At 32.4% G+C, this 110,008-nt stretch overlaps 8 protein-coding genes and 1 long non-coding RNA gene across 11 annotated transcripts; 3 read left to right on the top strand and 6 right to left on the bottom strand.

The window, feature by feature from the left end:
- Positions 1 to 6,277: 6,277 nt before the first annotated feature.
- On the bottom strand, positions 6,278 to 11,666 carry LOC144856473 (ADP-ribosylation factor-like protein 8A). The gene is made up of 6 exons (XM_078714488.1): positions 11,391 to 11,666; positions 10,463 to 10,543; positions 9,074 to 9,147; positions 8,486 to 8,579; positions 7,481 to 7,619; positions 6,278 to 6,625 (listed from the first exon to the last, which is right to left on the bottom strand). Exons 1-6 carry the CDS (start codon positions 11,655 to 11,657, stop codon positions 6,576 to 6,578), a joined length of 705 nt encoding a protein of 234 aa, XP_078570614.1. The 5' UTR covers positions 11,658 to 11,666; the 3' UTR covers positions 6,278 to 6,575.
- A 246-nt stretch (positions 11,667 to 11,912) lies between these two features.
- Positions 11,913 to 19,314, top strand: LOC144856456 (dipeptidyl peptidase 1-like). The gene is made up of 5 exons (XM_078714472.1): positions 11,913 to 12,129; positions 15,092 to 15,368; positions 15,661 to 15,819; positions 16,399 to 16,649; positions 17,896 to 19,314. The coding sequence occupies exons 1-5, from the start codon at positions 11,964 to 11,966 to the stop codon at positions 18,390 to 18,392; spliced, it is 1,350 nt and encodes a 449-aa protein (XP_078570598.1). The 5' UTR covers positions 11,913 to 11,963; the 3' UTR covers positions 18,393 to 19,314.
- A 3,883-nt stretch (positions 19,315 to 23,197) lies between these two features.
- On the bottom strand, positions 23,198 to 36,887 carry LOC144855952 (uncharacterized). The gene is made up of 5 exons (XM_078713917.1): positions 36,765 to 36,887; positions 32,045 to 32,179; positions 24,783 to 24,984; positions 23,937 to 24,094; positions 23,198 to 23,732 (listed from the first exon to the last, which is right to left on the bottom strand). The coding sequence occupies exons 2-5, from the start codon at positions 32,099 to 32,101 to the stop codon at positions 23,469 to 23,471; spliced, it is 681 nt and encodes a 226-aa protein (XP_078570043.1). The 5' UTR covers positions 32,102 to 32,179; positions 36,765 to 36,887; the 3' UTR covers positions 23,198 to 23,468.
- Positions 36,888 to 37,024: 137 nt separating this feature from the next.
- On the top strand, positions 37,025 to 46,470 carry LOC144855318 (uncharacterized). Of its 3 annotated transcripts, none has more exons than XM_078713138.1 (4): positions 37,025 to 37,075; positions 37,632 to 37,810; positions 44,483 to 44,630; positions 44,956 to 46,470. In XM_078713138.1, exon 4 carries the CDS (start codon positions 45,177 to 45,179, stop codon positions 46,089 to 46,091), a length of 915 nt encoding a protein of 304 aa, XP_078569264.1. In that variant the 5' UTR covers positions 37,025 to 37,075; positions 37,632 to 37,810; positions 44,483 to 44,630; positions 44,956 to 45,176; the 3' UTR covers positions 46,092 to 46,470. The 3 variants fall into 3 exon arrangements, with proteins under 3 accessions (XP_078569264.1, XP_078569263.1, XP_078569265.1); XM_078713137.1 differs by having other exon boundaries at positions 44,483 to 44,634; positions 45,152 to 46,470; XM_078713139.1 differs by lacking the exon at positions 44,483 to 44,630 and having other exon boundaries at positions 45,152 to 46,470.
- Positions 46,471 to 49,236: 2,766 nt separating this feature from the next.
- LOC144855690 (uncharacterized) lies at positions 49,237 to 51,745 on the top strand. The gene has a single exon (XM_078713607.1). It carries the CDS (start codon positions 49,673 to 49,675, stop codon positions 50,981 to 50,983), a length of 1,311 nt encoding a protein of 436 aa, XP_078569733.1. The 5' UTR covers positions 49,237 to 49,672; the 3' UTR covers positions 50,984 to 51,745.
- A 4,331-nt stretch (positions 51,746 to 56,076) lies between these two features.
- On the bottom strand, positions 56,077 to 61,025 carry LOC144855765 (adhesion G-protein coupled receptor G6-like). The gene is made up of 5 exons (XM_078713688.1): positions 60,581 to 61,025; positions 60,077 to 60,201; positions 59,492 to 59,751; positions 58,964 to 59,033; positions 56,077 to 58,219 (listed from the first exon to the last, which is right to left on the bottom strand). The coding sequence occupies exons 1-5, from the start codon at positions 60,689 to 60,691 to the stop codon at positions 57,781 to 57,783; spliced, it is 1,005 nt and encodes a 334-aa protein (XP_078569814.1). The 5' UTR covers positions 60,692 to 61,025; the 3' UTR covers positions 56,077 to 57,780.
- Positions 61,026 to 61,253: 228 nt separating this feature from the next.
- On the bottom strand, positions 61,254 to 68,569 carry LOC144856090 (uncharacterized). Its single transcript, XM_078714062.1, has 6 exons — positions 68,329 to 68,569; positions 64,694 to 64,819; positions 64,065 to 64,172; positions 63,127 to 63,248; positions 62,266 to 62,412; positions 61,254 to 61,845 (listed from the first exon to the last, which is right to left on the bottom strand). The coding sequence occupies exons 1-6, from the start codon at positions 68,567 to 68,569 to the stop codon at positions 61,297 to 61,299; spliced, it is 1,293 nt and encodes a 430-aa protein (XP_078570188.1). The 3' UTR covers positions 61,254 to 61,296.
- A 3,116-nt stretch (positions 68,570 to 71,685) lies between these two features.
- On the bottom strand, positions 71,686 to 73,028 carry LOC144855742 (uncharacterized). The gene is made up of 2 exons (XR_013614860.1): positions 72,956 to 73,028; positions 71,686 to 71,940 (listed from the first exon to the last, which is right to left on the bottom strand). It is a non-coding gene; the product is annotated as an uncharacterized LOC144855742 (long non-coding RNA).
- A 14,114-nt stretch (positions 73,029 to 87,142) lies between these two features.
- LOC144856432 (methionine--tRNA ligase, cytoplasmic-like) lies at positions 87,143 to 99,702 on the bottom strand. Its single transcript, XM_078714439.1, has 16 exons — positions 99,440 to 99,702; positions 97,378 to 97,468; positions 96,915 to 96,996; positions 96,053 to 96,172; positions 95,564 to 95,770; positions 94,980 to 95,062; positions 94,104 to 94,220; positions 93,809 to 94,012; positions 93,388 to 93,589; positions 92,416 to 92,757; positions 91,926 to 92,043; positions 91,190 to 91,403; positions 90,865 to 90,996; positions 90,060 to 90,167; positions 89,664 to 89,847; positions 87,143 to 88,496 (listed from the first exon to the last, which is right to left on the bottom strand). The coding sequence occupies exons 1-16, from the start codon at positions 99,546 to 99,548 to the stop codon at positions 88,422 to 88,424; spliced, it is 2,388 nt and encodes a 795-aa protein (XP_078570565.1). The 5' UTR covers positions 99,549 to 99,702; the 3' UTR covers positions 87,143 to 88,421.
- Positions 99,703 to 110,008: the final 10,306 nt, after the last annotated feature.

Genomic DNA, 110,008 nt, shown 5'->3' with positions numbered 1-110,008 from the left:
TAATCAAATACGTAGGCATAATTATGATTCAACAAAAGGTAGAAAACAAGGTAATTTGAAAGAAGTTGGGGAAAAGGAAATGGAATAAAATAAAACTGGATAGATACTACACGGTAAAATGATGTAAGATGTACTAAAAAACTAAACAACAAACTAGGTTTAAGATATATACAAAATGATGTACATAATGGATAGATATAAATAGTTTCTAAAATGTAAGCATATTCATTATTTTGTTATAGGATTATGAAATATTATTTCATTAAGCTCTATAATTGTGGGAGGCGTGGTCTCAGGTCGGAAAATGATCCAACCAGGTTAGAGGACCACCTTGAAAGGCGTGTTTCTAATTTGGAGCAAGTTTCTGGAACCCTCTGCCAATAGACTTAAGGGAACTAAAATCGATAGATCTATTTAAGAAAGGCCTTAAAACTTACTTGTTTCCTTTGCATTAGAATGTGAAGCGCCTTGATCAATTTGGAAAGGCGCTATACAAATTATATTATATTATTTTTATCTAGTATCGGCTAATTTTCAATTAAAAAATTGAATTGTGACGTCTATTAATGTACTATTATTTCATGACGACTTTCTCAGGAAACAATAATTATAATGCAATGCACAGCATTAACTTAAAATAGTACTGCATTAATTACAATGAAATCAAATAGTTTTAACAGCGATACTAACGATGTTCATTCTCATTTTGATCAAAGAGGATAACTAATGTAAAATAAACATTTACATTATATTTAAGATTATAAATACGCCAAGAATTATTAGCTTCACTGTTGCAGTTTGTGTGGCAAATTAGAGTATAGTTTGGAACAGTTCTAATCAGTAGAAATCCAAAGATATACTTATGTATGTAGTGTTTTTCTATGTAAATGAATGTGTAATAAAGAATTTACCATTTGTCGGTAATGAATGTTGTAATAATAATTATTTTCTTTTATATAATTTCCAATAATGAATAATAGATTCATAAATGTTAGAATTCGAAAAAGAACTGGAGTGCATGATAACCAGCAAATCCGAATAATAAATCTCACCTAATTAGAATTTTAAATGATGTCCTGCTGATTTAAGAATAAAAACGTTTTGTTTCTCAGATTCCAATTCTAGGTTTTCACACGCATCATCTCTTATGTATCCGCATCTCACGTATATCTTTACCTTTCCATTCAAACTAACTGCTGATTTTTTGAAATTTTCAGCGTTCATATTTTAACATTTATGTTGCGCGGAACCCGAGTTTTTTTTAAAAACCCAAGGACATTCAATTATTCTATTTCGTCTATCTTCTGCTATCTGTTACATCATTAATGAGTTGTTTAAACTTTCCCCAAGTTTGTTTTGAATTTTTTCCTTTTTATTTTAGTCCACCAGTAAAGTCAGCGTTTCAATTTTTGTCTGGAAAAATTAATTTTTGTCTGAAAGGAAACTCAACCATTATACGTATGAAACGCTATATGTGCCAAAATATTCATCTTTATCTTACTATAAGTGAAAACAGTCTAGAACCTAGGCTGTGAGTTGTTGTATGTGACAATGTGTTGTTAAAGTAAAGAATAACACAAAATTGTTCTTCTTATTCGTGTTATATTTCAAATAACTGCAATAAACATAAAAAAACAAGTACCAGTACGAAAAGTATCACACTTTTTAAAGTGTGTCTATATCGTAATTTCTGTATTCGTAACTTCTGCACATTTCTAATTATCATCACTGAGGATACAAAGTCTACAGACAACAGGGATCAGTTGAATTTCTAGGTTTAGTAACTAAAAAGGTTAGATGTAAAACTACCTTACATTTCATATATTATATTTGCAGACGTCCTAACTTGGAAAAATCAAATATTGGGAGGTTTTACGTAAACATGTTTAAACTATAGAGGGCGCTATCACATTTAAAACAAATACATACAACTATAGAGGGCGCTGTTAAAGTTATTGGTATATATAACACGTGCAAAAGGCGGAAAATACGATGCAACTCATTGCACTTATTAAACAATACATTTATTATAAACATCTTGCGGACTGCTTATTTAGCATATTGTTTTGCTTTATCTGAGTAGTAATAGGAATTAGAAATATTGGGAGAACTCCCGCCATTATCGGAAGATTTGCGAGGTCTGTCTAATCAATTTAAATCGGTTTAGACACATTGAATAATAAGCACCTCCACCGTACTATACAAATAGGATATGTGGCGTTCACCCTCAAAAATAATAGGCCTTACTATTAATTTTGTTTCTATTAAATAGGATATTTTAATTGTTAACTTCAAAACTACAAATGGCCTATTCAAAGTATGCTTTTATTTTTCCTTTTTCTAATATATTTTTTCACAGATATATTTTACATTTAGACTAGTGCGGTGATCGGACAAGTAAACCCTGATTATAAACTCATATACACAACTTTAATAATTAGGAATTTTCATAATACATTCAATTATCTAACATTAATTCGATGAGAATTAAGTTTTGTTTTAAAAATTCAAAGTTCACTACCACTAAAGCTCTGTCTACACTAACAAACTAATTTGACAAAAAAGTATGATGTGCCCAAATGATGGTAGTGATATGTCAAAATATGGTAGTCATATGACATCACATTTTGTCACATAAAGTTTGATAGTGTACAGACCTATAACACTTCTGAATTATTCAAGCAAAACATACAATAAAAAAATAGATATTGCCACAGAGGAATAATTTTAAACTAATTTACTAACTAATTCCGGTAAATGTTACCCGACATGGGAGCTTAAAATATGAGTATTATTAATTTTCTATGATATACTTAGATAATTTCAAGTCGACAATGAAGAATATGATGAATGGAATATTTTACACACAGAATATAACTTTAATCTACAAACAAGAAACATTGTTAGAAGGGATTTAGTAACGATCTATGACGTCATAGAGATGTACTGTACGTCTGACATTTTTGTCAAGTTGTCTGATCAAAGTATTTGGTCGATTCTCTCAGACATTTGCATTTGAACCGTTTTAGGGTGAAATGTCTTTAATTTACAGAGCTGAACTATGCCTTGGACACCTTTTCTCCATGTTTGGACAAATGACACACTGCATAATAAAAAGTCTTATCCTAAATCAAAACCTCTCTATTCTCTACTATAATATTAGGCAAACCCTTAATTAGGCAAACCCTAAATAGGAACACCCTTAAATAGGCACACCCTTAAATAGGCAAACCCTTAATAGGCAAACTGTTTGGTCCCAAATTGTAGGCACTATACATTAATTAATGTAACCGTAAGTTAGGCTATATACACAATCGGTATCAGATAATAGTTGACGTGATAAGCCACCAAAATCAGCAGTGTATACCAACAAAAATAACCAATTCTTAATTAACAACAATTGTGTAAATCGTTAAAAAAAAAGTAGACTGAAAATAAATATTCATCTTGTATATTTGTGCAACACTGGGTGCAAAATGCGACAGAGTGTCAAGGTTAGGATAAAGATACTGCAGTAACTATAACAAATACTGCAGCAATTACAAAATTAGAAACTACAACAGTTGGATATTCCCTACATGTACTTTACTTGGTTAAACATGTTATGGTGTAACAGAGAACTGATAAAATAAATTAACAAAGTACCTATACTGCAGTACCTATACAAAATACTGCAGCAATTACAAAATTAGAAACTACAGCAGTTGGATATGTACTTTACTTACGTAAACAGGTTATGGTGTAAAGAACTGAAATTAACAAAGTACCTATACTGCAGTACCTATACAAAATACTGAAGCAATTACAAAACAATGAGTAGGCATTTGACCGGCTTTCCCATGCTGTTATATGAATTTGGTGGGTTCATTTTCTAGGCAATAAGCCATATAAAATATATTCATTTCATGGGCAGTTAAAGATGTATTGTCCCCCAAAAACATGAAAAATGAAGATTAATTAAATCAGATTTTGAATAGGTTATTTTGTAGTTTTAATAAAGTGAATCTTCCGTAGAAAAAAAAAGGAAAACATTATGTTTTAACTTATAAAATAACATGATAAATGGTTAAATTCAACCAAAAATCTATTGGCTGGCAGCCAATTTGACCATTTTTTGCTTTAAATTCCAGTTTTTTCAGGTAAATAATTTTTTTTTCGATCCAATTTTTGGTCGAGGTCAATAACTATTATGTGACATTAAAATGGCATATTCAACAAAAAAAATTTAAACAACTTTTTCAGGGGGGACAATACATCTTTAATTAAGACCCAAGATCAAGACTTGTCAACCTCATATAACCTAGTTTCAGGATTTAACAACAATGTATATTTGACTTGCACATTCTTTCTTTGCACAATTCTAAAATGCAAACAAATAGTTAAGTTGATAAGTTAAGTAAGTAAGAGTAACCTTTTAACTTTGCAATTATGTTTGTTGCAAGTAGTAATGGAGCTTTAGTACACATTGTGCTTTAGTAGTGAAAATCACACATGGTGAAACCACACAATTACATATCATAGTGAAATAACATGGCTTGGTGAAATCAAACAATGAATCCACATATGGAAATCATGGTGAATATGGTAAAATCACATAATTGAATCATGTGCAATCAAATGGTGAAATCACATAAGGAAATCATGTCGTAAACTCACAAAAATGTAATGTGTAATAGTGAAATCATGTGGTGAAATAACAAAGTTAAATCACATAACGATATGGTGAAATCACATGGTAAAATCACATGATGATATGGTGAAATCATGTGGTAAAATCACATGATGAATGAAATCATGTGGTGAAATCACATAGTGATTTGGTGAAATCATGTAGTGAAATCACATGGTTAAATAACAAAATGATCTGGTGAAATCACATGGTGAAATAATTCAGAAAACAAACATGAGTATACAATATTGATATAATTTACAATTCATATATGAAAATATGTACTGGACATAATAAAATCATTGAGGAATTTTAGTTTATAAAAAAATCATACATTGATCGAATGTATTACCCAGTATTTAAATAATAATAATAATGATTTACTGTAAACATTTTAACACTAAGTACAGTCTTTATATGCTTATTTTGTTACTCTTTAAGAAACACACACACACTGCGTTATCATTTGGCTTGTTTGAATGTTCCACCAAACTACATGAGAATAATTTCCTAAAATTCTATACATTAAATGATGTATACTTAGAATGTAAATAAAGAAGATTGTTTTTCCTAGCAGTTGGCTCCGCTCAAGAAAACTTCCGTTATATCCTTATAAGCTGATAGCAACATCGTGGACTAGTGCATAAGCTCTGTCTACACTATCAAACTTTATGTGACAAAATGTGATGTGCCCATATATGGACATGATGATGTCATATCACTACCATATTTGGGTATATCGCTACCATATTTGGAACATCACACTTTTTTTTCTATTAGTTTGATAGTGTGGACAGAGCTTTAGGATGTTAGTATCAAAATCAACTATTACATAAAGAAAGTTCTACTATAGTTGTGCAATGGAACATTTCTCCAATGGTCTGTGCAAATAGCGACCTTTCATGTTTTCACAGCTGTTGAGTTTAAAAGTCATTCTGCACATGCTAAGATACATACAGTATAACCATGCACAGAATGAAAGTAAAGCTTGGTTCCTACTAGAACGCAACACAAGGACAACACAAGTGAGTTGACCAATCACACGCGACTGTTCGAATAATCCATCGCATGAGATTGGTCAAATCACATTGCATTGCGTCCTTGCGTTACGTTGTAATGAGAACCAAGCTTAAGACTCAATAGCCGAGTGATGAAAACAAAAGGTTGCCAATACTGCAACTAAACCACACATATTGGATTAATATACAATTTGTTTTTGGTCAACTTTCTGCCACTATTGATTTAAGCTTGATTCCAACTGGGACGCAACACAAGGATTAAGCGTGTTGCAAGTAATTTGACCAATCACGGCATGATGGATCGTCAGAACGGTTGCTTGCGATTGGTCAACTTCCTTGCGTTGAGCCTACATCGCTGCACTGTGTTCAAGTGAGAAACGCGCTTTAAAATCGAATCATAAGGGCTAGCTCACATTTATAGGTTTTAACAACCACATAATATAGTATACTATTGACAGTATAGGATGTGATATGGTGTATTTTATGCTAATTTCATATAGGCAACTAGTATAATGTACATAAAAATACAATTGATATAATATAAATCAATTTATTTTTAAGTGATGCAAAATGAGCAGAACAATTCACCTTTCACGTATTCAATAAACATTTATTTGCTACCTAATATTTTAACAGTAATAATTAAATATTTTCTATATAAATTTTAATTACTCAATAGATAAGGATATAAAATAATAAAAGAACCATGCGAGATCTGTTTCGTTTAAATCCTTCTTTCGTTTGATTGGTAGCACTAATCGTTTAAAGACTTGCAATAATATATACAATGTTCTTCTGTACAGTTTCAGTATATCAAGACGGTGATTTCGTTTCCTTTTAACATTTTGTGTTATGGAACTTCATGGAATGACTATAACCTTTGACCCTTAATTCCCTCCTGTTTTTGAGTGGTTGATTAACCATTGCAATGTAATATCTAAAATCAAAAAGTTTTAGGATTAGTACATTAAAGAATTAGGAGTGTCTGAAATAAAGCACATTTAGGGCCCTTTAAAAGCTCTATAATACTGTATCAAACAAGTGACAAAAAAGTGCAATGTGCCCAAATATGGTAGATGTGACCTCAGCATGTCCATATATGGGCATGTCACATTTTTTTTGTCACAAAGTTTGTGTAAAGTGCAGACAGAGCTTTAGGGGTTTTAGGCTAATTCTGAATCTAACATTAACAAGATTTAGGGTCAATTCTCATTAAGGATAGGAATGTCCACTTAAAAGGGTGAGGTGTTACCTGAAGGAACACCTAATTCTGTAAGAAACGTTTGGTAGTTTTTGGTTTTTTCATTATTCATTCATCAAAAAAAAAGAAAATGTTATATAAGAATTTTTTTTTTAAATAATTTTTAAATGAGACAAAGTGAAAGTGTTATCAAAGAGAGGAAGCAAGACAAGAAAAGGAGTGTCCACCGTAAGTTGGACTTTACACTCAATTACATGTGTAACTTAAATTAATCTTGAGAATAACTAGACGAACTGTTCGGGCTAAAAACCAATTTACACATGTAAACTGAAAACATTTACCCAGCAAGGTCATAGTTCATGCATCTTTTTACACTACTTGTTTGTGGTTAATCAGCTTGCAGTTTTAGGTGTAATTTAAAAATCCACCTCATGAGTTTTTGAAACAGCTGGATTATCTCAAAATTTACACCACACGCGACCACTACATGTGTAAATTTTCCGAAACAGGCTCTTAGTCCGGAAACAATGAAACAGATAGCAATGGTTTGTCAGGAGGGGGTATAATATAATTTATTTAAAATAAACTTACCAATATTTTCTTTGTTTTTACATGATATTGAGTAGCAACAGATTTCCCTGTCTTGGATTGCAGATAAATTCATTCTTTCAATCAGTTCTTTTTCATCCAAAGCCTCTGCTAAATCTTTCTTATTTCCGAGCACAAGAACCTAAGAAATTAACACATACATCAAATTCAACTATTTCATTCGTTGCAAAGCATTTGACAATTTCTGCATGTTATCATATGGTCATCAAATTTTAAACATTGGATGTCGTTCATTGCTTCCTTCCATAATAAACTAAATTCAGCACTGTATACTTTAAGTCATGGCATACACCATGGAAATAATACCTCCATGACCAAATTTCTGAGTATGTATTTTAATGTACTGCACATTTGTGCACACTGGTGACAAGTTCAAATAGTTCTATTACTACAACACTAATGTAGAATAAATAGAATTCTCTATGGCTGTTTACTTTGATATTTCAAAGTTACTTGCTGTAAAAAATGTGTTATCATCCTGACAGAATATATATAATATATAAATCCTCTAGGTATATAGGATATGTGGGAATTTACAGAAGAGGCTATACAGGTTGTTTAATCCATAGTCAGTTTGTAACTATGCTTAACATGTTTTGTAACCCATAGCCAATTTGTAACTATGCTTAACAGGTTGTGTAACCCATAGTCAGCTTGTAACTATGCTTAACTGGTTGTGTAACCCATAGTCAGCTTGTAACTATGGTTAACAGGTTTTGTAACCCATAGTCAGCTTGTAACTATGGTTAACAAGTTGTGTAACCCATAGTCAGCTTGTAACTATGCTTAACAGGTTTTGTAACCCATAGTCAGCTTGTAACTATGCTAAACAGGTTGTGTAACCCATAGTCAGCTTGTAACTATGCTTAACAGGTGGTGTAACCCATAGTCAGCTTGTAACTATGCTTAACTAGTTGTGTAACCCATAGTCAGCATATAACTATGCTTAACTGGTTGTATAACCCATAGCATGATTGCTATACTCACAGGTATTCCTTGTAGCTGTGGTTTATCTAACAGATTGTGTAACTCGTTCCTTGCAGCTTCAAGCTTTTCATGATCAGCAGCATCTACCATATACCTACAAGTTCAATCACAATTTATTAACACATGGTTCTGAATATCTACTGACATACAGTACATAGATGCAATTCTGCTGGGCAGTGGAGGGGAGCAACAAGAACACAACCTTGAGTTTCAAGGAAAAGTTAAATTTTGATAAATGCAAAAAAGTGCGAGCAATGGAAAAAATTACTGATGACCTTGGTTAAATTTACCATTTTTCAATCTAGTGCAAACAGGGCTTAACACACTTCTTAATTGCTTTAATGAGTGCGATTTACAACAATTGGTTAATTTCTACCAACCAAGATACAAACAGCACACCTGAATGTGTTTAGGAATGCAATTTGTAGCAAACCTTTTAAAGAAAACGCCTGAGCAACAGTATTAAGTTAAGCTTATCTTAGAGCCTTCCTTCCACACAGCTTAACACAACACAAGAAACCTTGGGTTGGGTGCATGAAATTGATAACAAAAGACTGTCCTATTGCTTGCAGTACAACAGACACTTACACAATACAATTAACACCTCTACAGTAACGTTCCCACATACTTCTGAACCGTGGCTGTCCTCCTATGTCCCATAACTGAGAGTAAAAACAAAAAAATGTTTTAATAATACTGTATGATAGTTCATTGATTGAAACGTAAGGTAAAATATAAGTTATATTGGCTTACAATCATAATATTATACCAATAGAAGCCAGAAGACAATGTTTTCACTAAAAATATGTTTATTTGTAATAAGTATAAAGTTAGGAAACAAGATTGGAAATGTCATAGAAACAGAAATAGGGTATTCAAAATGCCGACTTTTTTTTGTCTTTGTTTCATTACTTCATTTCTCTAGCCGTTGGTCACGGTTCACTGCATAAGCCGGCCAAACGTAATAGCTGCTCCTGAACTTAACTGTACCTTGAGTTGTAACCACATTTATGTCCGGCCCGGGGACAGCCTAACTTTGGGAAATGGTTATTCTGTATCGTTTGAAGCCTCAGACCAAACCGTATGTGTAAATGCTAAGATGCTTTCTACTAGTACTGTACTAATAACCTACTGTACATAATACGTCAATAACATCTAAAATACAAATTTGTTCTCATGCATTTTTCATTTCATCCATATGGTAGATTAACAAGGGCATTGATTATACATAATTACTGTAACTAGGTTTCTCAGTATGAAAAAATACTGCTCTAATATTAATAACAGAACAGCCAGATAGAAGATGAAATACTGTACGACGGATCCGTAAAGTAGTAGGTCGTAGGTACAGTACTGTACATTATGCCAAATATGGGTTGCATTATAAAATAATGCATGTGTTGTAATGTATATATAAAGTATCTGATGCTCAGTATATTGCTGGAAAGGTTTTTTTTTCCCAAGGCCATAAAATCCATCCAATCTGAAAGTATCAACTTGATTGCTACATGCTTTAACCATGAATAAATATCACAAATTATTGCATAACAAGTTATTGTGGTAATGTAATGAAAAGCAAGGAAGCCATAGGTCAAAGTTCAACATAAAGACAATGCATATGTAGCACATGATTATTCTGTAGTATGCCCTACAGTATCCAAAGTAAATATATACCTGGCACATGCTAATAACCGAGTCATAAAGTTTATCAACTAATTTACCTAATTTAATATGTTTATAATGTATACTTTTTTTTCTCTTATTATATTTGTTGGTAATATACTATCATTTTTGTTATATATATATATATATATATTTTTTTTTTTTTTTGTGTTTTTTTTTTTTTTTTTTTTGTAGTTTTAGGGATGATTTATTGTTGGCAAATTTTTTATTTTTGTTGTCTCTTGGTAATGTACTTTACTTACTGTAATTTCTTTCCTTTTTACTCTTTGAAATAATAATTAAGTTATACCTTACCTTTATGGTAACATGACCTTTTGTGACTTTGCGCATGTTGAATCCCACAGTTGGTATCATATCTTCACAAAAATTACCAGACTACAAAATAAAAATTTAATAAAAGATTTTTTTAATTGTAAAGTGAAATTTAGTAATAAAATACATTATTAAAAGGCGAAGTTCATAAAAATAATTTTTAGTCTAACTTTCAAGGAAAAACATTTGATGATGATTTCAGGACAACCCAATTAATCCTAAAAAAAAAAATTAGTTTCCATTGGTTGTTGATGCGTTGTGATGAATGAAAAGTTTAACAATATTTTAACTGATTTTTTTAGTTGTTTCTGGAAAGAAAATATATATAGCCTAAGTTAAATTTACCACTAGGCCCTAGAGCATGTTAATATCATATGCATGACATCATTTTTAAAACCTTACCAGGCGAAATTGTTGTCCAAATTAAGAATTAGGGGATAAATTATTAGGGAGTGGGATAGTACACTGTTATTCAAGCAGTCATCATCATATACCGTGGTATTACAGACCAGAAAGGAGGGATTCAGTGAGTGCTGTACAGTGAATGAAATAAATCATTCACTAATCTTTCATTGCAATTAATAATATGAATACCCTAGGCCTATACATTATCATTAAAAAATAAAATGTGGTGATATATGTATGACAATAAAAAACATCATTGCTGGAAAAAAAGTAGCCTACGTAAATTGTTGTATCACTGTACTGAATGAGAAAGTATTGCTACAAAATGGACAGGCCCTGTGTGTGCAGGAACTATACGCTATTGTGGAAGCAGGAAAACCCGATTCGGCGGTTGGTATTGCCTTTTGTTTTTGACCCTGAAACTGTATGGAATAATGATGGTGGCATAGGCCTAGCCTATCTAGGCCTAGGCCTAGGCTAGGCTAGGCATACGTGCATGTCTTACCGCAATTACGTTCACGAAAGTCGTTTTTCCTGAATACTGAAGACCAACAAGCGTCAATTCCATCTCTTCTTTCCAAAATAGACTTTTTAACCAGTCCAAAATTCCTCTAAAAAACGACAGCATTTTGAAAGATGTTCGTTTATTGCACCCTAAAGAAAAGTAATCGACGGGCAACGATAGAGCACTCAGCAGCAGCCTTGTGTGTGTAAAAGCAGGATAGAGAAACAACAAAAAATGCACTTCCTGTTTCAACGCGACATTCGTCATGTGATGATGAGGCCTTCTCTCGTAGCCAAATACAAGAATTATTTTAATGATATAAAACGGATTTTAAATTATCTAGTGATTACACTGTTTGTTGATCATTAAATTATAAAGACGAGAATTTTAAAATTTTATTTTGTATGATCTGCCATTTTAAAGTTTTTTAATGGATATTTTCATTTTCATCAGATGTAATATTACTGATTTCTCCGTCATATGTGTCACATGTTTTGCATTAAAAACCACTTGTCTTTTATAGACTGGAGAGGTAGCACTAGCGGGGAAGTTTTGGTAGTGTTTGATGAGAACATGTATTCCTTATTAAACTCACTTTTGTTGGTAATTTGTATTTATTGCTTTACAGCAGTAAATGCAGATACACCAGCAGATTGCAAATTTGATGATTTAGTAGGAGTTTGGATGTTTTCTGTCGGCGAAGGTGGACATGATAATACTTTGAATTGTTCAGATCCAGGTCCAGTCGGAAAGCCGCGTTGGTAACGCATCACTGATTTCATTCATTGTGAGGGCGCGCTTCGTGGAAAATGTTGGAATTTTTGCTATTTTAGTACACTTAGAAAATGGTATAATTTTGATATTAAATGAAATCAATAAACGTATTTCAATAGTTGAACTACAAGCCTAAATAATGATAAAAACTGTGATCTAAATTCCACAGATTTTTTGTTTCAAGAAATATCATTATTTTATGTATAAACTTTTTTACTTTAATTTTTTTTTAAATGATGGTAAAAAATCATTAAATTTCATATTTTCTAGATAAGGTTTCAAAGCGAATTTAAAATCCTTTCAAGATAAACTATTAAGCTATCTATTAAAATAAAAATCTAATTTTAAGCTTTCTTGGGATGCAACTCCCACTAATCAAACCAAACCTACTACATTTCTGTTCTGTTTCGATCGAAAAATCGCCATTTTGAAACTTTGTTTACGTTTTACGAAGCTGGTACGAATCGTCCCGGACCGAATCGTGTCTGTGTTCAATACGGTTTTCATGCAGGCGTATTACGTCATAGGCCTAAGATTTCAATTTGCTCCCCGATTATTGTTCTATTGGTTTCTGAGCTAGGAAAGGCTACCTACTATAATTACTTACTTGATTTCTAGCCTAGCTAGGCCTAAAAATAGTATTTTCTAGGCCTAGCTAGGCTGAGTAATTCTGATATAATACTAATATTAGATAGGTAGGCCTACCCTAGTGAGTGTATAGTCTAGGCTGGTGGTAGGTCTATCCCAGCTCTGCTCATATACCAAGCAAGAAGAAGCCTGAAGAAGCCTGAAGGAGAAACTAGGCCCAGAACAAATAAAAAACTGTTAAAAAAACAATAAATGGAAAAACAAAAAAAAATAACCCATTTTCAATTTATATATGGGGAATGTTTTATAAAATCGGGCATGTTTGTTTCAGAGACTCAAACGTGTATTTTTATATGGTCATGTTTTTAAAAATAAAAAAGATAATTATGGGCCCAGCTGAAACCAAGATATAAAAATATAAGTCCATCATTTACTTGAGTATTGTTACAGTGATGGGTTGGTACTCAGTATTTCAGTATCTGGCAGTAAATGTCACACTTGTATATAAATATTACTTTATTAGATAAAACTTGCATTTCACACAAGCAACCAATTTTTTTTTTACGTATACAGAATGTGAAAAAGCAGTTTTTAATACAAATATCTTTCAAACAATACTGATATAAATAGTAAATACTACTACTGTATATAAAAACTTGCTTTTATTTAAATAGCACCTTGTTCATCAAACATAACAAACTAGCTAGGCCTATATCATATTAACTTACGTGAGTCTTACGGTTGTACTGATTTTATGATTGTTTTATATGTTTATATTGTATGTATCTGTGTGACTCTGGTTAATAAAGTAAATCAATCAATCAATTGCAACTTAATTTATATCTTATCATTGACTGATCTGAAACGCTTCTAAAACTTGAATGCGTATGAATGTATATGTTATATTATTATTAGCGAATAAAATGAAAAACTATCAGCTGCAGCAATGATATTGAAATCGAGAAAACCATTACAGCTTCCACCGTCCAACCTCATATTGAAGAACGAGACAGAAAATCGTCGAGTCTTGATACCAACAAAAAACCTAAAATGAAAATGAATAGCTGAAATGTAATGAATGAAACTATTTAAATAATTGTCACTATGATATGAACAAAACATTGCATCGTTATACAGTATAATTATTCAACAACCTGAAAACATTTTCAGATATAGGCCTACCATGAAAAAGCAGCAAATACAAAATTTCCTTATGTCTGTTTATTGTAATAATTATTAATATTATAAATAAATTGTACCCCTCAGTTGTCAATAATTTTACTATAATTAAATATTTAACTATAGAATAGGTAGGCCTATACCTGTATCAGGCTGCGATTTTCTTAATTATCTTTTTAAAACTTCCCAATGCATCTTCAATATAGAGTAGGATTGTAACGATACTTTAATAATACTAAATTGTAACTAAAGTATTTAAATTATTAACAGAACATGTTACTAGGCCTAGGCCGATATAATACGACAACGATCCACCAGGTCGTGCATATACTCACCTACAACAACCACAATCAACACACCATGCACCACACACGACGGAACTAGTGCCGCGAGACGTAACAATATATGACATGAGGACCTTTTTTAAAATGTTCGCTATAGGAAGCTTAAATAGGGTTTCAAGCCAATTTTAACGTAAAACAGACTATTGATACTTACTCTATCCATATACGTCGGTTTTTTGGTAATTCACTGTATGGGATGCAAATCCCACTAATGGAAAATTTGTAAACAAACACCTGTTAGAAAACTTCAGTTTTGACGGACGCACACGAACTTTGGAAAGAAATTGTCGCTGACAACAAATCCAACAAATTATTCAGAAAATTAGGTGACCTGCGACATCTTAAACATATAAGGAACTGATCTTACCATATATGGTTAATTTTTCGCCTACTAATGTTTATTAAACAGCTATTAAATGACGTATACTTTATGCTAATGTTTTCGCGCGAAACGTTGATGCTTCTGTGCCGAGAGAGGGCTTCTAAAATTTATGACGTCATGCGAAGTCGAAAATTCAGGGATAACGGTCATATTTCCCAACGCGGCTCTCCGACTGGGTCGGTAAACATCAACTGTGTCACGTATGTGTGCTCTGTCTGTGTTGATATAAAAATAGGAATGAAGGGGGTTGGGGGGATGGCTGGTGTTGTTATTATTATCTTATACATTCTATAAAGACTTCAGAATGACTTTATATTAAATTGCACTGTATACAAAGATGACCATTTTTTACAATTATTATTATTATAATAAATGCTATTCTAAAGTATTTCTATTTACCAGGTAAGGTGAAATTATTTGTTTTTATCTTTTAGGAAAATCGGTAAAAGAGGTGTCCATAGAGCTGCTCTTTCCTGATGTCGCAATTGACCTCGACTATGGTCACCAAGGCCACTGGACCATGATCTACAACCAAGGCTTTGAAGTGACCATCAACAACAAGAAATACTTTGCTTTTTCAAAATATGAGAAAGTTTCTGGCAAAATACAGAGCGTATGTAATGAGACGTTGCCAGGGTGGGTTCACAATGTTGATGGCAAGGACTGGGCGTGTTATACTGGCATGAAAGCAGCACCGCCCTCAGTTGTTAGGTATGCTCCTGTCAGCATTTTTATTAGATTATCTTTGATGGTAACACTGCCCTTAGTTAAGTATGTTTGAAATCTACAAAGGCAACACCGCCCTCAGTTGTTAGGTATGCTCCTGTCAGCATTTTTATTAGATTATCTTTGATGGTAACACTGCCCTTAGTTAAGTATGTTCCAAATCTACAAAGGCAACACCGCCCTCACTTAGGAATATTATATTCCATATTTGCCCAATTGAGATTATCGTCACTAAATTGCTAACTATTAAAACAATGATTTTTTTAAAAAATTCTAGTCAGAAAACCAGACTTTATAGAAACAATCCTGAGTTTGTAGAGAAGATAAATTCAGTGCAGTCTTCGTGGAAGGCGGCGGCATACCCAGAACATGAGACATATACTCTTCAAGAAATGGTGAGACGTGCTGGAGGAACATCTTCAAAGTCTTCAAGGAAGTTAGTCACATTCTTTACTTTTACCTAGTTATTATATTTATATATACTGTATGACAATGTAGACATTTATGCACAGAGAGGTATCTTTTATACAGTAGAATTAGAATATTTTATAATACACCTAAGGAGTTGTTATTATATTAAATTGGATAACTGCAACTTTGTTTTATCTGTTTACGGTCGCATTCTATACTCCACAGCCAAGATTGGAGCACTTCCTTTTTGAATGAGTTCTGCCAATAGCCTCTCCTTAAAAGCTTGTGTGTTTAAAACAAATGTATGTTTTATATTCATGAAATGAGGCAAATAATTTAATGCGGTGAAAGATTAAATGTTCTAACTGTATTTTCACCTCATTAAATTATTTACCCTATTCCACTCATAAACATTAATTATTTGTATACTATTGACTGTAGCAGTTTAAATGTAAAATCTTGCCATTCTGTACATGCAGAAATAACACTCTGTGTGTTTGTTTTATTTACATGCGTAAAATATGTTTACATATAATTGGTAATGTTAACACAAAATAACCTATCAATGCATGACAAGTTTCATGAACCCCTTGTGTATTTTCAGACGGTTGGCATCGGCAAAAGTAAAACCTGAAGTAGCAAAAATTGCTAGCCAGTTACCGATGGAGTTCGACTGGAGAAACATGGCTGGACAGAACTTTGTAACGCCTGTTCGCGATCAGGGTGGCTGTGGTAGCTGTTTCGCTTTTGCATCTATGGCTATGTTAGAAGCACGGTTGAAAATTGCAACCAACAACACCATAAATAAGGTGTTTTCACCTCAGGATGTGGTTGATTGCAGTGAATATGCCCAAGGTAAGATGATGTTATTTTTATTTATTTTCATAATATTCTCACAGGCACAAGACAAAAATAGAAATATATATTTAGATATACATTTACATTAAAAGAAATTCTGAACCACCTGTAGATAAACTGAAAACGTTTTAATTTTGAAACAATAAAAATGAGAAAATGATATTCAAACTCAGAAGCTTCTGCTTGATATGCAGATTTCCTAACAACCAGAGGCTCATTCAAAGGTATAATTGTTCAAATGGAACATTGGCAAGAACAAAAATGTAATATAAAATTGACGGGAGGAGATCAACAAGTGAAAATGTACCTCTAAAAGCGGCCAATACCCAAATTTGATAGAACAGAACAGCATAAATTGTATCGGCAGACTGTTACAGGCTTCTAAACTCTCCTTGATAATTACACAGGAGTTTCCTGACATTTCGAGTCGCTCTCCCGTCTCTCACTGAAGATGCAATCTCACCCATCATTTTTTTTAATGGAAAAAGCATACCAATAAATGTGTACAGTTATCTGTCGTTCCTACCCCCCACCCCCCCCCCCCCCCCCAAACACATTTTCTACTTACCCTGCTTGGAAAGTACTTGAACATATATCCATTGTTTACTGCAGATGCTGATTGCATAAGTTTATTTTTGAGAGCACCCTCTATAGTTTGAGGTAGTTCAATTTTTTAATGGCCCTCTCTTGTTTGGCAATGCTTTTATAAATTGTCCAAATAGTTCACTTTTCCAACTTGTGACCTCTTGATGTCTGTAAAACAATATTTTATTTGGTATGCCACTTGGAAAGAATCAGGACATTGTCATTGTTTGGAGTTTAGTTCATTGTCAGTCACTACTAAATTTATTTAGTGTTAGCAAATTTACAACTGAACCTCAGGCCCACCTGATGTCTAGTTCTAGACTATTTTGCTAAGCACAGTGCTTGTTTTGTTTGTTTGTTGGCCATGATAGCGTCCTCATTTTTTAAGTTATTGTCCTGAATGTTGGGTGGTAATTCTTACAGAACATGTAATTTTCCCGGAAAATTAATATAATGGTGATGTCACAAAAACGTATCTTCAAGCTGAAATATTAAATAGCATACCCTCTGTATTCTTTTAACATAAGCCGAAAGTAGTGAGCCCTCTCTCTCTGAATATAGTTTACCCTGATATATTTTGCCAAATACATCACTCAGTTTCTGAGTGATGTCATTTTGATATTATGAAGGAACAACCTATCCTTTGTCTTTATTGTAGGATGTGATGGAGGTTTTCCATATTTAATAGCAGGGAAATACGCACAGGATTTTGGGGTTGTTGAGGAGTCCTGCACACCTTACCTTGGCAAGGATAGTTCTTGCACTAAAAACAGCTGCAAGCGTTACTACGCTTCTGATTATTCGTACGTCGGAGGCTTCTACGGGGCTTGCAACGAGGCACTGATGCGTATCGCTCTTGTGAAGAATGGACCGCTGGCTGTGGGTTTTGACGTTCTAAATGATTTCTTTCAATACAAAAGCGGGATATATCAGCACACAGGTTTACAAGACAAGTTCAACCCATTTGAAGAAACTAACCATGCGGTATTGGTTGTTGGTTATGGCACGGATGCAGCTACTGGTTTGAAGTACTGGACAGTGAAGAACAGCTGGGGAGATGGATGGGGTGAGGATGGATACTTTAAGATCATACGAGGTGTTGATGAGGTTGGCATTGAAAGCATGGCATTGGATAGCTTCCCAATAATTCCATAATTTCTACCAAATCTTATACTATAGTAATTCTATATTAAATTCGTTTAGTCATTTATTATTCCATAGTCTTACAATTTATGTTAAAAACATGCTTAATTTGTTAAGTCCATTCAATTTTTTCCAACAGCCTTTTCTATCTCCTGTTGTCTTCACTTTAGACTACAGTACTTTTCTATAATTTTATTTGTTCTTTCATAAACATTCCATTATTTTTGTAATAACCAATGATGCACTATTAGTATATTAGTGAATTAGTACCGCAGAATTCTAATGACTACTATTATGATATGGCACAAATGTCAGTGAGTGCAATGGTACATACATTTTCATGAGGTTAAAATATAACATTTTATCTTACTGAAAAAAAATATTTGCTTCATTGCACAAATTCCTATGAGCAAATCCCTTATTTTTTTTTAACATCTAAAGGTTGTGATAACAAAAATGAAAATAAATAATAAAATAATTAAAAACAATTGTTTCATTAGTTCAATGGAGTACATTTAAAATCGTGTTATCCACAAACCTCCAATAAAAAAAAAGAGATCTACTTGGGTGATTAGATTAGTGAAAGATGCCATCTAAAAATTTGGTAGCAATTCTACTATATAGGCATATAGTATATATAATTATAATTATGTAATTATCTCCCTTGCTTAGTACAGTATTATGACTAACACAATGGGAATTAAATCTACATATTGTATAGTATTATGTTAATACTAATATATGATTACTAACACCTGTTTATAAATACAATAGTATCTATAGGATTGTATTAAATACAGAATCTAATAATTTGATGATTTATTTTCGTAATCTTTTTTTTATTTCAAATATATACATTTTTTTCAGTACTTAGATAATAATGTGTGATTGCAATAAATAATTTGTTTATATAATATTATGCAGAAATAAAATATTTATACTGTATTGGAAAACTAGACTAATAAGATAGTGTTGTGTGTTATTTGTTGTAATATTGGAGTATAGTTGACCCTACGATTATGTTAAAACATAACGAGGGAGAAACCCACCAATGGCAACATATTTTTAATAGGCCATTTTATAATAATCGCATAATAATACTTACTGTATAATACAATCGGTTCGATCATGGAGGTATTTTTATACCTCCATGGTTCGATGCCATTTATTATTATAGTACAAATCGCGACTTAATTTAAAAATTAACTAGCTTCCTTTCTATTAATTATTCCCCCAAAACATGAGGTGCTTTTCCCCTCTTGTATTTAGTGTCCCTTTAAAATGATTTACCTCCATGGTTCCTCATGCTGATAACTGTGACGTCATCAGTTCTCTCTTCAATTCCATCTTGTTAAATCTACTGTAGGAATTTATTTATTTTTTTGCAATGCATTAAAATAATCTTAAAGTTCTTAGAAAGATACCGATGTCCGTTTCGGCCATGCATTGCTTACTTTTTCTTACGTTTCTCGAAATGGACATTTTGTGGTGGTCTCTTCTTCCTGTTCCAACATTTTGGAAAATAAAGATGGTCAGTCTCGTCGGTTCCAAGGGTACTGTGACTGGCTATGACACTAAAAACTCTTATTTAAAATGAAAAAAATAATATATGACACAGAACAAAAAAAAAAATCTTTAAATCCTTAAAATAGGCCTACACCATATCCAAAGCTGTAATTTTAGTGTCGAGGTGGGCGCGGTCGAGTACGGTAGGCCTACAAAGGTCACCGCCTTTACGCATTCAACAAAATGTGCAGCAAACGGCGTCTCACTCAATAATACTGCTAAGATAATAAATCGGTTAGTAGGAAACGTTTTAGATAATGGTTGATAGACTATCTCTAGTGTCTACAAGATTTTTCAAGGAATTCTTATCAATCAGAAGTTCCCGTTTGATTATAAACTGTCATCACTTATTGACACGAATCCAAGATATTCTTAGAAATTGAATAATGCTGTAATTGCGCGCGACCTTACAATGAAGATATTAATAATTGAGGGGTTAATATCGTCTGCTTATCGTCCATGGATGTGTATAATGCTTAATAATAATCATTTTCTGAGAAGCAGCTGTCATGTACATAAAACGTATATAAATAATGCATAGATTTTTATACGCCTTCAGGAGAGTACACTGATTGCATCACTAACTGCCTTTGATGTATTTTTCTCACGGTATCAATCGTTTATTTAGGGGAAATTACATGGCTTGTGCATGCGCCTCGTAGTAAAGCATTACAACAGGAGACTTGTTAAAGCATGGACCTATAAATTAGTCCGTGGGTAAAGCAACACTAGCGAATTGACCAATCACAAGCGACAGTGCGAATGATCCATCGCTTTTGATTGGTGAATTCGCTTGCGACGTTGATTGGGGCTTCATCAAACTATTTTATTTATTCAAACTCTCGTATATTGCATTCATAATGTATACGATTATTCCTTATTATAAATGCATCTTTATCATAAATTATAGTAGTGCATGACGTCATCCTACATAAGGATTACGTTTTGTGACTATTATTATGTGATTATCCAACAAGTTTTAGTACGACACGAAACCTGAAAATACCGTATCCTATAATATTCGCATTGTTTTACAAGCAGAAAACAACGGAAGCCTATTCGTGCCACTAAATTATTTTTGAATTACTAGTCAAGTCAAGTCAAGTCTCTTTCTCTCTCTCTCTCCCCCTCACACCAGGTGCCATATCTACGGACGTAGGCGATCATGGTCTGCCACAATTTTCTTCTTCTTGCTTTCTTTAAAAGGTCCACTCCTTGATTCGTTATTCCATTAACTTGCAACCAATCGATGAGGCTTGTCATCCACATTACATGTTTTCTAACCCTGCTCCTCTTCCCTTCAATCTTTCCGGTTATTGACAGGTTCATCAAGTAGTGGCATGAATAAGCTTTCGTAGAAACACATTAAAGAAACCTCAGTGTAGTAGTAAGCCGTATCATTTTTGGTCAAAATTTATTTTTCAAATCCATATAAAATTCAATAAAGTTCGGAAAGACTTATAGAAACAATGCATAATATAAAAAGTATCCATAACTTACTTTATGATCAGCTCTAAAATAATAACACGAATAGGAAAATTAAATACATAAAATATTAATAGAGTTGATACAATTATCTAAATAATATTATACACTTTGCTGAATAGCCCAAAAACTACTAAATTAATAATTAATTAATTACAAGAATTAATGATTTTTAAATAATGTATATTCTTTGAAAACTGCATTTCTTAGCTCTCAATGAAGATTATCGGAAGTTTGATCCCAAGTCATCTTGTAGGCCTACAACTTTTGAGTTCATATCCATCATAAAAACATTGTTTGTTAGGCCTATAACTTTTGAGTTCAAATTCAGCCATCTTGTAGGCCTATAACTTTTGAGTTCATACCCATCACAAAAACATTGTTTGTTAGGCCTATAACTTTTGAGTTCAAATTCAACCCTAAGCCATCTTTTAGGCCTATTACCTTTGAGTTCATATTCATCACAAAAACATATTTGTTAGGCCTATAACTTTTGAGTTCAAATTCAATCCCAAGCTCCTTGTAGGCCTATAACTGTTCATATCCACCACAAACCAGCTTGTATGGCCTGTAACTTTTGTGGTCAGGTCCATTTCAAACTGATCTTGTATACATAACGTATTGTTTGTATGTCTCCAAAAAGTAACTAAACATGCGTGATTCATACTGCAATGGTCATGTAGAACAATCAGGTTAATAATACACTTTTTAAAAGTGTTCGTTACAATCATGATTTTCCTAGAAAATATATTAATTACTAATACACAAACATTTACTGTCTATTAGGGACATATCAAAGATATCATACTGCAGTTACTGCGGTAACTAGTATACATCTTTTCTATTCAACCTTTGGTAACCAAACATACTGTTGATTGTAATGCCTCCTAAACTTATAAATTAAAAATAACTAATCACACGTTTGTGTTTTACTTGTTTTTGATCCCTTACGACCGGCAGTGAATTTTCAACATACAAATATTCTGCCTGTATTAGGGTATTAGTGTAAACAAACTTAATGTAATCAATAATATATTAAAGCATTAATAATGTACCCGTCTCAAACGTATAGCAAAAGGTAGCACAAAGCAAAGCTATCTAGTCAAAAATAATGGTGTGCACACTCTGAAACATGTGCACACGCGCAGAATGACACTCAATAATTGCAAAGTCGAAAGTTATTTGAACGCAGGTAGTGATTTGACGACTACCGGTACGCACGTGGGCAGAAATCATGAATAATTCATTACCTTAATTATTTTCTATTACACCGGTACGCAGCCGTGGATTCAAAAAGTCGTTTTGCGCACGCTCAGACACATATGAGCATGCGCAGAATAATAGATTCAATATATTATGAATAAGTTATTATAAGTACAGAAAGACAACAATAAGCAATATTTGTAGGAAACATTACTTCCACTGAGGCACTTTCGATAATGTGTTAAACGCCATCTTCACCATCTCTCGAAAGTTTAAAAATAATCACTAAGTAAGTTAGGCCTAGCCAAATGTAGAATAATAAAGTTCACCGAAATTAAAAAGCACGCTCAATTGAATGAATAACCATAATATCCATAGGCCTAAAATGAAAATAAATAATAAAACTTGATAAATAGTATTTATAAAGATGCAGCAATGGCTGTTTAATCGCAAAACAACTTATTTGACCTGATATGTGTAACCTTTCAAAAGTTACATTATTATTATTACTACACATCCAGTGTGTTGTGTTATCGAAAAATAACTCAAATATTGTATAATTGTAAATTAAGGTGATGTGCATTTAAAAGCACGCATTTTCTCTGTCAAATATATCCACAATCAAATATTCATTGCACAACACGGCCCAAAATGCATTCTGTCTGCGAAAGTCATATGAAAAGTTGAAAATATGGTATAATGTTCACCTTGAACAATCAAACTCTTTGACGGGACGGATAGGAAGACGGGAGGTCGAATCGACCATTCGTAAGTGTAGGCCTCCTTTATGACGTATGCTCCGTATTCCGACAGCTATGTGGTAGGCCTAACCAGTTAAACGTTTATGTACATTGGGAACTCTCTCCTTCGCTTACTGTTCAAGCATATACGCCAGATGAACATAATAAACCAAGGCATAAAAAGAGCTAGGCCCATTCCGCCAGATGTTACAAGACTGAGAGAAATCCATATATCGTCCGTAATGTTGCCTCCTGTTCCGCGAATGTGGGAAACTAAGAGATATACACCGACGCCTGCCACCCCACCAAGAAGTAGAAGAATTATTAAAGCTGATATAAGTGTGTTCTCTTCTGATGTCTGAAAAATAAAAATGTTGCAATGAATAACAGTTACATTATTCTTTAAATTTTCGCATAACATCCTTTTCACTTAGCCTAACATCCCTTTTCCTGTACCATACTAATTGCATCATTTGGGAACCCAAATGATCAACAAGTGCAGGATGGATCACCCTCATTAAATATGGTAAAAAAGACTACATAAAATCAAATTATGACTTACCGTCAACCGTGGAAACTTCATATATTTTTTATCATACTGCTTATTGCATATTTCGCATATATTCGAGCCTTTTGTTCGTGCCCATTTCTGAAGACAATTAATATGGATATATTTGGAAGAACCAGCGCAACCACACGGAGATATCAGTTTGTCTTTTCCTAAACAATGAAAATAACATATAGTTAATAAATGGTAGGCCTATAGTCGAGAACTTACGGTATAAATTCGACCATTCACTTTATGATTATCAAGATCTTTTGTTTTTAAATTGTGACCCGGTGAATAATATCCTGGATCTATAAAGTGCCTAATGCGAAACCTATAAGCGCTGTAAATATTATTTCCCCGGTCATTTTTTGGACCAAACACGTATGGAAACATACTCTCATGCAGCTAATCAGTTGTGTAATCATAGTTGTGTCTTGACCGAGCCGGGTACTCATTTCTACACCTGGGCGGAGGGAGAGGCAAAATATGTTTGACATGATAAAAGCATTGGATTCGAACCAACGGTCTCACGATCTGTAGAACCGCCACACATATCGAAACCAGCTCTGTCTATTCCTAAGGGACCATGTCAACATTATTTTTCTGAATTTACTACAACTTTGTTTAAGCTTAAAATATATAAATAAATACGGTAAATATGCCTACAAGGCCAAAGACTTCGTATTGAGATAAAATCCTTATAAAAGAAATAAACGAAAGAATAAAAAAGCAAGCGAAATGTTTGCGAAATGTCGTAGACCTAGTAAATGCTGTTATTTTGTACTCATTTAGCTATCGTACTTCATTAGAACAAGAAAATTGGGATCAAAATGAATTTATTTCAAGAATCAAACTTACCTTTGCTCCCCATATTTTCCTGACATATACGACATAAAGGTATATCACTATTATTCTCTGTTATCATTTCCTCCAAATCAGATGCAGTCGTAAGATTCGAACCCGTATTTTGTTGAACATTCTCAATGTCGCTAATTGCTATTTCACCGTTTGTCTTTTCTGCAACTTTGTTGATTTGTGTTTTTGAATTATGGAAGCCAACCTGTGAAGATAAACATGATACAATTCAAACACAATTGTATATTACGGTATTCCGTCATCAAATATTTAAGAGGCCTTCGAGAAAATTATATACAACTTCTCCAGGGAAAGAATCAGTTGTTTTTCTAACGAAATGGGCTAGGCTTCTTTTAAGCGAAAGGGCATCAGTCAGAATTTCAATAATACAGATTATATATAACCAGTAAACTTAAAACGATTATATTTTCATAAGTGAAACGTGCCATTGTCGTATAATCATATTTTGTTAGAACATCGGTTACGTATGTTTTATTTGTATAATATTTTAGAAAGGATATCGTATTGTTATAACTGTACGGTACCATTATTTTTGCAATATTTTGATTTTTTTTATCAGGGAGATGAAAGAAGTCTAAATTAACGCTCATATCTGAAGTTTGTTCACTAATAATAATAATAATAATAAGATTTATACAGCGCACATATCCACTAAAGTGCTCAAGACGCTTGTGAAAACCATGAAACATATTAACCTTAAACCTAAATACTATTGATAAATTTGACAAAAACCGAATAAAAAACAAAACCAAATCGAACCCACATCACTGCTTCCGTTTACCAGCAATTTAAGGTGCATAGACAGGCCAGTACATAACTCACAGGTGTTCTCAATGATGTGGGTATCTAGCTAACAAATTAAATCTTACAAATTGCCAAAAGCAGCCGACAGCAAATGTGTCTTAAGCGCACTCTTGAAAACATCAGTAGACTTGCTTGAACGAATGTGTAAAGGTAACCGATTCCACAGACGAAGACAATCCAAATCGAAAATTAAATTTTTGATGATGATCAATCAATCAATCAATCAATAAGCAGGAAAACCCCCCCCCCCCCCCCCTACATTTCGAATAGATAGGACATCGGATTAAGTTCAGCATTGCATTATCATTTTTGTTATGGAGAAGTTAAGTTCAGTATTTCATTATCAAGCCCTGACCACCCCTCTCTATATTTCAAAATCCCAGATCTGTCACTGTAAACTTATCTCTAATGTGCTACCTTACCTAGCAACAATTCGGAATGTATAAATGACGTATATTAAGTCATGCTTGAATGCATGGTCAGTGTGATGCAACGCATGCATTCTCTTTTCCTAGAAAAATGAATTCGGTTTGCAAAATACATTATATATATAGACATTTTCTGCCAATGATTGCCTATAGTGGGAAGCCTAATGCAATTCGTGAGATTGTAATTCTCAATTTGAGTTCTTGGCTGATTTGGAATCTTTAGTCTAGGTCTAGGTCTAGAATTCATTGAAATTGGGGGCCAATTTTTCCCGCAATTTTGGATTTCAAAATGGCGCCTATTTAATTTTATGATCATTATCTGCCAGCATATGTTTTCATTCATTTAGTAAAACTAAACTTTTAATAAAACAAAATGTATTAAAAGGTAAAGTATGTTATAAAACAATATTAATAAAAATTAATTTACAATATTCATTTTACTATATTCACGAGTAATTATACTAGGCATGCATTTATTTACTAAATTTGAAATCAAACTACTCACAAAACACTGAGATATGATATCCAATATAATTAATCTTTACTGCGCACTGCACAAAATTGCAAAAACAGGATAAGGTGTTACAATTATGAATCGTTACATTCATCAAAAAAACAGGAAAACGACAAAACTGGTTATATTACAAAAACCGACAATTCCTTCGAGACGTTGAAATGTTTCAGAGAAAAACTAAGAATCAACATTTAGGCCTCTTTTTACAACCAGTGGACGGTTAATCAGCGGCGCATACATTAAATGTGTTCCCATGCGATTAATAAACTGTGCAGGTCTGACGATCTCGGCCTACAGATACGTATGAATAACTAACGAGACACTGACGCAAACATGAGAAAGAACAACTATAACAAACAATCTCGAGGACTTATAGAATTACGTCCATAGCGGATTACCTCTCATCGGTTTATGAGATCGAAAACAGACTTTTTCCTATCGCTGTACTTTTCCAAGAAAAAACTCCCCGCAAGCTTCATCAAAGGCCGAAACGGTCGATACCATACATTATGGGTAAGATTAAATCTTTCTGAAACACTACCAAAACACTTTCATTATGTTAACACCCCTATCAAATAATGCAAAATTCCTTTATTTTGTTGTACTTTTTTTACTCCATACTCATCAAATCATTATCAAAATAGCCACAGGAATCGTTTATGAATCGGGGAACTTACTAGGATTTATTCATTTAGTAAATGTTTTTTTACGTACTCGTGGCCGGGTCAAGGCCAGGTTATGGTTTTAGCGCGTAACCGGCCGTGGTTACATATTCTTCACAAAACTATAAATGACTACTTACTGTTGGATCCATTTATCTTCAGAACTCGCGATATTTTTATTCGCAAGTTTCAAAATTGTACCGAGTATTCTTGAGTAGGCCTATTGTCAGACTTAAGCAAATATGACCATCAAAACAATAAAGACTGCGAAACAAAGAACGATACCGATCGACGATTAATGGTTACAGATACATTTTTCTTACATAAAACAAGAGAAATTAGAAAAGTTTCATTCCAGAACTATGTGATAAACATTTACTGTATTTTTTATAAAGGTGTCGCGAATCAGAAAAGAAACAAACACCAAAACTAGGTTTTTCCTTTATACATTTTATGGGTTTTCGACGAAACGATTCCCCCACCTCCTAAAAAATAAAGGGTGGGTTGGGGGATTCACCATGACCCCTCCTGGATCTGCCCCAGTGTAACTATCCGTGCATCGACACTCATCTGTATGTATTACCAGGGGTCTCCGTTAAGGACCAGTAAAATTACATTTTTACTGGTCCTCCACTCCTTTTACTGGTCACAGAATATGGGCCTACAGTATATAATATGAAGGCCTTCAATAACAACCAAAATACTGTTTGTACCTGAACATTAACTTAAAAAACTAAATTGAGGAACAGAAAATCGACCTTACGAACGCTGATTATATTATTCGCTGAGCACTTTTATTTTTCAGTTGTTTATAAAGACCTAGGAAACGCCACAGGTGGCGTTACTAGGTTTAAAAGTTGAAACGACTTGTCACTTGTGTTTGAATGCATTAATAAACTATCATCACGATAAAATTAATGCTGTGAGCAAAACGGGAAATGAAATCTAAATTTTAAATTTCCATTTCTCAGTAAACCTGCCTATAGTGGAAATGAATGTAAATTAATTGATGCAATATCTGTTTAAAATGATTCAGTAAGATCTAAAGACTCTATGATATCGTTCGGTTAAGATATAACGGTGTAATTAAATTAGTAGAATCAATTTGCGCATGTCGATTCAATTTTAAATATAATGGGTATGAGCATTGGGCAACGTTAGGCCTCTGTACTTCTGTTTTCTTTAATTTAAAAGGTCAAAGTTAATGTGAAGATCACTTGATTACATATAAGATAATGGTGACAGGGAGATGGCATAATTGTTACTATTATAAGCTTAAGCTCTGTTTACACTATCAAACTAGTTTATGTGATGTGCTTAAACATGGTAGTGATATGCCCAAATTATGGTAGTGATATGTAATCATCAGGTCCATATTTGGGCACATCACATGTTTTTGTCACATAAAGTTTGAAAGTGTAGACAGAGCTTAAGAGGGATTTCAATTAGTATACAAATATCATTTAGTTCTATCCTCACTGACGAAGTCTCTCTGTGAGGTAGACGAAACTTTCGAATACAATTAAGATTATACATCAAAATCAATTGGTGTGTAACTATTTAAAAATACTTTGGGCTGCATGCAAATTAATTCAATTATCCTATTCTTAATTTTTTTCCTAAGCTCTGTCTATACTATCAAACTTTATGCGACAACAAAATGTGATGTGCCCTTATATGGATACGATGATGTCATATTAGTACGTCCATATTTATACACATCGTACTTTTTTTTGCCGAATTAGTTTGATAGTGTATAGACAGAGCTTTACACTATCAAATTTTATGAGGCAAAAAATGTGATGTGCTCAGGAATGTTTAGATCGCATGTTAGCCACATGTGAGAACTCATGCATCGGAATGGTTTGTAAGATGTAACATGTGACACTGTATTTATGACATTTATTAGGATACTATACAGATTACCCACACTGGAGCTTGACGTTGATAGTGAAATTGTATCATCGCAGTAGGAAATAAGCGTCATGTGAGGAAACCTCAGTGAATTCTTGGAAAAGTACGGTACGGTTCGGTCTCTTTCCATTCAAGTAAATCTAACACGTGATCATCCGTATTCAGCACGGAATTTTAATGACCACTAATGTCCAACAGACATTCTGAATAAATTAATATAAAATCATAACGACCTGCTCTCCAAAGTACCTCTGTCTTTACAACTTTATGTGACAAAAAATGTGATGTGCGATAATGTCATTTTACTACCATATTTGGACAAGGCCATACATAGCTGCAGTCGCGTGCACAAGTTAGTGTTTACCGACCAACCGACCGACCAACCAACCGACCGACCAACCGACCGACCGACATAGTGAGCTGTAGAGTCTAAAAATTAGTTTGATAGTGTATACTATTATGTTCTTTGGTTGGAAATAGCATATCAGGCCCGTTCCTTAAAGATTTTAGGTGGCTTATCTGATGAATAACAATTGGGTTTCCATAATAAATATTACCGGTACCCACTGTTTTAACTAATTTTCTTAACGGATATTCTCGGCACATTGTTCCATTGTCAACGAATGAACTTGTTTGTATTGTTTTAAAGTCCATTCTTAATTTGTAACCATATCTAATTTTAACATTATTCTTTTTGTCTGCCCTATGTTTTATCTGGTACGGTAATAACTATATATCAGTATATTATCAATATAATCAGACTTTAAATAGGCCATTGTGCAGTTGTAATCAAGTTATTCACTTCTTTAAAAAAAAAACAACCAACAACATTATTTAACTTATAAAAAGACAAGAACCGGTTAAATTACAAATATGCTTTTGATTTTCGAAATAATTTGAGCAAATTGATTTTTTAGCTAAAACCGCATAAATCTCTGAGTATTTGGTTTTTCTTTGTATTATGGTTCCATCAAGTTTTCTTACTATACGATAAAATTAACAGACCACAATACTAGATTCACTAAGGGTACAAAATGACTCATGAAACAATGCGGTTGTCACGACTACCTAACCAGGTTTCTCTCTCCCCTTCCATTTTCCATTTAAAATGGACAGCCTTTAAATTAATTAATATTTACAGTATATTTATATATTATTTATCTGAATGACACTTTCAGTGCTAAAGCATCGATTTCTAAAATGTTAAAAACTTAAAACAGTAATTTACATTAGTATACAAACAACTACCTACAAACATACACACAGTATATTAGATGGAAGAAATATTCAAGGTAAAAGATAACTGTATGGTAATCAAAAATATTTTGGATTGCATTTATAAAAGTTGAAAGTTTCATAATCGGTTTACAACGTTCTTTTACTCAATGATGTAGTTCACTCATTTCTTTCATGTAGTACTGTACATCCATAAACTGTATAGGCCTAACATAACTAAACAAGGCCATACATTGCTGCAGTCGCGTGCTCAAGTTAGTGTTTACCGACCGACAACCGACCGACATAGTGAGCTTTATAAATATATATTTGTTTATTTTAATTGCGATGGGTAGTACTCTCGTTTCGGGGTTCTTTCGTATTTTAAGACCAGTTTATAGTGATAGATAATAATTTTTTTCTAAAGATAACAAAATAAATTTTAGGACTTAGGCATAGGAAAACCATCATAATTCGATAAAAATAATATTTCACAAGAAAATGACGTCATGTAGCGACAGTATCTGTGTCTTGTAGGATGAGATGTTTTCTTTTGTATATCGATTTATCTTCATCCGTTATCGTTTATAGGCTATAAACGAACCTTTAAAGTTGAGAGAAAATGGAAATATGGGCATGATCAAGGAAGGCCAGCGTGCCAATTATAGGCCTACGTACGTTTTGGATTTGTTGTATCTGCTATGCAGTTGATCTGATTGCTTTATTCAACAAACGTTAAAACCTATTAAACTCCTTCTATACTTCTATGGGTAATTAACCTAATTGAAATAAATGTGGCTTATAGCGTGGTGTGAAATACGAGAAACAGGGATGCTCGAAATTCCCTATAATTGTTATCATGTTTGACGTCTTGACATGTTTTCTATTTTTTCAAACTTCAAATAAGTTAAGATGTCGCAAGCGTTGCCAGGAGGTTTACAGGTTTAAACAAATAATAACTTTATTCACAATCTCAGATCAAATTAAAATAGTATACATGGACAAATTACAGTGTACCGTGATTATGAGTAAGAAAAAAAAGGCCTAGCCTTGACGAAATAATATGCCTGCCGACTTATCATGAGCTAGGTCTATCTACACAGCAATTTCGCTGCTGGTCTCTAGAAAAGGAGGGAAGGCGTTCTTTCAACCCTTACGAATCCTATGTGCTTCGGGCAAGATGCTTTGTTAGTTCCCCCTAGTGAGTGATTTTCAAACGTTTTAAAATGTCATAATACAGTTATCCATCTAACAGCAAATGACTTCGCCAATTAGCGGATTCACGTTTGAGCACTCGAACTTAGTTACACCTTTAATATAACAATTAATTAAACCGGCCAAATATTTAATCCAGTTTAATTAATATTTAAAATAATTGATGTAGGCCTCCATGGGACGGAAATCAAGTCAACTCTACAAGGAACAGTTACGCTAGTTACGGTACGCTTTAAGGGTCTTTCACACCTGTTCCGGCACGCTGGCAAATCCAATCGAACGTCAATGTTTCGTTTTTACGAAAGCGAAACATTAACGTTCGAGTCACCGGACCGGAACCGTGCCCGAACAGGTGTGAAAAACGCTTTACCGGGGTTTTACGTGTATCCTTCCCTTTCGCACTGTCGATATGTTTTACGCAACTACAATACTTTGAGTTGCGGTAAGTTGCTCGGACCGCTTATGTTGCTTTCACTTCTAAGCCTCACTTACCATTCTAAAAAGACTGAGTACAGGGCTGAAGAATGAACGATCACGTAGAAACGACATGTTCACGACTGGCTTCCTTGCGTTTTCGCGTTCTCCCGTTTTGGTACTTTCTAAAGCTGTTATGTACTGTCCGGTAATCTATAACAATGAGAAAATTAAATAAAAGAACGACAAAATTAAACAACGAAATAAAGATTATTTACATAAGTGAAAAAATGTCAATACGAAATCCTGGAACCAAGACTAGTTATTGTTTAAGCTAGGAAATGTTGTGACAAAATATTTTTAAAAATTATATATATAAAAAAATGTCTTTTGACCTACACAAAGCCTTTACGAAATCGTAAATTACTCAATTCCCGTCTGTTTATTGTTTCCCAGGTAATACATCAAGTATCATTTATTGTCATTTGTTTTAAGAATAAAACATAGAAATTCTGTTTGCTCTGTTGGCAGAATACAATATCCAACGGACACAACACGTACCCAAAACAAACCCAAAAAAACATTGGAACTAAAAAGCCTATATTAGTTCATTTCTACTGGTTTACTGAATAGTTAATTATATTTATACAATATTAATTTGAAACCAGATAAAATATTTTGAGAATCTACATTGTTTTCGGTCAAAATTTGTTTGCATTCATCATCATCATTGTTTGGCGTTATTACGTGTTCGGTGTTATTTTTATACTTGTTTGGTGCGTTATTCCATACCTGTTCGACGTTATTCTTATACGTGTTTTACGTTATTCATACGTGTTTGGTGTTCCTACGTACGTATTTGGTGTTATTCCTATATATACGTATTTTGCGTAATTCTCATACGTGTTTTACGTTATTCATACGTGTTTAGTGTTCCTACGTACGTATTTGGTGTTATTCCTATATATACGTATTTTGCGTAATTCTCATACGTGTTTTACGTTATTCATACGTGTTTAGTGTTCCTACGTACGTATTTGGTGTTATTCCTATATATACGTATTTTGCGTTATTCTCATATGTGTTTTACGTTATTCATACGTGTTTGGTGTTCCTACGTACGTATTTGGTGTTATTCCTATATATACGTATTTTGCGTTATTCTTATACGTTTTTGACGTTATTCATCATTTTTATACGTGCCAGTTTTGAAGTCATTTCGATAAACGTCACGTTTCAGAAACAGGTCACCCGTGACAAGATGGGTAAGTATTATATTATTTTTTCCGAAGAAATCTTATGTAGGATAATTTTACAGTAGGCGGAGGTATGCACTCTCGGAGTGGCTTTCTAGTTGAACATTCAATTGATAGCTGATTGATTGGTTTGACTGATCGATTTATTTACTTATTTTTTTGTAATGCATTTTGTTTTTTACACGTCTCATAAAAAAATTGTCGGTTTCCGTCATAAACGTAAATGAATTGATCTCTGTCAATTTCATTTTCTTTGTTCAAAACTAGAAAATAAATTAGCAGCCGTTGATTAACAATAGTGTTTACATCCGTTTTCCACGATTTGGGATAACATATCTCTAGGCCCTAATTGCTCCATGGTCAGAAGACCAAACCCACGTCCGCTCTGCAGTTCCAGAAACACAAAGCCGGGAAATCACGTTTGAAGTGACACAAACTAGTTTATTAAAATAGGCCTAATTAACTTATTCCTGCAAACTTTTAATGCAATGTCTTCATGACGACTCCAGAACATTTATTATTTAATAAAAATTGTATTTTATTTAATGTATTATTAGCATATGCTTATAAAATATTTGAAATTGAAGTTCCAACTCTCGGGTCTTGAGATGCTATTGTTTTGATAAATGGTCCTCGCAGTGTCGTTATACGAATATCATGCCACATGACTTCTGCAAATTGTCCCCCAAAAACAAAATGAAGATTATTTAAATCAGATTTTAAATATGTTATTTTGTAGTTTTAATAAAGTTAATCATTTTCGTAGTAAAAAATGTTTTCACTTATAGAATGACAAAATAAATGGTTAAATTCAACCAAAAACGCATTGGATGGCAGTCAATTTTTTTGCTTTAAATTACAGTTTTTTCACAGGTAAATTATTTTTTTTCCGATCCAATTTTTGGTCAAAGTGAATACGGTAACTATTGTGTGAAATTAAAATGGCATATTTTAAAAAATGTTTAAGAATTATTTTTTCAGGGGGACAATAATATATCTTTAATATATGATTGGTATACACATTATAGTATGATTCTATACCTGAAATAAGATTATTGTAGATCATGTTTAGGCCTACCTGGGAGTGTTCATTTCAGAGTTAACACCTCGTAATATTGCTCGGAGTCGGCTACAATATTACACTTGTTGCTACCGGGTGTGTTATTCTTTAAACGTTATAACACCTCATGTTGCCCAAGAGTTCGTTATATTTTTTTTTACAAAGGCGTACCTCAATCTTTGATAAGAAATTTGAAATCTTATTTTATTTAAATTTCCGTTTTATATCAATTTTATTACCAGTATATTTATTTGTTTATCCGCATGAAGCGGAACGCCTTTGATCGCCGTAATTGTCTTGGTTTGATTGACGAATATAGAGTATGACCAATGTTGTGTGCATTTTTAACAAAACTATAATCGGTACATTTATGTGGGTAGGCCTGAGTGTTTGTAAGGCGAAGGTCACCCGTTTGTTCTACTTTGTTAAAACTATTTGAATAGCAAATTTCCTGATAATTATTATGTAAAATATTATTAATCGAAAGTAAAAGAACTTTTACGGTATAAAACCACGGTGTCTCTGTTTCAGCTTGAATTGTATTTAGTTTAACAATAGACTGTTTAATTAGACTTGTGGTATAAAGAAATACTTTCGGTCCACTTGTCCTTTGTACAGAACTATGGGAAAGTTAAAAATACAGTATCAATCTCTATTATTTTGATTTAAAAAAAATATATATTTAGGGATCTAATGAGACAAAAGTAATTTTACTTCTAATTTGATTCCTAAAAAATGAATCAGTATAATTTAGGCCTTAGACATAATAATCGTTTATTGTACGAATTTAGTATTTTTTTCATTTCTGTTTCTGTTTTAAAGACTTTTTAAAAATAAAATTAAGGGGACACCCAAAAACTATCCCATTGGAGAGACATGTCCGCTTTCAATAGGGGTTGGTTGTGTTAACACACTCCCCTCTTTGTACATGTTCGTGCCCCGACTGTGTCTTCAATCCAATTCGAGGTGTCCCGTGGGAGCTCGATTGTATCTCACATCGTGTAGGCCTATAATAAACCTTTTTCATGTGTAACTATCTCTTCGATCTTCGTCGTCGATCTTAAATTTATTTTTGTAAAATGTTCACACCAGTTAGGCCTACTCTAATAAGCGGTTCCAAGATTGTTAAAGTGTGAGGTTGGCAGTAAGGATCACATTCCAAAAGTATTTCTTGCACGACGCCCCATAACAGCATGTTCAACAGTTTTCGTCTCACACCCCAAGAGGTGTACCACCACCCCTGCCCCCCCCCCCCCCCACACACACACAAGAGCCTTTCCTTTGCTAAATTATTCGTTTTTAAAGCGATTGTGTTGATATTGTATTGAACAGTCTCATTTGTTCCAGCTTCTGACTTGCTTTGTGTTTATCGGATATATTGTTTTTTTTAACTTTGTTTCTGGCCACTTACCGTGCTCACCAGATGGTGTTGAAAATATTGCTGGTCACATTGTTTCATTAATTCAATTATTTAGTTTGTTCACATTTCTACACAATAGGCCTAGAAAATACTTTAGCAGACCTCCTGACTGATGGTCTTATTACGTTGATATTATTATTATTATTAATCAGAGTAAAGAATTGTTACCGTACGTTATTGTGTGGGAATTCTAAATTTAATGTGACATCATTTTAATATAGGAGGCCTACGTTCACATTTATTGATGTTCAAAAATTAACATTTATTTATTTCTTGATAAAAAAAAATGTACGATATAGCCTCATTAAAGACGTATTATTATTTGGTTTATATTCACATTTCTAAACAATATGCTACAAATCTACTTTATCAGGCCTAATGCCGATGGTCCTATTACGTTGTTAATAACAGTAATATAGTTAATATCAATTATCATGCAGTAAAAAATAATACTCAATATGTTACGTTATTCCGTCATTATTCAAATTTATTATTATAAGGAAATTTTTTTATAAAACTTCACGTCATGTTAATCGTTTAAACATACGTAACATTTAGAGATGTTTCAAATATTAAGATATTGACATGATTTCGTAAGTGGTAATAAAGAAAAAAAGTACGATAGGCTTCATCAAAACCAAAATGAAACTATTTTGTATAAAGCGAAAGAAACTCGCATGACATTTTGGTTAAAATCAATGGATATAGGCCTAGGCCTACACATTTTTAAAACTCCATAGTTAAGTCAACTATACGTAATACATCTTAGATATTTACTAATACTCGACATAATGATGATCAGGGACATCCATCCTCAGCTGCAGCGCTGATGTATTGTAGACACTAACATTAGGGTTACATACTTAATGCATGATACAATTCTTTCAAAATAAAAATATCGGCTTAAATGTTTCATATACAATAAATAACCAACTGTAATTAAAATAATTATAAAAAGAAAATAATTATTGCCATGTTTTATCGATTATTCATTATTAGTAGGCCTACTGTAGGCCTATAAAAGTATAGCTTCCAGTGTGGAAATAAAATCAAATTTCTTACCCGATATTGTTGTTTGGTGGTACGTGATGTCAGGAAAGACTGAAATACCGTCTGTGCTTCCCAATCAGAAAATGATTTTAAATATCCCTTTCTTTCGATTAGACTGTTCTTTGTGTTCTTTGTTGCCAACTTCTTGAACCTCAGAACAACGGGTATGTTTTGTTTACGGTGTTCCTAATCATTAGAGCGCCCTCTACTCAATATACAGCCACCACCACATGGCACAAGGTCGTGTCACACCACATGTTGTACACAGTATTTTAGGAAATTCCTGCCTGTCACTGTGGCATTCTTCAACCAAGCAATGAAAGGTTTGCATCAAAGCAGTACCTACCTACATTACAGGCCAAAACTTGTTATTAACGCTACTAGACTGGTGATTTAGCCGCGACAACTTCGCTTGTACTAGAATAGGCCTGCCTATGCCATTCTATGCCTAGTAGTAGACATAGATAGGAATAGAGGCTAGGGCTAGGCTAGTTTATAGACCTGTCCTCACTTACCTGACCGGCTGTGCAGCAGTGTGGTTTTGGAGTCCTAGGCCTAGTAATATTCTGAGGTATCTCGGCGGCCTAGGCAGTATAGTTTATAAATCAAACCATGGAGGAATCAAACCATACAAGTTTTATCTAAATAATTATTATACATAATTTAAACAAATGTATACTAGGCTACTACTACTACTGATCTATGAAAATATTTAGGCCTATAATAATTTTTAAATATATTATTAGTAAATTTCATATTATGAATGAAAAAGCATAAATAAACAGTGCCTGAAAAGGAGTATTATTTGGGCCTGTATATTACAATGGGAGACGGTGACTGGAATGTCTATTCACTAACAGATTGAATTCAATTTTTCAGGTATTCACATAGAAATCTTATCGTAAACCGTGTTCCTTCACGATGATTTTTTGAAGATACCTCGTCAGATTATGGAGAGTATGAGAAGGCTGTTATGGTCACCAGGATCTTGACCTACTGTAAGTCAAGAGTAGAGTAGTGCTGCTGGATTTTCAACTCAATGCCTCTACTTTTGTAAGGTGCGTGAAGACTACTTGTTATTTTAGTAGTATTTTTAGTATTTACAGTATGTGACTCACTTTTTATGCGTGGTATTGGACCAAAACCTCATGTACATAAAACATGAGAAAACTTTAATATAACACAGTCGAGTAAACTGGTGATAATCACTGCGTTGTGCGCTGAACTGTGAACCATGTTTGCTTCAGTCCACGGCTCGAATCCCATCGTCGCTCTCTTGTGTGTTCCAACTGGCGGGTTGAAATACATGTAAATAGCGTACTGTATTTCGAACGAGACTTTAATGTTGCACACAGCTTATGTGCACATATTGCACTCTTCGAGAAGTATAGGGATCGTCTTCCAGTGTACTGCCCAATTCACTGGAAACGAGTGTAGTGGATTATTATTGGTGTGCAACACCAAAAATAATTTTAAACAATTTACTTTTCACAAAGTAATACAATTCCTTGACTTAAATGTATGTTTTATGGTAAATTATGATAAAAAGAGAGAAACCATTTACTACCTAGGTCGCTCTGAATGACGTTTCGTGAACGGTCTTTAGCCTGGCTAGGCTTAGTTTGTAGGCCTAGCTTGTAAACAGCAGTAACGTACAAACATCGTACACTAGCTATAGGCCTAGCTTAACGTTGTCTAGTTGCTGCATTAATTGTCTTTCTGTTTTTACCAGAATCCGTTAATACAAATTTGGAGAAACCTGGTACTTTGCTTGGTTTGACCTCACGATTGATTTTAAAGTGGATGAATTACAGAAAAAAAAAAAATATAAATCCCTGTGCAATGCATGTTGAGATTTGTAGTGGGACACTTAATGATTAGAATCGACCTATTTTTCACATTTTTAACCTTTTAAAGACAAAACAAGTTATCCAAATAGGACCATATAGTATTTATTTTTACATTAAATGTAGTTTGTGACCTTAAATTAGATCTAAAAAATGTAGGGAATGGGACAAAAACAATTTGTAGATCATCAAGGAGCTGTGTTTAGAGAAGAAGGAATTTTTAAGCACACAATAAGCTATTATTCAAATTTCTGATTTGTGTTTTGAAAAAACAATATCGATCCTCCCTCAGAAAATTGTTGAATTATGCTCTAGTATTAGAAAGCATTTTCAGGAATCCGAGAAAAATGTTGACCGACAATTCACTGCAAGAAAATTTGTTTTTTATTAGGATGTTTTAATTTTAAAATTGCGATTTGTTTTTTTTTCTTCATATTTTCTATAACTTAATATTTATGTATGTGTTATGCCACTAACTGTTGCTGTCACAATCCTTTGACTGTCACAATAAAATAAATAATTATAATAAATAGCCAATCAAACCCTTATACAGTAGAGCCTTCATTCGTAAAATCCAGGTTGACCTTAAATTGACCCCCAAATACGTAGATTGTAGCTAAAAAGACTGTCGTGTTTACCTACTTCTTTCACGCAGAGGTCACTAGCTTTTAGCCTAGACTAATGTAGGCCTAGCTAGATGTGAGGCCTAACTAGAAAAGTATATGCAAGCTGTGCAATGTTTAAATAAATAAGTAATAATAAATAAAATTAAAAGTAATAAATAAACAAGAACAAGGCCATATACATTGCTGCAGTGGCATGCTCAAGTTAGTGTTTACCGACCAACCGACATAGTGAGCTGTATCAATGTTTTTGTATTTTCTATCAATAAAAGCAGTCGCTGCTATATGAGTAATGCACGGGTGTGGCTTGTCTCACAGACTTGACTTTGTGGTGTGTTGTTAAATTGCGCCCTCAATGTAAGAAAATAACACTATTTACTATGCATGACGTCAACGGTCATTTTATGCGTACATAAAATCCAGGGAACGTAAAATCGGGGTACGTAAAACACAGGTTCTACTGTACATTATAACAGTTGCTACATGTATGACAACATTAATTTATCAACTAGAATTTAATTCGTCACTTTGACGAATTATAGGTGATCATTTTTATCATTTTACTGAAATTAATTTTTTTTTAAACATGCACGTACGTTAACATACGATCGGAAAATGTTGATGTATGCCATCCTATTATATGCTTATAGTGCTGAGTTGTGCCTATATGCCATATACAATATGTACAGTATATACTGTATATCTATATACAGTGTAGCATAGGTGAAATTACGGGACACATGTTCTAATTTTTTGGCATGATGACGTTATCAAACTAAACTTTAAGATGACAATTTCGAAAGATAATTAATTGAGCAAAAAAATATAAGATTTGGAAAAAAATTTGGCACGTAGAAGCGCTGTGCGCGCTCTTTGAATTGTGTATAACTTTGACGAAAAATATGAAAAAACTACTTTTTCACTTCAACTGGCCATATGTTAACGTCACAACATCCGATAGGCTTAATTTTTATATGAATTAATATCTAAATTTCATCAGCTTTCATAATAAATTATAATCATCAAAGTAACCTTCAATTCTGAAGAGCTGTAAGATATTCAAATTTACTGCGAAGGTGAAATTACACGGCCTACGTTATTCAAGTTTTTACGCGTGATGACGTCATTAAAATGAAGATAGTGTCAACTCATGATAAAGATAATTAATTAAGCAAGCACATACTGAAAGTTGTGCGAAATTCGAGCACACATAACCAAGATGCGCTCTGTTGAATGTGATAATCTACACAAAAAGATAACAAATCCTAATTTTTAAATTCAAGTGGCCATTTGATGACGTCAAAACATTTTGTACGTAAAATGTGTACATGAATTCATATCTACAACTCAATGGCTTCCAGAATAAGTTAAAAAAATCGGGGGTCATCTTGCATTCTGAAGAATTATTTTCATTTTAAAAAAGACCTATTTTTCACCATTTTCAGAACTTTTGTAAAATAAATGTGCGCATTTTGTCATTTTTAACGTGCTCGTATAGCGTTATTTTAAGTCGGAACTGACTCAAATTTGGTGAATGTACTAAGGATGGTGAGTAGAATGAGATTTGTAAAAAAAATTCATATTTTTTACGCTTTTTAAGTATCGCGCGCGCAAAAACGCATTTTTGCGCAGTAATTTTTTGAAACACGCAAATGGCCTAATTCATGCTCTAAATTGATCAAAACTTAATTTTGAGCGTTTTAAATTTTTAACGCGCGGTATCACGCGCATGAACCTACGTGCGCGTGCGTTTTTATTTGCTAATATTTTTACCCTTGATCTGAAGTTTACGTGTAGTGAATTTCATTAATATGTGATAATGAATTATGGAGATATGATTGATAATGTGATTTCGCAAAATGGCGTATAAATGTCGTCACGGATGAGTGATCACGCTGGAAAGCTTATTAGGATTAAGTTGTATTATTTGAAAGATATTCTGAAATTTTTGTAATCATTGACATTAAACTTTTTGAGATAATTGTTACACAAAATAGTGTACAGAAACAATAAAAAGAAAAAAAATAATAAAAAAAAAAATAATAATAAAGATTTTATACAATAACAATAGGTGATCATTTTATTCTAAATGATCACCTAATAATTAATGTGCCTGTTTGAAATTTGTATTAGGGTAGCTTAAAGATGTATTGTCCCCCTGAAAAAATAATTCTTAAAAAAATTTTTGTTGAATATTCCATTTTAATGTAACATAATAGTATCCACTTTTACCACAAATTGGATAAAAAAAAAATGTATTGACCTGAAAAAAATGTAATTTAAAGCAAAAAATGGTCAAATTGGCTGCCAGCCAATGGATCTTTGGTTGAATTTGACCATTTATTGTGTCATTTTATAAGTGAAAACATTTTTTTTTTGTTTTTTTCTATGGAAGTGATTAACTTTATTAAAACTAAAAAATAACATACTCAAAGTCTGATTTAATTAATCTTCATTTTTCATGTTTTTGGGGGACAATACAAGTAATTTACTGATGTGTGTCCAATTTCGGCATCCAAAGCTATCAAGATGAACCTTTGTTTAAATTAACAGAATGAATTTGACTAGACAGGCATACTGCAAGTACATACAATTGGTTAGTAGAAAATCACATTGATGGGTGGAACTATATTGGAGGTGACTGTATAATCTGTTTAATAGACCAATCAGAATACATTTAGCTTTTGTCTGTCTTTTTTTTTATAAGAAGTGGAATATCCTGTATGAGATGTTTTTTGTTTGAATGAATTGCTCTTCTGAAGTTGACACACACTTTGTATTATTCTAGTGTTTTAATCGAAAAATTCAGCTTGTTTTATGACATTTTGTTTTGTCAAAATAGTTTTGCGCAGAAAAAAACAAACCTCGCATTTTCGCACAATTTTCAATTACAGTATCAGGCTATTCCACAGCTGCCGTATATGGCAGTAGCGGAATCCAAGTTACAAGAAATCGCGTTTGTAGTGATAAATTGTCGATAATTTTTTTTGTTTAATAATGGCTTTGGTGCCTTCAAAGTTGGCCTTGCTAGCCCTAATTTAATGAAAAACTGGATGCTAACTGGCCTTGCCCCTAAAATCACCAAATTCAAGGCCTACAACACAATAACTTTCATTTCATAACTTTATTATATTGCATACTTTTGTAAAAATCTTCGCCTGTAATATGTTATTTTAAAATAATGACACAGATATTGTGCTTTTTTAAAATTATTTTTTAACATTAAGTGTAAAAATAAAGGGAATGTGAATGATTTTTTTTCTTTTTAAATCACCTTACCTTTTTGCCGTAATACCAGAAGGAAGCAATTGTATTACTTTATTAGAAAAACTGATCTCTACTTCTCAAAACTTCCTTAGTGTAATGTATGAATGTAACAAGAAAACATTGTGGTTTTTATGATGATAGGAAAACCAACAATAGATCGACTGTAGGCTTACAAGTGCTCTATTAAAGTTGATTTAAAAGAAAAAAGCAAGAAAACATTGTGGTTTTTATGATAGGAAAACCGACAATAGTTACTGTATGTATGTTTAAGTTAACTTTTTACTCTATCAAAGTTCATGGGCGAATCCAAGGGGGTGGTCCACAGGTCCCCGCCCCCCTTAAATTTTAAAGGTGCCCTTTTTTTAGATTCAATGTTAGTATACACAGACTAAGTAGGCTACATCAACGGCAAAAATTTCCCCTGATGTGCTAACCTTTTACAGTAAACATTTTGTCCATCAGAATGTCCGTTAAGGAATTAGACATTTTTCAAGTAAACTTGTGCTCCAAAAATATCAATTTCTCGCTATGTTATTTCTGTTTCATTGTTTGTCATCATTCAAAGATATCTTCCATTTCGTGAAACTGGCAGTTCATCATTTTTTTAAGGAGCGCCTGCGTGATTGTGCTCCTACGCGCTCCTTATTGACCTCTAATTAAGGAGAGAATTAATCGTTCTCTTAAAATTGCCAAAATGGGAATTCCGTGCCTGCTTTCAAGCGCGAATTTACTTCCATTACCTTACAGTGTATCCAATGCGGTGTCATAGAAACACCTCTAGAGCAAGCAGAACAAGTACCAACAACATGGTTTCTTTTATTAAACAAAGCAATTTAGATAAAAATTATAATTAAAAAAACAATATTTAATTGTAGCCCTAAATACATGTTTAATATTTGGAGAGAGATTCTTCACTTCTGTCTTTATTTTATAGATGACTTTTTTGTGATTTATTATCAATAAGACTATTGCTTGTTACTTTGTGAAATACAGGTAAATACATTTTTAGGCCCTAAGCCTGTAATAGTAGGCTAGCCCAGAAAGGTCAAGTAGACCTAGTTGGCCAATGACTCCCAGCCAAGTTAGGACCTGATTTCTTTAAAAAAAAGTTGTATGACTGTAGTATGTCTCCAAACACAAGAAGAGCAATTTGGTGCTAATTTCCCACGTGTCGATCAGTTAGTGCGCATAGAATAAGATATTGTGCTTTCTTTAACAATCAGTTGTACAAATAATGTTGCATGTTGTTTTTTTTTCCTTTTAAAATTACCTCACCTTTTCGCATTAAAACCAAAAGGAAGCAATTGGATTATAATTTATTAGAAAAATTGATCTTTACTTCTCCAGACTTCCTTAATGTAATGCATGTTAAACAAGAACACATTGTTTTTTTTTTGTGGTGATAGAAAAACCAACAATAGCTTTACTGCTCTTTTCTCTATGAGCCTGGTTTTGCATCCTCAAATACCATATTTTATCCACAAATTAGGTGGGGAAAAATTATGCAAGTTTGGTGTAAGGTTTTATATGCATCTCATGCATGTTAATGTTCAAATCTTGCTGAGGATAAATCTTTTTTTTTTTTTGGTTCTACATTCTCTTTTTGTGGAATTTTATACTGAATTTTGAGTACCGCTGTTTCTGCTAGAAGTACTATCTTGGGTGGTCATGTTAAAATTCATCTTTTTTAACCAGCCCGCCTTTCGATCCCCTAAAATGGGGACAAGTTATTCCTTCCTTACCGGAATTAGTTTTAGAATTTGTTGTCTTTGGCGATGTTGTAGCCTCTACTTTCACAGTCTCTTTTTGTTTTTATATTGACTTGTTTCAACGACAAGTCCGCATACCCCATACTTTCCTTTAATTTTTGCTAAATTTCCTTTCTAAATCTGGCTGTCCTGTTTGTTCCTTTTTAATTTTTCCGAAATGTCTGTTTCCCCAACAGATTATTTGCAAATGCTGTGATGTTGTTCCTTACTTTCATTCACTATAGGCTATCCATGTGTAAATGCTTACAGAAAATCAAAATATACGGTATCAAAACATGTTGCTATGCCGGGATGAACTCAGTCATTTTCGGAGTCGTCCTCAAAACTTTTTCATAAATGCACTTTTTAAGAATAACAGATTGAATTTTAAAAGTAGGTGGGTCTATGTTTTATTTATGTTCATTTGATATTAAGAAAAACATTTTGTAAATTCTCACACTAGGCAGGCTATTGTAAAGTACTGTAGTTAGAAAATCACTTTGGTGGGTGGAACTATTTACTGGAGGTGTAATCTGTTTATAGACCAATCAGAATGTACGATTACATTGGCTTAAAGTCTGATTGGTTTATAAAAGGTGATGTTGGTAGGAACATCCTACAGTATGTGAGATGATTTTTGTTTGAATAGCTGTTTTTAAGTGGACTACTGTTTTAAACTTTGTATTTTTAACAATTTCATGAAAGGCTTTCCCTTCAGAAAGAAGTTATATTTTGAAGTTGAGCATTACAGCACCAATTGAGGATAAACATTGACATTGTAGGCCTACATTCTCTTGGCTATTGTGTACTGAGAAATCAGAAGGTGATTTGAAGATCACTTACTATCCGTATCACACCTGTTGTAACCAAAGTTTGTCTAGTGGTGCTAATATTCTGTTTACTATTCATCTTAGTACCCTAGGAAGATACTCAACAAGTATGGAAACATCTAGATATCTACACCGTTTTCCGATGATTTTAATTCTTGTTGGCTTGGTTGGTGTTAATTCTCAGTTTTTAACAGATCCACAATCTGCTGAAGTGACACAGGGTGCAGACCATGGGTTGGAATGTGTTGTCAACAGAACCTATCTTGCTGGTTATTATTTTGTTGCATGGACTAAAGATTCTGAGGTTTTCTCGGCACGTAACCAAATTGATAAGGTTGCTTTAGAAAATATAAATGGTGAAGACCCCGAAGATCGATACACAATTACCAAAATTGACCAAGGTAACATAGGAACGTATAAATTGATTATTGATTCAGTAAAAGGTGTAGATTCTGGAAATTATCAATGTGTAATTTGTCAACATTCGGCAACTACATATGAGTGTACAGCCATTACAGATTTTAAATCTAGTGTAGCAACATTGAATGTCTTGTATACCCCATCAGTCCCTAAATATCCAGAATGTACTGGTTTGGACAGTTCTGCAACCGTGTCTGTTGGAACTCAAGTTGAGGTGACATGTGTGTCGGAAATTGGTGATCCAAAGGTTCAATTACAATGGAATAAGGATGGGGTACCGTTATCAAGTACAATAACTGAACGAGAAGATAATAACAGACTTGATCTTATATACACTTTTACAGCAGAACTCTCCCATACTGGTATGGTTTTAAGCTGCTCTTCTACAAGCTCTCATTTTACATCATACTCGGAATCGTGTAGCTTTAATGCGCTGAATGTTGTTGACATGCCAGTGGTGGCTGCTACTTCAGGAGCTGCAGAGGATGAAGAAGGATCGAAAACAACACCTGTATCAGAATATAGTAGTGATTCTTGTGCAGCGGCTATTAATAAATCTATAAAATGTTTGCAAATTTTTGGTAAATTTTTAGATGGTAATTAATTTTGTTTTTGTAGTCTGTTTTGGATTGACCAATAGCAGACTGTGTTTGGATCCTGTTTGGTATTTCTTCACATTTTGTATCTGTTTTGTACACTAGCACTTTAGTTAAGTAAGCTACACTCTAAACTTATATATTATAAAATGTGAAGATATTTTTAAAATTTAATAGAGAATAGTGTGTTGTATCATCCTCAGACTTAAAATTGTATTGTCTTGAAAAAAAACAAGAAAAATTAAGATTAATAAAATCAGTCTTTGAATATGTCATTTTGTAATTTTAATCAAGTTAATCACTTTTGTAAAAAAAATAAAAACAATTATGTTTTCACTTTATAAATATACAAAATAACAGTTAAATTCACCATCATCATCATGACTATTTTTGCCTAAATTACAGTTTTTTTCAGATAAATCATTTTTTTTTTCTGATCAAATTTTTGGTCAAAGTAATAACTATTATGTGACATTAAATGGAATATTAAAAAATATATAAATAATATATCTTAAGCAAAGAAACCATATATATATATATATAATCTACACTGTACTTTTATATTACTTTTTTATATTGCATAATTTTGTAAAAAATGTAACATGTAATTTGGTAAAAATGACATAACTAAACAAATATATTGTGTTTTTTTTCTTTAACTTCAATTGTAAAAATCAAGAAATATGTGATTTTTTTTTGTTTTCCTTTTAAAAGTTACCTCACCTTTTCTCCTCAATACCAGAAGGAAGCAATTTTACTTGATTAGAAAAACTGATCTTTACTTCTTAAACGTTCCTTATAATGTACGCATGTAACAAGAAAACCATGTGGTTTTTATGATGATAGGAAAACCAACAATAGATCGACTGTAGGCTTACAAGTTCTTTGCTCTATTAAAGTTGAAAACAAGGATGAAAACATTGTGGTTTTTATGATAGGAAAATTACCAACAATAGTTACTGTATTTATGTTTAAGTTCTTTTTTCTCTATCAAAGATTTACATCTTTTGACACTCCCTTTTGTTGTACTGTATGTCACTGATGAATATAAGAATGTCAATAAATATTATTATAGTTCAATTATGGTCTATCTGAGTTGCAATTGCAGTCTATACGGCTTTTTCTCTAAACGGAAGACATCCTTACGATCGATGATGAACAATGTTGTGCAAGGAAGAAAATAGAACAGAAATAACATTTTCAGGGGATTTCAGGACACCATGTTAAAACATCTACTGTAAAATGTCCTTAAAAGATTGACTTATTTTCTGAATTATTAAAAAAGAATGAGAACATTTTTTAGATCACCTAAAATTCAATGGAAAGAAGACAAAGTGTTTAAGCATAGACACACTCTCCATGTGTGACAGCACCGTTTTATCACAGTGCATTAATAATCGTGCTCCACAAATCAGCATATTATTTTTCCTTTTGTACGATTCCTTCATTGAGTATTAGGAACTTTACGAAACACGACCGGTAGTCTCTCCCTCCCCTGTCTCTTGGCACGGTGCCCTTCTGAAGCACTTGGCTCTGGTGATACAGCATAAGCCTTCCTAGCTAGGGCCTCGCATTCAAACGCCACTTTTAACACAGCAATATTAACCCAATAAAAATGTTATTTCATTAAACAATTAAATTTGAAGTTCAAATATTATTTAGAGTTTTGAAAATTCCATGTTAAGTGTAATTTGAACTGTATTTATGTACATTATTTTTAGTCGTTCTTCGTAAACGGGAAAATGGCAACTTCATCGTTCTCAAAAAGTCAAGAGGATGGAATTTCATGCTAAGCTCCGCCCACTTTGTTAAAGCTCATGCATAAATTATATAGTAGTTATTCTACCGTGATGTCATGTTGTTTGCCTTGAAAGGGGGTTCCCCGATTCGTTTGCAATAAGAGTCCGAGATAATAGAAAACAACATTTTTTTGTGCAAAATTGATTCCCCACTCACTAATTTCCCACGTGTCAGAGTAAGATATTGTGCTTTCTTTAACAATCAATTGTACAAATAAAGGCATGTCGTTTTTTTCCGTTTTTAACATTACCTCACCTTTTCGCATGAAAACCAAAAGGAAGCAATTGTATATTAATTTATTAGAAAAACTGATTTCTACTTCTCAAAACTTCCTTAATGTAATGCATGTTAAACAAGAACACATTGTTGTTTTTGTGGTGAGGAAAATTAACAATAGCTTTACTGTATTTATGCTCTTTCTCTATGGCCCTGTTTTTGCATATCCTCAAATACCGTATTTTATCCACAAATTAGGTGGGGAAAAATTATGCAAGTTTGGTGTAATGTTTTATATGCATCTCATGCATGTTAATGTTCAAATCTTGCCGAGGATAAATCTTTTTTTTTTTTTTGGTTCTACATTCTCTCTTTGTGGAATTTTATACTGAATTTTGAGTACCCTGTTTCTGCTAGAAGTACTATCTTGGGTGGTCATGTTAAAATTCATCTTTTTTAACCAGCCCGCCTTTCGATCCCCTAAAATGGGAACAAGTTATTCCTTCCTTGCCCGAAAGAATTTGTTGTCTTTGGCAATGTTGTAGCCTCTACTTTCACAGTCTCTTTTTGTTTTTTTATTGACGTACTTTCCTTTAATTTTTGCTAAATTTCCTTTCTAAATCTGGCTGTCCTGTTTGTTCCTTTTTAATTTTTCTGAAATGTCTGTTTCCCCAACAGATTAATTGCAGTTGCTGTGATGGTTGTTCCTTACTTTCATTCACTATAGGATATCCATTTGTAAATAGCTTACACTACAGAAAATCAAAATATATGGTATGTTTTATTGGCAGCAGAAAAGGATACAAAAAACACGGTATAAATTTATAAATACCGTATTTTATCCACAAATTAGGTGGTGAAAAATTATGCAAGTTTGGTGTAATGTTTAATATGCATCTTATGCATGTCAATGTTCAAATCTTGCCGAGGATAAATCTTTTTTTTTGTGGTTCTACAATCTCTCTTTGTGGAATTTTGATTGCTATGCCGGGAATGAACCCAGTCATTTTCAAAAGTAGGTAGTCTATGTTTTATTTATGTTTATTTGATTTTAAGAAAAACGTTTTTTTGATTCTCACACTAGGAAGGCTATTGTAAAGTACTGTAGTTAGAAAATCACTTTGGTGGGTGGAACTACTGTATTTACTGAAGGTGTAATCTGTTTATAGACCAATCAGAATGTAGGATTACATTGGCTTAAAGTCTGATTGGTTATAAAAGGTGATATTGGTAGGAACATCATACAGTATGTGAGATGATTTTTGTTTGAATAGCTGTTTTTAAGTGGACTACTGTATTAAACTTTGTATTTTTAGTGTATTCGAACAATTTCATGAAAGGCTTTCCCTTCAGAAAGAAGTTATATTTTGAAGTTGAGCATTCCAGCACCAATTGAGGATAAAAATTGACATTGTAGGCCTCCTTCTCTTGGCTATTGTGTACTGAGAAGTCAGAAGGGGATTTGAGGATCACTTACTATCCGTATCTCACCTGTTGTAACCAAAGTTTGTCTAGTGGTGCTAATATTCTGTTTACTATTCATCTTAGTACCCTAGGAAGATACTCAACAAGTATGGAAACATCTAGATATCTACACCGTTTTCCGATGATTTTAATTCTTGTTGGCTTGGTTGGTGTTAATTCTCAGTTTTTAATAGATCCACAATCTGCTGAAGTGACACAGGGTGCAGACCATACTTTAGAATGCGTTGTCAACAGAACCTATCTTGCTGGGTTTTTTTTTCTGGCATGGACTAAAGATTCTGAGATTTTCTCGGCGCGTCGCCATATTGATAAGGTTGCTTTAGAAAATATAAATGGTGAAGACCCAGAAGATCGATACAGAATTACCAAAATGGACCAAGGTAACACAGGAACGTATAAATTGATTATTGATCTAGTAAAAGGTGTAGATTCTGGAAATTATCAATGTGTAATTTGTCAACATCCGGAAACTACATATGAGTGTACAGCTATTACAGATTTTAAATCTACTGTAGCAACATTGAATGTCTTGTATACCCCATCAGTCCCTGAATATCCAGAATGTACTGGTTTGGACAGTTCTGCAACCGTGTCTGTTGGAACTCAAGTTGCGGTGATGTGTGTGTCGGAAATTGGTGATCCAAAAGTTCATTTACAATGGAATAAGGATGGCGTACCGTTATCAAGTACAGTAACTGAAAGAGAAGATAATAACAGACTTTATCTTATATACACTTTTACAGCAGAATTCTCCCATGCTGGTATGGTTTTAAGCTGCTCTTCTACAAGCTCTCATTTTACATCATACTCTGAATCTTGTAGCTTTAATGCGCTTACTGTTGTTGACATGCCAGTAGTGGCAGTTACTTCTGGAGCTGCAGAGTATGAAGAAGGATCACCAGCAAACTTTACCTGTACAGCCTTCAGTTCTACTTCTACAGCAATAACTTTTGAATGGTTTGTGGGTAATATACCAAGCAGCAGGTATACACAGAATGATATGGGAATGGAATCTGTTTTGACATTAACTTCAGTTATAGCTAGTGATCATCAGACTGCAATCAAATGCGTTGTAAGAAATGAGCAGGGACAAACTGCACAGGACCAAGTATTGTTGAAAGTAATCAGTGGGCCTACAGATATGATTCCAACAAGCAGAATTAATCCACCTGTCACTAAAGTACTAACAACTGATGAAAAACAACCACAATTAACCATAACACGTGTACCAGATGATGGTAACGAGTCTTGTTCAGTCGCTATTGTTGGAACTGTTGGTGTATATAGTATAGTTCTTTTGATAGTATTTCCTTTCCTATATTTCTGTAGGAAAAGGAAACAAGAAAGAGATGTTTTATCAGTAGAGCTTAACAAAAATGACCTAAGACCTCTAATGTGATCTGGTTTTTCAGTCGTATTTACCATGATGGTATCCACCAATGGGATGGACAGATGGACATTAGTCTTTTAGGTGTCCGAATTGAAAGGTAGATACTGTATGTCAAAAAAATTATGAATTTTATCAGTTTTCTTAAAGATGTATTGTCCCCCAAAAACATGAAAAATGAAGATTAATTAAATCAGACTTTGAATACCTTATTTTGTAGTTAATATAAAGTTAATCACTTCCGTAGAAAAAAAACACCCAAAAAATAATGTTTTCACTTGTAAAATGACAAAATAAATAATTAAATTCAACCAAACATTCATTGGCTGGCAGCCAATTTGACCATTTTTTGCTTTAAATTACATTTTTTTCAGGTAAATACATTTTTTTTTGGTCCAATTTTTGGTCAAAGTGGATAACTATTACGTTACATTAAAATTCATATTCAACAACATTTTTTTTAAGACTTATTTTTTCAGGGGGACAATACACCTTTAAAAGTGCACACCTTTTTAAAAAATATTTGTTTTCCTTTTTAAATTAAAAAGGATTTGAAGTTATATATAAGAAGTTTGTTCATTATTAACTTTGAAGAAAATGATTCAATTAGTGACTTGTTATCAATATCATTATCATCAGTATAATAACTGTAAAATTCCAATCTGACCGTTTTGTATTGTAGAGTATCTTATGCTTATATTTGTTTTTATAAATTCATTCCACAAAAACATAAATAATGAACATAATAAATACGTTTTAAGAGATAGGCTACATTAAAAGAACATACCATTTCTATTTTATATTTGTTAGAAGAATCATGGAACTGTAACTATTAATTGTACTTTTCATTTCATACTTGGCATAATTTTGTTTCATTAAAAAAAAAATTTACAAAATAAGATTTTGTGCTTTTTTCTTTAGCCTACCTAATATATAAAATAAACGCAAACGTTGTTTTTAGTCGCGTGGAAGCGACTCTATAGTTCACTGTGTCGGTCGGTTGGTCTGTCTGTCTGTCGGTCCGGTATCACTATGTATTGTAGCACGCGACTTAATGGCTGTTGGCCTTGTTAAAAATCACATCACCTTTCCGCCTTAATACCACCAGAAGGAAGCAATTCAATGTTACTTTATGATAAACAGATCTTCACTGTTCTTTTCAAAACTTCCTTAATGTGCATATAACAAGAACACATTGTAGTTTTTTATAACCCTCAGGTAAAAAAAACCAACATAGCTACTTTTTTACTGTACCTGGTCTTAAATTGCAGTCTTACAAAGTTACATCGTGGTGTAGCAATTGTTCTACGAAAAAATTATTCGTATATATATATATATTCGTTAATGTTTTCATATTATCATACAAAATATAAGTACCCTATTACATCTTCAGGGCCCCACAAAGGCTCTCTCCTATAACATTGGATAGAGGGTGCTATTAAAAAAAACAGACTTTATAAGTTTAGGTAGGATTATAAGTACGATAAATTATAAAATAATTTATCCATGCTGTAATTTGCGAGTTTTTTTAGCTGTTGAAATTATGTAAACAAATTTACTGTTTTATATAGATGCAAGAAAGGTGAGCATAGACCAGACAATATAACTAAAAAAATAAAAACTTGAGGTCTGAAAACTAAACATGACTAAGAAAAGCGGTACAGAGGCGGATGGTTGCTGACAGAGTTTGTAACCACAAAGACAGAACAGTTGGCCTAGACAAGAAAATGATGAGCAGAGCTTGTAGGACTGAACTAAGGAGATTTACAGTAGAGCTGAACTATGTAACAAGGCCAACAGCCATAAGTCGCGTGCATAGGTAAAACTTGTCTGTACATCAAAACAGTTCAAAAAGTACAGAAAAGCGATAAAACGCATAGTGATACCGGACCGACAGACAGACCGACCGACCGACATAGTGAACTGTTGAGTCTGGTATGACCAAAGACTGTCCTCGTCAGAGGCTGCAAAAGAAGCTTGTTGTTTTCGTCACCAAATTAATAAATACTTATAGTTTTTAATATGGAGTTCTTCTACTACGAAGGCAAAATTTACTGTAAACAATCCATTTCATATTTCCTGCCTGCGACGAGCTCTTTATACAACTAAAAGTTATGTTTAAAATTAGACGGATGGTCATCTTCCTTGTCCATTATCTCCCTTGTCCATTATCTCCCTTGTCCATTATCTCATTTCAGAATACCTGCTCCTTGGCGGAGATATTTTTCATTGATTAGGCAGCTGTGTCGTCACAGCAGCCTGGGGTTGTTTTGATAAAACATGACCTGCCACAGTTGTTTTCCTATAAATCGTTGCAGATGTCCATATTAACCACTTTTGATTTTTTCTTTACATTTCCTATGTAATAGTACAATCATGTCTCATACATATTCTATACTATACTTACTTACTTAAGCCTTGTTACACCTAGCAGTGCATAAGCCATCAACTACATGTCTCCATCTCACATGGTTCTGGGCAATTCCTTCCACCTATGTCCACTTATAGCCAGCATCCTTCACCTCCTTATTCAGTTCTCTCCTCCATGTGTTCCTTGGGCGTCCTCTATTTCGTTTTCCTTGGGTATTCCATGTTAGGGCATGCCTAGTCATGTTGTGTTTTGGTTTCCTTAGTGTGTGACCAATCCATTTCCATTTCCTTCTGCCAATCTCAATTTCCATTGGCTCTTGTCCAGTCCTAACCCAGAGATCCTCATTTCTTATTTTTTCTGGCCACCATATTCTGAGAATCCTTCTCAGACATTTATTGATGAACACTTGGATTTTCCTTATTATTTGATTAGTAGTTCTCCATGTTTCTGATCCATATACTGATTTGACATTTGAGTTGAATATTTTGATCTTTGTTGCTGTGCTGATGTATCTTGCCTTCCATACTTTTGTTAAGACAGCAATATATTAGGACAGCAAGACTGTGGTACTGCGGTTGACATGTGCTTCTGTTGACGCCTGATACGGATACCCTGACAAAGCTCCTGAAGCTTAACATATTACTAGGCCTAGGCCCCCACTTAAGTCATGTTCTGAATCAAAGAGACAAAATATAAATGGGAATGACTGTTAATGCGAGTTTGGTAGAGAACTTAACAGTGTGGTGTGTTGACCGCGAATGGCTGACAAACCACCTACCCACCCAGTCCCACTACACCTGCACAGTCCTATTTGCATAAAACGCAAGGCAAACGATGATATATAAATTCTCTTCTAAACATGTATCGAAGAAGAGAATAGCCAAATTCCCCAATTGTCAACTTTTTCATTTTTTTGGCATGAGAAGAATCAGATATTGTCGTCCGCGCATGTTAACTTAAATTTAAAAAGTCATTTTCCGCCACAAACGTCTGTATTGTACAGAGACCTTTTCGAAAAATGGCCAAATGTCGACCCTTAGGCCTATATTTTTTAGATAACAGATTAATATTACTATAATAATTGGCATTTTTTTGACAAAATGACATACGCAGAATCAAACAATGTGTTTTGCGCATGTTACCTCAATACACGTTGGTCCCGTGTACTTAACAGTGCACGTTAAAGAACTTGGTACACTATTCGAAAGAGTAGGGGATCGTCTCCCGGTGTGCTGATATGGTAGGCGCTGCACTGCTGGCTGCCGTGGGTCCGTGGAGGGCCTAATCCGAATTTCCTCAGTTTCCAGTTAAGCTTGAGGACAAATATATATAAAATAAATAAATAAATAATAATAATAATAAATACATCATTTTACAAAGTCGTTTTTTTGGCCATTTTGCGAAAAATCCCTGTTCTATAACTTGGGAATTTTCGAAAAAATGGCAAAATTTCAACCCTTTTCTTTTTTTTTGGATATAAATACCACAGTACATGGACATGGACTGATACTATATAATAATTGGCATGCGCAGAATCAAGCAATTTTCCGAAAAAATTCCGATCCTTAAATGTTGTTATATAACTAGCCTGATTACTAAAACGCATTATGTGAGTCTGGGCATGTCAATTATGATATAGTGATACTATAATTGACAATAGGCCTACCCAGACTCACATAATGTGTTTTGCGTATGGTACCTCAAGGTATTTTAAAAAGTTGATATTTTATTTGTTGACAAAATGGCATGCGCAGAACACATTATTTGATTTTTATACTAATAAATGAAATTTCGACCCTTATATTTTTTTATGCAACTGATCATATCATAATTGACATGCGCAGAATGAAATAATGTGTTCTGCGCATATTACCTCGACATAAAACTCGATATTCTAGCCCTTTTTTTAAATGGAATACCTGTATTATAGTACAGGAAAATTTTCGAAAAAATGGGCAAACTTCGACCCTCAATGAACTTTTAAAATGAACGGCACCAACGAATTTACTGGCTCTTTGTTTTTTATTTCTTTCCAATTAATTAAGGTCACTGCCGATGACGGCTATTTAATTGCTGTACCTGTATAATTATGCACAATATACTGTACATAGCATGTATTGCATAAATATGCTATAAAGGAAGATAATAATCTGTAACTTAAAATTCGCCGCCATATATCGCTGGACAAAAATAATAACAATAAAGGACGCCCTCAATAATTATTTTGTCAGAGACTTTTTATTGGCCGAATATGCCCGACTCCTTTTTCACAGAAAGCCGGTATATACCGGTTATATTTCCGTTACGATAGTCCGATGAGAATGAGTATATGCCGGTAACGATACCGGCACGACGCCAGCATCATACCGGATATTGCAGGCACATCTGTGAGAAAGAGGCTAATGAGTGGCCGAGCGGTTTAGGCAGGGGCGCCGCCGCAAACCACAGATATACAATCGGCACAGGTTCGAGTCACTCCACGACCATTGTTCTGGTGGTAGAACTATCGGAGTCTTATCGGATAAGGACTTAAAACTAAAGGTCCGGTGTACACATCTGGCTCGTGTGCACTTTAAAGAACCCAGTACATCTTTCAGAAGAGTAGGGCAACACACCATCAACTATACACAACACCACTTGTGATTATGGCGTTCCATATTCCATATAAACGGCGGAAAACACACGAATTATTGAAGCTGATAAAAAAATATTAATCAGACAATGAGTTTCTATGTTACTTTTATTTCATAGCACTGATAATATTACAGATATTGGTTTTAGTACAGTATACATAGTACGGTAATGTACTGTATTCATACCAAAAAGCCTACCTTAAATTCATAAGAAAAAATACATAACAAATATTTAAGTTATGAAAAATGAGAAAACTTATATACTGTACTATTATTGTATTTTAAAAGTTAAAAGTTATCAATATTTAATAACACACCTATATTCCACCAATTTAATTTGTTGATATTCGTGCCATTTTTTGTTTATATCTATTGCACGGTAGAGTTAGTTAATGGTTGCACAGGAATATTACAAGCTAAATGTAATGACGTGTCATCATTTAAACTAACATCCGGAAAAAACTGTATTTATAACTTGATCGTTATTGTTATACCTAATAATTATTTGATCTTAAATATTATATTTATTTAAAATAGTTTATACTTTTTATAATATATTTAAGTATGTTAGTGAAGCTGTTCTGGCAATTCACATTATTAAATTGTATTCAATGTTTGTAAAGAAAAAAAAAGGGAAAAATCAAACATCAACTGACATTGATATTAAAGCTACACTATGCATATTATATACATTTTAAAATGTTCCAACTACCGTATTATAATATAATTTAGGATTTGTTTATGACGGAAAAAATTTAAAATTATAATTTCAAATAATCTTTATATATTTCACGTAAATCCAAAGCAATAACAACGAAGTATATTTTTATATTCAATAGATTAATTCAAAACAAAATTACTCAGTTAATGAATGACTAGTATTTAAAAATCTACCACTTTTACACTCTTGAGATGCGAAGAGTATACGGTTGTTTATCCCGGGTGTGCATCCCGGGTCAGGACGCAGAATGGGGAATCGTAGGCCAGTAAAGTAAAGACAAGTAGGCCTAAGTGATTCAATTCAATTCAATTCAAAGTAACATTTATTTTCTTCAAATAAACAGCGTCAAATCAACTCGAGAGGTTTGCATTATACAACTTTGCCTGTATTTTTCCTCGTTTCAACATTTCTTCAAAACAACATTGTAATTGTATTTTTTTATCTGTTTTAGTATAAGCAAGCATAATTGTAAATTTTATATGCAAATGACAATAAATGGATCCACTGATGAATGATTTAAAACGATATGCACTATGTAATATGTTTAAACATAAAAACGAACAAATAATAATAATACTAATATTTTAATTAAGACAATTTAGTTTGGTCAATGTATTTCCTTGATTGCCATTGCTGGGTTGCTTAATATAATAAAATACTGTAACTAGTATGATTAGTGTGGTAAATTATATTTCAAATAACGTTTCTTAGGCCGAATGATTATTGGTGATATTATATGGTACTGTAACAAGGCCATATACATGGATGCAGTCTCGTGATCAAGTTAGTGTTTACCGACCAACCGACCGACTGAGTGACCGACCGACATAGTGAGCTGTAGAGTCGCGTTGCACGCGACTAAAAACCGAGGCAACCCGCTTGGCATTTCATATGTGAAATTTTTTTTTCGCTTTTAATTAATTCATATAACATTGTAATTTTCTTTTGAAATTTAGGCATAAGTAGTAAATACAATTTTAACTAGACTAAGTATTATTTAATCTTACATTTTACGCTGCTGTTTTTTTATACTTATTAATCGATGTAAACAACATTTAACCATTAAAAAGTGGGTGTTTCGAATTCAAAGAGAAGTAGTTGCAATCGCATTTCCCGGAGTTTTGTTTGAAGTGTCAGTAGCGGTAATAGTTTCTAGACAGCAGAAGCATTTCACCCAGGCAAGCCTGACTTCCTTGTGACGAACACACAGTATTACGAAAATAAGGATACCTTGCAAAGAATTGCAGACGCAGAACAGAGATTGGAACACATGTCGAACCGTCTCGGAAGAAGTAAAGGAGCAAAATCCAAAGATCCAGGTTAAAGTAAAAAGCATCGTTATCATGATAGATTGTCGTACTCGTGAGATCAGCTCGTTCATTGTATCTTGTCTTTCCGTTGGTCTTGGTCGACATGTAAGCCCGCGGATGATGCTCACGTACACGGCGAAATTGAGAACGAGTACAATTGCTGAGATAGATAACAACCCAAAGTATAGCGAATATCCATGTTTCATGAAACAACTAAAAAGAAAAAAAATAGATTAAATTTCTAGTAATACGCATGCGCAACCTGCATTAAAGTCAAAGTGTACAGTATATCTTTCATAAAGCTCTGTCTACTCTATCAAACTAGTTTGACAAAAAAGCGTGTGATATGTGCCCAAATATGGTAGTGATATGCCCAAATATGGTAGTGATATGCCTAAATATGGTGATATCATCCATCATCATGTCCATAGGAACATCACATTTTTTTGTCACAAAGTTTTTATAGTGTAGAGAGAGCTTCTTATCTCATTACAGTGATGTTAAATGTGTAAAATAAATTAATTAATTTGTCTAAAAAATAAAAAATCGAATATTTTCGAAAATGTCATCTTTCTTGTTGGTTCTTAAATGTTGTGTGAACTCTAATTTATTTATTTAAAAAATTACAATTGTTTATAATAATATGATAGATTTGGTTATTTTTGGTTAATGTCCTAAATTTGATATTACATAATTCCATATTTTAAAATAATTATGTTCTTTTCTAAAAAAATATTTTTGAAACTTATTTTCTTTTTCCGTTGTTGCCTCCAATTACTGTTTTCATAATATTATTTTTAAAAACTTGATTTATTTTAATTTTTAAGTTGGTTTTACGATTTCAATCTTGTTAAATGATGGACAGTTTTTTTTTCTACAAAAATCTGTATGTAGGCGTACTGTCATTTCATAGCAACATATATAATAGTACCGTAATATAACAGAAAACAAACTTACTACTCCTCGTTGAAATACGTTTCTTCGTAACTCAAAACGGAAATGATTCGAACGGGTAATATAGGTATAACTATTAGGAAAAACAATTATTGTTAAATGATGGAATTTAGCATATTGTGTGGATGCTTATTGAGACACCAATGTTTAGGACTACATTCTTTATAGTCATATGATTATGGTGAATTTCTTTACTATTCACCACATTGTAGATTAATAAAATATTCATACAAAAAGTAATTAAAAACATAATACATAACGTTCGTATTTTAATTTGTATTTATTTGTGTGCGTCTTGTAAGATATTATTTTATTCATTTTGCAACATGTAGGCCTACTGCAAGTGTTCAAATTGATTACGCCATAAATTTGCATGACGTCATTTTGAGGAAAAGAATCTAGTTTTAACGTTGATATAAACCAGATGACCGGATAGCTCAGTCGGCAAAGCGTCGTGTTGATGACACGAATGCAGACGATCGTTTACCCGATTCTATTTGTAAATGTAACCGTAGAAACATCAGAACTTACCCCAGCCAACCAATAGCGACAACATAAAAAAACGCCCTGCATGGTAATGTTTGAAAAGGAATTCCAGATACATGTTTACGGCTTCGACAAGCATCCAGAAAAGTGTTGTGAGAACAAAGTAATGCAGAAGAATGGCTACCACGATGCAGCAATTTGGACACGATGTTAACTCAATGCCGACCACAAATGTAGTGTATAGAAAGATCAGTGAAAGACACAGGTTTAATAGTATACGTTGAGGCCACTTTCCACGTAATTCTCTAAAATATATAAATTTAAAAAAAATAAAAATACGTTAATCTTGTGGGTACATTTGTCGATATTCTGGGAAACAAGTCAAATATGTCAAAACTAATAAATTAAACACTAAATAATAATAGGCCATTTCCTATTGAAAAAAATCGGTTTTAAATTTAAAGGAACAAAAACATGCCATCATTTTAGGCCTAACATACAAATAATTCATCGAGGTGCATATAGTAAAAGTTATCACTAATGCAGTTATCACAATGGACACTGTCGTATGTTGAGTTTCAGTACGTATTAGCCTATGCATTCAGTTTTATTTTTCTTTTCGAATTTTACCTGACGTAAATGATTGTAATAATCGTGATCACTAAGCAAACGAGAGAGATGACACATCCAGTGACACTGATGTATGTAAGAACATCCTGAAATATTGTGGTCTGTTCTTCTTCTTCTGAATAATCCTACAGAATAACAACAGATAATTACTTTTATTTAAAGTTTTTAAACACATTCTGTAAATATTTATTACATGTACATTTCTATAGCAGACCAGTCCAGCTTGTTACAACAAAGTTGGATTAAGTAGGCAATAATAATACGCATAATAATATCAAACGTTAACCCTCTACTTTTGTTCTCAAAACAACAAAACATGTAAAGGAATGTGCAGACCAGAAAGGGATTTCTAATTATATGAATGCTGTATTTAAGGGTTGGTTGGTCGGTTGCTGAAAGGGAAAAGTTGTGTACTGTACTACTGTACTGCAACAAAAATAATTAAAGGACCAAAAAGAATATTATTCCAGTTCATCCTAACTTTTTGAAAGTATGCAGACTAACCATAATGACAGCAAAGTTTGTTAAGTGGTTACAGAAGCAGACGAACCGATCGTCTGATGTTGTTTTGTAGTAACAGCCTTCGTTGGACCAATCACCATGTCCGTTTTCCATTGTAAAATCCCAGAACACACATTCAGGTTTACCGAGTACATCCTGTAATAATTCAATTATATTTATAGTAAATTAAATAAAGTAAGAAAAAAATGCAAAATATTTACTTGTACTAATAATACCCCTTTCAGACAAAAGCAAAACTCCGGAGTTCAAAACATCGGAGTTGAACAGCTAGCTGAATGTTCTCCGGAGGTCGAACTGCGGAAACACACCCAGGTCAGTATAGTACCAACATCAAACTCCAGAATTTTTGGTCAAAGGGTCATCCTTACACGATCAATAATTATTTTAGTTTTATTCCAATACTTGTACAAACTATATAGCGAGTCTACAAAATAATAAATAGATAAACAAAACATTATATGACTTCTGAGAATTTTGAAAATAATTATTAATCGTTTGGCCTACTAGCGTCCATGCACTCGATTCTCGGTAGGCCTAATGTATCTAGATTTGCCTAATATCAACGTCACATGTGTTTTACATGTATTTCTTAGTATCATATACTGTAACCTAACCTTCTTCGTTAATACAAGTTTCGAATGTTTTTTGTGGGATATCTGTTTGAGCTGCGTTTTCTTGTCAGTCACCACTCCTCCCTGTTAACTTACCACAACCGGTTTATATCCTGCTCTGATTGGCTCATTTAGACCATCTGCTGTGACGTTTTCAACGGTACCTGAAATTACACGACTTCCTATTGAAGTATTGTTATTGGACATCAAACGTTTAGATTTGAATAACTTAGATGTTCGATAGACAATGACGCTCACTTGGATCTTGTTCGAACCAGTTTGATCTTGATTTAATTTTAAAAAACCAGGAGGCAAAAATATCGATGAATCTATGTTCTCAGTTATAAAAGTGTCCACTTCGTTTATTGTGTGTATGTACTCGTCTTGAATATCAGTTCCAGAGTTAGTTACATTTATAAAATACCCAATACCCTTGTTTAATACATCAGGAAGATACTGTTTTGTATGCACAGCTAGATTCTTTTCAACCCCTTTATGATCTGACAGTGATGCTAGCTGAGCTTCAAGTGACCGTTTTATTCTAGAAGTGTCGGCTATGCTTTGATTTTTTTTAAAAAAGAGTTCATCGGCAGCATTTTGCATGTTACTCACAACTTTCACTGTTTCGTCGGTTACCTAAAAATAGATAAAATGTTTGTAAAAACAATTATTTAAATAGCTCTAGTATATGCTGCATTTTCTATATATTTTACTTCTAGATCTAAATAATGTGTCGGTTATTAAGCGAGCGAGTTTTGAGCGAGTTTAAACTACAGTTTATAATTTTAAAAGGTAAAGCTGGAAGATACACGTATTAAGCGGTGGTGTATAATTTGATATTTTAATTTATAACTCAATACTACGATTAGGAAAATACAAAAAGGACATTATACAAATGAGTACAGCTTGTCAGTTTCACTCTCTCCTCCTCTCCTCGAGAGTCTAATGGATTAATGTCTTAGTCTTACAGCGAAAAAAATAAAATAAAACAAAATACATTTTCTGTCAATCTTGTTCACAGATGCAGTAAGAAAAAAAACAGATAAACAAACTCACTCTTTCTTTCCCCGCGCCTACGTCAGTTAACTTTTCTAGAATCGAGGCAATGACATCAATAGTAACGTTTGTGTCCCAATTGTTTTCAATAGTATTGGCTGATAACTGCTCAGCAACTGCTTCAACGTTTTCTTTGGTCACCCTTATCTATAAAATACAACCAAAAATCACTAGCTCCATTTCGAAAACTCCCCTACCCTAGCATCATATGGAACGCAAACCGATTCATTTATTAAAAAGAATTTAAGATTGAAAAAAAAATACTTATGCAGCTAGGCCTATTTATCAATTGTTTGCTTTTTTTGTTATTTAATTTATTTAAATAAATATAATTTATTAAAAATAATTATGAAATGTGAAAGTAGGATTTTATTAAGATTACATTATCGTCATTTTTATAAATATCTGTTTTATTTGTTAGTACATCAACATGAATCTAAAGGGAAGCTGTAGTTTAAGTTACCTAAGGTAATGTACTTGACTCAAGACTAAATTTCTCTATACAAAATTGTTGATACTATAATTATGTAATCACTGCCTTCTAACCATAATTGATTGGTTTTTTTTTATTACAAAATGTATAGATATCGTTTTCAAGTGTGTGTGAGGTAAAGGATCTCAGCAGAAATAAGCTAATATACGCGCTTGTTGGGCTATCCTGGCAAATCTTTTATACTAGGCCTAAATGTATTTATTTGTAATGCCAGTAATTATTGTTTTTATTTATTTTATTTTATCTTCTTGCAACAGCGACCAAAGTCGCCCATAACAGGAATGTATCAATTTGTATGTGTTATTCATAATGATTTTCAAAATAAATTCAAATTAATCCCAGCATGTAACATTTTAGGCGTCTCTTACCTCAGCCAACTCAGCAATGGTATAGTTTACGCATAGATTTAATTTTATTTCTCCCCAGATGCCTCCTCCTCCATTTAGATTACGTTTACACATGCGCTCTGCCAATGAACCTAATAACAAATCTACAGGGTAATAGTTACTATTTATATTATAATAATTACTAATCATACCAGTAACCATTTATTCCTTTTATTCATCATGATTATGTGAACTTCGTGAATTTTTAATGTATTGTACGTACGATCTATGGTATTTGTTTATACATTATATACAATATTACAGTGGCCGTATTGGTTACTGTCAAGCGGGATACAAAAGAATATTATTGCAAATATTTAAAAGTTGAAATTTCGGAGGTAAACATTTGTTTTCTTTTATTGTGTTGTGAATGATAGTAGGCATTTATCTATACATTTATTTTTAATTATTGCACAATTAAAGAAAAACATATTTTAAGTTATTTTAGGCCTATTTATAAGTTATATTCTAATAATATTGTAAACATATTGTGCGAGGAGGATATTTGAATTTGTAGTTTTTAGTTCAGCGATGTTCTTTAATTCTGAAATACTCGTCTGTATTGACAGTTACGGGTCACCGTAATTATTAAATACATCGCATGACAAACGTTAGTGTATTTGTTTTTGATAAACTATTACAGCTACATGTAGATAACTACCAAGACTTGATAGTTTTGTCCATAAGTATTAAGGGTAGATGGCGAAAAAGGTATTTCACTTTGTAAAATTGCATTAGGCTAAATTTTTACGAAACAAAACATTTTATTTTAAATTATATTGTATAAATCTAGAACACGAACTAGTAATCGTTTAGCTCATTGTATTACCTGTATTAAGAAATGAACATTTCATTCGACAAACTTAGATTGCGTTTAATATAAAATGTAAAGATAAGGTAATAAAGGTATTTATACTTACTGTCACCCATGCCACACAATTCTATCGAATTTGCAAACATTTCCGCCGGAGTATATCCAAATGTATAGTTTACATTTTTCACTATTACAACATGATGAGGGCAACCTTCTATAAGGAAATATTACAGCTTCGAATTAATAATCAATAACAATAGGAATTTCACGCCTATTAATAAGCGGCTACATCATTCTTAGAATATTCATGTTATCTGGGGTCTCTTTCATACAAACCTTCCTGGTTTTCTTAGACCACCCTTTTTCTTCATTTTATTTAAAAATTTTGCATATAATTATTTTCACTAATGATTTGATTTTACCGGTAAACGAGCTTTGCTCTTATGGTCATCCAAACCAGCATTTGTTATTTATCTTTAATGAACTTGAAATTGTAAATGGTAATTGATGACTAAACATTGAATGTGGAAATCCAGGTTCAACCATGGTCAATCTAACAACAGGACACTGAGCTCGCTTTGCCAAGATAGTTACTCGTAAAAGTACTTTGATCTAACAAATACAGGCAGTACCGTACTATGTACATTTCTCGCGCGGTGTGTATGTTAAGGGGCGCTGGATTTCCTTTGTCCAATGTAGTCAAACGAGCCACACGCTATAGCTTTGGTTTCTTACCAGTACAACCTCGACCTTTACCAACTTTACGAAAGAACTCTGTATCACATTCACACGAGTGGGTAGAAATTGGATCATAACACACCCCATTTGTTGAACATTGATTAGAAGAGTTTTTTTTTAAATCTGTAAGAATTAGGTCATTATAATTATTCAATATGATGAAAACTAATAACTCCGCAATAAATTACGGCACAGAATCTGCAATAAATAAAAAATAAATAGTAGAGTTAATATACAAAAGATCCCAAAACGACAGTACGATTAAAAGCTATGTATGTAAAGCGGTGCTAATATTGTTTCTATAATATAAAGTATGCTTAATTCTGGAATATATGAAGACACAAGGTAAAACACATGTAGCTGTCCCTGATGTGAACGCGACAGGTAGATTTGATAAAAAAGTTATTCCATCTCTCTTAAAATGACAAAATAAACTATGAATTATATTAATTATACTGTAGAAGCCTAATGATGTGGGCCCAGGTGGCAAGCCTATTGTCTACCTACTTATATTATTGTGACTGTTTAAAAAAAAGAGATGCTTCCTACAGTATGTATCTATATTATAAGTGAGAGAGTTTGTACGTCCGTCTGTCTGTCTGTCTGTTTGTTTGTTTGTTCGTTATACAAATTTCTGTTACTGCACATAATAATCTATATTATAAGTGAGAGAGTTTGTACGTCCGTCTGTCTGTCTGTTTGTTCGTTATACACATTTTTGTTACTGCACATAATCTTACATAATTATGAGGTATCAAAATGACCGCAATTGTGCCGGGAATGTTCTAAGCTATATTTGAACATCATTCGCCATCTAGGATCCAAGTTAGGGGCCAAAATGGCCCACTTTTCCCCACTTTCGATGTTTGTTCGTTATACAAATTTCTGTTTCTGCATGTAACCATACATATGGGGTATCAAAATGATCGCAATTGTACCGGGAAGGTTTTAAACCACATTTGTGGGATGGGGGGTGGGGAAGGGGGTTGTTTGTGATGTCATTTGAATATCATTTTTGCTTGAATTGTAAAATTATACTACAAAAGTTTTACAGTATTTGAATTATCCTCAAGAAGGCGTTTGGGGAAATATAGATTTAGATATACATATTTTAATCATTAACCAATATGACACCTATTCATTTACACATTTACCAAAGTACTTTACCCATATCCAGCTATGTATCGGTCTCTTGGATTGTCTCATTACAGACATCCATTCCTGTGTGAACATATACACGTGCTTTACTGTTACTGTGTTCAACTACATCAGCATGCCTCCAAGGAAAACGCCCATTGTGGGAGAGGGGATTGGGAGTTGGGGTTCAGGGGATAGCGGATAGTGGATATAGGGTGTGGGAGTTGGGGTTCAGGGGATTTTGCTTAGGCTAGGAGTAGTAGACTATCAAATTGACCAGAATTGTGGTTGGAAAATGTTAAAGTATTTAATTATCCCTAGGAAGCGGCTGGGAGTTTGGGGTGGGGATGTAAGCCTATCACCATGACCGAAACTGTATTAGGAATGTTTTAAACTACATTTGAAAACTGCCACTGAGGGATTATGGGTTGAGAGTGATGGCTAACATAATTTGTACTGGAACCGTCTTAAAAACATCACCCAGTATCTGGGGTGTTTTGGGAGGAGAACCGAAAATACTGGCGTAATGAAGTAGCCTAGGCCTATACGATTGAATTGTACTACAAAAAGTTACTAGGCCTACATTTCAACTGTCATGGGGAGGAGGTAAGATGTGTTGATTGTGGCTGCGATGGTGAGAGAGATATTTTAATTATCAGCCAATATGACACCTATTCATTTACACAGTTTACAACGTACTTAAGCCATAGGCCTATCATAGCTATGTATGCCCTCTCAATTTGAAGCTATAGTTTAATTGAATCTGTCCTGCACTGGAAAGAGTGTGGGGTGCAGGTTGGTGAGTATAGGGAGATACTGGCGTCGGGTGTTATGTACTGAGAAGGCTTTAAACTCATTTTGAAACCCACCCTGGGGCGGGTTGTAATTGCTAGTAATACTATAATACATTGTGTCTACACTACGACACGACGTTATTATTATTATTTACCTCCGCCAAGGAGGTATATGTAATCGATCGCGTGTGTTTGTTTACCTCCGCCAAGGAGGTATATGTAATCGATCACGTGTGTTCCGCCAATGAGGTATATGTAATCGACCGCGTGTGTTTGTTTACCTCCGCCAAGGAGGTATATGTAATCGATCGCGTGTGTTTGTTTGTTTATTTGTCTGTTTTTTTGTTAGCAGGATTACTCAAAAAGTAATTAAAAGATCTTTACCAAAATGAATATACAGATAGATATGTGGTCAAGGGGACCATTTGGGACCATGGTCCCAATTCTGGACCACTTTTTAGTATACTTTTCAGACCTGCTAGTGTTAAAAGATAGGACAGATTTTTTCAAAAGCCGGCGAGCAGTCTTAAAGTAACAAGTAAACTGAAATTGTATTTTCTCGAGAACTACTTGTCCATTTTTGTACAAGAGGCAAGAGTTATAATTTGTGATTTGTAATTTTAAAACATAATTTGATTTAATGTCCACCTTTTTTTATGCGAGTAGTTTATAAAACCTATTTCTTTTCAAATTAACTCGTTTGATTTTCGCGTTGCTGTTCTATTGTTAAGTCAACTGAAGCTATTGTTAATTGAAAGGCTTGTTACATATCCATTACACCAAAACTCGCATACACACGCTTGTAGTGGAATTAGCCTAATTCACAAACAGCATTAGGACAGACACAAATATATATATATATATTTTTTTTTTTCCGGAGAATTCTTATGTAGGAGAATTTTACAGTAGGCGGAGGTATGCACTCTCGGAGTGGCTTTCAAGTTTAAGTTGATATTTGATTATTGTGGTTCCGAACTAAACAGTTGTTATGTTGGACTGTCAACTACTTTCAGTTAATAAACTATGCTTTTGGTCTATTGGTGTGTATACTGTTTTAGTGATATGACCCACAATTGACACCCCCTGTGTACCGTTAAAGTAAATAAATAAGAATATAACCATACACCTAACAATCTAAATTTAAAATAGAATTAAAACAATATTCATAAGTGCAACGTCTATCCTCGACGGAAAGTACAATATACAGGGTTAAGATTACGTAATTTCACATCATTTCGAGACATATAGAGTCATATAATAGTATAGTAAAGAATTAACTTTGAAAGAATCTTTCATCTGTGTACCGGTGAAGTTCCTGTTACAAGGTTAAGGAGTCTCATTTTCATCGACTCATTTGACCAATAAACGAGACGCCTATGAACTTTCCGTCTCTATACATTTGAAGCATGTACAGATTCAAAGATGTATGTATGAATAATTTTATACCTCCTTAACCCGGTTTTCGGAACCGATTTCGGAGGAAAAATCGCGTCCTGGTTCGTCTTAAAAATCGTTTTTGTCTAAAAATGGTTTACTAGTCAATGTGCAACCAACCGTAATAAATTCGAATAAAGGTAACTGTTATGGAATGTTATTTAGTGTTTCATTAGCACCCACATCCATCCATCCATTTGAGAGAAAAATCTACAATTATAGTTTGATTATGAGTAACTTTATTTAAATACAATATAGAATATCTACCTTTTAAAATGTATAAATCTTCTGGACTATTTAGTCGACTATCGCTACTTTCCGTTGATGATACTCCAGTTGTTCTATCAACTCGATATATACCGCCGGCAGCCCAAACTGTCCAGTACAGATAGTTTCCATAAATATCAATTCTATACAGGTAACCCACCTCAGTTACAATCGTTCTTCTGTTAGTTCCGTCCAGGTTAGCTTCCTCAATTACTCTAGCTCCAGTGTCACCCCAATACATCTTTCCATCTTATATTGAAAACAATGAGAGAACTATTAACTAAATTTAAATAGTGGTAATAATGGTACAGTTGAATACCGACATCATGTATTGCACGATGACCTCTATTCATTTCTATTTGAAGAAAAATATGTAAAATTGTAATTAACTATTGTAAACAATACTGAACTGCTGCATAAAGGCTACATACCGCCCAGAACCTAATATTATACTAACTTAAAAGTGTAACCGTACATTTATATAATACACAATTATTAAAACCTCGTTGTTATTTATTATAACATTTAATGAAATGACAATAATTATAAAGGGGAAAAATTCATTTAATAGTTTATATTTACATACAAATATTATCTACAGTACGGTGCAATGATCTTTGTATTAATAAATAATGGTATAAACTGTCAATATCTGATACAGCAGTCTTGTAAAATTCTCCACTTTGAGCTAAGAACTGGCTGTAAATATTTAAATTGCTATTTTTATTTACTCTCTACTCGTTTTTAATTAAGTTTAATTTATTTAGTTATTGTAATTTATTTTTGTAATTATTTTTGTGAATTTTAGAACTTTTAGGATGATGATTTCATATCAGTAACATATTTGTGCATATTACTACCATAATGTGGGCACAACTAGTTTAATAATGTAGCATTGTAGAGAATTGTTCAAAATAAAATTTGAGTTTGAGGGCGGGCTCCTTAAGCTTGCTTACCTCCCATAGCATTATACGCGAGCAGTTTTAAAACAGTAATAAAAAGGCAATTTTTGACTGATCTAATATTTCTGTTAAAATTGGATTAGTTTGTAATAGTAATATGTAAACGTATAACGTTATGAAACAATAAATGGATAATTTTAACATTTAGCATCTACCAAACAATGCATTAATCGCTATATTATAACTATATAAAATAGACATAGGCTAAATACCAAGATACATGAAACGTAAAATAAAGTTTTATTCACAGCGGCAGCAAAACAGTTATTTATTTTCTGATCTAAAAACTACAATACAACTTTCACAAGTTGTATTGTAGTTTTCAGGTCTGACTATGTACATAAACAGTGACTGCCGACCTACATAACTATAATACACGCATATTGGTCTGATTTTTTAGGAAATTCGGGATGCGTCCTCAATTAACAAAATTGAACTTAGTAGCTCACAGTATTATTTACTAGTACTAGTTTGTACAATTGATATACATCACGGCTCATAAACTTACCTGGAACTGCTAAAACAAGTCCACGTGGGTATGCAAGTACTGTTACTAAGGCAGTTCTTTTTCTCGAATCATTTAACTTCACTCGCTCTATTTTGTCGGTCAAATAATCCGTCCAGTACAGGTATCTAAGTAGGTACAATGTATGTTAAAGTAATATCGGCAGTAATATCAGTCCAGTACAGGTATCGAAGTAGGTACAATGTCTGTTAAAGTACTGAGTGGTTCACAGTCCTTTGAAATGTAGATCAACTAATAAGAGCAGGGCTAGCATTGATATCTTATGAAATGACTAAAACTTGAGTTAAGTCATTCATTTCATAATCTCTATTACTTTCCTCATTGCATATTTTAAATGGTACAAGTGGTTTTATTGCATTTTAATATTTTTCTCAATCAAAAGATAGATGTGAAGTTAATGGAAATTGACACAAGACATACTGTACTGTAAACAAATATAGATAGTGACATACCCGTTAGTTGTGTCTAACTCAATTGCATGTGGATATATTAATCCTGTGTCAATCAGAATTGTTCTGTTCGTTCCATCCAGATTTATTACTTCAATTCGGTCTTTTCTATTATCTGTCCAATAAAGCTTCTTTCCAGTTCCATCAACGACAAAACCAAGCGAACCTTAAATAATGATGAGCAATTAAACAACCATAACGTTGTAATCACATACTGTGGAATCTTACTTACATAAATGTTATAATAATTATAACATACTTTGAAATAAACGTTTCCCTTCCCCCCCCCCCCCTCCCTCAAATAAACGCCCGGGCGATTTTCCCATCGAATAAACGCGCCATAAAACCGCACTTGAATAAATACGGCATTACAGACAGTAGACAAAAACGCCTTGTGGATATGCAATGTTTTATTTATGTGTAGAATCTTTGTTGATTTAGATATTATTGAAAAATAAATCTCAAGTAAATAAAATGTTAGCTGAAAGGGATTGGCAAATAAATTGCAGATCTTTAGAGACGTTTATGTCTAGTTTTCTCAATGTTAATGTTCAACCTCTCAAATCGCACACACGGGTTATGTATAATATAATTATTTTTAATAGACTATCATGTGCAGATTGATACAGTTTTGGCCTAAGTTCTGTACAAGATATGTCGGTTTTAGAGTATTATTCGGATCGTCGCATCCCGTTTAATCACAATACATGTAGGCCTATAAGTAATTCGCGATGCACAGTTATGTGTTTAGTGTGTTAGTTCACCAGTCGGCGTTTCGATTTTTGTCTGTAAAATTTGACCTCAAGTATTATACGTATGAAACGCCATATGTGCAAAAATATTAACTTTTTGCTAATATAAATTCTAAACACAGTTTTGTAGAACCTGGACTACGATTTATGGTTCGAATTATATAAACTGCTGTAGGCCCTATAATGGTATAATCGCTGATGTAAATATGGACTATTGGGCTACCCTCGCTTTATTGTAATTGCTTCAGAAATCATTACTCGATCCTATTGTTTAGGTAAACTGTTTATAAAAATCAGACGGATTTAATTATTGTTTGTGCTTATTCTCTAAAACTATGCACAAAGTGTTACAACTTAGACTATACACATTCCGAACGATACGACATGACTAAGTATGCACCAAAAATGGATACTGATTATTACAAAATAGAACAATGTTTAGGATGTTGTTTAACTGATTTTGTACGTACGTACTTATATATCTGTTACCTTGATTACTATTTAGGCCGAAGGCATTATGAATGAATAAAATGTAAGTAGTTTAAAAAGGAAACAATTATGAAAAGTAGGCCTACAGTATTCGGACAAAAGATAACAAAATGTCAACAATTAAATGACAACTCCATTATTATTCCTAATAAAAAAACAGAAGAATTAAAATTGAGAATAATATTTGTTTTACTTACCAACTGATGACAAAAGAACTTCATGTTGGTTCGTGACAAATGAATAACGTTCAATAGTCCTCTTGCTCAAGTCAGACCAGTATAATGTTGATGTGCTAACATCATAATCAACAGCGGAGGGGTAGGTTAATGTAACATTCTGCATTGCTGCAGTAAATCTTAACTCGCTGTCACTGGAACTTATGTGTGACATGTATATTCCAGGAGGATTGAAATTAGCAACAAACATAACATCACCTGTAAACAAACACTTTTAATTAAATGAAATATCTAAGGAAAAATAATGACACAAGTATACATTAGCATTCTAATCATTTTTAAAATATTAATTAGTGAGAAAAAATGTTTACAGGTTTATTTAAAAAAAAAAGGCAAAATCCTTTTTATTTTAAATACTTTCTAATACACGATAAATAAAACAAATCATTCAACTCAACACTTATATCAACAGTTTCAAATAAGACAACCAGAAACGAATCTGTGTAAGATTGCTTAGTCCCGGTCATATTACTGTATTTTTTCGAATAAACGCCCGACATTAAACACAAGACAAGGGTCGATTATTTCTTTTAAACATGCATATACACACAATACTGTATTGTAACACGTTTGTATTAGTAATAGAATGTATTGACTTCCATGATGTAGGCTACCATTTACCAAAATTGTTGATACAGTTTTTAAGAGATTTTGTCACTTCTTGATATTAATTGTGTTGTATTTATTTTTTATTTATCGAGGAGAAATTTATTTGATTACCGTATTTATTCGAATAAACGCTACATGGCTCAATAATGTTTTTTGTTTTTTTTTCGTGTGTAATATATGGTAACCTAATCAAATAAATACCCCCACCACTGGGTATGAACAATTACAACACAATTAGCCTAATATAAAGAAATGATATAATCAAATAAAAATGTTTGGTAAATTGTAGACCATGTCAATCAATTAATTCTACTACAAATAATAATACTATGTGCATGTGGCGGGGAGTGCATTCGAGGAAATAAATAAACTCCCGGTGGGCGTTTATCCGAGTGGGGGTATTTATTCAAGGTCGATTCAACAACGATGTTATATGTGGGAAGGGCGGGGGACGTTTTCCGTGGGGCATTTATTCAAAGCGGGGCGTTTATTCAAATAAATACGTTATACATGTTACTGTACCATCCCCCAACAAATAAATAAAGAGGAGACACGGATTACATATCGCACATGTAACGAATAATCGAATAAGAAACTGTCTTACCTGTGCAATGTACAATGCATACAAATAGAAATACCAGTTGTTTTGCGTTTTCCATTATGTAGGCCTATCACTATATTCACGAAGGAAGTAAATCTTACATGCCCTGTCCAACAATGAACTACAGTACGACTATTATCTGCTATTTATACGCGGAAATTAACCATAATACATATAACATTTACTGCGCATGTGTGGGGTTTCTGCCAAATTATTATACAAGAGTCTACCAATTCCAGGATTTGAAAAAAATAATTCATTTATAATATGCGCGCATCATGCTATATAATACAGCATGATACATAATTCAAACATAATGCATCGCGTTATATATAACAGCATGTAATTTACATATTTTATTTAACATCAATGGTGTATATTTTATTTACACAAATAATGTTATATTATAACACAGTGTGTCATTTACATGCATTTTGTAATATATAACATACAGGTCTGCCTAGCGTATTTCATTTACAGGAATCATGTTATATTATTACATACTGTAGTATGATGTATATTTCATTTACATGTATCTTGTTAAGTATCCCTATTTTAAGTCTAAAAAGGGCCAATCTGGGAAAAAATTAGAAACAAGTGTTTCTCAACTGATTTGAGTTATATAGGTTCTATATATCCACCAAAAAAAAGTTCCAGCTCATCTGGCCTGGGGAAAGCCGCCATTTTGGATTTTTAAAATGGCCGCCATAAAATACATATTTTTGCTCATATATCAGCTTCCACATCATGTATGGATATGATTTTGGTGGCAAAGTATATGTTTTGAGGGTCAATGAATCCAAATACAGCATTTTGAAGTTTACTGAATATCCGCCATCTTGTTTTTCAAAATGGCCGCCATAAAATACAGATTTGTACTCATCTCAACTTCTACATCGTGTATGAACGTGATTTTAGTGACAAAGTGTAGTTGTGAGTGTCAAGAAATCGAAAAACAGCATTTTCGTAATTCACTCAATGGCCGCCATTTTGTTTTTCAAAATGGCCACCATAAAAATACAGATTTTTGCTCTTATCTCAGCTTCCACATAATGTATGGAAGTGATTTTGGTGGCAATGTATATATTTTGAGGGTCAAGGATTTCAATTACAGCATTTTTTTGAAGTTCACTTAATGGCCACCATTTTGTTTTTTCAAAATGGCCGCCATAAAATACAGGTTTTGCTAATTTCGTAGCTCATATACATAATGAAGACATGATTTTGATAACTAAGTCTATGTTTTGATTGTTACAGAATAAAACTTGGTTACTTCATTGTTTTAATCACTACAAATTTGTTTCGTACGACCAGCATGTAGCTGGCCGCACTCTTCAGGTGAAATGTAAAACATAGTATAATATATATATATATATATATAATATAATATATATAGTATATTGTTGTAGTGCTGACAACATAATGCTTTTAATACATGACACACTTCAATGTTGCAAACATGTTTGAATACCCAGCGGAAGAGTCAGCAATCTCCTCTCCAAACCTACATACGCACGCCAACGGTATGGTTTGCATGGAATTTTCTGAAAACTTGCAGCTGCTGTTGCTGGACGATTTGGACAAAAAAAATAGGGCCTACAAATTGCGACGTGCGCCAATCTGAAGAAGCAAAGCCCCTTTCTCACAAGCCCCTTTCTCACAGAGCTGTGTGCCAGGAATATTGCGGGAATATACCATTACCATGCCGGTATGGTTTTCTGTGAGAACGGGTCGTCTTGGCATCATGCCGGCATCGACATGACCTGCTTTAGACCTAGTAATATTCTAGGGATATTCCCCGCAATGCCAGACGGGCATTCTGTGAGAACGTAACGCCGTTATATTCCGGGGTTATATTTAATTCCCCGTCGAGGCTTTGGCACCTTGCGCGGTCAAGTGTATCACTTTGGCGCCGATTCAATTCAATTAACAATAATAATGTCGAACTGGAGGGATAATGAGATAAGAGAGCTGCTTAAAATAAGGGGACAAGAAGACATTTGTAGCATAATCTATACTAGGCCTAGGCCAGCAGCTCTTTGTTGGTGCCTGACCCTTCGTCACCTTGTAAATTGTACAGCCTTCTAAGGTGTTTTACAGATTGCCGATGACGGCTAATTAATTGCTGTACCTGTATAATATATGCACAATATACTGTACATAGCATGTATTGCATAAATATGCTATAAAGGAAGATAATAATCTGTAACTTAAAATTCGCCGCCATATATCGCAAGAAATACAAAAGAATAATAAAATCACTGATTTTAATTTTTCATACAGACAAAATATCGAAATTATAAACTTTTACTGAAATCAAAATAAACGATTCTTTATTAATATCATCATCATCATTTTAAAGTAGTTATTACACAAAAGTTTTTACATTTCGCAACTAATGTGCACTTTTTAAAGTGTCCATTTATAAACAATACAGAGGATACAAATTGGAAAAAATATCACACCACAACAATAATTGTGTTTATGTTTATTTTTGTCCAGGACTATGTTTTTAAATTTGTTTTCCTTTTTTTATATGATGAAATACATTTTTATTTTCTAAAATTAAAGTATCATAACATTTTCTTCCTTGTAAGGATATTGAACCAACGCTATCACGTGTTTTAGTGGTTACAGCATTTTTTTTAATTTTCCAAACCTTTGTCGTTTCCTTATAAATTGGTTTTAGGTATAGCAAGTAAGAGACAAAACAAGGTGTGTTTTATGTTATAGTTCCTTATAATATGATGAACTTAACATACTAAATTCTATATAGGTATTGTTTCATTTTTATTAATATATTTGTCAAACAGAATCGATAAATAATAAATTATTATATTAACACATTTCAGAAATATAACGATAAATAAACAAATAAAAAACAACAAAACAAACAAGAATGAAACACATTCAAATATAAGCGGCGATGTTATAATATTGTTATTAGGCCTACAGTAATTATTTAATTTTTTTTATTGTAAGTCTTTAGGCAATGTGGCCAAGGATTACCAATAGTGAATTGATCACTGTCCTATCAGATAGGTGGTAATCCCCCTATTCAGGGCTTATGTTGTGAACCAGTTCACCTGGCCCCGGTAACCCCCTACTCTTCTCGAATATTGAACTGGGTTCTTTAAAGTGCACACATGTTATAACTGTGTACACTGGACCTACGGTTTATAGTCCTTATCCGAGAAGACTTGTTCCATCACCAGAACTACTGTAGGAGCGAGTCGGCCTCGAACCCTTGCCGATGTTGTTGGCTCTTAGGTACGGTAAACTTGCCTGCCTTAACCGCTCGGCTATTTGACTCGCTCTATTAATATAACATATCTATTTAAAAAATAATAATGTCTTTTTTTTGTTATTACTACTGTAAGCATATTCATTTGTTTGTTTTTTTTTTCTTTTTTTCAATTATAAATAATTTTGCAAACAAATAATATATGTTGTGTTCTACAATCTCAACGATGCACAATTATAGGCCTAATCACAAAGTAATGTATTTAATTTACAGGAAAAAATCACTAACGTTTATATTTAAACATGGAAACATGGAAGTTCATGTTATTCCCACTTTCCTGACTGGAGAAAATCAAAATAACTAAATATATAATTATTATGATTATCATGTTAAACTCCTAGGAGTAAAATTCCGACAAAACTTTAAAAATAATATGGTTTTATATAAAAGTTGCTTGCGTCCATGCTTGGAATATGTATTCCCCTTTTGAATTCAGGTTTAACGGAAGATAATAGCAATAATTTAGAAAGAATCTAAACAAGAGTGTGTAAATGCATCTTAAACAATGCTTACATTTCTTATTCAGATGATTTAACCTCTGTCTCTCTTTTAAAAAACATTTTGATTCAAATTCGAATACGTTTGTAAAACTAATCTAATTTTATTTAAAAATACTGTAAAAAATGCAGCAATTCAGCCTTTGACTGCAAATCTCCAAAATCTCTCAAAATTAAAAAAATACACCTTTTTTACTTATTAAATATTTATTAATCGGTTATGTCTCGATCTGCAGTACCAACATATTTTTTTTTTCTGTTATTCATATTTTAGATTATGAAATTTATTATGATTTTCTTCAATGCATTTCTTTTCTTTTTTATTTGTGTTAAGGCTCGCCCAACACAAGATGTTTACAAACATCTTTCAGGGCTTTTGCCTTCATTTTCTGATATACTTTTATAATTCTGTACAATCCTGTTTCTTGTTTTCCTACAGTATGTATTCAGATTTTGTAAATAAATGTCTATTGAATTGAATTATTGAATTGAAAAAAATGTATTTTTTCATGGCAATTCTTGTCAAAATAAAAATACCAATATATATATACGATGACAAAAATATTGAAACATACAATAAATAAATAAAATAGAAAAAATGGTACTTTATTTATTTATACTATATTCTGTATTTTATTGTAATAATTAATAACAATTGTATTCATTTGTTTGTTTTTGTGCATTGTTAAATTTATTTTTACTTCTGTAGGTATATTTTAATATACTTCTGATTTTGTTGAATTAAATAAAACACCACGTGGACTTCCTTACAAAAAGTACCGTGAAAAGTACATACACGTTTATTGCCCGCCATTACCAGATTATTGATCTAAAGAAAACTATCAGTTAGCATTGTCTATAATACAGTAGTTGACATTATGAAGAGGTGTACCGTGACTGAACAATATGTATGCATACATTTAGTGTAACAGTGCTGACAACATACATGACACGCTTACTCTCCTCTTTAGACATACCGTACATACGCTACTTGTATCATTTGCATGGATTTTCGAAACTCCAGCTGATGCTGTTGTTGGCCGATTTGGACAAACTACAAATTGCGACGAGTGTCAACTTGAAATAGTTATGTCCATCTTGGCGTGTCATACTAAAGATTGCGACGAGTGCCAATTGACAAAGCAAGACAATTTAAAAATCTAGCACAAAATCTAGTAATATTGTATTCATATTTTACAAAGATACCGTTTTAAAACCGTGTAATCGCTTAATTTCAGTAAGGCAGAGTTACTAGGTATATGGTTAAACAAAAAATGTTTCTCTAAAATAATTTCATTTAGACGCCAAAAAATAAGCCTACCAAATCTACGTTTCACTTTTTTATTTTGTAAAGCTATACATAAACTAAAGAAAAATGCCCTTTTGTTTAAGGTCCATACTGTTTTGGCTACGAAATAAATGTTAACTTGAATGAATGGATGAAATACAACAGAATAAAATCACTGATTTGGATATTGTTCATACAAAGAAAATAGAAAAAAAACCCGATTTATTTTTGTCTAATTAAACTTTTTTTTTAAATTTGCAATGTTTTATATTTTGCACATTTATTTGTATTGTTAATTTATAATCCAAAACAGATGATAACATTTGAAGTCAGAACAAAGAAATAATTCTTTTCATTTTCTTCAGGTTAAGTTCTTTATAATATAACATCAAGAAAATGAAAATAAATATTCATATGAATTTAATATTGAATGTCTATCTAAAATTATTATTTTATCTTCCTTGTAAAAGTCCAGTAAACCGACGATATCTACGTGTTTTAGTGTTTACGGCAATTTTTTGAATATTTCAAACATTACATATTTCTTTATGAAGTGGTTGAAGGTGGAGATCTAATAACTTCCTAATGAAACAAGTTTAACGAAATATAGCGAGTAAATAGACAATTAAAGTTGTTGTTTTTACGCTGTAGTTCCTCAATACTTGGTTTCCATAGAGACGCAACGCAAGAACGTAAGCGCAACGTAGTTTACCAATCACAATCGATGAATCATCCGAACTGTCGCTTGTGATTGGTCAAAACGCTTGAGTGTCTGAGAACCAAGCTTCATAAACCTTGTTTCATTTTTTATTTATTCAAACTGTGTCGGGATGAGAATATTTATATAAACACATTTAAAAAGATAAAGATAAAACAACTACATACTATACAAAAAAAACAGAATGTTTTTAACTATTATTTAATAATGAAATACAATCAAACGCAAGCGGTGATTTTTGTTAATTTATTAGGCTTATACTAGTTAAAATAGTCTCTCTTTTTCATGTATACATTTTATTCAAATTATTGCTAATTATTATATTACTTTATTTTTGTTTCACATTTTCGTTTTACTTACCTGTAATAAAACTATGCGTGTATTTCATAGTGTTGCATATACATTTTGTTTTCAATTAAAAGGGATGGCAAATTTAAGTGTTCATATGAACATGTCACTAAAGTAAGTCAATGTTTAGCAAAATGAACACGGGCAGAAACATTATGAATTATGTAACAGTACAACTTGGAGAAACTGACCGCATTATATGCACGTACACATATAAATCTAATAAGCGTTCATAATGATCACACCATTATAATGTTATATAGTCTAGTAGGCATAGGGGCCTCATGATGTACTTTTTTAAAGGATTTGGAGCATCACCATTTTGATGATGTCATTCATTCAGAATGACAACAATCCCTGTTTACTAGGGTAATATTGCTTTGGTCTAAAGCTTCGAGATGCCTACACACATTTACAGATTATATAGCTATTATTACGCCATTTGCTACAGTTTACGAAAATGGGTTTAGTTGGAAAATTGTAATACCGTTTTTATGTTCAGGCATAGTTCTAAGAATAGGTTTGGTCTGAAAATTGTAATACACACTGCTTATTGTCGATAGCATGATTTCTGCCTGTTGATGTAGTCCTAGAAATAGGTTTGGTCTAAAGACAATCGGATACAGTCTTGTTTCGTTTGAAATGTTGAAATCAAATGTTGAAGAAAAAAAATGGTTGTCAACAAGGATAGTATTGTTTTTTTTATAGAATGATTGTACTACTGTATTGTGAATATTGCAAACATATTTTTTTTTTATGTTGGCAAAATAATATTAAAATGATTTTTGAATACATGACCTTTGGTTAACAAGAAAAACAAAGGATGGTAGGCCGATTTTGTGCTGTTATTAAATGTACCTAGTTCTGAAAATGGATTGTTTTAAAAACCAGATGCTGTACATACTGATTCAATTTATTACCGATACAAACAATTCTAAACAATCAGTTCTGCAATCTAATAAGCTTCACCCTGAAACCGCGTAATTACGTATTTGAAAACAACAAAAAAAGAATTTTCGAGAATGTTCGCTGAGCAACTAAAATACATATTTGCGTTTAATGTATAGGTGGCGCCCTGTCATTTCACGCTTTGTTTTGGTTGGCTGAGTGAGCTGACACAGTTGTGACCTTATCGGTTACATAGGGTTGTCGTGACGTCGTTGTGGTGTATAATCCACACCACACCAATAATTGTGTTTATGTTTTTGTGTTGTTCAGGCCTATGTTTTTAAATTTGTTTTCCTTTTTTATATGATGAAATATATTTTCGAAAATCAAAGTATCATAAGATTTTCTTCCTTGTAAGGATATTGAACCAACGCTATCACGTGTTTTGGTGGTTACAGCAATTCTTTGAATTTTCCAAACCTTTGTCGTTTCCTTATAAATTGGTTTTAGGTAAATATAGCAAGTAAGATACAAAGTAAGGTGTGTTTTTATGTTATAGCTCCTTACAATAATTATGATGAAGTTAACATACTAAACTCTATATATGTATTGTTTTATTTTTATTAATATTTTTACCAGTCAAACAGAGTCGATAAATAATAAATTATTATATTAACACATTTCAGAAAAATAACGATAAATAAACAAATTAAAAATAACAACACAACAAACAAGAATGAAACCCATTCAAATATACTATACGATGTTATAATATGGTTATTAGGCTTACAGTATTTAAAATAACGTATCTATTTCAAAAATAATTTAATGTCCTTTTTTTGTTATTAGTAAGCCTATTGATTTGTTTTGCTTTTGTTTTTTTTTTCTTATTTTCAATTATAAATAATATTAAAAATAACTAATACTGTTTACTACAATCTCAACGATGCAAAATAATAGGCCTAATCTCAAAGTACAGTAATATACTCACAGGAAAAAAATCACTAACGTTTATATTTAAACATAGAAAATAAAATTTCATGTTATTCCCACTTTACTGACTGAAGAAAAACAAAATTACTAAATATATAATTATTATGATTATCATATTAAACTCCTAGGAGTAAAATTCCGACAAAACCACAAATAATATGGTTTTATATAAAAGTTGCTTGCGTCCATGCTTGGAATATGCTTGTCCCCTTTTGAATTCAGGTTGAACCGAAGATTATAGCAATAATTTAGAAAGAATCTAAACAAGAGTGTGTAAATACATCTTAAACAATGCTTACATTTCTTATTCAGATGATTTAACCTCTGTTGTTTTAAAAATACTTTGATTCGAATTCGAATAATTAAATTATGCAAATATTTGTCTATATTTTTTGTCTATTTAATGAATACGTTTTTAAAACTAATCTAATTTTATTGAAAAATATTGTAAAAAAATGCAGCAATTCAGCCTTTGGCTGCAAATGTATTTTTTTATGGCAATTCTTGTCAAAATAAAGATACCAAGATATATTATATGATGACAAAAAAACATAAAAAAATAAATAATATAGAAAACATGTTTCTTTATTTATACTTTATTCTGTATTTTAATAATTAATAACAATTGTATTCATTTGTTTGTTTTTCCGCTTTTTAAAATTTATTATTACTTCTGTAGGTATATTATTATACTTCTGATTTTGTTGAATTAAATAAAACGCCATTTGGACTTCCTTACAAAACGTACCGTAAAAAGTACATACACGTTTATTGCCCGCCATTACCAGATTATAGATCTAAAGAAAACTATGAGTTAGCATTGTCTATAATACAGTAGTTGAAATTATGAAGAGTACCGTGACTGAACAATATGTATGCCATACATTTAGTGTTACAGTGCTGACAACATACATGACACGCTTACTCTCCTCTCTAGACCTACAGTACATACGCTAGTTGTATCATTTGCATGGTATTTTCTAAACTCCAGCTAATGCTGTTGTTGGCCGATTTGGACAAACTACAAATTGCGACGAGTGTCAACTTGAAATAGTTATGTCCATCTTGGCGTGTCATACTAAAGATTGCGACGAGTGCCAATTGACAAAGCAAGACAATTTAAAAATCTAGCACAAAATCTAGTAATATTGTATTCATATTTTACAAAGATACCGTTTTAAAACCGTGTAATCGCTTAATTTCAGTAAGGCAGAGTTACTAGGTATATGGTTAAACAAAAAATGTTTCTCTAAAATAATTTCATTTAGACGCAAAAAAATAAGCCTACCAAATCTACGTTTCACTTTTTTATTTTGTAAAGCTATACATAAACTACAGAAAAATGCCCTTTTGTTTAAAGTCCATACTGTTTTGGCTACGAAATAAATGTTAACTTGAATGAATGGATGAAATACATCAGAATAAAATCACTGATTTGGATATTGTTCATACAAAAAAAATAGAAAAAAAACCCGATTTATTTTTGTCTAATTAAACTTTTTTTTTAAATTCGCAATGTTTTATATTTTGCACATTTATTTGTATTGTTAATTTAAAATCAAAAACAGATGATAACATTTGAAGTCAGAACAAAGAAATAATTCTTTTCATTTTCTTCAGGTTAAGTTCTTTATAATATAACATCAAGAAAATGAAAATAAATATTCATATGAATTTAATATTGAATGTCTATCTAAAATTATTATTTTATCTTCCTTGTAAAAGTACAGTAAACCGACGATATCCACGTGTTTTAGTGTTTACGGCAATTTTTTGAATATTTCAAACATTACATATTTCTTTATGAAGTGGTTGAAGGTGGAGATCTAATAACTTCCTAATGAAACAAATTTAACGAAATATAGCGAGTAAATAGACAATTAAAGTTGTACGCTGTAGTTCCTCAATACTTAGTTTCCACAGAGACGCAACGCAAGAACGTAAGCGCATCGTAGTTTACCAATCACAATCGATGAATCATCCGAACTGTCGCTTGTGATTGGTCAAAACGCTTGAGTGTCTGAGAACCAAGCTTCATAAACCTTGTTTCATTTTTTATTTATTCAAACTGTGTCGGGATGAGAATATTTATATAAACACATTTAAAAAGATAAAGATAAAACAACTACATACTATACAAAAAAAAAACAGAATGTTTTTAACTATTATTTAATAATGAAATACAATCAAACGCAAGCGGTGATTTTTGTTAATTTATTAGGCTTATACTAGTTAAAATAGTCTCTCTTTTTCATGTATACATTTTATTCAAATTATTGCTAATTATTATGTTACTTTATTTTTGTTTCACATTTTCGTTTTACTTACTTGTAATAAAACTATGCGTGTATTTCATAGTGTTGCATATACATTTTGTTTTCAATTAAAAGGGATGGCGAATTTAAGTGTTCATATGAACATGTCACTGAAGTAAGTCAATGTTTAGCAAAATGAACACGGGCAGAAACATTATGAATTATGTAACAGTACAACTTGGAGAAACTGACCGCATTATATGCACGTACACATGTAAATCTAATAAGCGTTCATTAAATGATCACACCATTATAATGTTATATAGTCTAGTAGGCATAGGGGCCTTATGATGGACTTTTTTAAAGGATTTGGAGCATCACCATTTTGATGATGTCATTCATTCAGAATGACAACAATCCCTGTTTACTAGGGTAATATTGCTTTGGTCTAAAGCTTTGAGATGCCTACACACATTTACAGATTATATAGCTATTATTACGCCATTTGCTACAGTTTACGAAAATGGGTTTAGTTGGAAAATTGTAATACCGTTTTTGTGTTCAGGCATAGTTCTAAGAATAGGTTTGGTTTGAAAATTGTAATAGACACTGCTTATTGTCGATAGCATGATTTCTGCCTGTTGATGTAGTCCTAGAAATAGGTTTGGTCTAAAGACAATCGGATACAGTCTTGTTTCGTTTGAAATGTTGAAATCAAATGTTGAAAAAAAAATGTTTGTCAACAAGGATAGTATTGTTTTTTTTTATAGAATGATTGTACTACTGTATTGTGAATATTGCAAACACATTTTTTGTTTATGTTGGCAAAATAATATTGAAATGATAGTTGAAAAAATGACCTTTGGTTAACAAGAAAAACAAAGGATTGTGTTGTGTGCTGTTATTAATTGTAGCTAGTTCTGAAAATGGATTTGTTTTTAAAAACCAGATACAGTACATACTGATTAAATTTATTTCCGAACAAACAATTCTAAATAATTAGTTCTGTAATCTGATTAGCATCACTCTGAAACCGCGAATCTACGTATTTGAAGAAAAAAAAAACCAAGAATTTTCGAGAAAAATATTTGTGTTTAATGTATAGGTGGCGCCCTGTCATTTCACGCTGTTTTCCTATGAATAATTCTAACTATCCACTTCTGACTCTTTGATCTATATTCCGAACACACACTTTGTCTCCTTCTTTGAATTCTCTAAGCGTCTTATTGCTGATTGGTTTTCTCTGACTTCCCTGGTTATTTTCAACTTTCAACACGTGACGTTCAGTTTTCGGTAAAAGTTCTAATCAAGTATTTTTAGTCGCGTGGACGCGACTCTATAGTTCACTTTGTCGGTCGGTCTGTCTGTCGGTCCGGTATCACTATGCGTTTTAGCACGCGACTTATGGCTGTTGACCTTGTTTTTTCATAGGTCGAACACCAACCTATAGTTTTGGGTCTTTGACTGTCTTATTCCGCGACTATTAAATCGGAGAGCTGTTTTCTGACTGCAACTCTCGTCTGACATTTATAAAAGATGGAAGCAACCAACGTATTAATGAATTTTTTTTTAAATTACTTTTTCTTTTTTGTTCGTTGAACAATAAAAAATTCATAAAAATATTTTTTATTTTTTTTTTATTTATTTCATATTTCATGATACCAAAAACAGGACCGAATTAAAATATTCTACCAATTTTTTATTTGTATAATATAGGCCTAATATATGAGCTAGATCTACGAAAGCCAATTTATGAAAAGACTGCGTCATTTGGAATTTACCTGGGAAAAACCCAAAAAACTGAAATTATAAATTTAAATCAGCTAGATAGTAAAACAATATATTTGTAGAGATGTAAATGTACACAGAAAACAAGAATGGTCAGGAAAGAGCACAGTTAGTCTGGCCCCTAACAGTTATGTTATTACATACAATACTGTACATATAAAACTAAATTTACTTTAATAATTTACAACAAAAAAATAATATTTAGTAATAATATATTAAATAATAATAAAGATGCTATAAATATTACCAGTATTAATAAATATAATAAATGTAATAATAAATATAATTAATTCATAAGTTAAAATCTCTATTTACTTTGTATTATATTTATTTTAATTAGGCCTAATATAAGTAATAGTAATATGAATTACCATTATTAGGCTACAAGTTAAATTAGGACCATAACTTCTTACTAACTTTATAATTAATTTTGACATTTTTAGCAACATGTTTTAAAGTTGAAAAAACAGTTTCCAATTTCTTACAGACCAGGAAACTATTAACTTTACAATATACAAATTGAGACGACAATGTGAATAAATATAGACACATTAGCGCCTCTAACGGTTTATTATGATTTGATATAATAATTGTACCCGTCTGTTTACAATTTTCTTAAAACCAATTAATATGACAATTTCTATTAAAATAAAAGAAAACGTAAGACATGGTTGTATTAATATATTATTTTGTTAATCGAATCACTTACAATTTCCACATAACCAATTAAAATAATAACCAATAGATAATGGTTTTTGAAAGTAAATAAATTGTTGTCAAACGTAAAAAAAAAATATATCAACATTATATTTAAATGTTGTTTTTATTTTTTTTTAAATAATTAAATAAAAATGAATGTATGGTAATTTAGAAGGGTACAAAATATGTTGTTTTTCAAAATGTGTATTTCTTACAGAATTAAAAATTGTTCTTTTTAGAAACTTGTTAGCATGTGAATCACATAATGTGGTTTGGAGATGTTGGCCATTTTCCGAAAAAAAATCCCTGTACTATAGTACCCGTACAGGAATATTTCAGAAAATATCCACATTTCAAACTCAGTATTGTTTTACTTAGCTGGCTACTATGCGCAGAATTACATAATGTGTTCTGCGCATGTTACCTAAGCATATTTTAAAAGTCCATTTTTTGGCCATTACCAAAAAAGACCCTGTACTATAGTACATGGAATATTTCGAAAATTGGCAAAATTTCGAACCTCTTATTTTGACATAACTCGCTACTATTAATGACATACGCAGAATCACATAATGTGTTCTGCGTATGTTACCTCAGCATATTTTAGAAAGTAAAAATGCCATTATCCGACAAAAATCCTTGTACTTTAGTACAGGGAAATTTTCGAAAAATGGCTAATATGCGCAGAATAACAACATGGAGTCTCCGCACGTTACACCAATGCATATTTTAAGCAGTCGATGTCTTTAAAAAAAATTATTTATAAGAAAATTGTAAAGAAAAAGTAGGCCTGCTAGGCCTTACAGTTTTTAGTGTATCCTTGTGTGAAATTATAAACTATTCTTACTCTGCCGTCCGGTTTGTCTAGGCCTATATGTCAATCCCTTCTTAAATGCAAAGAAATTTCTTTTAGGCGAAATAATTATGTCGCTACATGCCTTGACTATCTTCACATCGCGTAGTCAAAAGCCAAACTTCCTCGCTTATCAATTAGATTATATGTACTTGTGTAATTGTTACAACAATTTACAAAATCAATCTGTTTTCAAATGATATTTATGAAATATTTTCAAATAGCAAAAATCGCATGGCTTTCATATTTCGAAAGCAAATTTACCCTTTGACCTTATAGTTTTATTTTCAAAACGCTAGAGGACTTGGAAGGTATTGACACATCTGTATACCCTTACCTATGTCTGAGCAAGTCCGAGTGCTTACTTTTTTCGACATCGGAACATTTTCCTTGCTTTTCTCGACATCAGTATGATAAGGGATTTTATTAAAGTAAAGGAGTCGTCATTTGACTATTTTTGTAGTAAGTGCTAGTACAGTATAAACACTCCCTTACTCCATAATTCGTAAAAGACAGCACTAGCAATTTGTTTCCCCTAAAAAACACCTTTTGTACCTCATCAGTAACCTGTTATGTGTTTTATTGTTTTGAAAAGGCAAAATGACTAACAACATTTTAAACCTAATAAATACACGATAACATCACAAAGTATATTAGTAAAACTAGGCCTAATCACTATACAACATTATTTTTTTATAGTATACTTGTACCTTATCTAGGTGTGTGCATAGACATACAGAAATATCAAGCAGTACAATAAAAACTTACCAAACGGCTAAAAAAGTAAACAAACAACATACTACACAATAAGTCTACTTCGTCAGAATACCTGCCCAGTTCAAGCATCTAACCATGCCCTAGGCCTATTTGTCTGGAGCAGCAGCAGGTGAGAGTATACGAAACATATGAAGGCTATGATACTTCAGTGAATGTAATGCAACTAAAATTATCGTTCACCGACTCAATACGGACTATTTGTACTTAAACTTACTATTTATTTTATAATTTAGCACGATGTCTTAGTTAAAGCTACAGTAAACGAACATTTAAGTTAAAATACGTGCGCAGTAATCGGGGTATGATATGCTATGGTTTATTTATATAACAGTACTTAAATTTAACCAATACTCAACGTATTGTCCACGAACTAAATGCGGACTATTTGTACTAAACTAAACTTAATATTCAATTTATAAATAAACACGAATTTTTTGTTAAAGTTAAGTAAACGAAAATTCACGTTAAAATGATATTTGACTCATGACATACCATTGTATGAAGTTTATGTAAAATAGTGCTAAACATGTGGTCCATTAACTAAATTCTTATTTGAAAAAATAATCAACAAAGAAATAAAGAATTTAACAAATTATCGTGCTATTGCCGAAAAAAAAATAATGCGAATAGAAAATAAACGTTTATGAAATTATTCGTAAATGTTCATGCTGAAGTTTAATCAGTCTTTTCTAGTGAACATTTTAATAGATATAAAAACAATTTTGAGAAGAATCTTGCTCACAAATCGTGGGTAAAATATTACCTGTAACAAATTTGTAACCAATGTTTGGTGGATGATTAACTAATAATAATCCGTACAGAATCAATATGAAAGATCGGCCAAAACCAAAAAAGACACTATTGCTAACATGTTTTAACTAAGTTTTTATTTTTAATTATTTTATTTTATTTTTTATTATTTCAAAACCCAAACCAACAGCAACATAAATTCGCAAATAACAGAATTGTGTCTTCTTTTTAACTGTAGAGAAAACAATATAATGTGACTTTTATTAAATATTATAAGGATACATTTTATTTGGAGTCGTAATCACCAACTGCTACTGTTTCCCAGCAAACCTCTCTTTTAAATGTTCAGCCTGTGATGCTTCAATTTTACTAAACAGAGGTGATGGCTGAAATAAAAAAAAAATGGTTTACTTTGATTCAGAAATAACCTCTTTTTGTTTGTAACTACTGTGGAGTAGTTTACGTCAGGGTATTGAGTAATTGGTCAGATGTTGGTGCAGTACCCGCTGGCATTATTATTTTTTTTCCATTGCAATTAAGGCAGAAATCATGAATAATCATTAGAATAATTATGACATAATATGGGACAATATAGAGGGCGCTATATAAAAAATGCAGAGAGATTAAATAATTTGTATAAAACATGTTTTTTTAATAGTTGAGAGAGATTAATTAAAGGGTTAGTATATTTAGGAAGTAGATCAGCTATCTTGCAATTCTTTATAATAGAAAATAATAAAGGTAATGAATTATTCATTTTTGCCTTAATTGCATAAGAAAAAAACACTGCTATCGGCTGCTTACTTGAGGTCGAATCTAGCACCTAGCCGTCAGCGCAAGCTCGGTGGTTTAGAGTTATGAACGCCAAGCTAGTGATCTGAAGGTCGTGAGTTTAAGTCCGACCCGATAGTTACTTGCGATTTTCCTCATCCTCAATGTACTTAGTATAATATAAAGTACAAATTACGTCAGAGTAGGGCAAACAAATTATTCTTATTACTACATACATATTGTATGAAGACGAGACAATTTTTTTTCCAAATGACATTGGAAATATGTTTTTTTTTTTTTTTTCTAGGTAAAGTGGCATTTTATTTTCCAAAGTAATGTTTAAATTTTAAGGCTGGTGGCCTACAAATAAAGTCTCTCTGAGGATTAGAATAACGAATGACACATGATGGAATGAATATTTTGATGTTAAGGAGAAAACAAATGGTCCATGTGGTAGACCTAGAGATAATTTAAATATAAATTAAAATGCAAAATTATTTTTTTAAATGGCAACTTTGTAGGAATCAGTTGCTGGATGTTAATGGAGATTATGAATAAAGTTAAGCAAAAGACTAAATCAAAAAGATAAAGTAAATCATAAAAACATTCCAGGCTTTGGATAACTTCAATCCTTCGCCAGGACAAGTGAGAAAAGTAAGAAAATAAGACAGACAATAATAGTATAAGTATATAATTCAAAGGCAAATTACAGAAAAAATGACTTTGGCTATGGATATCAGTATACTACGTATATAAATATAACTGTTGAAAAAAGAGTCTACCTTTCCTATTTTATGTCCAGGCTGAAGGTAACACACAAACTTCTCACTGAGATAGTTCGAGAAGCTGGTTGCCGCCAGTTGTTCCTGTATTGCCTGGCTTACACTTGGCATGTAAGGGTGCAACATAACAGATATCAGATAGCTAATGTTTGCAGCAATACCTGTAACAGTTCCTGCTTTCACTCTGAAATGCAAATTTTAGATAATTAAAATAGAATTTGTTGATAAAAATTGTTTTGCATCATACATTTATACGTTTGCAATTACATTTCTTATAAATTCTTAACTTAAAACCCTTCTTACTTGCCTTATGTTCCGCTGTTAAAAAAAAACTGAATATTAATAATATTTAATTAACAAAATATAATAGTAAACGTTTTAGTTAGCTTAACTTGCCTGTCTTCTTCTTTCTTAGTTTTCATGAGATCCCATGGCTTGTTAGCTTGGAGGTGATGGTTACCAATGCGAGAGATTGATAGGATCTGACGAAGTGCATCTCGGATCCTATAGGAAAACCAAACATTAGAACAGATTTAAAATGTAAAAGAGTTATCACCATTAAGAGATATAACTGAATAACATGTTTTTGAATCATTATTTTACAACTCAGAGGTACCTCAGTGTAAAGCTAGACCCTATCAAACTAGTTTGACAAAGTATGATGTGCCCAAATATGGTAGTGATATGACGTCATCGTGTCCATGGGAACACTTATTTTTGTCACAGAAAGTTTGATATTGTAGACAGAGCTTTAGATTGTTTTAAGCAAGCTTACACATTTTTTTCGAGGACACAATATTTGAATAGCTTGAAGCCGCGTTTTTTAGATCTTTGCGCAGTACTCTATGATTGGATTTGTGACGATTAATCTACCTGGTTGGTAATGACATCATCAACTGCAAACGACAGAGCTCGGTATGCATGTTTTTTTATACTGAGCACATGGTCAACCATGGCCCATTGTGATTGACTGACTCGCTCAGTTTATAGGTTTACATCGGTAACGAAAATATTTTTCTCACAGACTTTCTCTGAAAATCCGAGAGAGGGCGTTTAAGGGAACATTATTATTATGAATATGCATCATGTTTCATCTGCTCTGCAGTCCTTGGGAAAAATATGTACGCGCACCGGTAACGGTATAAAGATCTCTGTTCTGAAATATGGTATCTAATTACCTCTACTTATTGAATGTACTTACTTGACCTTTTCTAGAAGCTCAATATAAATCTTAAGTTCCTGTGTGACCGAGACAATTACGTTTTTATCCTCCTCACTCAGAACCATCTCTGGGACGACACTGTCGAAATTCTTTTCCAGAAATGTTAGCCCTCTGTGCATCGACAAAAAAAAAACAGACAGAGAATAAGATTTTTCTAAAAGAGATTGAGTTTGTACTTTAAAGAACTTTTTACCAAGGAGTGATTTTGGATTTTAGAGACCTTCTTTATGGCAGTTTAGTTAGACCATGACCACGCACTGTACTATAAGAAAAACCGCAACAAACTGACAGTACCATACTGTACCTGTTCACAAAGTTTCCGAGATTGTTTAACAGTTCAGTGTTATTCTTCAGTACAAAATCTGTCCAGCTGAAAGCACTATCTTGGGATTCTGGACGAATGTACAGAAGGTAGAAACGCCATATGGCTGGAGGAATGCCGGTGTTGCAAACATCGGTACCGAAAACACCGATGCCTCTGCTTTTCGAAAATTTACCGTCTTCGTAATTCAGGTACTCTGGAAAAGCAACAGAAAGGCTAAAATATGTTTTAATCTTTCAGTCAATCTTTTATTTCGAAATCTCTGGGCCATAGAAAGTAAAATTACATATAAAAAAACAAGAACTACTACTCATCTCAGGATGGCATTCCACCTGGAGAGAATCTTTGACTTACATAAGACGTTGCCTATAATCGTTGAGTCTAAAACCTTTTCACTTGAATTGAGTCTACATTATAGTTTTGTACAAACAATTTCACAAAACCTATGCGATCATTATTAATACCATAATTTCAGATTTCCTTTAACGATGTTGTACTTTAAGGACCTTCTTGTTAATACTTATGCATTCAAGATCTTTCCATTTAAGGTGACTTTCTTGGGAAAATTTAGTTGTCACACAATTTGTGTCTTTCATTAGTTGTATACATACAGTATATTTTGTTGAAAAAAAAATTGAAGAAGATAGTATGCGAATGCCTGAAGAAGCATTCATTTGAAATGATTTCATTCATTTGAACATATGGCAGTCCACCTTACCTGTTGCAATCAGATTATTGACGAGTGTCCAGTCTTCATCAGTACCTAGTAGCGAGCATGGAAAAATGACACTGTGGAATGGGACATTATCCTTTGCCATGAAATTATACAGTTCGACCTGAGGACAAAATTATTATTCATTTTAATCGATCAATTATGTGGGTTTTAATCGTCTTTATTATTAATAAAAAAAAATCATGCCGCAACGCAACGTGAACATTCTATCAATTTGTCACTCCCTTCTTACTGGAAGTTGAATCATCCACTGCCTGCTACGTACGCCAATCAAAAAATGGTGTCTACGGCACCGTGCTTACATTTATCATAATTAAAATAAGTTTATAAATTTACAAGAGTACAGTCTAACTTAAAGCATAAAAAAACAGAATAAAGAATATTTTATTGTTTTATAATTATCTACGCCATATCAAAATAATGTTATAAACATTTATAATTATTTATTGAGCAAGATATAGTTACTTAAAGTTACCTCTTTTGGATTTTTCCACCATTTCTCCCAATCATCAGTATAATTAGCTGTGATCGATGGATATCCAATAGGAGCATCGAACCAAACATAGAACACTTTATCCTTAAACCCTTCAAGAGGTACAGGTGTGCCCCATTTCAGATCTCTGGTGATACACCGAGGCTTCAGTCCGTCACGAATCCACGAGTTGGTGATTTGCTTAGCATTTTGGGTCCAGTCGCCTTCATTTATAGACTTGTCTAGGAACTTCTCCAGTGTTGGTTGAAGTTTTGGCAAATCGAGAAACAGGTGTTTTGAGGAACTGATAACAGGAGAACTATTGCACACTTTACATCGTGGTTTCTATAAAATAAATAAATCTGCATTTGGAATGTTAATGTTCTTATCCTCAGTAAATTACTTTTCATTAAACACACTCGTTAAAAGGAAATACAGCCACACCCATACCATGTTGAAAGACCGGTTATCGTCAGACCAACGAAGTTAAGTAACGTTGGGGCCGATTAGAGCTTCGGTGGGAGACTTGAAATATCGGGTGTTGTATAATAAATGAGCATCGGGTCCCATCAGGCATTTTGAACCAGCACTGCATCTAGTATATGTATCTGACGTATTGGCTCATGTCTGGTCAAAGCAGGCACATGACGAGAGAACTTTTTGATCAATGATAGGACTACTCAACTTTAAATAGTTATGGCGGGCGTAGTTTCATTCAAGACTAATCTAAGATTGTCGTTCGCGACAGAAGTAGGAAAATTCAAAAGCCCGCCCAGGTACTATTAAAAACAAGCACTTGAAATGCTGTTAAAATGGTTGCAAAAGTTTAAAGTAAATATTTTAAACAAAAATGTTGATCTAAGATTACATACAATACAATATCAAAGTCAGATTGTGGTTTGGTTTTTAGGTTGCTTCTTACATTAAACATTATAATTCTTAGTTTTGTTTATAATTATATTAATATTCCCTCACCTTTAGTTCAGTGGCATTGATTAGTTTTCCGCATTTGTCACATTGGTCACCACGTGCATCTTCGTAGTTGCACAATGGACAAATGCCCTCTACGAACCTGTCTGCTAGGTATCGGTTGCATGTTTCACACAGAAGCTGTTCAACCGTATCCTCCAGCAGAAAATTGCGCTTGTGAAGACGCCAAAATATATCTTGCGCAATTCTAGAATATACGTTATGTTAAACAAACCATTTTAAAATTAAGTAATACATTTAAAACCATCTCTTAACTGTTCTGTAATATTCACATGACATTTGCTCAGCTTGTATTAATTAGTATTAATATTATTATAAATGATTAACATTTCGTTAAGTTTTTCGCTAGAGAATCTGTTTCATTAAAATGTATAATTCATGACCTTTGACTTTTGATCACACTTACTCAGTTTGTTTTTCTGTAGTTGTTCTTCCAAAGTAGTCAAATCCAATATTAAACCATTGGTACACATCCCGGTGTAACTTAAAATACTTGTCGCAAATCTGCTGTGGTGTCAGTTTCTCTTCCAGTGCTTTTGTTTCTGTTGCCGTGCCATACTCATCAGTACCACAGATATACAATGTATTGTACCCACGTAGTCTGCAGAATCTAGTTCGAAAATGAAGAGTAGTTTTTAAACGTTATGCTCCACAACCTGAGAATAACACTGAAGCAAATAATAATGAGTAAAAAATATTACCTCGCATAAACGTCTGCACTCAAAACACAACCGATAATGTTACCAAGATGAGGTACGTTGTTTACGTATGGTAATGCGCTGGTGATGAGCACGTTACGCTGGTCTTTCCCGGGCAAGCTACAAAGAAATGCATATGGATATGATCTTATTTATCAACAATCCAAGTTATCAAAATCACCATTCCGGAAAATGTGTAAAGGGTCTTGCACACCTGTCCCGCCACGGTTCCTGTCTGGCGAATTCAACGCCAATGTTTTACTTTCACGACGCTCCACGCGGCTCTATGCTCCAATCGATAAGCCCGTAGCCGCGTAAAAACGAAACATTTACGTTCGATTGGATTTGCCGGCGCCGGACCGAAACCGTACCGGAACAGGGTGCAAAAGATCCTCAACAGATTTCCACGAGAAGCAAGATTTTGAGATGTTAAAAACTAAATCTATATCTGTCTACAATATATTATCGGTAAGAATTTAGGTTTAGGTTGCAGTTCTAAAAGTTGCAGAACAACAATAATAACTATTCTCATATTATTGATTTTAATGCTTGGCCAAAGCGATTTTTTTTCATTCAAAAAAACAATAAATGCATTCAAAGGAAATGTTTAAAGAACACATAACTTTTTTTTCGACTTTGAGATAATACGTAGGATTTATTTTATTACGGAGTTGAGCATACGTTGACTTTGGCAACATTTAGGTGAAAGGTAATCGTGACAAAAATTACCTCGATTCTACAAAGCTGAACGATCTTTGAAAAATGAAGTAGTAAATGTAGAACTTTACATAAGTAAATCTAAAAGCAGGGACGTTCCATTTTTAAAAGGATGATATCACACCTTTTAGCCTAGGTTATAGACTAGATTATGATACTTACGTTGGCTTTTCTCTCACAGGATTCTTGGGCAGTTTATCTTTACCATGAAGCCAATCATCAATAATCGAATCTTTTTCACCAGTCTGAATAGAAAAAATCATTAAAAAATAACATGTGCGTATAGCTCCAAGTGTACAGTGTTTTGTTTCTTTTCCCTAAGTAATAATTTAGATGTTCTATTTGTCTTTTTATACTGCTCTAAATAATGTACAGCGCTTTGGACCTTTTTTTTTGGAAAAGCGCTTTATAAATCTATATAGTATAGTTAACATTAAAAACATCGTCAGAGAAAAGAAAGCTTATATCGCTGACAGAAGCAATACAATAGTCATTATCAGAAATAATATCCCCAGTCTTTTCCTAGAATTTCGTAAACATTTTGAAATTTCTTTTATTTTATATCATACTTCAGTGTTTATTAAAAAGTTAGTTTTGCGGTACACTAGTGCTTTCAAAAGCAAATACAACATGGTATGTCCTGACGTTTCCGTTTTAATGCTATAACCGATTGTATCCATCAATTAATTATAACTTCAGACTAACTAAACATGATAGTGTTTACAATAATTGCCAACTTAACCTACCAAAGTTTGAGCTTGAAGAGACTGTAGACACGCTGACACACCTTTGTTTTCGGTTATCTTAGCAACAGCAGACTGGAATGCAGAATTCTGGGATAGCTTATCAAACCAGGCAGCCAAGTTCGAATAGACTGATTTAAGAGTGGAATTTTTAGCAAAAACTGGATACAGCGCCGACCAGATGGCAACATCTGCTGCTGTTAGATCAGACTGAAAAGACATTTGAATTTAGATTCAAATTATAGGACACGCCATTTGATTGGTCAAAGTGAGAATCAGAGCTTACAAAACATTGAGCATTTTGCCACACGACACTAGTGACTTTCAGTTCGATATACATTGTTATTCTTTTATAATAAATGTATGTTCTTTAAAAAAAATTAATGAACATTATTTGTTTCTTAATTATAAGCTTAAGCGTTGGCAATTCAACACATAATCAATAACAATCACAAATCGAAACTAGTGTTTACGGACAGATGACCAACTTACACCAACAAGAAAATGTTTCCCTTTCAACGCCTGGTCGAGTTTGTCAAAGTAAGGTTTTAATAAGTCTGGATTTGTCTTGCTTCCAGATGTAGAAATTGCAAGATAAGGACTTAAAACAAGCTATGGGAAAAAATAATTAAACATGAAAAATAAAATTGTAAAAACAATATTGAAAGTAATAATAATCCGTTGCAAAGCATGTATTAACTACGGCCAACCAAGAATAAGATCGACTTTTTTTTTCATTTTCATTGAGAATTTTAATTAAAACAAATGGAATAATGTCTTTTAATATTTACTTTTTGTAGGTAAGCTTTGTAGAAAACATGAATTATTATAGTTATATTCAGCCACTATCACACACAGCCACTGTGCAATAAGGACTGGGCCGTTTTAGAGGTGTTGGTCCCGATCCTTCACTTTAGTGAGAAGTTGAATAATGTGACGTACGTAACAATTAACTGCAATAATGCGAACGAGTGGATTTTCTATCATCCTCTATATTTCATATTTCTTTAAAAGAATCAATTAATTGTGAAAAAAAATGCTTAATCAACATAAGGATGTTCTTTTTAGGGTTTATTAAATGATTAGAGTGGAGTTGTGGCTTGGTGGTTATGATGCTTGGCTACCACTCCAAGGGTCCTGGGTTCAAGTCCCGTCACATGTCAGAACTTTTTCTAAGGACCAAATTACTCCCCTCCCAAAGACTTGTAATAAGACTTTGTTTATGTAGAGCATCTTGTGTATATGTTTGTCTTGTGAACCTCTGAGGGTCCCTAATGATCAGCAATAGCTGGATGGATCACCCTCATTAAATATGGTTAAAAAAATAAAAAATAAAAAAAAATCATTTTGATACCTGTAATTGAGTTGACTCCCAATCCAGCCACACCGTGACTTGCGCGTCATCTGTATCCTTTCCCGAGTTGGCAAGAAGATACCTACAAAGACAACATTAGGGAGATCTAAAATGACCGTAGACATAGCTAGGCCAGGTCAATCGATGTATCTAGAAACAATAAAAACTGAGGTGGGGAGCGAGGACACATGCCCCAATATCTGCGCATGCGCACAATGAATTAATGATTATGGCATTGTTTGGTCGTCAGTCTTCGATCGTCGCAAATCGAAAGCAACGAAATGCTTGGTTATCATTAGAAAGAGAATACATTTCTCAAAACATTCAAACGATATGAAGAAAGTGTTGCCATTATCATTAGTTCATTGGTCGAGTAGTTAAAGATAGTGAATTATGTAATGGTATTTGACCGCATTTAATAATGTTTTATTTAATCATGTTTCTAAAAAAAAAAATATTTTACCTGCAAATTTCATTTGATGAGAAGATAAAATCGCCATTTGATAATTGCAGGAGAGGGAGCTTCTTACTCTTCAGAAATGGAGCAACTTGATCTGTGTGCGCAGACAAAAGGTCAAGTGTTCAAGTTTAGGGTAGAGCTAGTGGGGGTCAAAGGTCATTGATACACATATTTTTAAAAATGATATTGGTAAAAAAACATGAAGCTACAGTAATTCATTTTTTAAAGAGGACATGGAGAAATGGTAGAGCAGGCCAATGACATTCATCCATACGAATATATTACTTACTGTTGAGGTCAAGTGAGGTCAAGTGCTTATGTGAAGTTATAGTTACTCATTCGGCGTAGAAAAGTAAAGCAACAAAGTCATGGTTAAAGTCACTGAACTATGGTTGGGCACGATACAGCAAGGGTCATTCAACCATATTGTAAGTCAATTGCTATAAACGTATTATTCACGCAGTATTAATGGAAATATTTTGAAAATAGTGTTGTACTAGTTGATATAACAGTTTGATTGAATTTGAATTATGCGAATGGAATTACTATTATTAAAAATCATTTTTAGCACATATGGCGTGTCATACTTAAATGTAATTAGGAGGTGGGAATTACCAGTTTTAAAAATAATCAAAACGCTGGTGGCGCAACGTAAAAAGAAACAATAAACTATAGACCTTGTATGTCTGTATGTTCACACTTGTACAAACAACATTAAAAACTTAGGATTTTAATTCGTAATTTGACGAATTATAATTATGTGATCTTCGTAATAATAACAGAAGTTGATGTTGCTCTTTCAGGAATGGTACAATTACGTTATCTCGAGAAATATATGAACTCATTTTGGTGGATGTTGATTTGTATAAAGCCACGATCGAATAAAGTAAGTACAGCAGTGTGCATAGTGTTTCTTAAACGTCTTTTTTCATATGTATTGTGAATAAGATAGTTCTGCTTTATTTCTACAGAATTTTCTCGGACCAATAGGATGTTATGATAATTATAAGATGACGTCATCATTAAGCTTGGTTAACATTTTGACCGAACGCAAGAACTTAAGCGCACTGCAAGCAATTTGACCAATCACGACGCTTGTGATTGGTCAATCGTATTTAAAAGTATGGGGAAATTGAATATAAATGATTATGTTTTGATAATTTTTATTCAGTGTGTTCTCTAAAGCCTGTTTTCTACTATGCGAGTTTATTCACGCAAATCGAAAGCATCCCAGTATACGCATGCGTATTATACAATAGTTCAAATAGTTTCTACTTTTCGAAGCGATAACATTCACAACCAATCAGAGTTCAGGAAACGATCGTGAGCATTCAAGCAAATCAAACATCTCAACATACACGCGATAAAACATCGCAGCTATTCATTCTTTAGTAATAAAATTGTATTAGCATATTTGTGTTTCTCTTTGAAAAAAAAGTCGAATATATGAGGAAAAGGCGCGCTAACTGATCGCCAATCACGATTATTCGCCAAAATGGAAACAGAAAATATTAGTTAGAATCGAAACTAAATAATAGCAATAGTATAATGAACAGGTTAATAAAAACATAAACTGTAAGTAAAGGCTAATTTACACAGACGAGCGGTAACGGTAAGCCGAAAACCGCGTACAGTGGCTTGCTTGCACATTATCTTTCGTTTCTGCTTAACCACCCGTCCGCTCCGCGTTTTGTGTAAATGGTGATAGAATTAAAATAGATTACACATTTTTTTTGGCTTTCATTTACCGCCCGTCTGATGTGTAAATTGCCTTTAAGCCTAACAAAATAAAATACCTTGATTACTTAGGTCGTGATTGACATTTGCATTAATTGCATTAATTAAAAAAAATTACTTTAATGATGACTAATTTTGTCTATAAAGAATAATAAAAAAATGGTACTAGTTCTAAAAATTCTATTTTCTTCACCTCCTTTAAACATACACACTGTACAGTGTGTATACATTTATGTGTTACGTACTGTACGTACGCCGAGTTACGTCATTGTTTACGTTGACAATTGTGGCCTATATAGCCTAGATAGAAAGCAAGTAAGCAACTTACCAGAAGACTTTACAGTTTTCCAATTTACATGCAATTTTGATTCACCTACATGAAAGGCAACCGCAGCTTTTAAAGCCAAATGATTGCCTTCGTCATAGAAGATATTCATTCTTGATGTTTTCAAACGTTGTTTTTGATAGCGAGCAAAACGATGAATTTAAAACGCAGCCACGAATGCTTGCCATATATACCACCGTAGCCGGTTATAAGTCTATACGCCATCAGTGTGTGAACGCCCACAATTACAAACTCTTGCATCAGCCACCGCGATAACAATTAACACTACGATTCATTTTCAGCCTAAACATTTGTTTTTTATCTTCAGATTAAAAATTAATAGCATAGTGTATAAAAACAAGAATCTAACTGTAAGTAAGAAACAATAGTTGACCAACTTAATCCGAATCACTTAATTTAAGCAGGTCATATTTTATAATAATTCATATACCGTATGTATATATAATTCATAATATGAAAAAACACGTGAAATTAAATATGAAATATTATAAGAAGAAAACAATGTTATTTAAAATGTATAGTTTTATTTAATAGACTAAAATTAGGTATACGAATTCGGTTTTTTTTCCTTTTCCGCGATTGTACTGTAGGTTTTGAAAATGTCATCAGTTGGAAATTCCAAGGTGATGTAAATAGCATTTAATAACCCTCTTCTTTCATTAATTGTTTCAGGTATGCCATATACTAAACCAGGAAATGAGAGTTTAATATCTCTCTATAGTAATATTATAATCTTTTGGAATGAGTCCAATACATTATAACAGCAGGGTACTGAATTATTTAAAGATGTATTTTCCCCCTGTAAAAATAATTCTTAAACAATTTGTTGTTGAATATTCCATTTTAATGTAACATAATAATTATCAACTTTGACCATAAATTAGATTTTAAAAAATGTATTTACCTGAAAAAAATGTAATTTAAAGCAAAAAATGGTCAAATTGGCTCCCAGCCAATGGATTTTTCCTTGAATTTAACAATTTATTTTGTCATTTTATAAGTGAAAACATTATTTTTGTTCGTGATTAACTTTATTAAAACTACAAAATAACATATTCAAAGTCTGATTTAATTAATCTTCATTTTTCATGTTTTTGGAGGACAACACATCTTTAATTATGGAATATTTTTTTTGTGGGTGAGGCCAATTATTATTCGCATTTCCATTATTTCAAATAAATAATTTCCTCTTCTTGGTATTGTTTTTTTCTCAACATGGTTTCTTCACATAATTAATATAATTTAACGACTTTAATTTTATAAAATAATAATTTACAAAACATATTATTGTATTTCATGTAATTGACAACAGTAACAGTAACAATATTAAAGTAAAGTTCTTGGTATCATTGATTGTTCCCCTTGGTTAAACATGCATACAACAAACACATTTTGTGTTCATATTAATTATGCACGTAACGATTTGATATTATAAACGCATTGATATTGCAATTGATGTTTTTTTTTCTTATATATGTTGGGAAATTCCACGGCGATGCAATAAACAATGAACCTTTTGTTGTATTCTTCCAACCTGTAGACCAATTGTGTTATGTTGACGAATTTAACAGTCTTTTTAGTTAAGTAATGTATTGGAATGATTATAGATTATCATAGCAGGCATCACATTGTTCAAATTGTGCGCCCAATGTAGACACCTACACAATGTTGATACACGCGTGAAAGGCTCATAACTCTTGGTACAATTCTTATTCCTTTATGGTTAAAAAATCCACATGATTATTTCTCAGAAATGTGCTAAAACTGTTTTTTTTTAGATGAGCATAATGCTAGAAGAATAAAAATAATAATTGCCAAAACCAAGATCTAATAATCGTATTAATTTCTTAGCGTATTGATTTTCTTAACGAATTCATTTCTTAACATAATCATTTTAGCATATACATTTCTTAACACAATTCATATTTTGGCATATTCATTTCTTAACATAATCATATTTTAGCATATTCATCTAAGTACTAACATGTTGTTGTTTCTTTTTGCTAGGCCTAAATATTTTATAGTTCATTTATGCAGTAATATAAATCTACTTGTATAATGTAAAGAGGGACTACAGCGACAGGCTTATCGGGCCTTTTGTAGTCTCTCGACTATATATATTATATGCTAACCATTGTTAATGTTATGCTAACATAATATGGTCAATAAATGTTTCTTGAATTTAATTGAATTGAATACTTGCTGCTAATTCGTTTATTTAGTTCAATTTTAAAAAATCTAAAATTATTAGGAGGAGTTTTAGAATAATGTATAAAATGACAGCCAGTTGTACAAATGATACTGTAGTTCCTGAAATTGTAGCATATATGTATAAACAATAATAATAATAAAATGCCAAAAAAATGTTTTTTATTTTCGTGTGCCCTCCCTTATACAATTTTTAAAGATGTATTGCCAAAAAAACATGAACAATTAATTAATCAGACTTTAAATAGGTTATTTTGTAGTTTTAATAAAGACAATTACTTCCATAGAAAAAAAATGTTTTTACATATAAAATGACAAAATAAATAGTTAAGTTCATCAAAAATAATTCGCTCGCAGCTAATTTTTTGCTATTAAATTACAGTTTTTTTAGGTAAATACTTTTTTCGGTTCAATTTTTGGTCAACATGGATAACTATTATGTGTATATTATATAAAATGGCATATTACAAAAAATGTTGTTTTTTTCAGGGGGACAATACATCTTTAAGACGCATACTTACTTTCTTAAATTTTTCTATTTTTATTTTTAAATGGTAGAAAAAAAAACCATTTTCACTACATTTTCTAAGTAACCAATATTAACCTTGTGAAAGTCTATCTGCTTAACAATAACAAAGCGATAACAAGTAGATGGTCAGGATATACAAAGAAACTATACATAGGTAGTTAGTTGATTATATCAAGCTTCTGAAGGTTCCGGGTTCATACTTAGCTGGGTATGCTTTCTTACTTATTTCCTCATACTTAAGAGCGATGTGGATGTGATTGATATAGAAACAAATCCTTCATATCAAGCAGAAGATTCCGTGAATTACGCAAAGTTTTTTGGGAAAATTCCAGCGGCATACAAAATAAAAAAGTATGTATTATTGTCTTGTGCTGCCTAAAAACCCTGGCAAAACATTTTATGTTTACTTAGCAACATTATTATATTACTTTTGTAATACTTCTGGAAATTCCAGCGGCATACAAAACAAAGAGAAAGATATGCATTTTTCTTATGTTGCCAAGCAAGCTCGACCAAACATTTTGTTTCTATAGCAACATTATTTTATTAGTTTTGTTGGCTCAGTAACTAAAAGCTTGTTTATTCGCAGAGTTCCTTTACCACTCAATACTATGATAATGTTTTATTTTATAATAATTATATATCTATATATCTATACAATATATATATATTTGTACAAAATGTTTTATTTAAAAAAGTGAACTAAATGTTATTTTTTATTTTATTCTTTCACCTAGAATCTAGAGTAAACGAACACCGTATAAAAAACATTAACACTATCGACATATTGATTATTTTATATAGTATTATTATTATTATACATATATTAAAGATGTATTGTTCCTTGAAACACAAAAAATAAAGGTCAAAATATTTTAAATTTAAATTGGCCATATCAAAGTAATATTTGATTTGATATTCACTTTAAGTCGAAAATTCGCGCCAAAAACAACAAGTTTACGTAATTAACAGGTAAATTAATTTGGTTACATTTCATCAGGAAAATCAATTCAATTCAATTCAAAATCGGTTGATTTTGTTTTTATTCTTAAAGCTTAAAAGCAATTGTTTTAAAATGATTAATTGGTATTTAAGATGTCGCTTTGCCATGTTCTGCACAAAACACATTTTAAACAATTACACGGTAAAAGGAACTTCCTTGTAGGAAGTCACGTAAAACGAAGTCTACGAACAAGATTTGAATTAGACGCGAGTTTAAATTTAAAAAATTAAATAATGAATTTATTTAGAACATATACTGACATATGATTATCTATGTTCTAGATATTAAAATCGGCCTCTGTAACAAGATCCACTAATAACTTTGATTGTAAATTAAAAGTCTCAGTACTGTAATTCTATTCTGAACATTATTTAGACTTTTATTTTTCAGCAATAAATTTCGCAGCAAACAAATTATTCGTTACCAAATAACTGATCAATTTAGAAAGCGAATAAACAAATGCCTAAACATGACAACGATACTTAAACCTAGGAAAACATTTATCAGAGCATAGGGAAACTAATAGATATAAATAGTTCCTTCCACACCAATCAGAAGATTCTGTGAGTTAACGCATATTTTCGTGGGAAATTCCAGGGTGATGCAATAGAAAAATAAGATATATTATTGTCTTCTGTTGCATAAACAACAACCTACACTAAGTATTGTGTTTACCTAGCAACCGAAATGAATCTATAATAATAATAATAATAATAATAGGCTTATAATAATAATATTTATTGCCATTCACAATTTACATCAGTGGCCCATAAAGTGAACATAAAAGATGCGGTAAAACATTAACAACATGTTACTTTCAACCAAATACCGTAGCCCTATCTATTAAAATATAAACTTTATTATATAAACTTAAGTTTCTTGCTCTTCTTATTTCAACAAACTTGTTAAAAAAAGGAATATATGATCAAAAGCAGGGAGTTGCTGACTTTCCGTTTAAAGATGTACTGTCTCAAAAAACAAAAATGAAAATTGATATAAAGGGACTTTTGTTGGTCGGTCGGTTAGTCGGTGGTCGGTCGTTCGGTAAACACTAACTTGTATATGGCCTTGTCTTGATATCAGTTTCATCTAGCTAAGTCAATTTTTCAGAGTATATTCCTTATTATGGCCAGGGCTCGATGTGGTTATGTTTTTCACTGTGCGCAATCAAAAATTACGCGGTCTACGCACGATTTAACGAAATCACGTTTGTAATCATATATTCACAAGCATGAATCACAATTAAATAAAATTTGGTACTCATAAATTTCAGGTCACATTTCATCATATGACAATACAATTATGTGCGTAGCGCATATAACGCATGCGTACGCGCGCTTAAAATTTTCAAAATTGTTAAATTTATTTTCGATGAAATTAGAATACGTTTCAGGCAATTTTAAGCGTTTAAAAAATTGCATTGAGTGCGCAGATTTTTGCACGCGCACTGCACTCTTTTTGCCCGATTTCTGTTTTACAACCTTTCTTTAATAATGTCATCATATTTGATTCACTTTCCAACTCGAAATTACGTTATACGAGCACGTCAAAAGTGACAGGCTATGCACGTGTAAATTAAAAAAATATAAATGTTTTTAAACATTTTCATCAAAACAATAACAAAACTTCCATTTTAGAAATGACATGTGGAACTGACAATTTGTATTAGAATACCAATACCTTCCGTATGCAAATGCAAATGAGACAAAGAGGTTTTTTTTCTTCACAGTCTTCCTCATACTGAATAAAAAATTCCAAATTATCGAGGGAAATTCCAAGGTGATATAAATAACTGATATTTAGTTTTACTTTTCTTATAAATTATTATTCCCTTTTATTTCAAAATAAAGAAAATGAAAAAATCCAATGAAAATATGTAAATACAGGCCAGAATTAGTATAAATGGCAAAATATCGTGCAAATAACAAGTCAAAGGTCATTTGTATAGATCTGTCTCGTGTACTAGAATCTAGTACATCTTTCGAGTAAAGGGTTACCCCGGTGTACTTTTACACATACATCCCCTAATCATAACTCATCATGAGGGCTCCTTGGGTGTCAGCATACAGTGTTTAGGGTCACCCTTTATAAATAAGGTTAAATAAATAATTAAAAAATATTTAAATATAATTTTAAAAATGTATTTGTTGTGGCTTAAACAACTTTTAGATCCAAATTTTGCAATTTCTCTGCTAGTAATTGATGACGTTTTCGTAGTTAAACGCCCTACTGAAATTGAATATGCAGATTCTATAATTTAGAAAACGTATATTGTTGAAAACAATACTTATCGTGGGAAATCCCAGGGTGATTTATTATACAACATAACATACAATGCGTATTATAGTCTAGGCACCTGGAAACTAGAGTAATGTTTTTTTCTTAAATTTCAATAACATATTGGAATTATTATAGATTACCATAAATTAAACAGGTATCCAATTGTTTAATTATGGACTATTTAGTTCGAAGTGTTAATACAATGTTAATACATGTGTGAATGGGATGCAATTCTAGGTATCGTTATTACTCCATGGTTAAACATGCATAATGTGTGTGAACATGCCTTATGCAACAATTCAATTAAGTAATAAAACATTGATTAGAACGGGAATTTTTTGTTGGATCCTTCATTTCATTTCCTTTAAAAAAAATCCATATCATTTAACACAGTTAGCATTAAAGATGTATTGTCCCCCAAAAACATGAAAAATGAAGATTAATTAAATCAGACTTTAAATATGTTATTTTGTAATTTTAATAAAGTTTTCACTTCCATAGAAAAAAAAGAAAAAAATAATGTTTTCACTTATAAAATGACAAAATAAATGGTTAAATTCAACCAAAAATTCATTGGCTGGCAGCCAATTTGACCATTTTTTGCTTTAAATTACATTTTTTCAGGTAAATACATTTTTTTCGATCCAATTTTTGGTAAAAGTGGATAACTATTATGTTACATTAAAATGGAATATTCAACAAAAATATTTTTAAGAATTATTTTTTCAAGGGGACAATACATCTTTAAATGTTAGGCTTACATAATGTTGCTACATACACAACATATACAGGAAGAAGTTACATATCTTGCTACGTACAAAAATACAGAGGTATGCCTAAAATAATAATGAGTTATCTTGTTTCTTTCACAACATTTTTCATTTCAATTTACATTTTTACAAATTATATTGCTACATAGTTAAAATAAGATAAGGTAAGTGCTCTTTGTAATGTTATAATTATAGAAATATAGAAGGCCTATTCATATTCTTACATTTTTTTAAATAATTATTTATTACAGTTTTATTCTTATACAGGGTTAGGCAAATTATAAAATCAATAATTGCAAGAAAATGTAATGATACCATATTGTTAATAATAACAATGTTATCTAGGTTTAAATTGTTTTACAATTCAAATATTTCTTTGTAAGAGTTGAGTTTATTTGAGTACTCCATGGTTATGTGCGTGCGTGTGTGTGTAAAAATTGATTATGTATGCTTCGACAACTAATTTATATTTAATAATATTGAATGCTAACGCTTTTAAATGTTCTTCACGACACCATTATTCCTTTGTTAAATGTAAATTCGTTTAAACGAAATTAAAATAGAATCGTACCATCCAAATATCGGAAAGTTCATTGTAACGTTAATATTTATTAAATTACTTTATCGTTCCGTTTTTATTTCCCTCCCGTCAGCCCCCCCCCCCCCCCCCCCCCACACACACACAACAACATTGTTTTGCAACTGTGTTTAATTGAGGTTAGCTAGTATGTATATTATTTTACGTTTTATGAATCACATCTTCATCATGGTTTAAGTTCCACAATAAACACATTGATTATTACGGAACTTAAATTTAAAAACGTACACGTTTGCTGCGTAGCATCTATTTGACTTCCCTTCACGCTACAATGCTTGTCTACAAAAAATTGGTCTTAGACGACCTAGGCTAAGTTTGTGGTTTTCGTAGGAGGTCTTTTTTTTATCCAAATAGAAGCGTTCTAATAATAGACATGTGTCTTTAAGAAGGGATCAAAACTAAGTTATACTCTAGATCTGCCTGGAGCACTCACTTGCACTTTACGATTTCTAGTTTTAAAATACATTTGATAATAATAGTAATTAATGCAATACAATATACAACATTTCAGTGCAATATCTTAATTTTGTCTGTGTTTTTTCAAAAATAACATCTATACAATCAGCAATAGGGAGAGATATTTCGAATCAATGATTTAATTAAGCCTTATGTATATATTTTTTCATTTAGAATTGTTTGTCTTCAAACCTATTCCAAATATATCGTATCATTAAATATACTACTACTACTATTTATACATACTTTTTTATACAAAATTTTAATTATATTTTAAATCATGATAAGGATGAACAGATGATAACACTGTACTGTAACAATAATAAACATTATAAAAAGAATTGTCCGAGTTACCACACAACCCAACAGAAAGAGTAAAAGTAAAAAAGATTAGATGAAAAAAATACGAATAAATTGATTTCGTGGGAAATTCCAGGATAGCTCATAAAATTATTTATTTATTTGCATTAGTCTAAATAGAATGCAATTAATAGTTTAAATAATACATATTGAAATTATTATCATCATAACAATCTTTTGATAACGTATTTATTTTAGCTACATCAAAGTAGGCTTCGTGACGTAATGAATATGTAAAAAGTACAAATGTTTTGATATCAATAGTCCTCCATAGTTAAACATACATATTGTGTACTAAGAGTTTAATGTACTATTGGTTTTCATCAAAACAACACATTTAAGTATATTCTACTAATTCAAAACAATGTCTGTCTACTTTGGAGCAGGACACAGCATAGAAGGAAATCTCTTGCACTTTTCTCTATTTAAATCAATACTAATTTATAATATCTCATGGGGCTTTTAAAAGATGAACACAAATCAAAATAATATAGAAAACAACTTGCAGATTGCAAAAAAGGCTGCTTAGTACCACTAACTGGAACAGGAAACTTAATGAAAGAACAGGTCTGATTCCAGCTGTACAACCCTATAGTTAAATCAATAACGGAACTAATTAGCACATAGAGCCTTTACAAAAGATGAACGCAAATGAAATATATCTTACAAGTAACATAGGTCTACCAACATAAAATATTTATCAAAATACTTCAACCAAGATATCGACTTTAAGTGGCAAATTCTCAGATAAAAACTAACTAATTACGCATTCAATTTCTATATTATAGTTGAAACCTAAAGAAACAAAATAATCAGACAGTAACTAAACTAATTTAGAAACGTACATAAAACTAAAAAATACTAAAGTAAAATAACAAGTAATATGAAAAACTTTAGGAAACTAATCCGGGAATTAAGCATAGCAGCGGGTATAAAAGCTCTGCTGGTGAAGTATAGTATAAAGATCAAACTCAAAGGCAAGAGGAGAGAATTGTTGTTTTTTTTTGTCTTTCATGATATCCATTCACCTTTATTTCCATTACGTATTACAATATTGAATAGTTTATATTGATTACAAAGTCAATTAAATGCAAATGATGTGTTAGCATGGTGAAATACTCGTGTGTTACGATAATTTTAAACATGACATGGTTTTCTTTTTACAGATTGGCTAATTTAGTTCTGAAATATTTTTGTATAAGCCTCCTAGAGGAGTAAACTTGTGGAATTTCACTACTTCTTCCTGCCACACCTAACACGCATAGTCTACTAACTAAAGTTTGCAAATTTGTGAAAACTTCGAGGTTTGGTATAAAGACACGTTTTCTAAGTGTAGACCAAGTCGGTGAATTGCAGAAAACTAGTTTGTAGAAGTTAGGGCGTGCATCTTTTTGATAAATACAATTATTGCTAGTGTACAGTATAGACTAAAGGCCCTTAGTAACTAAAAGTTATAATATGTGTTTTGTAAGAATCTATTGAAATGAATCATTTAGAAGTTAATCAATTTGATGGAAATGAAACAAAAATGTTAGGCAGACCAGAATAATGAAATTGGTACCTGACTTCCAAATAATACGGATTAATAGGCTTAAGTTAACAGTTAATTGATAATAAGGTGTTGAATGCTAGCCTTGGTAATAATGTTTCTCTTTTTATTCGCGTGCAACGCGACTCTATAGCCCACTATGTCGGTCGGTTGTTCGGTCGGTTGGTCGGTAAACGTAGAAAATAGTTATTATAATATTATTTGCATTAGTATAAATTCTAAATAATGACTAATGCAAATAATATAGTTATAATAATAATAAAACCACATTTACTTAGCAAACTGGAAATAGAATTAAATTAATTTTAATTACCTATCGGTACATCAAAGTTAAGCAAAATGATAAATACAAATGCTAATGAATGTATAAAAAGCACACATAACAATGCTTCGATACCATTAATTGTCCATGCAGTCTGTACTAAAAGTTTATTATGCACGCAGCTACAGTTTTTTTTTCAAATTAACAAATGACAACTTGTTGCCAATCAATGGCTTAGGGCTTTAAATGGTTTTGAAAACCTATTAAATTCACTTTACTGTATTCTTCGAAACGACCCTGTTTGTTTTAAACGGACTTATAGGCCTACATTATGTAAAAGCTCTGTCAAAAAAGTTTGGCAAGGACTTGATCTCTTATCTAATGGACCTGCAAACACACATTGTTTTGTGCTGCTTTCATTACAGATTTCCTCATTCTTCTTTAGCATGGTCATAGTGCTATACAGTCAAAATAATTTCAAAAAATACACAGTAGGCTGCATTCTATACATATTGCTCTCAGCTTTATTTAACAAT

Source organism: Antedon bifida, chromosome 11 (assembly GCF_963402885.1).
Source record: "Antedon bifida chromosome 11, ecAntBifi1.1, whole genome shotgun sequence".
Taxonomy (NCBI): Eukaryota; Metazoa; Echinodermata; class Crinoidea; order Comatulida; family Antedonidae; genus Antedon; species Antedon bifida.
Note: the sequence above shows the minus strand (reverse complement) of the source record. Positions and strands in the feature narration are given on the sequence as shown.

Bases quoted from the DNA above. Each gene is read 5' to 3' on its own strand.
- LOC144856473 (XM_078714488.1), bottom strand. From the start codon at position 11,657: ATGACGAATGTCGCGTTGAAACAGGAAGTGCATTTTTTGTTGTTTCTC. The intron at 7,620-8,485 runs GTGAGTATAGCA...TTAATTTCTTAG, and splicing joins CACAGCTACAAGGAATACCT to GTTCTTGTGCTCGGAAATAA. The intron at 6,626-7,480 runs GTAAGTTTATTT...TTTTGATTTTAG, and splicing joins TAAAAACAAAGAAAATATTG to ATATTACATTGCAATGGTTA.
- LOC144856456 (XM_078714472.1), top strand. From the start codon at position 11,964: ATGTATTCCTTATTAAACTCACTTTTGTTGGTAATTTGTATTTATTGC. The intron at 15,369-15,660 runs GTATGCTCCTGT...AAAAAATTCTAG, and splicing joins GCACCGCCCTCAGTTGTTAG to TCAGAAAACCAGACTTTATA. The intron at 16,650-17,895 runs GTAAGATGATGT...TCTTTATTGTAG, and splicing joins TTGCAGTGAATATGCCCAAG to GATGTGATGGAGGTTTTCCA.
- LOC144855952 (XM_078713917.1), bottom strand. From the start codon at position 32,101: ATGTCGTTTCTACGTGATCGTTCATTCTTCAGCCCTGTACTCAGTCTT. The intron at 24,985-32,044 runs GTAAGTGAGGCT...TTATCTTCACAG, and splicing joins TACTCAGTCTTTTTAGAATG to GTTGGCTTCCATAATTCAAA. The intron at 23,733-23,936 runs GTAAGTCATAAT...TTTATTTTTCAG, and splicing joins TGAAGTTTCCACGGTTGACG to ACATCAGAAGAGAACACACT.
- LOC144855318 (XM_078713137.1), top strand. From the start codon at position 44,498: ATGCTTACAGAAAATCAAAATATACGGTATCAAAACATGTTGCTATGC. The intron at 44,635-45,151 runs GTGGGTCTATGT...TATTCATCTTAG, and splicing joins AGATTGAATTTTAAAAGTAG to TACCCTAGGAAGATACTCAA.
- LOC144855690 (XM_078713607.1), top strand. From the start codon at position 49,673: ATGGAAACATCTAGATATCTACACCGTTTTCCGATGATTTTAATTCTT.
- LOC144855765 (XM_078713688.1), bottom strand. From the start codon at position 60,691: ATGGAAAACGGACATGGTGATTGGTCCAACGAAGGCTGTTACTACAAA. The intron at 60,202-60,580 runs GTTAGTCTGCAT...GTTATTCTGTAG, and splicing joins CAAACTTTGCTGTCATTATG to GATTATTCAGAAGAAGAAGA. The intron at 58,220-58,963 runs GTAAGTTTGTTT...TTTTCTTTTTAG, and splicing joins ACGTATTTCAACGAGGAGTA to TTGTTTCATGAAACATGGAT.
- LOC144856090 (XM_078714062.1), bottom strand. From the start codon at position 68,569: ATGTATTGGGGTGACACTGGAGCTAGAGTAATTGAGGAAGCTAACCTG. The intron at 64,820-68,328 runs GTAGATATTCTA...TAATTCTTACAG, and splicing joins AGATTTATACATTTTAAAAG to ATTTAAAAAAAAACTCTTCT. The intron at 63,249-64,064 runs GTAAGTATAAAT...ATTACCCTGTAG, and splicing joins ATTGTGTGGCATGGGTGACA to ATTTGTTATTAGGTTCATTG.
- LOC144856432 (XM_078714439.1), bottom strand. From the start codon at position 99,548: ATGAATATCTTCTATGACGAAGGCAATCATTTGGCTTTAAAAGCTGCG. The intron at 97,469-99,439 runs GTAAGTTGCTTA...CTGCGCACACAG, and splicing joins GAAAACTGTAAAGTCTTCTG to ATCAAGTTGCTCCATTTCTG. The intron at 96,997-97,377 runs GTAAAATATTTT...TTGTCTTTGTAG, and splicing joins TCATCAAATGAAATTTGCAG to GTATCTTCTTGCCAACTCGG.